The 144,179-nt window shown below is 37.6% G+C and overlaps 4 protein-coding genes and 1 long non-coding RNA gene across 6 annotated transcripts in view; 2 read left to right on the top strand and 3 right to left on the bottom strand.

Annotated features, from left to right (window-relative positions):
* Positions 1 to 16,567: 16,567 nt before the first annotated feature.
* On the bottom strand, positions 16,568 to 33,961 carry LOC127957024 (uncharacterized). Its single transcript, XR_008153688.1, has 3 exons — positions 32,211 to 33,961; positions 21,332 to 22,349; positions 16,568 to 17,357 (listed from the first exon to the last, which is right to left on the bottom strand). It is a non-coding gene; the product is annotated as an uncharacterized LOC127957024 (long non-coding RNA).
* Positions 33,962 to 55,347: 21,386 nt separating this feature from the next.
* On the top strand, positions 55,348 to 98,106 carry LOC127957782 (ras GTPase-activating protein 1-like). Of its 2 annotated transcripts, none has more exons than XM_052556453.1 (25): positions 55,348 to 56,349; positions 80,235 to 80,387; positions 82,236 to 82,371; positions 82,538 to 82,608; positions 83,813 to 83,930; positions 84,029 to 84,060; positions 84,398 to 84,450; positions 85,541 to 85,691; positions 87,877 to 87,955; positions 88,047 to 88,167; positions 88,913 to 89,069; positions 89,172 to 89,259; positions 89,777 to 89,857; positions 90,182 to 90,339; positions 90,427 to 90,503; positions 91,643 to 91,815; positions 91,952 to 92,111; positions 93,455 to 93,597; positions 93,844 to 93,959; positions 95,012 to 95,098; positions 95,188 to 95,255; positions 96,102 to 96,190; positions 96,302 to 96,379; positions 96,491 to 96,625; positions 97,059 to 98,106. In XM_052556453.1, exons 1-25 carry the CDS (start codon positions 55,979 to 55,981, stop codon positions 97,140 to 97,142), a joined length of 2,979 nt encoding a protein of 992 aa, XP_052412413.1. In that variant the 5' UTR covers positions 55,348 to 55,978; the 3' UTR covers positions 97,143 to 98,106. The 2 variants fall into 2 exon arrangements, with proteins under 2 accessions (XP_052412413.1, XP_052412412.1); XM_052556452.1 differs by having other exon boundaries at positions 88,044 to 88,167.
* Positions 98,107 to 99,759: 1,653 nt separating this feature from the next.
* LOC127957783 (cyclin-H-like) lies at positions 99,760 to 104,533 on the bottom strand. The gene is made up of 10 exons (XM_052556454.1): positions 104,367 to 104,533; positions 104,001 to 104,130; positions 103,716 to 103,838; positions 103,538 to 103,611; positions 103,243 to 103,453; positions 102,949 to 103,112; positions 102,797 to 102,867; positions 102,091 to 102,193; positions 100,043 to 100,106; positions 99,760 to 99,959 (listed from the first exon to the last, which is right to left on the bottom strand). The coding sequence occupies exons 2-10, from the start codon at positions 104,115 to 104,117 to the stop codon at positions 99,927 to 99,929; spliced, it is 960 nt and encodes a 319-aa protein (XP_052412414.1). The 5' UTR covers positions 104,118 to 104,130; positions 104,367 to 104,533; the 3' UTR covers positions 99,760 to 99,926.
* An 837-nt stretch (positions 104,534 to 105,370) lies between these two features.
* LOC127957077 (uncharacterized) lies at positions 105,371 to 107,724 on the top strand. Its single transcript, XM_052555441.1, has 2 exons — positions 105,371 to 105,536; positions 105,762 to 107,724. Exon 2 carries the CDS (start codon positions 105,847 to 105,849, stop codon positions 107,155 to 107,157), a length of 1,311 nt encoding a protein of 436 aa, XP_052411401.1. The 5' UTR covers positions 105,371 to 105,536; positions 105,762 to 105,846; the 3' UTR covers positions 107,158 to 107,724.
* Positions 107,725 to 132,928: 25,204 nt separating this feature from the next.
* Positions 132,929 to 144,179, bottom strand: part of tmem161b (transmembrane protein 161B) — a 17,088-nt gene continuing 5,837 nt past the window's right edge. The window contains exons 3-12 of the mRNA XM_052557225.1: positions 143,430 to 143,516; positions 140,726 to 140,823; positions 140,459 to 140,615; positions 138,574 to 138,725; positions 137,298 to 137,358; positions 137,050 to 137,190; positions 136,403 to 136,516; positions 135,208 to 135,382; positions 134,502 to 134,598; positions 132,929 to 134,423 (exon numbers count right to left, since the gene is read on the bottom strand). Of these exons, the coding sequence (XP_052413185.1) occupies positions 134,158 to 134,423; positions 134,502 to 134,598; positions 135,208 to 135,382; positions 136,403 to 136,516; positions 137,050 to 137,190; positions 137,298 to 137,358; positions 138,574 to 138,725; positions 140,459 to 140,615; positions 140,726 to 140,823; positions 143,430 to 143,516 (1,348 nt within the window). The 3' untranslated portion in view covers positions 132,929 to 134,157. The remainder of the gene's footprint in view (positions 134,424 to 134,501; positions 134,599 to 135,207; positions 135,383 to 136,402; positions 136,517 to 137,049; positions 137,191 to 137,297; positions 137,359 to 138,573; positions 138,726 to 140,458; positions 140,616 to 140,725; positions 140,824 to 143,429; positions 143,517 to 144,179) is intronic.

Here is a 144,179-nt window from a genome sequence, read left to right as displayed (position 1 = left end):
GGGAAATTATGGGCTAAATGGACTCTTAAGAAGATTCTCTAAGTGCTAAGATGGACTAGGGTCTTATCCTGTCACCTTCAGTGTTTAGCACTCGCTGATGGGCTCTATTTTTGGGTTGAAGCTACCCCTTTTACTCAAATTATTATTCTGTAAGTGAGCTCTAACAGTTTTAGTGAGAAGCTATTTCTCCTCCTTAAAAATTCAAGGATTGAGTGAAATTTTCACATTGCGGTTCAGTTTTTGTTTGGCAGTGTTTTCAAAAGATTGCTAAAGCCCTGTTTTGGTAGTAGCACCAGAAACCCTATTAGAAGAGTAGAAATGATTCTCAGCTTTTCCAGGATATCCCTTTAGGATTATTCTAAATCAGATGTGCATTATTTTAAATCCACTGTCAATCCCAAACTTTTACCACAAATTTAACACAAACTTTGAATGGATAATCTACCCAGAAACAGACCGAATAACACTTCAGTTGCAGAGGGAAATAAAAACAATAAGCTTGCTGTGTCATCTAATATGGATTCTATATGAAAAAAAAATATTTAAAGATATTTAAGAAAAAAAATAATACATCAGGTCTGAATCCCTCACCCCAATCCACAGTATTGTAGGGTGCAAAGCTGCATCTATTTCATTACAGAAATAATAAATGAACGGTAGGTATTTGGTAATGCACTCTATTCATCTTTTTGAATGTTGCTAATGGCACGAAACACACTGCATGAACTCTGCAAATTCAAAAGGAAGCTCAAATTAATATCAATCAATCAATCAATCAAGAGCTACTGTTCAGTGACTTTTGTAAGAGCAGAAGGAGGTGGTTGATGGAGGGGCAAATAGCATATTAAGGGAGAGAAAGAGAGACCAGCATACCTCTCTTCACATGGTTAAAACTGCCTTAGGAAACGTGTTTACGTGTCTCTGTGTGTGGGTGGAAAGTTTCTGATTTCCACTGAATGTCTCATCAGTTCCTGGGTTACAGCTGCTGTTATAAGCTATTAATCACATTATGCATGCCTAATGACGTAGAAATAACTCAAATCAAAGAAATGACCACTGTGGAGCTACTAACAAAATAACACCTCATTTACTTGTATTTATGCATGCAATTTCATCCCACAATCTGATGGCGAGTCACAGGGGAGGCAGAGGAAATTGGAGATCTTTCATTAACAGAACAAAAAGTGGGGAACGGAGAAAAATCACAAAGGAAAAGGTCTTTAAAAGTAGTTGTAAAAGTTTAAATGCAATTTAACTGTTTAACTTTAAAAAAAATTTAAATATGATGTTTATGCCTTTATCTTTCATCAAGCCAGAACACAAGCCAGGGCAGAACAAGGAAAAACAGAAAGTAAAGAAAGGAAAAGGTCTTTAAAACTTGTTTTAAAAGTTAAACACAATTTAAACTTATTTAAACAATTTACACAATTTAAACCTATATATATGATATTCTTGCCTGAGATGAGCAGTGAAATTGAGTGCAAATGTAAAACAAGGGCAGTTGTTGGAAATTCCTCAATGATTGTGTAAAATAAAACTCTTTTTACAAAAACAGCTCTGTTCACAGCGATCAGTTTCGGTGCATGTCTCTTTAAATGATAATGAGGCTTTGATCACTCCACCCCACACACAAGATATGGCTTGAGGTGGTCTTATACAAATAGCTAGCTATCTTCATAGAAACCGGATGCAAATTGAAACAGCTTGCTGGATGACAGTTTCAGACTCAGATCATAACGAAAGCTGTGTTGCTAATTTTCATCCGATGTCTCTTAAAAAAAAAGTTAAAAAGTGTAATATCAGTCTATGCTCTGGCGTATTTGTGTAGAATTGTTCATTATTGCTGTTTTCCACATTGGCTGCTTCAGAGTTCCTGCTTTTTTTTTTTTTTGGAATTTTTCAGATGTGACCAGGAATACATGCCAAGTTCATGCATGAGGCACTATAAAAGGCTGTGATAAGTTGTGCAACTGTCAAACATGTCAAAGAGACCTTTACGTCAACTAACTGACATCCGAGCTTCTGTTTAACTGGCATTGATGTCCTGGGAATTGCACCCGTGATTTCAGAGGTGAAGGATTGATTTAAGTTGGTTTCATTGCTTGGTATTAAAGCTAAGTCATTGTCAGCCACCTTTGCCAATCAACTTAATTAAATCAATAAACCCCTTGGGGCGGTCCTTAATTCAAGACAATATGGCACCAGTGCAACACTAATGGTGCTTTTGCTTTTTTTAGTGGGGGAAGTCGTGGCCTAATGGTTAGAGGGTTGGACTCCCAATCGAAGGGTTGTGAGTTCTAGTCTCGGGCCGGACGGAATTGTGGGTGGGGATAGTGCATGTACAGCTCTCTCTCCACCTTCAATACCACGACTTAGGTGCCCTTGAGCAAGGCATCGAACCCCCAACTGCTCCCCGGGCGCCGCAGCATAAATGGCTGCCCACTGCTCCGGGTGTGTGCTCACAGTGTGTGTGTGTGTTCACTGCTCTGTGTGTGTGCATTTCGGATGGGTTAAATGCAGAGCACAAATTCTGAGTATGGGTCACCATACTTGGCTGAATGTCACTTCACTTTCACTTCACTTTCACTTTTCCACTGGATGATACGGCACAGTACGCTGCAGCGCAGCTCACTTTAGAGGTTATTTTCCTCTGTGTACAGTCAGCACCGCCGCTCCCAACACGCGCATCACGCACTGTGAGTAGGGCACCAAGTGCTGAGGGGGCACCAAAAATAGCCTAATGATTTTTTTTTTCAAATGGCGGAATTATTTCATTAGCCTATAGAAATATTAGGCACATTTTAGCCATGTATATGTAAAAAAAAAAAAAAGGGGGGAACAAGAAAGATATTTAATAATTGCTCTAGTCTAGTCCGGTCTAGTCTAGAAAGTACGGGAAATGTGCTGCTGCTAATCATAATGCGCCTCGAACTTGCTGACGTTAATGTTAGGCATCAGCAAACTATGTTATTATAACTTACAATGTAAAGACGTGTTTCCACGCGTCTGGTGGTCTCGCGGCACGGTAGACGCGAATTCTCCTCATTCATCTAGTTACAAGAGATTCTGAGTTATGAAAAGGACCATTGCAAGCTGATAGCTGTACCTGAGTGTCCTGAGTGTCCTGGGACATCAGTGCGGTCGGAGCGCGTCTTCTCAACAGCTGGACATATAGTGAATAAAAAAACGCTCTTCTCTGGACCCCGAAAATTTTGCCATGAAACTTCATGCCAATAAATAAGAAATATTGCTGACTTGAGTGTTTCCAGCTCTCTCTTTACGTTTGTCCATTTATTGACGTTGAAAAAGGAAACGTCTTTTTGTTAGACATGGAAAATCAATTTTACAATCGATTCAATGAACACTTATGTCTTAAAAATCGAATATGATTTTTTCAAAAAAGTGACAGCCCTAGTACTTATTGATGATTATTTAATTTAATTTATTCAAAGTGACATTGAATTTGCAAAAAAAAAAAAAAAAAAAGTCTGGATTATTTTGATATTTTTTTATTTTGCTATTCTGTTGACTGTTTTACAAAGTCAGCAAAGCTGTGAAGATTTTCTTTCTCTTTTTAGTGTTCTTAAGTTTTATACTGTGATGCTGCTATTGTGTGTTATTGGTATTGAGTTATGTCATGTAATAAAAAGTTAAACTGGCAAAAACAAACGTTTTTTTTTTTTCTTTCTCGGGGTCGGGGTGGGGGGCATCATAAAGGAATTATGCTTAGGGCACCAAAATGGCTAGCAGCAGCACTGTGTACAGTACCTGGCTGGTTCTTTTTTCATCAGCTAAGGTTCCAAGCAAGCAGTAAAATGTGATGCGTAAAACCTGCTGGTCACTGATTGGCCAGAGAGAATCGTCACTACCTGCATCACTGAGCTTGCGACATGAGACACTAGACCCGCTGGGTTAAATCAGCACAGACAGAGAGGATCGAACGCAACTTTTTTGAACGAAATCAACCGTTTGAACGAGCACACCTGCTGCCATCAGCCTCTTTTGAAACAAACTTCTTCATCTTGCAGTTAATAACATCCACATGCTCAGAATGAAGAATTCCATCGATGTGCTCCATTGTTGTGTTTGTTTGTGTCGCGTCTACAATGATGTCACGGCAGTAGAGGCGATGTCCTGGCATTTTATTATACCCGTCATAATGCCTTAAAAGGGTTAATCAATATTGTGTCCTTTTTCTCATGCTGAACAACAATATTTAACATATCTGCATAACTGTAAGGTTGGGGTAGGTGTAGACTTTAATAAAACACAATCTAATAGGTAGAAAAAAATATTTATTGTGGGTTTCCTGTAGTTGTATCCCTTCTAACTACAACCGTGAATATAACACATAATTACTGTATTTGCATTACTGTAAAATAGGTTTAGGGTTGTGGTAGATGTAGACGTTCATAAGCCATGCAGTTTAAACCTACATGAAAAATACAATAGTAATTTATAGTAGGCCTAAATACTGTAGTGTGTTTGAACGATAGACTGTAGTAAAAGACACCTACCAGAATTCATTTGTTGTGGTAATTCTATAGCCTATTGCTGTAGTAATATAACAGCAATAGTACTATAAAAAAATACTTTACCCAATACTGTACAAAGTTGTCCACATCTATAGGGTATTATACTACAATGCCTACACTACAGTAGCCTATACTACAGTATTTATTATAGTTTATCAGTTCACTATTACTATATGCTGTAGCATTTATTAACAAAGTGTAGTAAAAACTATAATATTAGTAAGATACAGTTTACTATAGGCTACTATGGTTCAAAAACTCTGTAGTATTTACTACAAATTACTATCAGTGTTTTTTTTTTTTTTTTTTTTGCGTGGGAAAGCTCCATAACTTTAGGAATTTTCCAGGGAGAACCCCCCACCCCATTCACAGCGCTGAAATGTTTCGTGTGGTTTATGTATTTTAATTAAGCATTTTCAGAACTAGCTTTAATTTACGAGTGCAGAGGCTGGGGGAATTGGACCGTCTCTCATTGTTCCTACAACACAAGGACACAATCCTCGCGCGCGTAGGCTAGATGTCGCACATGACAACACATTACATTCAAATCTGAGCGCCACTGGTTGTATGGTTGATATCTGGAGCAGATAAATATTTGTGTAATTTAAAAAAATGCCCACATTTTTCAGGGAGGATGGAAGCCAAGAATTAGGAAATTGGCTAAGAGAGAGTTCAGGAATGAGAGTGGAAATCCAAAAAAAAAAAAAAAAAAACGCCCAGGCGCCAACGGGTGAACAGTATGCGTTCTATTGTATAGCCTCTCTGTAATGAGGTGAAACTGAGGCTACGCGTCACATTTAATTAAGGCCTGTCAGAGTCACTTTCGCTGCAAGTTTACTCTCTTTCGTGGCATAAATGGAAAATGCCGTATTAGATAACTATATAACTTAGTGACTACTGAGATTTGGTGATAGGTGCATTGGGGAAGACATCGTCATTGTCCTTCACAATAAAATATTCATAAAATTGCTGTCCCGTCACTTTTACGGCTGTACTCTGACTGTGTATGGGATCGGTGGGAATATATCAGTACGCCACATTAATGAAAAGACGCTCACTCTCTGTCCAGAGAACTGAATTACGTGCTGTTTGGACGACTGAACTGCATTTGTTGCTATGGCCAGAGGGACCCCTGCTGGAGAGAAATAAAACTAATTCTTTGAATGAATGTTTGTTTTATTTATTTATTATTATTTTATTATTATTATATTTTTTTTAATAAGCGCAATTTTAATTATTTTTATGCATTTTGTCTCCACAATGTACAATAAACAAGAACACACACGCACACTGTGTTATCCAATGCAATTGTAGGCCAACATAGTGAAAACACTATGCAATGTCCCACAATGCTTTTTGAAAGCTTATAAACACAGACAGCTTCATGTTTACTTGTTGCAGTTTTTTATTTCACTGCAGTCATAATAATTGATTGCTTTTATATGCACATTTTATATTTGCTTTCCAGTGTTCCTTAACAAAGCAACATAAAACTTTGTACAAATCACTTTAACTGCAAACATCAGGACATGTAGCTGAGAATACACAATGCTTACTAAGCTAAGCCTCACCAAGAAGAAGGATCTAATAACTGCTGTGCTGGAAACCGCTGTGTATATACTCAGATGAGTCCCAAATGTCACTGTACATCTGCATATAAACCTAAATGTGTCTCTCGAGGGGGGGGGGGGGGGGGGGGGTGATGCATACAGGGAAATCAGTAATGCATATATTTTGGGTTTGTTGTTGTTGTATGAGTGAGTGCAAGGTCTTGAAGACTTCTTGTCTAATGTTGTTAGGGTGTTAACTGTTCCTACAGGGTAGGAAGAAATAATTAATAAGTTTGATGATCAAAAACCCAAATTGTTGAATATCTGCATGAATTCTGGTCATCTTTATTCTGACCAAAAATAATCAATGGTATCTGCTGAATTCAGCAGGATCTTGCTGTTGTATGTGTGTGATATGGACCAGAAAGTTACTTAGCAGAATACACATTCCTTGGGACTATTTGTGATATGGAATAATGTTTTCAATCGAATTCTTGTAGCTTTAAGCTTTCCGCTGATGCCTTTCACTGGCTCAGTTGGAAGTTTAAGAAACTATTCCCTGTTAATCTGCTTAGGAACCATATGTATTGGGAAAAGTGCTAAACGAATAGATTGAAACTGAAGTATGTGGAAATGAATGTTTCAATGGACAGTAATCGCATTCAAAAGCCTTCATTCCTGTAGGTTACTCCTAATGTCAGCCACTGTAGTACCAAGTTTAACCAAACGAGGGCAACACAAACACAATGTTGCACTCATGTCACTTCAGGTTTCTTTCCTGTCATATATGGCTCAGCTCAGTTTATATTAAACATGCCTTTTCTTATCAATCTCTTAACTACTTGGATGACAGTCACTAAATGATTATGAGTTGTTAACTAAACACTCAAAAACATGGTCACATATGGGTTGGAAATGCCAGAGAATATTAATAAAAAAAAGATCAAGCCTGGAAATTGGATGGAAATCAAATCAAATGGAAATTGGATAGCAAATGTACAGAAAAAATGTGCCAGTTCCATTAAATATATACCTTTTAAGTTACTATCAGCTGTAAAATTAACAAAATATTTTATAAAATGTAAATAATACATTTTATAAAATGTAAATAATATAAAGTTATGTATATATATATATATATATATATATATATATATATATATATATATATATATATATATATATATATACACATATACATATATTGTACAGTATATATACTGTACAATATATTATAACAATATATTATCATCATTACACATTTACTCATTATTAGTTACTATAAGGATCCACAAATGACTAGAAAAAGTAAAGGCCTGTGAGCCCTGAATAAAGCATTACCTCCACACTGCTCAGTCTGCAAATGAGGGTGGAATGCTCTAACAGGATGTGCACATTTTAATGGAATCTGATGTTTCTCTTGTTGAACTAATGAACTGATTTGTCAGAGGCTAATAAAGCCAATGCGTTTCCCTTTCTAGGCCCTAAGAGTAGCTTTCAGTCAGCTTGTTTGTTTATTTATCTTTTCTCATCCCACTGAATAGATCTGTATTTGGAGCTCAGAAATGAAGCAGACCTAGAGGCTTCTGAGCCAATCTTGTTTTTTCTGTCATTGTTATGGTCTCTCATAAAGGAGCTCTTGGATGCGGCTTGCCTGAGGGCGTTCAGAGAGAAAGCTAATGAAAAACTTGAGTGGAACAGACTAAACATCACAGACTCTACGCAGAGAACATACACTGCAGACTTACAAGGGAGCAGCTTGTTTCTGAACTGGCAGGGAGCACAAGTCTTTTTTGATACATCAGAACAGAATAAATAATTCTTGCATACAGACATCCTTTTTGGTGCTTAATATGGGATTGTGATGGTCCTTAGTTTCCTTTTATTAAATTTATATATTCATTTATTTATTTTTAATTTCTGCAGGTTTAGTCATCCATAGGTTCTAGGTTTGTTAATGAAAGACTGTTAGGTTAAAAGTGCCTTGGGAGCAATTACAATATGTAGGATATTTTTATCTTTTGTCCAGAAGTCAGTTTTTGCATATGCTAGTCAACCTGTTTTTTGTGCCCTTTGTGTGGTTGTGTGTGTTCTTTGAGCAGAAGGCTTGCCCAGGCTAGGACAGCAGTACTCTCGCAGGGCTCCTGAGCGGCCAGGAGTCACAGATGGGCAGCTGTCATGAACACTCAACCTCATCACAGCCACCAACCGTCCAGAGAAGCTGCACTGTAGAAACTTCTTTTACTTTCCAGAACAAGCATTAGAGTAACATGTAGAATTTGTGCTCTGTATTTAACCCATGCAAGTGCACACACAAACACTGTGAACACCTATAGGTTACAAGTCATGAATCCCTAATGGTTAGAGGTTCTAGTACTAGAGCACTGAATTGAAAAATTATTGTTGTAGGCCAAATGAAAATTAGCATCACACTGGTTCCAAATAGAATTTTTCCACTGACATTAGGATTATTGCTGAAAATAAGCTTTGTGACCAATGAACGTTTTTGATTCTTACACTTTTTTTTTTATCATGATAATCTTCACAAATTAATTTTAAAGCTTAAATAGGACATGAACAAAGTACACAAGGGTTACTTGACTTTAAGGTCACCACCAACCTTTGAACAACTCTTTCAATGTCTCTTACAACCTCATACCCATTTAGCCATTTGTTAACAACCGTTTTTTATTTTGCTTTTTAATCAAGACTATAAAAGCTTTAAAAAAAAAAAAAAGTATTACTGATGCATTTTATTTTGCTTAAAAATAAAACATGATATCCTGAGCTTGTTTTAATTAAAGACCGAAAGCTCACAGGATGATGCAACAGGAAGTTCTAAACTAATTTTGGCCTACCAAAATACATCATCCATGCAGCAATGTATACCTGAGGCAACATAAAAAGAATGACAATGAGTTCATTTGTACTGTAATGTGACAGACAACTACTTATCCAGTACTAGAACTTCAGATCAATACTACATACTATATTAGCTTTTACTGAGAAATAGAGGATATGAAATGTCTAATGTGGCTAAGAATCAAATTATAAATTTCACAGAGTATTTAATGCACAGAATTTCAATATCTGAAATATTTAGACTATCAAACTCAGTTCAAAGGGAAGTATTTTTACGGATTATTAGAATAGAAACAGATCCAGCTCAAACAAAACACTGAAATAATTTTGGTTCACCTTTCCTTCTTTCAGTCATTGTTCATTTTGGTGTGCCACCCCAGGATTTTTACTGAGCTGGGGTCCACTGAAAATACAGTTGTGAGTCCTAAAATTTCACAGGTGTGATAAATCGCTAAAAGAAACGAGTTTGCCATTTGGACAATTGCCATTAAGGACAAAAGCATCCATTGTTGTCTGCGGGCAAATCAGCATGTCCTCTGAGATGTGAAAGCTGAGTCCTACAACAGGTGTTGTTTTGATGAGTCATGTGGGCAGAAATTGCATGTAAGGCCAAAACATTGATTTAGTCACTCGTGGTTGAGGAACTCATCATCTTTAACATGGTTTAATATGTGCCTTTCGCCTATTTAACTCCAAAAAAAGGGAAGAGGACGAGTGTCATTTAGTGTCCACATGTAAACCTTCAGCAAAATACAGATTCTGCCCTTTTGTTATCAGAGCGATTTAAAAAAAAAATCCTTGCTTCAAGTTACATAAACTCAGTAAAGTGCTCCTGGTCATTGATGTTTCTTCAGGCAAACGGTTTGCCTCAAGAGGCGGCAAGAATGATAAATGTGTTTTGTTTTTTTCATTGATCAATCCCACTTTTCAGCCATTTGAAAGAACACAAATGCTAGTCTGCAGTGAACGGCTGTTTTCTATTGGTTCACAATAGAAATGTTGCAGGGCCAAGTGGAAGCAAAACACTTTTTTATTCAAAGTTTTTGTGTTGTTGTTGTTTGTTTGTTTATTTATCAACAGTGCATTCACAACACTTATACCACAATTTTCTGTAAAATCTCACCATTGACATGAACAAATGTAAGCTTACACGCCATGACATTTTTTTTGCCATTAAGGTTATACTTTTTTTTAATGCATTCTATAGTGACTTTTACTATCAAGCATCACTATACTTTTACACTATGGACATTATGGACATGAATGATACAGCAAATTGTGTGACTTGTTAAGCAGGTGTGCAGTACTACTAGGGTTAAAGATTACTGTTCTTGCAGTTGAAATCCGTACATGATGGACAATAAAATGGTGGAAAATACCACTTACAATTAAGGAATGAAGGTCAGATCTATAGGGCAACTTGAGGGCTGGGCTCTTTTTTGCTTGTAATCAACCGTTCACATGATAACACATTAGCATCATAATCCCATATTTTGTGAAGACAAGGACCACTTTCATTTTTCTTATTCATTGCATTTAGAAGATTAGGATATTGCTTCACATATGTTACAGTCTGACCGTAACAATCATACTCTATAAATACACTATAGACTCACTGAGGAAGGACTTAAACACACCATATGTGTCCTCTTTCCTCCACAAACAATCTGATGGAAGTGTATTGATCCAGCTCTCTCGCGAGTGGCTTTATTGAATCATCTGGAGAAGTCCTGTGATTGATCGACTGCAAAAGTCACCATTGCCAGTGATAGCATCACATGATTTTGGAGATTTGACAAAAGATGAACCAGTCTAATTCACTGTTGTTTTATAGATCACTATATCTTTCTACAGTTGTTGGCAATATCAGTGTAAATATTTCTTCTCTTGTTAAGTACGAGAGGAGATATGTCACAAAAGATTGTACTCATGCCACTGATGGTCAGCAAAGAGCTTTAAATTTCTTTATGAGGCAGATTGGGGAGAAGGGGAGGCCAGTTCAGAAGATGTCACCTAGGAATTTCTATTATTTACAGTCTGCCTTCCTGTGGACTCAATGTGAGTTGACAGCAACCATAAGAAGCTCATGAATAAAACCATAGGTGCTCAAAAGCAAGTTGATGGGTTATGAGTTTTGGGGGGTTAAAAAAAGGAGATGAGCTCAGTTGGTAGTGCTAAGTATCCCTAAGCACTTGTCACAATCTCATTAAGACTCTATACTGTCAATCGATGTGGCTCCAAAGTACCTTAACAAGCAACAGATATTAATACTTTATTATAGCACTCATTAAATCATTGTATGCACACCAGTGGAATAAAAAATGCTATATCACAGCATCTCGGCTGAGGCAGGGATAGACTGAGACATCAATGCACATGCAACTCGATATGACATATGTTTTTTGTGAATCATAATAGGAAAAAATTCATTGCTTGCCAATCTGGACAACTTCTTTCAGGTTTTTAGAAATGTACACATTCAGAAGAAATTAAAACATGTATTAATTATGATGTGCTTATTCTCTATTGAGTCCATAATGATTATATTAAGCTGTTGAGCTCTTATATTAATTTATTAACTAAAATAGATTATCTATGAGCAAGAACTATAAATTACTTTTACTAATGCAAACACGTTGTTAACATAATAACTGAAAAAGTATTGCAACCATTTTTATGTAAATGTTAAATCAAAAATGTGTGCTTTTAAGATTGTAGTGTTTAAGTCACCTAGGCAAGCATTTTAATAAAAGAAACACAAAGCCATATATCTTTTTTTACTTGAGGTAATCATGCACAATGAGACTAGGAATGTGTATTAGGATAGTAAATAAATAAATATTCCATTAAGAAATTGATGCTGACTGTTGAGCTCTCTTGCACTGATGATGTCATCTATTTGGCAATATTTTCCAAAAGCCTGCCGTCCGACTCGGTCCGAGAGCCTTTCAGTCTGTCTAGTTACTGATATTTCAGCCTAGTAAAGCTTAAGAGGAAAAGGTTCCCAGAGACAATGACTTAATACAAGCTCACTGAATGCTCTTTACAGTCTTCTTACTGGACGTCAGTAGAGGTGAGCTGCTTGTGCAACGCTGGGATAAAATCATCTGTAAATTACATTAAAGCTGCTCTGCTGTAGGCACAGTGCCATAAAACACATTTTTTAAAGTGATAAAAATTCTCAAGTGTGTGTGTGTGTGTGTGTGTGCAAGAGAAGGTAAGGCTTTTGTTACAGTTATAGACATTGATTGCACACAAGAAATAGAATTACATTGCAACAAGGGCTGGGAAAAGTGATCGCTACCAACAAACAGCAGGCAGTGTTCATAAACAAAATAAGTCACAGTATATTGCTTAATTAATAGCACTGTAGCATGTGGCTCTCATTTTTTCCACACCTCTAAATTACTGTCACTCTTTTAAAATGATTTCTCCCAGAATAGCCCGATCAGCCATGCTTACACGTGTCATTTAGTGTGACAAAGCTATATTTGGTGTAATGATTCTTGAACACCATGTAAATTAGACATATTATGTGTTCAATATGGCAATAAATTAGATTACCACACGTATCTTGTTCTACTTCATTCCTCTTTCTTTTTTTTTTCTTTCTCAGAAACAAAGATGTTTTTTTATGAAATTGGTTGATGTCTTTGTTTAGACTGAAACTTTACTTTTGTCATTCAAGTTAACTGGATCATGTCATTTTATTATACTTCATTTTTAGAGATCAATGTTATTACTTTTGCATATATACACTGGTCATATTATGGTACAGCCTTTTTTAGAGAGCTCTCTGTGTGCATTGTAAATATTTCATGAAGCCATTGCAACAGCGACCAAAAATCTAATTGCAAAACAAATATACAAGATGTACACCATGCTATGTGCAGCCTGCAGTGTCCCAGCAGAAAAGCATCATGGACGTGTGCTTGTTTGCTTGTCTCAGCCCCTCAGGGGACTCAGATAAGTGTGGTATGGATAGTTTACATATTTTGTAGCACATGCGATTCAAGACAAGCATACAAAGTGAGAGACTGTGGTTTCAGATGCCTAGTTAAAAAAATAAATAAAATTGAAGACAGACTAGTTACTGGTGCTGTATTTATGGCAAGTAGTTGATTTACTTTGGAACAATCTCATGCATTCAGAATGTTGGACATTAAGAGAACATTCAGAAATAAAATTTTCACAGATTTCTAGGAATGTTAACAAAACATTCTTAGAAAATGCACGCTTTTGTTAGCTAAGAAAGTGTTGAGAAAAAATATAAAACTACTTCTGATCATGGTCTTAAGATTAAGCTGGCATACATCAAAACAGATCTGCAGTATAATGATGAGACTTTACTGTCCATGAGTTGACCTTAATTTGTCCAAAAAAAAAAGAAAAAAGAAAAGAAAAAGAAAAGCACTCATATCCTCCAGTGCACTCCAGAGTTGGCTGGAAGACTGCTTAAACATTCATGGATTTCCCTCATTTTATAAATATAAAATTCACATCATTTATTTTTAAGGGCACTGACTGCTTTTGGACATTTTTCATTTTCAAGACTCTCATGAAGATAGTGATAATGCTCAAATTCCCTACAGACACTTCCTGACCTAGACTTTTTATGACACTATAGGCTGTTTAAAGTTTTATATTAATGTAACGAATGATTCGCTGACATTTTGACCTAACTGTAGTGATTTTATATGTTTGGGTGAAAATTAATGTTAGATTTTGTTTAAAGCTGTATTCAATTTATCTATAAAAGTGTAGACTATAGAACATACAGTGGGTAAAATAAGTATTGAACACGTCACCATTTTTCTCAGTAAATATGTGCTATGTAAAGGTGCTGCTGTCTTAAAATTTTCACCAGATTTAACAGCCCAAGTAATCCATACATACAATGAAAACAAAACAAGTTCAGAAATTAAGTTATGTATAATAAAATGGAATGACGCAGGGAAAAAGTATTGGACACATGAAGAAAGGGAGCAAAAATGCAAGGAAAGCCAAGACATCAGCTGAAATCTATCAGTAGGCCTAATTAAAAAGCAATCTTGCCACTAGTCAGTGGAAATTATTATTAGCTGGTTCAGTCCCAACACCTACAGTACCAGGATGATGAAGATGAAAAGAGTGGACATTTCAGCAAGACAATGATCCCAAACACAGCCTAGGAAACTTTTGATTGGTTTCAGAAAAAGAAAATAAAGCTGCTAGAATGGCCAGCCAATCATCTGACTTGAATCCAACAGAAAATAAGAACTAAAGATCAGAGTTCATAGAAGATGCTCACAGAACCTTCAAGACTCTGTTGAAGTTCAATACTTTTTCCCTGTGCATTCCATTTTAATACACATGACTTAAAATCTGAACATATTTGTTTTATTTTATTTGTGGATTACTTGGTTTGATACCGACATCTGGTGAAAATGTCATGTCTACCTTTAGAAATATATGACCTGGGAAAAAATAGTGGCGTTTACAATATTTTAAACACTGTATTGTTGTAAAAACAATACATACTCTCAGGTTCTTTTTTTTTTTGGTATACAGTTCCACAAAGAACACTGTCTGAACCATTCCCTGTTGCCTACATTGTGAAAATTCGAACACTGTGAAAAAATGAATGATCTCAGCTGCAGCTTCAGCATCTATTTAAAGTTTAGGGGCAGAAGCTTTGGATTCTAGAGAGCATTTAATTGGTCAGAAGATTTGATGAGAAGCTGAAGTATGAGGTGACATAAAACAATAATAAATATAGCTGCAAGCAGCAATTACGGGGCCAAGCACTCCAACGGCAAATGTAGTAGCTAAGCATCGCATAAAGCATCACACCAAATACATTAATGAGCAATAACAGCAATTTTGGAATTATTGTATTTGAAATGGCAAAAAAACACCAATACCACCTCTAGTAGCATGATTACTTGGTTTATCAAGCTTGACCAATAGGTGACACTGTTATAAAATCAATTTGGTGTACTCTGTGTGACTTTTCAATGACACACACAAAGTTTGGTGTCAATATGCCAAAGCATTCCAGGGATACAGCCTCAAGTGTAATTTTCTCATTGTGCCTCAAATTCGTCGATGTGGTATGCGAAAACGGTTTTGTCTATCGACTCAAAATCCATAACTTTGAATCAGTATAGCCTGAAGATCATTTGATTCGAATTTGGTGAAAATCGGACATACGGTTGATGAGGAGTTCGAAAAAGTATGTTTTCAACATAAATCAAAATGGCGGACCGGAAGTTCAGCTTACCGTGGTATATTTGGTATCTATGTTATCGGCATAAGCCAGGGAATATTTTGAGCCCAGTTTCCTTCAAATAGGCTAATGCATTAAAAAGTTATTAGCATTTTAAAAAGTGTAATTACTCATGGTTAATGAATGGTTTATTACTCTTGACCAATAGGTGGCGCTGTTACCAAATTTATGTGGCATGGTCAGTGTGAGGTGGCGATGACACATACAAAGTTTGGTGCAAATATGTCAAAGTGTTGCAGAGATACAGCCTCAAATGCATTTTGGCACCCTTCCAGCAAATTCGTTGATGCGCTAAATGAGAACCGTTGCGTATATCGACACAAAATCCATAACTTTTTGCCAGCATGGTCTGAAGATGATGCACGTCAAATTTGGTGAAAATTGGGCTAACGGTCTAGGAGGAGTTAAAAAAAGTAGGTTTTCAACATTAAGCAAAATGGCGGACAGGAAGTAAGGCCAATTTTCACATTATTGGTATCAATACTCTCGGCATGACCCACAGAATATAGCGAGACCATTTTAATTTTAATAGACTAATTTATTCAAAAGTTATTAGCATTTATGTGATATTTCATTATAACTATTGGCCACAAGGTGGCGCTGCCACCAAACTTTTTGAGTACCTTCAGGGCATGGAGCCGAATATTTTTGTAATTATTTGCGAAACGATACGATGCTGCGTTCAAAAAATACAGCATTTTAAATCATAATTCAAAATGGACGACGCCTAAAATGGCCGACACAGGAAAATTGGATATCATTTGACTCGACATGACTCACTGAATCTAAAGAGACCAGTTGTGTGATTTTTGGCCAAACCATTCAGTAGTTATAAGCCAAAATATGCATTTTTCATATCTCCTGACCACTAGGTGGCGCTGTGTCGAAACACTGCAGGTAGTCTCAGTTCATGCTTGTTATAACACACGCCAAGTTTGGTCTCAATATGACAAACCGTTGCCGGGATATAGCCTCACGTGCATGTTTGCGTGCTTTTCGTCAAATTTGTTTACGTGTCATTCGACAACAGTTGGACGAATCAACTTGAATTCCATAACTTTTTGCCAGCATGGTCTGAAGATGATCTGAGCCAATTTTCGTGGCAATCGGACTAACCGTCTAGGACGAGTTCGAAAAAGTAGGTTTTTCGAATAATTGAAAATAGCGAAAAAACTAAACCTTGCGATTTTTGAATTTTAGGGTTCATTCGACTTGGCCTGAGCCAAGGATTCAGAAGAAAAAAGAATTTCCATTTTCTGGCTTACGGTTCAAAAGTTATTAGCATACAAACATTGAAAGTTTGGACAAGTGGTGGCGCTAGAGAGTAGGAGTTAGAGGCTTCAAATTTGCTATAGTTAATGTTGGGACAGTCCTCTATCAGTGTGCCAAATTATACAACTTTCCCGCAAACGGTTCTATGGGCTGCCATAGACTTGCGGCGGAAGAAGAAGAAGAAGAAGAAATATAGCTGCAAGCAGCAATTACGGGGCCAAGCACTCCAACGGCAAATGTAGGAGCTAAGCATGGCATGAAGCATCACACCAAATACATTAATGAGCAATAACAGTAATTTTGGAATTATTGTAATTGAAATGGCAAAAAAAAAATCATAATACCACCTCTAGTAGCATGATTACTTGGCTTATAAAGTTTGACCAATAGGTGGCACTGTTATGAAATCAATTTGGTGTACTCTGTTTGACTTTTCAATGACACACACAAAGTTTGGTGTTAATATGCCACAGCATTCCAGAGATGCAGCCTCAAGTGTCATTTTGTCATTGTGTTTCAACTTCGTCGCTTTGGTATGCGAAAACGGTTTTGTCTATCGACACAAAATCCATAACTTTGTGTCAACATAGTCTGAAGATCATCTGATTCGAATTTGGTGAAAATTGGACATACGGTTCATGAGGAGTTCGAAAAAGTAGGTTTTCCACATAAATCAAAATGGTGGACCGGAACTTCAGTAAACACTGGCATATTTGGTATCTATGTTATCGGCATAAGCCAGGGAATATTTTGAGCCCAGTTTCTTTGCAATAGGCTAATGGACTAAAAAGTTATTAGCATTTTAAAAAGTGTAATTACTCATGGTTAATGAATGGTTTATTACTCTTGACCAATAGGTGGCGCTGTTACCTAATTTATGTGGCATGGTCAGTGTGAGGTGGCGATGACACATACAAAGTTTGGTGCAAATATGTCAAAGTGTTGCAGAGATACAGCCTCAAATGCATTTTGGCACCCTTCCAGCAAATTTGTTGATGCGCTAAATGAGAACAGTTACGTATATCGACACAAAATCCATAACTTTTTGCCAGCATGGTCTGAAGATGATTCACGTCAAATTTGGTGAAAATTGGGCTAACGGTCTAGGAGGAGTTCGAAAAAGTAGGTTTTCAACATTAAGCAAAATGGTGGACAGGAAGTAAGGCCAATTTTCACATTATTGGTATCAATACTCTCGGCATGACCCACAGAATATAGCGAGACCATTTTAATTTTAATAGACTAATTTATTCAAAAGTTATTAGCGTTTATGTGATATTTCATTATAACTATTGGCCACAAGGTGGCGCTGCCACCAAACTTTTTGAGTACCTTCAGGGCATGGAGCCGAATATTTTTGTAATTATTTGCGAAACGATACGATGCTGCGTTCAAAAAATACAGCATTTTGAAACATAATTCAAAATGGCCGACGCCTAAAATGGCCGACACAGGAAAATTGGATATCATTCGACTCGACATGACTCACTGAATCTAAAGAGACCAGTTGTGTGATTTTTGGCCAAACCATTCAGTAGTTATAAGCCAAAATATGCATTTTTCATATCTCCTGACCACTAGGTGGCGCTGTGTCGAAACACTGCAGGTAGTCTCAGTTCATGCTTGTTATAACACACGCCAAGTTTGGTCTCAATATGACAAACCGTTGCCGGGATATAGCCTCACGTGCATGTTTGCGTGCTTTTCGTCAAATTTGTTTACGTGTCATTCGACAACAGTTGGACGAATCAACTTGAATTCCATAACTTTTTGCCAGCATGGTCTGAAGATGATCTGAGCCAATTTTCGTGGCAATCGGACTAACCGTCTAGGACGAGTTCGAAAAAGTAGGTTTTTCGAATAATTAAAAATAGCGAAAAAACTAAACCTTGCGATTTTTGAATTTTAGGGTTCATTCGACTTGGCCTGAGCCAAGGATTCAGAGGAAAAAAGAATTTCCATTTTCTGGCTTACGGTTCAAAAGTTATTAGCATACAAACATTGAAAGTTTGGACAAGTGGTGGCGCTAGAGAGTAGGAGTTAGAGGCTTCAAATTTGCTATAGTTAATGTTGGGACTGTCCTCTATCAGTGTGCCAAATTATACAACTTTCCCGCAAACGGTTCTATGGGCTGCCATAGACTTGCGGCGGAAGAAGAAGAAGAAGAAGAATAATAAATATAGCTGCAAGCAGCAATTACGGGGCCAAGCACTCCAACGGCAAATGTAGGAGCTAAGCATGGCATGAAGCATCACACCAAATACATTAATGAGCAATAACAGTAATTTTGGAATTATTGTAATTGAAATGGCAAAAAAAAAATCATAATACCACCTCTAGTAGCATGATTACTTGGCTTATAAAGTTTGACCAATAGGTGGCACTGTTATGAAATCAATTTGGTGTACTCTGTTTGACTTTTCAATGACACACACAAAGTTTGGTGTTAATATGCCACAGCATTCCAGAGATGCAGCCTCAAGTGTCATTTTGTCATTGTGTTTCAACTTCGTCGCTTTGGTATGCGAAAACGGTTTTGTCTATCGACACAAAATCCATAACTTTGTGTCAACATAGTCTGAAGATCATCTGATTCGAATTTGGTGAAAATTGGACATACGGTTCATGAGGAGTTCGAAAAAGTAGGTTTTCCACATAAATCAAAATGGTGGACCGGAACTTCAGTAAACACTGGCATATTTGGTATCTATGTTATCGGCATAAGCCAGGGAATATTTTGAGCCCAGTTTCGTTGCAATAGGCTAATGGACTAAAAAGTTATTAGCATTTTAAAAAGTGTAATTACTCATGGTTAATGAATGGTTTATTACTCTTGACCAATAGGTGGCGCTGTTACCAAATTTATGTGGCATGGTCAGTGTGAGGTGGCGATGACACATACAAAGTTTGGTGCAAATATGTCAAAGTGTTGCAGAGATACAGCCTCAAATGCATTTTGGCACCCTTCCAGCAAATTCGTTGATGCGCTAAATGAGCACCGTTACGTATATCGACACAAAATCCATAACTTTTTGCCAGCATGGTCTGAAGATGATTCACGTCAAATTTGGTGAAAATTGGACTAACGGTCTAGGAGGAGTTCGAAAAAGTAGGTTTTCAACATTAAGCAAAATGGCGGACAGGAAGTATGGCCAATTTTCACATAATTGGTATCAATGCTCTCGGCATGACCCACAGAATATAGCGAGACCATTTTAATTTTAATAGACTAATTTATTCAAAAGTTATTAGCGTTTATGTGATATTTCATTATAACTATTGGCCACAAGGTGGCGCTGCCACCAAACTTTTTGAGTACCTTCAGGGCATGGAGCCGAATATTTTTGTAATTATTTGCGAAACGATACGATGCTGCGTTCAAAAAATACAGCATTTTGAAACATAATTCAAAATGGCCGACGCCTAAAATGGCCGACACAGGAAAATTGGATATCATTCGACTCGCCATGACTCACTGAATCTAAAGAGACCAGTTGTGTGATTTTTGGCCAAACCATTCAGTAGTTATAAGCCAAAATATGCATTTTTCATATCTCCTGACCACTAGGTGGCGCTGTGTCGAAACACAGCAGGTAGTCTCAGTTCATGCTTGTTATAACACACGCCAAGTTTGGTCTCAATATGACAAACCGTTGCCGGGATATAGCCTCACGTGCATGTTTGCATGCTTTTTGTCAAATTTGTTTACGTGTCATTCGACAACAGTTGGACGAATCAACTTGAATTCCATAACTTTTTGCCAGCATGGTCTGAAGATGATCTGAGCCAATTTTCGTGGCAATCGGACTAACCGTCTAGGACGAGTTCGAAAAAGTAGGTTTTTCGAATAATTGAAAATAGCGAAAAAACTAAACCTTGCGATTTTTGAATTTTGGGGTTCATTCGACTTGGCCTGAGCCAAGGATTCAGAGGAAAAAGGAATTTCCATTTTCTGGCTTACGGTTCAAAAGTTATTAGCATACAAACATTGAAAGTTTGGACAAGTGGTGGCGCTAGAGAGTAGGAGTTAGAGGCTTCAAATTTGCTATAGTTAATGTTGGGACTGTCCTCTATCAGTGTGCCAAATTATACAACTTTCCCGCAAACGGTTCTATGGGCTGCCATAGACTTGCGGCGGAAGAAGAAGAAGAATAATAAATATAGCTGCAAGCAGCAATTACGGGGCCAAGCACTCCAACGGCAAATGTAGTAGCTAAGCATCGCATAAAGCATCACACCAAATACATTAATGAGCAATAACAGCAATTTTGGAATTATTGTATTTGAAATGGCAAAAAAAAAAAAAAAACACCAATACCACCTCTAGTAGCATGATTACTTGGTTTATCAAGCTTGACCAATAGGTGACACTGTTATAAAATCAATTTGGTGTACTCTGTGTGACTTTTCAATGACACACACAAAGTTTGGTGTCAATATGCCAAAGCATTCCAGGGATACAGCCTCAAGTGTCATTTTCTCATTGTGCCTCAAATTCGTCGATGTGGTATGCGAAAACGGTTTTGTCTATCGACTCAAAATCCATAATTTTGAATCAGTATAGCCTGAAGATCATTTGATTCGAATTTGGTGAAAATCGGACAAACGGTTGATCAGGAGTTCGAAAAAGTATGTTTTCAACATAAATCAAAATGGCGGACCGGAAGTTCAGCTTACCGTGGTATATTTGGTATCTATGTTATCGGCATAAGCCAGGGAATATTTTGAGCCCAGTTTCCTTCAAATAGGCTAATGCATTAAAAAGTTATTAGCATTTTAAAAAGTGTAATTACTCATGGTTAATGAATGGTTTATTAATCTCGACCAATAGGTGGCGCAGTTACCAAATTTATGTGGCATGGTCAGTGTGAGGTGGCGATGACACATACAAAGTTTGGTGCAAATATGTCAAAGTGTTGCAGAGATACAGCCTCAAATGCATTTTGGCACCCTTCCAGCAAATTCGTTGATGCGCTAAATGAGAACCGTTACGTATATCGACACGAAATCCATAACTTTTTGCCAGCATGGTCTGAAGATGATTCACGTCAAATTTGGTGAGAATTGGGCTAACGGTCTAGGAGGAGTTCGAAAAAGTAGGTTTTCAACATTAAGCAAAATGGCGGACAGGAAGTAAGGCCAATTTTCACATTATTGGTATCAATACTCTCGGCATGACCCACAGAATATAGCGAGACCATTTTAATTTTAATAGACTAATTTATTCAAAAGTTATTAGCATTTATGTGATATTTCATTATAACTATTGGCCACAAGGTGGCGCTGCCACCAAACTTTTTGAGTACCTTCAGGGCATGGAGCCGAATATTTTTGTAATTATTTGCGAAACGATACGATGCTGCGTTCAAAAAATACAGCATTTTAAATCATAATTCAAAATGGCCGACGCCTAAAATGGCCGACACGGGAAAATTGGATATCATTTGACTCGACATGACTCACTGAATCTAAAGAGACCAGTTGTGTGATTTTTGGCCAAACCATTCAGTAGTTATAAGCCAAAATATGCATTTTTCATATCTCCTGACCACTAGGTGGCGCTGTTTCGAAACACTGCAGGTAGTCTCAGTTCATGCTTGTTATAACACACGGCAAGTTTGGTCTCAATATGACAAACCGTTGCCGGGATATAGCCTCACGTGCATGTTTGCGTGCTTTTCGTCAAATTTGTTTACGTGTCATTCGACAACAGTTGGACGAATCAACTTGAATTCCATAACTTTTTGCCAGCATGGTCTGAAGATGATCTGAGCCAATTTTCGTGGCAATCGGACTAACCGTCTAGGACGAGTTCGAAAAAGTAGGTTTTTCGAATAATTGAAAATAGCGAAAAAACTAAACCTTGCGATTTTTGAATTTTGGGGTTCATTCGACTTGGCATGAGCCAAGGATTCAGAAGAAAAAAGAATTTTCATTTTCTGGCTTACGGTTCAAAAGTTATTAGCATAGAAACATTGAAAGTTTGGACAAGTGGTGGCGCTAGAGAGTTGGAGTTAGAGACTTCAAATTTGCTATAGTTAATGCTGGGACTGTCCTCTATCAGTGTGCCAAATTATACAACTTTCCCGCAATCGGTTCTATGGGCTGCCATAGACTTGCGGCGGAAGAAGAAGAAGAAGAAGAAGCAGAATAATAATAAATATAGCTGCAAGCAGCAATTACGGGGCCAAGCACTCCAACGGCAAATGTAGGAGCTAAGCATGGCATGAAGCATCACACCAAATACATTAATGAGCAATAACAGTAATTTTGGAATTATTGTAATTGAAATGGCAAAAAAAAAATCATAATACCACCTCTAGTAGCATGATTACTTGGCTTATAAAGTTTGACCAATAGGTGGCACTGTTATGAAATCAATTTGGTGTACTCTGTTTGACTTTTCAATGACACACACAAAGTTTGGTGTTAATATGCCACAGCATTCCAGAGATGCAGCCTCAAGTGTCATTTTGTCATTGTGTTTCAACTTCGTCGCTTTGGTATGCGAAAACGGTTTTGTCTATCGACACAAAATCCATAACTTTGTGTCAACATAGTCTGAAGATCATCTGATTCGAATTTGGTGAAAATTGGACATACGGTTCATGAGGAGTTCGAAAAAGTAGGTTTTCCACATAAATCAAAATGGTGGACCGGAACTTCAGTAAACACTGGCATATTTGGTATCTATGTTATCGGCATAAGCCAGGGAATATTTTGAGCCCAGTTTCGTTGCAATAGGCTAATGGACTAAAAAGTTATTAGCATTTTAAAAAGTGTAATTACTCATGGTTAATGAATGGTTTATTACTCTTGACCAATAGGTGGCGCTGTTACCAAATTTATGTGGCATGGTCAGTGTGAGGTGGCGATGACACATACAAAGTTTGGTGCAAATATGTCAAAGTGTTGCAGAGATACAGCCTCAAATGCATTTTGGCACCCTTCCAGCAAATTCGTTGATGCGCTAAATGAGAACCGTTACGTATATCGACACAAAATCCATAACTTTTTGCCAGCATGGTCTGAAGATGATTCACGTCAAATTTGGTGAAAATTGGGCTAACGGTCTAGGAGGAGTTCGAAAAAGTAGGTTTTCAACATTAAGCAAAATGGCGGACAGGAAGTAAGGCCAATTTTCACATTATTGGTATCAATACTCTCGGCATGACCCACAGAATATAGCGAGACCATTTTAATTTTAATAGACTAATTTATTCAAAAGTTATTAGCGTTTATGTGATATTTCATTATAACTATTGGCCACAAGGTGGCGCTGCCACCAAACTTTTTGAGTACCTTCAGGGCATGGAGCCGAATATTTTTGTAATTATTTGTGAAACGATACGATGCTGCGTTCAAAAAATACAGCATTTTGAAACATAATTCAAAATGGCCGACGCCTAAAATGGCCGACACAGGAAAATTGGATATCATTCGACTCGACATGACTCACTGAATCTAAAGAGACCAGTTGTGTGATTTTTGGCCAAACCATTCAGTAGTTATAAGCCAAAATATGCATTTTTCATATCTCCTGACCACTAGGTGGCGCTGTGTCGAAACACAACAGGTAGTCTCAGTTCATGCTTGTTATAACACACGCCAAGTTTGGTCTCAATATGACAAACCGTTGCCGGGATATAGCCTCACGTGCATGTTTGCGTGCTTTTCGTCAAATTTGTTTACGTGTCATTCGACAACGGTTGGACGAATCAACTTAAATTCCATAACTTTTTGCCAACATGGTCTGAAGATGATCTGAGCCAATTTTTGTGGCAATCGGACTAACCGTCTAGGACGAGTTCGAAAAAGTAGGTTTTTGGAAAAATTGAAAATAGCGAAAAAACTAAACCTTGCGATTTTTGAATTTTGGGGTTCATTCGACTTGGCATGAGCCAAGGATTCAGAGCAAAAAAGAATTTCCATTTTCTGGCTTACGGTTCAAAAGTTATTAGCATACAAACATTGAAAGTTTGGACAAGTGGTGGCGCTAGAGAGAAGGAGTTAGAGACTTCAAATTAGCTATAGTTAATGGTGGGATTGTCCTCTATCAGTGTGCCAAATTATACAACTTTCCCGCAATCGGTTCTATGGGCTGCCATAGACTTGCGGCGGAAGAAGAAGAAGAATAATAATAACGCCAACGAAAACAATAGGTGCCTACGCACCTTCGGTGCTTGGCCCCTAATAACGCCAACGGAAACAATAGGTGCCTACGCACCTTCGGTGCTTGGCCCCTAATAATAACGCCAACGAAAACAATAGGTGCCTACGCACCTTCGGTGCTTGGCCCCTAATAATAACGCCAACGAAAACAATAGGTGCCTACGCACCTTCGGTGCTTGGCCCCTAAATATAGCTGCAAGCAGCAATCACGGGGCCAAGCATTCCAGCGGCAACATCAGGAGCTAAGCATATGTAGCATCAGACCAAATGCAACAATGAATAATGAAATTAATAATTGCATGATTGTAATTGAAATGGCTGAAAATGGTTAATAAAAGTTCCACAGCGAGGAGCTAAGCATGGCATGGAGCATCAGACCAAATGCAACGAGTAAGAAAAGCAATTATTGGAAGAGTGTAATTGAAACAGCCAGTAAAACTCCAGTAAAATGATGCATTATCATTTTTGGAAAATAGGTGGCGCTGTAATCAAATCGCTTTGTTGTGTTCTGTGGGAGGTGACAATGTTGTGGGCAATTTCTTTCAAAATACTTACAGACCTTTAGGGCAATGAGTCGAACATGCCCACCGAGTTTCGTTCCGATCGACTTCCATTAACCTTGTCAAATAGGTGCTTAAAGTTGTTTGGCCAATGGCGGCCATGTTTTTTAAGATAAGTGACATTCCTCATAGAGCACTTGTGCCACATTGGGCCATATCAATTTTCAAGTTGATTGGATCAACGGTTGCTTAGTTATAGCCATTTGATTTTTTTCATCCTGTAGCGCCACCAAGTGGCAGATATGGAAAAAAAATAATAATTTGACTAAAGTTTTTGTTCATGCATATGAGTTCTGAGTTTGGTGAAGATATCTCATTTTGTTCCCGAGTTATAGCCTTTTTCGTAAAATTGGTCCACGAATTTGAATGTTTTGGGTCACCTGGTTTTTTGTTCAGTCTTGATCAAACCACTGCAATAATATTCTCTGGACTCTCTAGATCAATAATTTTCAAAAATATGTTGCATTTTGTCCTTTGGTTAGCTATAAGAGGTCATTTAGGAAAGGGCCGTGGCCACATGTAACCTAAAGCCTATAAAACTGAAACAAAAACTCAAAACTTTATGAAACTTGGTTATAACATGTGAAAGATGACCCACCAAGCATGCAAAGTTTCATTAAGATCAGAAAATAGCTGGTGCTATAACAGTTAAAATGGCCTAAAAAACAAAAGATTTCTGTTGTGAATGGCATTAAACTGCAAAAAAAAAGGGGGTAATATAATCACACATGCATTAGATCTGTATTTTTTCTAAACAATCAGGCAAAATTTAACAGAGATTAGGTAAAAAAGAACACTGGAATATTTATAAAGCTTCAAAACCCAGTGTTGAATAAAAAATTGCAATTATAACCACTAGATGTCACCGGAAGACCACTAATGAGCTCACTAAAGACTAAAACATTACAGTTTATGGGCTTGTTGAGGGATTCATCTAGAAAAAATGTATATTACTATTATTTAATATTACTGTTCAAGCATTTCAGATCACATTGAGTCAAAGTTTACCAATTTATTCATACAGATATATCTAATGTTTATAATTATGCCAGATTATGATTGCAATGAAACCTGAAAAATGACATAGAAGCCCATAAAAACAGAAGACTTGCAATAGGTTTTATCACCCATCATTTATTTTAATTATCTATATATATAACAAAATGTGTGCATCTGTGTGTGGGTTTAAGCATGCTTATTGAGTATTAATATAGTAGTTTAAACATTTCATGTTTGTGTGTGTCTGTAATTCTGTTCTATTCTTTTACTGTCAGCCATATCTAGGTTATTTAAAATCAGTGCAGTACTATTATCTAGACTGTGAAATTATACATAAATTGCGTATGCTTCTTTGGAATGAAATTAAGACAACATATAACAGTTATAAAGGTTAAAGAGACAGTGTTGTATGATAAATTGCATTTACGACCACTAGATGTCACTGGAAGACCACTAATGGGCTCACTAAAGACTAAAACATTACAGTTCATTGTCTCGATGATTGATTCATCTAGAAAAATATATATTACTATTATTTAATATTACTGTTCAAGCATTTAAGATCACATTGAGTGAAAGTTCAACAATTTATTCATACATGTATATCAAATGTTTACTATTATGTCAGAATATGAATGCAATGAAACCTGACATAGAAATGTAAGAAAAGAAGTCTTTCTGTGAGTTGTGTGTCACCTATAATTTATTTCAAATATCTACATACAACAAAATGTGTGGGCATGTACTTCTCTCTGTGTGTGTGTGTGTGTGTGTGTGTAATCATGCTTATTGATTATTCATATAATAGTTGAACCATTTCATTTCTGTGTGTGAGTGTCTGTGAGCCTATTCTCCATGTTAGACAATGGCACACACAAGTTTGGCTTAATTACAACAAAGCTTTGCAGAGATATAGCCTCAGACTCATTTTGTGAAGATGCCTGACATCTGAAGCAGCGCTGTACAAAAACGGTTTCGTCTATTGACACGAAATCCATAACTTTTTGTCAGCACGGTCTGAAGATGATCTGATTCAATTTTGGTGAAAATCAGACAAACGGTTGAGGATGAGTTTAAAAAAAAAGGTTTTCAACATGAATCAAAATGGCGGACAGGAAGTTTTGCTTAATATGACATAATTGGTATGTATGTTGTCGGCATGTCCCAAGGAACATTTTGAGACATGTTTCATGATAATAGGCTAATGCAATCAAAAGTTATTAGCATTATTGGAAATGTAATAATTAGCGGTTATTGATTGGTTTATTACTCTTGACCAATAGGTGGCGCTGTGACCAAAATGATGTGGCGTGGTCAATGTGATGTGACAATGTCACATATTAAGTTTTGTGTAAATATCTCCAACCTTTGCAGAGATACAGCCTCAGATGCAGTTTGGCATCTTTCCAGCAAATTCGTTGGTACGCTAATTGAAAACGGTTACGTGTATCGACACAAATTCCATAACTTTTTGCCAGCATGGTCTGAAGATGATCCAAATCAAATTTGGTGAAAATCTGAGCAACGGTCTAGGAGGAGTTCGAAAAAGTAGGTTTTCAACATGAATCAAAATGGCGGACAGGAAATTTTACCAAAATTGACAAATGGGGTATCGGTGTTCTCGGCATGACCCAAGGAATCTATCAACATCAGTTTTGTTACAATAGGCTAATGTATGCAAAAGTTATTAGCATTTTTCGAAAAATCGTTATAACTATTGACCACAAGGTGGCGCTGCCCCCAATTTTTTTGTGTACATTCAGGGCATGGAGCCGGACATTTTTGTAATTATTTGCGAAACGATACGGAACTTCATTCTTAAGATACAGCAATTTACAACTAAATTCAAAATGGCCGACGCCCAAAATGGCCGAATTGGGAAAATTCGGTATCATTCGACTCGGAATGATGCACTGAATCTAAAGACACCACTTTTGTGATTTTTGGCAAAACCGTTCAGAAGTTATGAGCAAAAACATGCATTTTTCATATCTCCTGACCACTAGGGGGCACAGCGCCGAAACACTGCAGGTAGTCCCAGGGAATGGTTGTTATAAGACCCACCAAGATTGGTCTCAATAGGCCAAACCGTTGCGGAGATATAGCCTCACGTTCACGTTTGCGTGCTTTTCGAAGAATTCGTTCATGAGCTATTCGGAAACGGTTTGAGAAATCAACTTGAATTCCATAACTTTTTGCCAGCATGGTCTGAAGATTATCTGATTCAATTTTCGTGACAATCGGTGCAACGGCCTAGGACGAGTTCGAAAAAGTAGGTTTTACGATCAATTGACGATAGCGAAAAAACTAAACCTTGCAATTTTTGAATTTCGGTGTCCATTCGACTCGGCATGAGCCAAGGAATCACAGGAAAAAAGAATTTTCATTTTGTGGCTTACGGTTCAAGAGTTATTAGCATCAAGTTTTTGAAAGTTTAGACAATTGGTGGCGCTAGAGAGTTTGAGTTAGAGACTTCAAATTTGCTACGGTTAATGTTCAGACAGTCCTCTATTAGTGTGCCAAATTATACAACTTTCCCGCAATCGGTTCTATGGGCTACCATAGACTTGGGGTGGAAGAAGAGGAAGAATAATAATAATAAATATAGCTGCAAGCAGCAATTACGGGGCCAAGCACTCCAACGGCAAATGTAGGAGCTAAGCATGGCATGGAGCATCACACCAAATGCATTAATGAGCAATAACAGCAATTTTAGGATTATTGTAATTGAAATGGCTAAAAAAATCATAAATACAACCTCTAGTAGCATGATTTACTGGCTTATCAAAATTGACCAATAGGTGGTGCTGTTATCAAGTCAATTTGGTGTACTCTGTGTGACTTTTCAATGACACAAACAAAGTTTGGTGTCAATATGCCAAAGCATTGCAGAGATACAGCCTCAAGTGTCATTTTGTCATTGTGCCTCAAGTTCGTCGCTGTGGTATGCAAAAACGGTTTTGTCTATCGACACAAAATTCATAACTTTTTGTCAGCACAGTCTGAAGATCATCTGATTAAATTTTGGTGAAAATTGGACTAACGGCTGATGAGGAGTTCAAAAAGTAGGTTTTCAACATAAATCAAAATGGCGGACCGGAAGTTCAGCTTAATCTGGCATATTTGGTATCTATGTTTTCGGAATAAACCAGGGAATATTTTGAGACCAGTTTCGTTGCAATAGGCTAATGCATTAAAAAGTTATTAGCATTTTTATAAGTGTAATTATTCATGGGTAATGAATGGTTTATTACTCTTGAGCAATAGGTGGCGCTGTTACCAAATTTATGTGGCATGGTCAGTGTGAGGTAGCGATGACACGTACAAAGTTTGGTGTAAATATGTCAAAGCGTTGCAGAGATACAGCCTCAAATGCATTTTGGCACCCTTCCAACAAATTCGTTGATGCACTTAATGAGAACCGTTTCATATATCGACACGAAATCCATAACTTTTTGCCAGCATGGTCTGAAGATGATACACGTCAAATTTGGTGAAAATCGGACTAACGGTCTAGGAGGAGTTCGAAAAAATAGGTTTTCAACATTAATCAAAATGGCGGACAGGAAGTATGGCCAATATTCGCATAATTGGTATCAATGCTCTCGGCTTTACCCACAGAATATAGGGAGGCCATTTTAATTTTAATAGTCTAATTTATTCAAAAGTTATTAGCATTTATGGGATATTTCATTATAACTATTGGCCACAAGGTGGCGCTGCCACCAAACTTTTTGAGTATCTTCAGGGCATGGAGCCAAATATTTTTGTAATTATTTGCGAAACGATACGATGATGCGTTCAAAAAATACAGCATTTTGAAACATAATTCAAAATGGCCGACGCCTAAAATGGCCGACACGGGAAAATTGGATATCAATCGACTCGACATGACGCACTGAATCTACAGAGACCAGTTTTGTAATTTTTGGCCAAACCATTCAGAAGTTATAAGCCAAAATATGCATTTTTCATATCTCCTGACCACTAGGTGGCGCTGTGTCGAAACACTGCAGGTAGTCTCAGGTCATGCTTATTATAACACACACCAAGTTTGGTCTCAATACGCCAAACCGTTGTGGAGATATAGCCTCACGTGTATTTTTGCGTGCTTTTCGTCATATTTTTTCACGTGTCATTCGAGAACGGTTGGACGAATCAACTTGAATTCCATAACTTTTTGCCAGCATGGTCTGTTGATGATCTGAGCCAATTTTCGTGAAAATCGGACAAACCGTCTAGGACGAGTTCGAAAAAGTAAGTTTTTCGAAAAGTTGAAAATAGCGAAAAAACTAAACCTTGCGATTTTTGAATTTTAGGGTTCATTCGACTTGGCTTGAGCCAAGGATTCAGAGGAAAAAAGAATTTCCATTTTCTGGCTTACGGTTCAAAAGTTATTAGCATACAAACATTGAAAGTTTGGACAAGTGGTGGCGCTAGAGAGTAGGAGTTAGAGGCTTCAAATTTGCTATAGTTAATGTTGGGACTGTCCTCTATCAGTGTGCCAAATTATACAACTTTCCCGCAAACGGTTCTATGGGCTGCCATAGACTTGCGGCGGAAGAAGAAGAAGAAGAATAATAATAACGCCAACGAAAAGTGTCATTTTCTCATTGTGCCTCAAATTCGTCGATGTGGTATGCGAAAACGGTTTTGTCTATCGACTCAAAATCCATAACTTTGAATCAGTATAGCCTGAAGATCATTTGATTCGAATTTGGTGAAAATCGGACATACGGTTGATGAGGAGTTCGAAAAAGTATGTTTTCAACATAAATCAAAATGGCGGACCGGAAGTTCAGCTTACCGTGGTATATTTGGTATCTATGTTATCGGCATAAGCCAGGGAATATTTTGAGCCCAGTTTCCTTCAAATAGGCTAATGCATTAAAAAGTTATTAGCATTTTAAAAAGTGTAATTACTCATGGTTAATGAATGGTTTATTACTCTTGACCAATAGGTGGCGCTGTTACCAAATTTATGTGGCATGGTCAGTGTGAGGTGGCGATGACACATACAAAGTTTGGTGCAAATATGTCAAAGTGTTGCAGAGATACAGCCTCAAATGCATTTTGGCACCCTTCCAGCAAATTCGTTGATGCGCTAAATGAGAACCGTTGCGTATATCGACACAAAATCCATAACTTTTTGCCAGCATGGTCTGAAGATGATGCACGTCAAATTTGGTGAAAATTGGGCTAACGGTCTAGGAGGAGTTAAAAAAAGTAGGTTTTCAACATTAAGCAAAATGGCGGACAGGAAGTAAGGCCAATTTTCACATTATTGGTATCAATACTCTCGGCATGACCCACAGAATATAGCGAGACCATTTTAATTTTAATAGACTAATTTATTCAAAAGTTATTAGCATTTATGTGATATTTCATTATAACTATTGGCCACAAGGTGGCGCTGCCACCAAACTTTTTGAGTACCTTCAGGGCATGGAGCCGAATATTTTAGTAATTATTTGCGAAACGATACGATGCTGCGTTCAAAAAATACAGCATTTTAAATCATAATTCAAAATGGCCGACGCCTAAAATGGCCGACACAGGAAAATTGGATATCATTTGACTCGACATGACTCACTGAATCTAAAGAGACCAGTTGTGTGATTTTTGGCCAAACCATTCAGTAGTTATAAGCCAAAATATGCATTTTTCATATCTCCTGATCACTAGGTGGCGCTGTGTCGAAACACTGCAGGTAGTCTCAGTTCATGCTTGTTATAACACACGCCAAGTTTGGTCTCAATATGACAAACCGTTGCCGGGATATAGCCTCACGTGCATGTTTGCGTGCTTTTCGTCAAATTTGTTTACGTGTCATTCGACAACAGTTGGACGAATCAACTTGAATTCCATAACTTTTTGCCAGCATGGTCTAAAGATGATCTGAGCCAATTTTCGTGGCAATCGGACTAACCGTCTAGGACGAGTTCGAAAAAGTAGGTTTTTCGAATAATTGAAAATAGCGAAAAAACTAAACCTTGCGATTTTTGAATTTTGGTGTCCATTCGACTCGGCATGAGCCAAGGATTCAGAGGAAAAAAGAATTTCCATTTTCTGGCTTACGGTTCAAAAGTTATTAGCATACAAACATTGAAAGTTTGGACAAGTGGTGGCGCTAGAGAGTAGGAGATAGAGACTTCAAATTTGCTATAGTTAATGTTGGGACTGTCCTCTATCAGTGTGCCAAATTATACAACTTTCCCGCAATCGGTTCTATGGGCTGCCATAGACTTGCGGCGGAAGAAGAAGAAGAAGAATAATAATAACGCCAACGAAAACAATAGGTGCCTACGCACCTTCGGTGCTTGGCCCCTAAATATAGCTGCAAGCAGCAATTACGGGGCCAAGCACTCCAACGGCAAATGTAGGAGCTAAGCATGGCATGAAGCATCACACCAAATACATTAATGAGCAATAACAGTAATTTTGGAATTATTGTAATTGAAATGGCAAAAAAAAAAATCATAATACCACCTCTAGTAGCATGATTACTTGGCTTATAAAGTTTGACCAATAGGTGGCACTGTTATGAAATCAATTTGGTGTACTCTGTTTGACTTTTCAATGACACACACAAAGTTTGGTGTTAATATGCCACAGCATTCCAGAGATGCAGCCTCAAGTGTCATTTTGTCATTGTGTTTCAACTTCGTCGCTTTGGTATGCGAAAACGGTTTTGTCTATCGACACAAAATCCATAACTTTGTGTCAACATAGTCTGAAGATCATCTGATTCGAATTTGGTGAAAATTGGACATACGGTTCATGAGGAGTTCGAAAAAGTAGGTTTTCCACATAAATCAAAATGGTGGACCGGAACTTCAGTAAACACTGGCATATTTGGTATCTATGTTATCGGCATAAGCCAGGGAATATTTTGAGCCCAGTTTCGTTGCAATAGGCTAATGGACTAAAAAGTTATTAGCATTTTAAAAAGTGTAATTACTCATGGTTAATGAATGGTTTATTACTCTTGACCAATAGGTGGCGCTGTTACCAAATTTATGTGGCATGGTCAGTGTGAGGTGGCGATGACACATACAAAGTTTGGTGCAAATATGTCAAAGTGTTGCAGAGATACAGCCTCAAATGCATTTTGGCACCCTTCCAGCAAATTCGTTGATGCGCTAAATGAGAACCGTTACGTATATCGACACAAAATCCATAACTTTTTGCCAGCATGGTCTGAAGATGATTCACGTCAAATTTGGTGAAAATTGGGCTAACGGTCTAGGAGGAGTTCGAAAAAGTAGGTTTTCAACATTAAGCAAAATGGCGGACAGGAAGTAAGGCCAATTTTCACATTATTGGTATCAATACTCTCGGCATGACCCACAGAATATAGCGAGACCATTTTAATTTTAATAGACTAATTTATTCAAAAGTTATTAGCGTTTATGTGATATTTCATTATAACTATTGGCCACAAGGTGGCGCTGCCACCAAACTTTTTGAGTACCTTCAGGGCATGGAGCCGAATATTTTTGTAATTATTTGCGAAACGATACGATGCTGCGTTCAAAAAATACAGCATTTTGAAACATAATTCAAAATGGCCGACGCCTAAAATGGCCGACACAGGAAAATTGGATATCATTCGACTCGACATGACTCACTGAATCTAAAGAGACCAGTTGTGTGATTTTTGGCCAAACCATTCAGTAGTTATAAGCCAAAATATGCATTTTTCATATCTCCTGACCACTAGGTGGCGCTGTGTCGAAACACTGCAGGTAGTCTCAGTTCCTGCTTATTATAACACACGCCAAGTTTGGTCTCCATATGACAAACGGTTGCCGGGATATAGCCTCACGTGCATGTTTGCGTGCTTTTCGTCAAATTTGTTTACGTGTCATTCGACAACAGTTGGACGAATCAACTTGAATTCCATAACTTTTTGCCAGAATGGTCTGAAGATGATCTGAGCCAATTTTCGTGGCAATCGGACTAACCGTCTAGGACGAGTTCGAAAAAGTAGGTTTTTCGAATAATTGAAAATAGCGAAAAAACTAAACCTTGCGATTTTTGAATTTTGGGGTTCATTCGACTTGGCATCAGCCAAGGATTCAGAAGAAAAAAGAATTTCCATTTTGTGGCTTACGGTTCAAGAGTTATTAGCATCAAGTTTTTGAAAGTTTAGACAATTGGTGGCGCTAGAGAGTTTGAGTTAGAGACTTCAAATTTGCTACGGTTAATGTTCAGACAGTCCTCTATTAGTGTGCCAAATTATACAACTTTCCCGCAATCGGTTCTATGGGCTGCCATAGACTTGCGGCGGAAGAAGAAGAAGAATAATAATAAATATAGCTGCAAGCAGCAATTACGGGGCCAAGCACTCCAACGGCAAATGTAGGAGCTAAGCATCGCATGAAGCATCACACCAAATTCATTAATGAGCAATAACAGCAATTTTGGAATTATTGTAATTGAAATGGCAAAAAAAAAATCATAATACCACCTCTAGTAGCATGATTACTTGGCTTATCAAGCTTGACCAATAGGTGGCACTGTTATAAAATCAATTTGGTGTACTCTGTGTGACTTTTCAATGACACACACAAAGTTTGGTGTCAATATGCCAAAGCATTCCAGGGATACAGCCTCAAGTGTCATTTTCTCATTGTGCCTCAAATTCGTCGATGTGGTATGCGAAAATGGTTTTGTCTATCGACTCAAAAGCCATAACTTTGAGTCAGCATAGTCTGAAGATCATTTGATTCGAATTTGGTGAAAATCGGACCTACGGTTGATGAGGAGTTCGACAAAGTAGGTTTTCAACATAAATCAAAATGGCGGACCGGAAGTTCAGCTTACTATGGTATATTTGGTATCTATGTTATCGGCATAAACCAGGGAATATTTTGAGCCCAGTTCCATTCGAATGGGCTAATGCAATAAAAAGTTATTAGCATTTTTACAAGTGTAATTATTCATGGTTAATGAATGGTTTATTACTCTTGACCAATAGTGGCGCTGTCACCAAATTTCTGTGGCATGGTCAGTGTGAGGTGGCGATGACACATACAAAATTTGGTGCAAATATGTCAAAGCGTTGCAGAGATACAGCCTCAAATGCATTTTGGCACCCTTCCAGCAAATTCGTTGATGCGCTAAATGAGAACTGTTTCGTATATCGACACGAAATCCATAACTTTTTGCCAGCATGGTCTGAAGATGATTCACGTCAAATTTGGTGAAAATTGGACTAACGGTCTAGGAGGAGTTCGAAAAAGTAGGTTTTCAACATTAAGCAAAATGGCGGACAGGAAGTATGGCCAATTTTCACATAATTGGTATCAATGCTCTCGGCATGACCCACAGAATATAGCGAGACCATTTTAATTTTAATAGTCTAAATTATTCAAAAGTTATTAGCATTTATGTGATATTTCATTATAAATATTGGCCACAAGGTGGCGCTGCCACCAAACTTTTTGAGTACCTTCAGGGCATGGAGCCGAATATTTTTGTAATTATTTGCGAAACGATACGATGCTGCGTTCAAAAAATACAGCATTTTAACACATAATTCAAAATGGCCGACGCCTAAAATGGCCGACACGGGAAAATTGGATATCATTCGACTCGAGATGACTCACTAAATCTAAAGAGACCAGTTGTGTGATTTTTGGCCAAACCATTCAGAAGTTATAAGCCAAAATATGCATTTTTCATATCTCCTGACCACTAGGTGGCGCTGTGTCGAAACACTGCAGGTAGTCTCAGTTCATGCTTGTTAAAACACACACCAAGTTTGGTCTCAATATGACAAACTGTTGCCGAGATATAGCCTCACGTGCATTTTTGCGTGCATTTCGTCAAATTAGTTTACGTGTCATTCGACAACGGTTGGACGAATCAACTTGAATTCCATAACTTTTTGCCGGCCTGGTCTGAAGATGATCTGAGACAATTTTCGTGGCAATCAGACTAACCGTCTGGGACGAGTTCGAAAAAGTAGGTTTGTCGAATAATTGAAAATAGCGAAAAAACTAAACCTTGCGATTTTTGAATTTTGGGGTTCATTCGACTTGGCATGAGCCAAGGATTCAGAAGAAAAAAGAATTTTCATTTTCTGGCTTACGGTTCAAAAGTTATTAGCATAGAAACATTGAAAGTTTGGACAAGTGGTGGCGCTAGAGAGTTGGAGTTAGAGACTTCAAATTTGCTATAGTTAATGCTGGGACTGTCCTCTATCAGTGTGCCAAATTATACAACTTTCCCGCAATCGGTTCTATGGGCTGCCATAGACTTGCGGCGGAAGAAGAAGAAGAAGAAGAAGCAGAATAATAAATATAGCTGCAAGCAGCAATTATGGGGCCAAGCACTCCAACGGCAAATGTAGGAGCTAAGCATCGCATGAAGCATCACACCAAATACATTAATGAGCAATAACTGCAATTTTGGAATTATTGTATTTGAAATGGCAAAAAAAAACAAAAAAAACAATACCACCTCTAGTAGCATGATTACTTGGCTTATCAAGCTTGACCAATAGGTGGCACTGTTATAAAATCAATTTGGTGTACTCTGTGTGACTTTTCAATGACACACACAAAGTTTGGTGTCAATATGCCAAAGCATTCCAGGGATACAGCCTCAAGTGTCATTTTCTCATTGTGCCTCAAATTCGTCGATGTGGTATGCGAAAACGGTTTTGTCTATCGACTCAAAATCCATAACTTTGAATCAGTATAGTCTGAAGATCACTTGATTCGAATTTGGTGAAAATCGGAAATACGGTTGATGAGGAGTTCGAAAAAGTATGTTTTCAACATAAATCAAAATGGCGGACCGGAAGTTCAGCTTACTGTGGTATATTTGGTATCTATGTTATCGGCATAAGCCAGGGAATATTTTGAGCCCAGTTTCCTTCAAATAGGCTAATGCAATAAAAAGTTATTAGCATTTTAAAAAGTGTAATTACTCATGGTTAATGAATGGTTTATTACTCTTGACCAATAGGTGGCGCTGTTACCAAATTTATGTGGCATGGTCAGTGTGAGGTGGCGATGACACATACAAAGTTTGGTGCAAATATGTCAAAGTGTTGCAGAGATACAGCCTCAAATGCATTTTGGCACCCTTCCAGCAAATTCGTTGATGCGCTAAATGAGAACCGTTACGTATATCGACACAAAATCCATAACTTTTTGCCAGCATGGTCTGAAGATGATGCACGTCAAATTTGGTGAAAATTGGGCTAACGGTCTAGGAGGAGTTCGAAAAAGTAGGTTTTCAACATTAAGCAAAATGGCGGACAGGAAGTAAGGCCAATTTTCACATTATTGGTATCAATACTCTCGGCATGACCCACAGAATATAGCGAGACCATTTTAATTTTAATAGACTAATTTATTCAAAAGTTATTAGCATTTATGTGATATTTCATTATAACTATTGGCCACAAGGTGGCGCTGCCACCAAACTTTTTGAGTACCTTCAGGGCATGGAGCCGAATATTTTTGTAATTATTTGCGAAACGATACGATGCTGCGTTCAAAAAATACAGCATTTTAAATCATAATTCAAAATGGCCGACGCCTAAAATGGCCGACACAGGAAAATTGGATATCATTTGACTCGACATGACTAACTGAATCTAAAGAGACCAGTTGTGTGATTTTTGGCCAAACCATTCAGTAGTTATAAGCCAAAATATGCATTTTTCATATCTCCTGACCACTAGGTGGCGCTGTGTCGAAACACTGCAGGTAGTCTCAGTTCATGCTTGTTATAACACACGCCAAGTTTGGTCTCAATATGACAAACCGTTGCCGGGATATAGCCTCACGTGCATGTTTGCGTGCTTTTCGTCAAATTTGTTTACGTGTCATTCGACAACAGTTGGACGAATCAACTTGAATTCCATAACTTTTTGCCAGCATGGTCTGAAGATGATCTGAGCCAATTTTCGTGGCAATCGGACTAACCGTCTAGGACGAGTTCGAAAAAGTAGGTTTTTCGAATAATTGAAAATAGCGAAAAAACTAAACCTTGCGATTTTTGAATTTTGGGGTTCATTCGACTTGGCATGAGCCAAGGATTCAGAGGAAAAAAGAATTTCCATTTTCTGGCTTACGGTTCAAAAGTTATTAGCATACAAACATTGAAAGTTTGGACAAGTGGTGGCGCTAGAGAGTAGGAGATAGAGACTTCAAATTTGCTATAGTTAATGTTGGGACTGTCCTCTATCAGTGTGCCAAATTATACAACTTTCCCGCAATCGGTTCTATGGGCTGCCATAGACTTGCGGCGGAAGAAGAAGAAGAAGAAGAAGAAGAAGAATAATAATAACGCCAACGATTACAATAGGTGCCTACGCACCTTCGGTGCTTGGCCCCTAATAATAACGCCAACGGAAACAATAGGTGCCTACGCACCTTCGGTGCTTGGCCCCTAATAACGCCAACGAAAACAATAGGTGCCTACGCACCTTCGGTGCTTGGCCCCTAAATATAGCTGCAAGCAGCAATTACGGGGCCAAGCACTCCAACGGCAAATGTAGGAGATAAGCATGGCATGAAGCATCACACCAAATACATTTATAAGCAATAACAGCAATTATAGGATTATTGTAATTGAAATGGCAAAACAATCATAATACCACCTCTAGTACCTTGATTACTTGGCTTATCAAATTTGACCAATAGGTGGCACTGTTATAAAATCAATTTGGTGTACTCTGTGTGACTTTTCAATGACACACACAAAGTTTGGTGTCAATATGCGAAAGCATTCCATGGATAAAGCCTCAAGTGTCATTTTCTCATTGTGAATCAAATTCGTCGATGTGGTATGCGAAAACGGTTTTGTCTATCGACACAAAATCCATAACTTTGAGTCAGCATAGTCAGAAGATCATTTGATTCGAATTTGGTGAAAATCGGACATACGGTTGATGAGGAGTTCGAAAAAGTATGTTTTCAACATAAATCAAAATGGCGGACCGGAAGTTCAGCTTACCGTGGTATATTTGGTATCTATGTTATCGGCATAAGCCAGGGAATATTTTGAGCCCAGTTTCCTTCAAATAGGCTAATGCATTAAAAAGTTATTAGCATTTTAAAAAGTGTAATTACTCATGGTTAATGAATGGTTTATTACTCTTGACCAATAGGTGGCGCTGTTACCAAATTTATGTGGCATGGTCAGTGTGAGGTGGCGATGACACATACAAAGTTTGGTGCAAATATGTCAAAGTGTTGCAGAGATACAGCCTCAAATGCATTTTGGCACCCTTCCAGCAAATTCGTTGATGCGCTAAATGAGAACCGTTACGTATATCGACACAAAATCCATAACTTTTTGCCAGCATGGTCTGAAGATGATGCACGTCAAATTTGGTGAAAATTGGGCTAACGGTCTAGGAGGAGTTCGAAAAAGTAGGTTTTCAACATTAAGCAAAATGGCGGACAGGAAGTAAGGCCAATTTTCACATTATTGGTATCAATACTCTCGGCATGACCCACAGAATATAGCGAGACCATTTTAATTTTAATAGACTAATTTATTCAAAAGTTATTAGCATTTATGTGATATTTCATTATAACTATTGGCCACAAGGTGGCGCTGCCACCAAACTTTTTGAGTACCTTCAGGGCATGGAGCCGAATATTTTTGTAATTATTTGCGAAACGATACGATGCTGCGTTCAAAAAATACAGCATTTTAAATCATAATTCAAAATGGCCGACGCCTAAAATGGCCGACACAGGAAAATTGGATATCATTTGACTCGACATGACTCACTGAATCTAAAGAGACCAGTTGTGTGATTTTTGGCCAAACCATTCAGTAGTTATAAGCCAAAATATGCATTTTTCATATCTCCTGACCACTAGGTGGCGCTGTGTCGAAACACTGCAGGTAGTCTCAGTTCATGCTTGTTATAACACACGCCAAGTTTGGTCTCAATATGACAAACTGTTGCCGGGATATAGCCTCACGTGCATGTTTGCGTGCTTTTCGTCAAATTTGTTTACGTGTCATTCGACAACATTTGGACGAATCAACTTGAATTCCATAACTTTTTGCCAGCATGGTCTGAAGATGATCTGAGACAATTTTCGTGGCAATCGGACTAACCGTCTAGGACGAGTTCGAAAAAGTAGGTTTTTCGAATAATTGAAAATAGCGAAAAAACTAAACCTTGCGATTTTTGAATTTTGGGGTTCATTCGACTTGGCATGAGCCAAGGATTCAGAGGAAAAAAGAATTTCCATTTTCTGGCTTACGGTTCAAAAGTTATTAGCATACAAACATTGAAAGTTTGGACAAGTGGTGGCGCTAGAGAGTAGGAGTTAGAGGCTTCAAATTTGCTATAGTTAATGTTGGGACTGTCCTCTATCAGTGTGCCAAATTATACAACTTTCCCGCAAACGGTTCTATGGGCTGCCATAGACTTGCGGCGGAAGAAGAAGAAGAAGAATAATAATAATAACGCCAACGAAAACAATAGGTGCCTACGCACCTTCGGTGCTTGGCCCCTAATAACGCCAACGAACACAATAGGTGCCTTCGCACCTTCGGTGCTTGGCCCCTAATAAATATAGCTGCAAGCAGCAATTACGGGGCCAAGCACTCCAACGGCAAATGTAGTAGCTAAGCATCGCATAAAGCATCACACCAAATACATTAATGAGCAATAACAGCAATTTTGGAATTATTGTATTTGAAATGGCAAAAAAAAAAAAAAACACCAATACCACCTCTAGTAGCATGATTACTTGGTTTATCAAGCTTGACCAATAGGTGACACTGTTATAAAATCAATTTGGTGTACTCTGTGTGTCTTTTCAATGACACACACAAAGTTTGGTGTCAATATGCCAAAGCATTCCAGGGATTCAGCCTCAAGTGTCATTTTCTCATTGTGCCTCAAATTCGTCGATGTGGTATGCGAAAACGGTTTTGTCTATCGACTCAAAATCCATAACTTTGAATCAGTATAGCCTGAAGATCATTTGATTCGAATTTGGTGAAAATCGGACATACGGTTGATCAGGAGTTCGAAAAAGTATGTTTTCAACATAAATCAAAATGGCGGACCGGAAGTTCAGCTTACCGTGGTATATTTGGTATCTATGTTATCGGCATAAGCCAGGGAATATTTTGAGCCCAGTTTCCTTCAAATAGGCTAATGCATTAAAAAGTTATTAGCATTTTAAAAAGTGTAATTACTCATGGTTAATGAATGGTTTATTACTCTTGACCAATAGGTGGCGCTGTTACCAAATTTATGTGGCATGGTCAGTGTGAGGTGGCGATGACACATACAAAGTTTGGTGCAAATATGTCAAAGTGTTGCAGAGATACAGCCTCAAATGCATTTTGGCACCCTTCCAGCAAATTCGTTGATGCGCTAAATGAGAACCGTTACGTATATCGACACAAAATCCATAACTTTTTGCCAGAATGGTCTGAAGATGATGCACGTCAAATTTGGTGAAAATTGGGCTAACGGTCTAGGAGGAGTTCAAAAAAGTAGGTTTTCAACATTAAGCAAAATGGCGGACAGGAAGTAAGGCCAATTTTCACATTATTGGTATCAATACTCTCGGCATGACCCACAGAATATAGCGAGACCATTTTAATTTTAATAGACTAATTTATTCAAAAGTTATTAGCATTTATGTGATATTTCATTATAACTATTGGCCACAAGGTGGCGCTGCCACCAAACTTTTTGAGTACCTTTAGGGCATGGAGCCGAATATTTTTGTAATTATTTGCGAAACGATACGATGCTGCGTTCAAAAAATACAGCATTTTAAATCATAATTCAAAATGGCCGACGCCTAAAATGGCTGACACGGGAAAATTGGATATCATTTGACTCGACATGACTCACTGAATCTAAAGAGACCAGTTGTGTGATTTTTGGCCAAACCATTCAGTAGTTATAAGCCAAAATATGCATTTTTCATATCTCCTGACCACTAGGTGGCGCTGTGTCGAAACACTGCAGGTAGTCTCAGTTCATGCTTGTTATAACACACGCCAAGTTTGGTCTCAATATGACAAACCGTTGCCGGGATATAGCCTCACGTGCATGTTTGCGTGCTTTTCGTCAAATTTGTTTACGTGTCATTCGACAACAGTTGGACGAATCAACTTGAATTCCATAACTTTTTGCCAGCATGGTCTGAAGATGATCTGAGCCAATTTTCGTGGCAATCGGACTAACCGTCTAGGACGAGTTCGAAAAAGTAGGTTTTTCGAATAATTGAAAATAGCGAAAAAACTAAACCTTGCGATTTTTGAATTTTGGGGTTCATTCGACTTGGCATGAGCCAAGGATTCAGAGGAAAAAAGAATTTCCATTTTCTGGCTTACGGTTCAAAAGTTATTAGCATACAAACATTGAAAGTTTGGACAAGTGGTGGCGCTAGAGAGTAGGAGATAGAGACTTCAAATTTGCTATAGTTAATGTTGGGACTGTCCTCTATCAGTGTGCCAAATTATACAACTTTCCCGCAATCGGTTCTATGGGCTGCCATAGACTTGCGGCGGAAGAAGAAGAAGAATAATAAATATAGCTGCAAGCAGCAATTACGGGGCCAAGCACTCCAACGGCAAATGTAGGAGCTAAGCATCGCATGAAGCATCACACCAAATTCATTAATGAGCAATAACAGCAATTTTGGAATTATTGTAATTGAAATGGCAAAAAAAAAATCATAATACCACCTCTAGTAGCATGATTACTTGGCTTATCAAGCTTGACCAATAGGTGGCACTGTTATAAAATCAATTTGGTGTACTCTGTGTGACTTTTCAATGACACACACAAAGTTTGGTGTCAATATGCCAAAGCATTCCAGGGATACAGCCTCAAGTGTCATTTTCTCATTGTGCCTCAAATTCGTCGATGTGGTATGCGAAAATGGTTTTGTCTATCGACTCAAAAGCCATAACTTTGAGTCAGCATAGTCTGAAGATCATTTGATTCGAATTTGGTGAAAATCGGACCTACGGTTGATGAGGAGTTCGACAAAGTAGGTTTTCAACATAAATCAAAATGGCGGACCGGAAGTTCAGCTTACTATGGTATATTTGGTATCTATGTTATCGGCATAAACCAGGGAATATTTTGAGCCCAGTTCCATTCGAATGGGCTAATGCAATAAAAAGTTATTAGCATTTTTACAAGTGTAATTATTCATGGTTAATGAATGGTTTATTACTCTTGACCAATAGGTGGCGCTGTCACCAAATTTCTGTGGCATGGTCAGTGTGAGGTGGCGATGACACATACAAAATATGGTGCAAATATGTCAAAGCGTTGCAGAGATACAGCCTCAAATGCATTTTGGCACCCTTCCAGCAAATTCGTTGATGCGCTAAATGAGAACTGTTTCGTATATCGACACGAAATCCATAACTTTTTGCCAGCATGGTCTGAAGATGATTCACGTCAAATTTGGTGAAAATTGGACTAACGGTCTAGGAGGAGTTCGAAAAAGTAGGTTTTCAACATTAAGCAAAATGGCGGACAGGAAGTATGGCCAATTTTCACATAATTGGTATCAATGCTCTCGGCATGACCCACAGAATATAGCGAGACCATTTTAATTTTAATAGTCTAAATTATTCAAAAGTTCTTAGCATTTATGTGATATTTCATTATAACTATTGGCCACAAGGTGGCGCTGCCACCAAACTTTTTGAGTACCTTCAGGGCATGGAGCCGAATATTTTTGTAATTATTTGCGAAACGATACGATGCTGCGTTCAAAAAATACAGCATTTTAACACATAATTCAAAATGGCCGACGCCTAAAATGGCCGACACGGGAAAATTGGATATCATTCGACTCGAGATGACTCACTGAATCTAAAGAGACCAGTTGTGTGATTTTTGGCCAAACCATTCAGAAGTTATAAGCCAAAATATGCATTTTTCATATCTCCTGACCACTAGGTGGCGCTGTGTCGAAACACTGCAGGTAGTCTCAGTTCATGCTTGTTAAAACACACACCAAGTTTGGTCTCAATATGACAAACTGTTGCCGAGATATAGCCTCACGTGCATTTTTGCGTGCATTTCGTCAAATTAGTTTACGTGTCATTCGACAACGGTTGGACGAATCAACTTGAATTCCATAACTTTTTGCCGGCCTGGTCTGAAGATGATCTGAGACAATTTTCGTGGCAATCAGACTAACCGTCTAGGACGAGTTCGAAAAAGTAGGTTTGTCGAATAATTGAAAATAGCGAAAAAACTAAACCTTGCGATTTTTGAATTTTGGGGTTCATTCGACTTGGCATGAGCCAAGGATTCAGAAGAAAAAAGAATTTTCATTTTCTGGCTTACGGTTCAAAAGTTATTAGCATAGAAACATTGAAAGTTTGGACAAGTGGTGGCGCTAGAGAGTTGGAGTTAGAGACTTCAAATTTGCTATAGTTAATGCTGGGACTGTCCTCTATCAGTGTGCCAAATTATATAACTTTCCCGCAATCGGTTCTATGGGCTGCCATAGACTTGCGGCGGAAGAAGAAGAAGAAGAAGAAGCAGAATAATAATAATAACGCCAACGGAAACAATAGGTGCCTACGCACCTTCGGTGCTTGGCCCCTAAATATAGCTGCAAGCAGCAATTACGGGGCCAAGCACTCCAACGGCAAATGTAGGAGCTAAGCATCGCATGAAGCATCACACCAAATACATTAATGAGCAATAACTGCAATTTTGGAATTATTGTATTTGAAATGGCAAAAAAAAAAAAAAATCAATACCACCTCTAGTAGCATGATTACTTGGCTTATCAAGCTTGACCAATAGGTGGCACTGTTATAAAATCAATTTGGTGTACTCTGTGTGACTTTTCAATGACACACACAAAGTTTGGTGTCAATATGCCAAAGCATTCCAGGGATACAGCCTCAAGTGTCATTTTCTCATTGTGCCTCAAATTCGTCGATGTGGTATGCGAAAACGGTTTTGTCTATCGACTCAAAATCCATAACTTTGAATCAGTATAGTCTGAAGATCATTTGATTCGAATTTGGTGAAAATCGGACATACGGTTGATGAGGAGTTCGAGAAAGTATGTTTTCAACATAAATCAAAATGGCGGACCGGAAGTTCAGCTTACTGTGGTATATTTGGTATCTATGTTATCGGCATAAGCCAGGGAATATTTTGAGCCCAGTTTCCTTCAAATAGGCTAATGCAATAAAAAGTTATTAGCATTTTAAAAAGTGTAATTACTCATGGTTAATGAATGGTTTATTACTCTTGACCAATAGGTGGCGCTGTTACCAAATTTATGTGGCATGGTCAGTGTGAGGTGGCGATGACACATACAAAGTTTGGTGCAAATATGTCAAAGTGTTGCAGAGATACAGCCTCAAATGCATTTTGGCACCCTTCCAGCAAATTCGTTGATGCGCTAAATGAGAACCGTTACGTATATCGACACAAAATCCATAACTTTTTGCCAGCATGGTCTGAAGATGATTCACGTCAAATTTGGTGAAAATTGGGCTAACGGTCTAGGAGGAGTTCGAAAAAGTAGGTTTTCAACATTAAGCAAAATGGCGGACAGGAAGTAAGGCCAATTTTCACATTATTGGTATCAATACTCTCGGCATGACCCACAGAATATAGCGAGACCATTTTAATTTTAATAGACTAATTTATTCAAAAGTTATTAGCGTTTATGTGATATTTCATTATAACTATTGGCCACAAGGTGGCGCTGCCACCAAACTTTTTGAGTACCTTCAGGGCATGGAGCCGAATATTTTTGTAATTATTTGCGAAACGATACGATGCTGCGTTCAAAAAATACAGCATTTTAAAATATAATTCAAAATGGCCGACGCCTAAAATGGCCGACACAGGAAAATTGGATATCATTCGACTCGACATGACTCACTGAATCTAAAGAGACCAGTTGTGTGATTTTTGGCCAAACCATTCAGAAGTTATAAGCCAAAATATGCATTTTTCATATCTCCTGACCACTAGGTGGCGCTGTGTCGAAACACTGCAGGTCGTCTCAGTTCATGCTTGTTATAACACACACCAAGTTTGGCCTCAATATGCCAAACCGTTGCCGAGATATAGCCTCACGTGCATTTTTGCGTGCTTTTCGTCAAATTTGTTTACGTGTCATTCGACAACGGTTGGACGAATCAACTTGAATTCCATAACTTTTTGCCGGCCTGGTCTGAAGATGATCTGAGACAATTATCGTGGCAATCGGACTAACCGTCTAGGACGAGTTCGAAAAAGTAGGTTTTTCGAATAATTGAAAATAACGAAAAAACTAAACCTTGCGATTTTTGAATTTCGGGATTCATTCGACTTGGCTTAAGCCAAGGATTCAGAGGAAAAAAGAATTTCCATTTTCTGGCTTACGGTTCAAAAGTTATTAGCATATAAACATTGAAAGTTTGGACAAGTGGTGGCGCTAGAGAGTTGGAGTTAGAGACTTCAAATTTGCTATAGTTAATGTTGGGACTGTCCTCTATCAGTGTGCCAAATTATACAACTTTCCCGCAATCGGTTCTATGGGCTGCCATAGACTTGCGGCGGAAGAAGAAGAAGAAGAAGAAGAAGAAGAATAATAATAACGCCAACGAAAACAATAGGTGCCTACGCACCTTCGGTGCTTGGCCCCTAATAACGCCAACGATTACAATAGGTGCCTACGCACCTTCGGTGCTTGGCCCCTAAATATAGCTGCAAGCAGCAATTACGGGGCCAAGCACTCCAACGGCAAATGTAGGAGCTAAGCATGGCATGAAGCATCACACCAAATACATTAATGAGCAATAACAGTAATTTTGGAATTATTGTAATTGAAATGGCAAAAAAAAAAAAATCATAATACCACCTCTAGTAGCATGATTACTTGGCTTATAAAGTTTGACCAATAGGTGGCACTTTTATGAAATCAATTTGGTGTGCTCTGTTTGACTTTTCAATGACACACACAAAGTTTGGTGTTAATATGCCACAGCATTCCAGAGATGCAGCCTCAAGTGTCATTTTGTCATTGTGTTTCAACTTCGTCGCTTTGGTATGCGAAAACGGTTTTGTCTATCGACACAAAATCCATAACTTTGTGTCAACATAGTCTGAAGATCATCTGATTCGAATTTGGTGAAAATTGGACCTACGGTTCATGAGGAGTTTGAAAAAGTAGGTTTTCCACATAAATCAAAATGGTGGACCGGAACTTCAGTAAACACTGGCATATTTGGTATCTATGTTATCGGCATAAGCCAGGGAATATTTTGAGCCCAGTTTCGTTGCAATAGGCTAATGGACTAAAAAGTTATTAGCATTTTTAAAAGTGTAAATATTCATTGTTAATGAATGGTTTATTACTCTTGACCAATAGGTGGCGCTGTTACCAAATTTATGTGGCATTGTCAGTCTGAGGTGGCGATGACACATACAAAGTTTTGTGCAAATATGTCAAAGCGTTGCAGAGATACAGCCTCAAATGCATTTTGGCACCTTTCCAGCAAATTCGTTGATGCGTTAAATGACAACCGTTTCGTATATCGACACGAAATCCATAACTTTTTGCCAGCATGGTCTGACGATGATTCACGTCAAATTTGGTGAAAATCGGACTAACGGTCTAGGAGGAGTTCGAAAAAGTAGGTTTTCAACATTAAGCAAAATGGCGGACAGGAAGTAAGGCCAATTTTCACATTATTGGTATCAATGCTCTCGGCATGACCCACAGAATAAAGCGAGACCATTTTAATTTTAATAGTCTAATTTATTCAAAAGTTATTAGCATTTATGTGATATTTCATTATAACTATTGGCCACAAGGTGGCGCTGCCACCAAACTTTTTGAGTACCTTCAGGGCATGGAGCCGAATATTTTTGTAATTATTTGCGAATCGATACGATGCTGCGTTCAAAAAATACAGCATTTTAAAACATAATTCAAAATGGCCGACGCCTAAAATGGCCGACACAGGAAAATTGGATATCATTCGACTCGACATGACTCACTGAATCTAAAGAGACAAGTTGTGTGATTTTTGGCCAAACCATTCAGAAGTTATAAGCCAAAATATGCATTTTTCATATCTCCTGACCACTAGGTGGCGCTGTGTCGAAACACTGCAGGTAGTCTCAGGTCAGGGTTATTATAACACACACCAAGTTTGGTCTCAATATGACAAACCGTTGCCGAGATATAGCCTCACGTGTATTTTTGCATGCTTTTCGTAAAATTTGTACACGTGTCATTCGACAACGGTTGGACGAATCAACTTGAATTCCATAACTTTTTGCCATCATGGTCTGAAGATGATCGGAGCCAATTTTCGTGAAAATCGGACTAACCGTCTAGGACGAGTTCGAAAAAGTAGGTTTTTCGAAAAATTGAAAATAGCGAAAAAACTAAACCTTGCGATTTTTGAATTTCGGGATTCATTCGACTTGGCTTGAGCCAAGGATTCAGAGGAAAAAAGAATTTCCATTTTCTGGCTTACGGTTCAAAAGTTATTAGCATATAAACATTGAAAGTTTGGACAAGTGGTGGCGCTAGAGAGTTGGAGTTAGAGACTTCAAATTTGCTATAGTTAATGGTGGGACTGTCCTCTATCAGTGTGCCAAATTATACAACTTTCCCGCAATCGGTTCTATGGGCTGCCATAGACTTGCGGCGGAAGAAGAAGAAGAAGAAGAAGAAGAAGCAGAATAATAATAACGCCAACGATTACAATAGGTGCCTACGCACCTTCGGTGCTTGGCCCCTAATAATAACGCCAACGAAAACAATAGGTGCCTACGCACCTTCGGTGCTTGGCCCCTAATAATAATAATAAGAACGCCAACAAAAACAATAGGTGCCTCGCACCTTCGGTGCTTGGCCCCTAATAACGCCAACGAAAACAATAGGTGCCTACGCACCTTCGGTGCTTGGCCCCTAAATATAGCTGCAAGCAGCAATCACGGGGCCAAGCACTCCAACGGCAACATCAGGAGCTAAGCATATGTAGCATCAGACCAAATGCAACAATTAATAATGAAATTAATAATTGCATGATTGTAATTGAAATGGCTGAAAATCGTTAATAAAAGTTCCACAGCGAGGAGCTAAGCATGGCATGGAGCATCAGACCAAATGCAACGAGTAAGAAAAGCAATTATTGGAAGAGTGTAATTGAAACAGCCAGTAAAACTCCAGTAAAATGATGCATTATCATTTTTGGAAAATAGGTGGCGCTGTAATCAAATCGCTTTGTTGTGTTCTGTGGGAGGTGACAATGTTGTGGGCAATTTCTTTCAAAATACTTACAGACCTTTAGGGCTATGAGTCGAACATGCCCACCGAGTTTCGTTCCGATCGACTTCCATTAACCTTGTCAAATAGGTGCTTAAAGTTGTTTGGCCAATGGCGGCCATGTTTTTTAAGATAAGTGAAATTCCTCATAGAGCACTTGTGCCACATTGGGCCATATCAATTTTCAAGTTGATTGGATCAACGGTTGCTTAGTTATAGCCATTTGATTTTTTTTCATCCTGTAGCGCCACCAAGTGGCAGATATGGAAAAAAAATAATAATTTGACTAAAGTTTTTGTTCATGCAAATGAGTTCTGAGTTTGGTGAAGATATCTAATTGTGTTCCCGAGTTATAGCCTTTTTCGTAAAATTGGTCCACGAATTTGAATGTTTTGGGTCACCTGGTTTTTTGTTCAGTCTTGATCAAACCACTGCAATAATATTCTATGGACTCTCTAGATCAATAATTTTCCAAAATATGTTGCATTTTGTCCTTTGGTTAGCTATAAGAGGTCATTTAGGAAAGGGCCGTGGCCACATGTAACCTAAAGCCTATAAAACTGAAACAAAAACTCAAAACTTTATGAAACTTGGTTATAACATGTGAAAGATGACCCACCAAGCATGCAAAGTTTCATTAAGATCAGAAAATAGCTGGTGCTATAACAGTTAAAATGGCCTAAAAAACAAAAGATTTCTGTTGTGAATGGTGAAATTTAACAGAGATTAGGTAAAAAAGAACACTGTAATATTTATAAAGCTTCAAAACCCAGTGTTGAATAAAAAATTGCAATTATAACCACTAGATGTCACCGGAAGACCACTAATGAGCTCACTAAAGACTAAAACATTACAGTTTATGGGCTTGTTGAGGGATTCATCTAGAAAAAATGTATATTACTATTATTTAATATAACTGTTCAAGCATTTCAGATCACACTGAATCAAAGTTTACCAATTTATTCATACAGATATATCTAATGTTTATAATTATGCCAGATTATGATTGCAATGAAACCTGAAAAATGACATAGAAGCCCATAAAAACAGAAGACTTGCAATAGGTTTTATCACCCATCATTTATTTTAATTATCTATATATATAACAAAATGTGTGCATCTGTGTGTGGGTTTAAGCATGCTTATTGAGTATTAATATAGTAGTTTAAACATTTCATGTTTGTGTGTGTCTGTAATTCTGTTCTATTCTTTTACTGTCAGCCATATCTAGGTTATTTAAAATCAGTGCAGTACTATTATCTAGACTGTGAAATTATACATAAATTGCGTATGCTTCTTTGGAATGAAATTAAGACAACATATAACAGTTATAAAGGTTAAAGAGACAGTGTTGTATGATAAATTGCATTTACGACCACTAGATGTCACTGGAAGACCACTAATGGGCTCACTAAAGACTAAAACATTACAGTTCATTGTCTCGATGATTGATTCATCTAGAAAAATATATATTACTATTATTTAATATTACTGTTCAAGCATTTAAGATCACATTGAGTGAAAGTTCAACAATTTATTCATACATGTATATCAAATGTTTACTATTATGTCAGAATATGAATGCAATGAAACCTGACATAGAAATGTAAGAAAAGAAGTGTTTCTGTGAGTTGTGTGTCACCTATAATTTATTTCAAATATCTACATACAACAAAATGTGTGGGCATGTACTTCTCTGTGTGTGTGTGTGTGTGTGTGTGTGTGTGTGTGTGTGTGTGTGTGTGTGTAATCATGCTTATTGATTATTCATATAATAGTTGAACCATTTCATTTCTGTGTGTGAGTGTCTGTGAGCCTATTCTCCATGTTAGACAATGGCACACACGAGTTTGGCTTAATTACAACAAAGCTTTGCAGAGATATAGCCTCAGACTCATTTTGTGAAGATGCCTGACATCTGAAGCAGCGCTGTACAAAAACGGTTTCGTCTATTGACACGAAATCCATAACTTTTTGTCAGCACGGTCTGAAGATGATCTGATTCAATTTTGGTGAAAATCAGACAAACGGTTGAGGATGAGTTAAAAAAAAAGGGTTTTCAACATGAATCAAAATGGCGGACAGGAAGTTTTGCTTAATATGACATAATTGGTATGTATGTTGTCGGCATGTCCCAAGGAACATGTTGAGACATGTTTCATGATAATAGGCTAATGCAATCAAAAGTTATTAGCATTATTGGAAATGTAATAATTAGCGGTTATTGATTGGTTTATTACTCTTGACCAATAGGTGGCGCTGTGACCAAAATGATGTGGCGTGGTCAATGTGATGTGACAATGTCACATATTAAGTTTTGTGTAAATATCTCCAACCTTTGCAGAGATACAGCCTCAGATGCAGTTTGGCATCTTTCCAGCAAATTCGTTGGTACGCTAATTGAAAACGGTTACGTGTATCGACACAAATTCCATAACTTTTTGCCAGCATGGTCTGAAGATGATCCAAATCAAATTTGGTGAAAATCTGAGCAACGGTCTAGGAGGAGTTCGAAAAAGTAGGTTTTCAACATGAATCAAAATGGCGGACATGAAATTTTGTCAAAATTGACAAATGGGGTATCTGTGTTCTCGGCATGACCCAAGGAATCTATCAACATCAGCTTTGTTACAATAGGCTAATGTATGCAAAAGTTATTAGCATTTTTCGAAAAATCGTTATAACTATTGACCACAAGGTGGCGCTGCCCCCAATTTTTTTGTGTACATTCAGGGCATGGAGCCGGACATTTTTGTAATTATTTGCGAAACGATACGGAACTTCATTCTTAAGATACAGCAATTTACAACTAAATTCAAAATGGCCGACGCCCAAAATGGCCGAATTGGTAAAATTCGGTATCATTCGACTCGGAATGATGCACTGAATCTAAAGACACCACTTTTGTGATTTTTGGCAAAACCGTTCAGAAGTTATGAGCAAAAACATGCATTTTTCATATCTCCTGACCACTAGGGGGCACAGCGCCGAAACACTGCAGGTAGTCCCAGGGAATGGTTGTTATAAGACCCACCAAGATTGGTCTCAATAGGCCAAACCGTTGCGGAGATATAGCCTCACGTTCACGTTTGCGTGCTTTTCGAAGAATTCGTTCATGAGCTATTCGGAAACGGTTTGAGAAATCAACTTGAATTCCATAACTTTTTGCCAGCATGGTCTGAAGATTATCTGATTCAATTTTCGTGACAATCGGTGCAACGGCCTAGGACGAGTTCGAAAAAGTAGGTTTTACGAACAATTGACGATAGCGAAAAAACTAAACCTTGCGATTTTTGAATTTCGGTGTCCATTCGACTCGGCATGAGCCAAGGAATCACAGGAAAAAAGAATTTTCATTTTGTGGCTTACGGTTCAAGAGTTATTAGCATCAAGTTTTTGAAAGTTTAGACAATTGGTGGCGCTAGAGAGTTTGAGTTAGAGACTTCAAATTTGCTACGGTTAATGTTCAGACAGTCCTCTATTAGTGTGCCAAATTATACAACTTTCCCGCAATCGGTTCTATGGGCTACCATAGACTTGGGGTGGAAGAAGAAGAATAATAACGCCAACAAACACAATAGGTGCCTTCGCACCTTCGGTGCTTGGCCCCTAATTAATAGATCCAGTTTGGCAGAGGTGACAAGCTTTGAATGCTTATATCTTCTAAATCCCAATTTTGCCACTGTTTTGGAGCAAACTTGCTTATAGATATCCTTAAGACTAACATACATACTAACACCCAAAAAACTTTATTTTCATTACATGGGGGCTTTAACATCCACAGAACCTTTCAGTTGCACTGAAGGCTTTATATGGTGATTCTAAAAGGTTATTCAAATGTTCTTCACACTAAAAACTGAAAGGTTCTTTGGGGAACCCAAAATTACTTTACTGGTTCAGTTTCTTGCTGGTATGCAGACGGTGGATAACAAATGGGTTGCAAGAAGTCCCAATGATCTGCTCTCTCAGGATTCTTGCACAAACCATCCCAGATTGTCCCATACCTTCTTATTTAACAAGAAGCTTCAGCAGTACCACACTCAGAAAGATGGCCATAATTACAAAGTAGGGGCTAGCAGTCATCAGCAGGTGCTCATGCTCCTTCACTTGGCTAACGCTCTAAGATGGACGATTAGCTGCTTTGAATCTCATTATCGTGGGTCTGGCAGACACCATGGCAGCAGCAGCCTGTGCAGCAGGACAAAGAGCCATCCCTCTTCCCTACAAATCATCCACAAAACACAAGCTGGCTTCCCGCAGTGTGGCCCAAACACACCACTGAGAAAACACAGCCTCACTCCTACTTTGAGCACAAAGGAAGGAATTATTACAGAATGTATCGGAGAGGGTTATTATCTTGCACTGTTTCCTGGCAGTATGTTACAGTGTTCTGACTGCCTGGGGATGGGGGAGGGGGGTGGTTACATTTCTTTTTTATTAGTAGCATTATTATGATTTAGAAATATTTGTAAAGGGTGCTAAAGGGATCCAATAAAAATCTGCTAAGAATTGATAATAATTTGGATTGAGCTGAAATTCAATTAAAATGTATAGAAAATGTCTTACTGTTTTGATGATATAATGGCAGCTTAAGTGCGGACTCAAAAATCTTTAAAAACAAAATAATAATAATAATAATAATAAATAAAATCTTGCAGACCCCAAATTTTGGAATAGCATAATAGTGTCCATGCCATTTAAGAACCAGTTTGTAACATTGAAATATTAGCAGAGGATAATACAAAATGAACAATTAAACTGGAGAGAGAGAGAGAGAGAGAGAGAGAGAGAGAGAGAGAGAGCAAAAAAAAAAAAATTCTAAAGTAAATTAACACGGGCCGGGGTGGGGGTATTATTTGTATCTCAAATTGGTCTACTTTCCTGTTAATACTAATGTTTCAAATTCCAAATTTGTAAGAGCATAAATGTGCTTGTAGTAGGTGCAAATGATTTTCTATATGAAAATATAGAGGAATTAAGAGGAGACAGAGGCAAGTGTCTGGTTGCCCACTTTGACATTCGAGAAATGTCAGAGAGCTTTATATAGTGTCCTCAGCGCTGGAGGAAGATATATTTTGACTGTAGACGAGGAACAGTGAAAACAGATGCATCTGCATGCCTTAAGTTCCCATGGCTACATCAGATTATTGTCTGATTACTTACATAAAGCATGTATCTGCCTCCTCTCAAGCACAACTATGAAACATGGTCTCAACTTTTAAGGTATACCTAAACACCAGCTCAGTTAAGGAGGTCTACTGACACTTAAAAATTAAATGAAAAATAAATGTTGTCACTGTCCGGGGGTTGACATTAATTTGTCAATAAGCAGAATGTCCTCCTATTCTCCAGTTGGCTAGAAGACTGCTTAGATACAAATTTGCATATAAAACTTTATTTGATTCATGCTTAGATAAAAAATAAAATAATAAAATAATATCAAAATAGATGCTAAATTGTATTTCTTTCCTCGTTGGTCAAGGGTTTTTCTCTCTTTATTTGTCAGTGAAGATGCTAAGGTAACAATCATACTAAACATGTCTGTTGATGTAAGAACATAAATAATTTGTGTATGACAGTCAGGGACCAAAAAGGTCATATGAATATTTACAGTGACTTAAAAAGCACACACAGCTATATAGTGTAGAAACCATGACTCAGCTGCGTGATTTAAAAAAAAAAAACTAGTTTTCACAATCTCACCTAGTATAGAGCAGAGACTGTATAGTCTGTATTAGCTTAGATTGAAAGACCAAGCTATTAGTTTAGGCTACATGAATCATTATGCAGCGGTATCAAATGTGAGTCGGTGTGTTTTGAATATAAGGAAAGAAGTACTTTCTTCCTTCTCTTTAGACTGCGCTGCGTCGATTGTCGAGCTCACGGATGTGAATGGGTCGGTTCGGTGATCTGCTGGCCTGGTCTGCGCATGAGCGGGGACGCGCAGGGAGAGGAGTGGGACTGGGAGCAGCTGTGGTAAATGTTCCACCAGTCCAGCAATCTCGAGAAGAAAAGACCATTTACGACTGAAGAAAACACTTTAACGCACTCTTTGAGCGGAATCTAGTGAGGAGAATCGCGTCGGACGTCCGCGAACACCTGCGAAGCGTCCAAAGTAGCAGATCGGCGCGTTTTCTGAACTCACTTGCAAACAAAATAACAACCCCGAGAGACTGACAATAAAAGCCCACAACTGACACCAAACCGAACCAGGGCCTCGATACACCGTCCTCTCCTCAACTCGGACATTTACCCTGCACTATTTCAGAAAAGTCCTTCTTCTCTTTGTGAAACTCAGGAAACAATGAAGACTTAAACTCATGTGTTAGCCGCTGAGCTGAGCTGTGTGTGTGTGTGTGTGTGTGAGTCTGTGCTCTTCTCCAGGAAACTTTGTCCCGTCTCTTTAAAAGACTGGAAGCAGAAGAAGCTGTAACAGACTCGGAGAAGAAGCTCAGGCTGTCTTCTTGATTTCTGTATGGAGGTGAGGGGCGAGGACAGGGGATCGGACGGCAGCAGAGGCCCCGACTCGACCCACTTTCCTCTCTACAACAAACCCCCGCGAGCACGGCTGGCGGATCCTGACATGATGATCTACCCCGGCAATGGAGGAGAGGATTTCACGGGGAGAGCCGCCGCTGCTGGCTGCGAGTCGCCCTCCTCGGACGGACCGGGCAGCAGCCGGATGTCACCCACCGACGGGCCCACGGTCCTGCCACCTTTAACGGCGCTCCCTCCGCCGCCTGGAATCGGGGCGCAGGGGAGCGTGGATGAAAGCGATCAACAGGATGGGCCAGAATATGAGGAAGAGGAGGTTGTTTTCCCCCTTTCAGCGCCGCCCTCCAACCAGTAAGGATTCGTCTTGCACACATGTGTCTTTTATGTTTTTAGTAATTCATGATGGGAAAGGACTTGTGACATGGGATGGTTGCAGACCTGTTGTGATCATCTTAATGGTTCTGTCAAAAAGTAGTCAGCTATCTACTTCCATATGGTTGATTACCTTTTGTTGTTGTTTTTGTTGTTAACTGGCAGAAGTTGTCACTAGAAATTTAGCGTGGAAAAACAGTGAGGTGAAATTCAGGGTTAAGTTACAAGCATTAAAAGGAAGAGATGACAACTCTGTACGCGTATGTGTGGTTATATATTAGCTATTGATAGTCTAAATAATGTAGCTAATATTTATATAAATGCACTTTTACTATCTCAAAGACAAAACACCATTAACATGATTCTAGTACAAGCTTTAATTTAGCATTTAATGAGGCCTGAATCAATCCAGTATATAACTGATAACTATATAATTCAGTTAGCAAATCAGCGTTTTAGAACTAACTTTCTTGTCACAAATATTGTAAATATTTTTGTGCAACAGCAGTGCATAATTTTTTTTTTTTACTATGAAAAAATTAAAAAAGATTACGTTTCCCTTACATTATTTGACAGTAAACTAAGCTAGGTTTTGATACAGACCACTGGCAAGCATTTATAAGTAGCAAATGTAACTGTTTGTATGCATATATTTAAATTTAACAGACACTCTTGGCAAGTCACCTTTGTGACATTCATATGATATATTTTACTTCCTCATATTGCAGAATTCGAGGTTATGTCTTCTGATTTTTTGCCATTTAGTTATGAGTTAGCAATATAACTTTACCACTTGAGATGCATAGTCTTGTCATTTTATTCTCCACTGTATCCTGCCACTGCATCTGTTTTTAGTTTATGAATTATAATATTGTCATATGCATTGCAGTAATATGGTGTTTTAAATGTCTTTGGTGTATCTAGACCTTTCTTCTGCACACTTTGTGAAACCGCAGTTACTGATAAATGATTTGACTGCTTTCTGTGTCATCCATTATCATATTTTTCTGATGAGATCAGTGGCTAAATCTAATGAAGAATGTCAGGGTGGTGACAGTCTATCTCACGATAAGCTAAATGATAGTGTGTAATTTATTGTGACTCTCATATCTTCGGTTGCTCAAGAGTAGGTTGATAATCAGGCCTGGAGTTTTATATTGCGATCAGTTGTTTCAGCTCAATTCTATACTAAGTTAATCAAAAATACATTGATATCAGAGTTTCGATATTTTTCAGTAAAACATAATTTAAAAAAAATACTTAAAATGTTAAATTGTAACTTCTATTTTACTGTATATTGTACAGTATCTTACACTTAGCCAGTGCTAAGTAGCGTTTTTAGTTTTCCATTAATTTTAAATTGCGCACCATTGTTTCAGCTCCTCAAAAATACAAACACTAGCGGCAATGGCCTCGTGGGCAGCATGCTGACATGTTGTTCTTCAGGTGTCCTGAGTTTGAGTCCCGGCTCGCAGACCTTTCCAGCTCCCAGCCCACTCTCTCTCACCCACTTCGCTTCCTGTCGACCTACTGTCCTATCTAAATAAAAGGCATAAGACGGCAATAAAGTATCTTTTCTAAAAAGCAAATAAACAACAACAACAACAAAAATAACACATGTACGCTATCATCAGTTTTAAATATTTTACAGTAAATAAAACAATTAAAAAAAACGTCAGGGTTTTTCCTGGCTCGAAATGAGGTTGAGGTGTTATAGTCGTGATCATGTGCACACAATGTTCCCACCCTTTAACTGACTGAAATAAACACGTTTTTTACACGCAACATATTTTAGGTGCTATTATAATTAAATAATTGAAAAAAATGGCAATTCTAAAGTTACATTTTACAAAAACCTGTTGAACACGAAATTAAATGAAACATACCAGCTAAAAGGGGCCCTTTTGTTTAGGTGAGCATAACATTAGGTTGTTAAACATTTCATGAAACTGAAAATCTTTTTCCTCTCCCTATGGTCTCCGGATCCACATTACATTTCTTACGACCTTGGGTGAATTCTTCTGATACATCATGAAATGCAATCGCAGCAGGCTAACAGGTGCATTAGAGCTAACATTAGCACCAAGCTAAGACTTTTTAGAAAATGAATAGTAAGTTTTTACTCAAATCTCATTTCAATTCAGCTTTGAGTGTGTGTAATAACTTATTTATATTTTTTATACTAAGCTACCAGCTTGGCATTTCTCATGAAATCTTTCTTTATTGTTAAGAAAACACCACAAATCTCATTAAAATAACATACAAACCATATACTATTGTAATTGTGTGTTAAATATAGGGCCCTATGAAATGTTTTATTTTTTTCCCAAATTCTGTTCTAATTTTTCTAGAATCCTTTTTAATCATAAAATTACATTTTAATAACAAAAAGAATGTCTAATTAATTAAAATCATGGAACGTATACAATGTCACATCAGTTTATTAAAAGTTTGATAAAAATTACATGTTTAGGGCACAATGAAATATTTTCATTTCTTTCACCATATGTTTTATTGGTACGCATAAAAACAACTTAATTTCTTCACATTTAATCTTAAAATAGCCTTATTAAATGTTTTATTTTTCCTCAGAAATTCTGTATTGTGTATCGGGTGTTCAAATGAAGGCGTAAAACATGAACTTATCTTTAAATTATTGAAACATTATTTTTTTTTTTTATTTGACAAACAAAGGGGATTCAATATTAAAATTAAAACATAAAAATGTTGTGTGATCATTCCTTAAAAAAAAATAAAGTTTTAATAATTGTAGTAGTAGTAGTATGTACATTCTGCTGAACAAAAGTCATGTATTTCTGCTGCAATGTATTCAAGGGAAACCAGACTTTTATTTTGACGGGTTGCCCTGAATACCTTCTGTGTGTAAATCATATGACGCTAGTTTAACTCTAATTAAATCATAAAATACTCATGAAGTGACTCTCAGAGCAGTTCTGGAGATGTTGTTTGTATATTTATAACCTCATTTAGTGAGAAGACAGATGCTGAAATCACCGCGAGTGTTGCGTGCACTTTGGTGTGTGTGTTGTAAACGGAACCGCACGTCATTCATTCATAAAGAGATCTGATCACCTAATATGAGTTAATGCTCATCAGATCGCGTAAATCAGTGGAAAAACTAATAGAAATTATGATTCTGTGTAAAGAAATAAAGTAAACTTGTATAAAAATATCTGTATATTTCCAAATATAAACTAAAAGCTCTAATGGAAGCAATTCAGTGACGCTTGCACATGAAGGCCTCTCTGAGTTTTGTGGACAACCAGAGGCGGCACAAAACTTTGCAGAGGCGGTGTTCTGTCGATTTGTCCTACCCTGTCAGATTTTCCTACCTCCCACTAAAGCAGTGGGTAGAACAATTCGACAACGAAAAATGCTACTGTAAAGTTACGGTTTGTTAACATCTATATCTACCTCAACTCTAAACCTACCCTTACAGTAATGCAAATACGGTTATTATGTGTTAGGCCTCTATTCGCGGTTGTAGCTAAAAGGTATACAGCTACAGGAAACCAACAATAGATTTTTTTTTGTTTTTATTAAAGTCTAAACCTACCCTTATAGTAATGCAGATACATTAAATATAGTTGTTTAGACTGAGGACGCAATATTAATGTGCGCATACGCACTAAACCCTGGTAGGAAAATCTGTAGGTTAGGATAAAATGTCAGGACAGTGGCCGCCTCATAATTCTCTATGCAGGAAAAACCCAGGACATTGTTTCATTGATCAAAGCAAAGCATGATACCTTTAATAAGAGACCTGCCTATGATTTGACAGCAGCTCTTACTCCAACTTTAAAGCAATAATTGTGATTCAAGGAATTTTGCAATGATAATTCAGATATCATTTCCTGTTGGCTGTCAGTGGTTTCTTTGAAAGTGCTCAGAGTTGTCACAGAAAGCCTGGGGGCGATTTATTTTGTCTTTCAATATCAAACATGGCTTTTTCAGATGTTTTTCTTTTTCTTTAGTGCTGCACAGTTCAAAAGTGGAAAAAAAAAACAAAGATCATACAAGACATTGTACAGTGATTTTATAAGTTTGACATGTAAATTGTGCACTGCCGCTCTACTGTATACAGTTGTTAGCTCTTGAGATACACTTGCCGTAGACTGGTGACCCAATTATTACGAAAGTTTCCCCAGAGCTTCCAGATGATTTACTGTGACAGACTCGACTGCCTATAAGGCTCGGCAATGTTCCTTTCTGATGCACCGATTCTGATGCTCCATAAGCTTATATTATTTTATGCACTTAACGGCTGCTGAATTTGCACCACGATGAAGTCAGTGTTAATTTCGTTGACGAAGACTATGACGAAAAATATTCGTCAACTAACCTTTTTCACGGACGAAAACTAAATAAAAACTAAATAAAAAGTCAGATATGATGACGAAAAACGTGACGAAATATAACTGACACTTTAGTCAACGAATAAAAATGAGACGAAAATATATGGGCGGGACGAATGGAGAAGAGATCCAATCAGAGCGAATCTTTGAGGGTAGGTTGATCTATGCAGAAGCAGCCGAGCCATTATAAAAAGCCGCGGCAAATGCAAGCGCCACAGCTAAACAAACGCAGCAGCAGTTACACAGAAAAGAGAACAAAGATGAGTTTGCAGAAATTCGCACAGTTTCGAGGACGTTTTCATAACAGTTAAGTTGTTTACACAGGGAACTACACTGCGACCTTTTGAAATGCCATTGAGACCCAAATTTTTATGGGGTCGTAAATGTATCACTGATTATTTTTGTACCTACTTATGTGTAATGCTATGTTTAATATGAGCATTTATTAAAACAGAAATGTGTAAGAATACGTTTTATAACGTGCTCCAAGCATTCAACACATCAAGTTGGCTTCAGCCCCGCGCTTCGGGAAAGTTGAACTGAGCAGCTGGTTACTCGCGCAACACTGAACCGAGTTCTCCTTCAGGACGTTTGCGTCCTCCTGCACCTGAACGAACAAATACAAATCGCATTTTAAATAAACATAAGAAAAAGAGCGAAAAGTGAAAGAGCTCAATTCAGCAGCGCGGTGTTCTGGTGTTCAGGGAGCAAGCAGAGACGCGTCTCAAAGTCTTCTTGCTTTTGTACCGACAACAAATACATACTAAATATGTCGAAATACCCGTCTTGGAAAGTGTGTTCGAAAAGGTCTGTAGTTGTGTCTTCAGTGAAAGTAAGGAGTTGGAAAGAAATCGGATGTGTATCTTTATAATGGATGCATTTGTCTCTTAAAGTGACCGCGCCTAATTTACTAGCTCTGCTGTCAGTGTCTTTAATGTATGAAAATGAAAGTAAATCACTCACTGCTCTTGATTAAATTACTTTGTAGTTTTAACAAGAATTTATCCAAAGTCAATCCAAAAATCAGATAGAATAGATTATATTGTTTTACTAGTGACTAAAAAATAAAAAAAAAATAAAAATGATTAGGGACCTGAGCATGTTTTGCTTAAGTGTTTCTTTCTTTAATTGCTAATACAACCTTTTCACACCACAGACTGAACCAAATTAAGCATTGCATCAGAAATTATCAAGATGAATTTGTTGTTCTGACACAGTTTAACCCTGAGTTATTGTCATATTTTATTACCAATTCTAAACTACAGCAGATAAACTGTGATATTGTAAGAAACGTTGAAGGTGTCTGAATACATTTTGGTTTGATTGTGTATTTTATTTTACAGTGAAGACTATGCAGTGCTATTTTAAATGAACAAAAACAAACTTAAAAAATGTAAACTTTGTGTAAATATCACAAATAAAGAAATAGAATGAACATACAATACAAATATAATATAGGTGGTTGTCTATTTCAATAATACTGTACTTCATCTTGAAAGAATGTCATATGCATTGCATATCATTCAGGACGAATGCATATCTTTTTCAGAGAGCATGTATATTTTTCATTGAGAGCAGGCCTTATGTTTATTTTATAAATACCATTCCATAACAGACTGATGGAAACATTTAGTCAAGTCAACTAAGTTGACTTTGTTCTACTAAAAAAAAAAACTAGACTAAGACTAAAAGACTTAAGACTAGACTAAGACTAAAACTCTTATGATATTTAGTCGACTAAAACTAGACTAAGACTAAAACATTTCAGATGACTAAATGTGACTAAAACTAAATGGTGTGTTATTCAAAAGACTAAGACTAAGACTAAATCCGAATTTGCTGTCAAAATTAACACTGGATGAAGTGTAATGCACATTTCAGCCTTTATCTGCTCAAAATGGCCTAGGCTGCGACATAATAGAAGCCTGTGTCGGCTTATAGCTCAGTGCACATCTAAAATATGCAACACCTTTGCAGTGAAGAGGAAGCACATGAGTGTCCCATGCGATGTAGGTGACATTAACAACTTGCAAGCTTGTTTTATTTTTGGTGTATATTTTGACACCAGGATGTCAAAAAAGACTCTGCTTCTTGTGTAGGCAATGCATAACCTGTATAACGAGTATAGCTACATACTCTCTTGATTTCATCATTTCCAGATCCACTTTCAGTTTTCTTTTAAACGGAGGCAGTTGTTTCAGTGTTTTCTCAGAGAAGTAGGTTGAATGGCAGTGCAGTGTGGTACACATTCTCCAGGTTGGATGCGGTCCCGCGTGTCAGAATGTGTGACTAAAGTTAGTGCCACAATCGTTCACGCCTCTCTGCTGTGCACTTCATTCATAAACAATGATGCCAGCAGTGAAATAAATATTTCACAGATGCTTTCTACTTTTTAACAAAGAGAGCATGTGAAGGGCGGGGCATTTCTTCTTTGTAGCACCGGGCCTTGAACGCAAACAAACAGCACTGTGGAGAGAGAGCCAGTTGATTTTGTTTCCACGAAGATTAGAATGGATTTGGAGTCATAAACTGTTTTCCTTTAAGAGCTGGAAAGAGAGAGAGTTTGATTTGGAGATCAACAGTGGTGCACATTGTGTCTGCAATTGTTCAGCAAACTCACTCTCTGTCAGGGGCTAATTGAGCATCCATCCTTGTTAATTGCCTTCTTTTTAAGAAATAACAGGGACTTTGGAATGCCAAGTAGCACAGCCAATTGCAGAAACTGCTGGTCGCTGTGGTGAAATATGTTCTTCACACAGTCAAGAGGCTTATGTGGTAGAAAAGTCTTCTTTCCTCTTTTTTTTTTTTTTTTGAACAACTTCTCTAATTCATTGTTTTTGACTGCATTCATGACCTTATGTGTTTAGTTGAAGCAGCAGTTTTATTTGACAAGGATTGTTTTTAACCATTTCTAAATTGGTCTAAGTAAGTCATCTGCATTTACTATTAACCACCTCCTTGTTGCATGTTTCAAACCTATGAACACCAGGATTTATTCAAGCTTTGCACATTTCAGATAATTCCCTGGCTGTTTATCGACATCTATTAATTTCTGTTGAGAAGATCATAGGTCATTGTAGGCCAAGCTGATATGATGTTTTTCCCCATTATACTGTAAAAGGTCTAATGCTGCAAAGGCGCAGCTCTTTTATGGATTGTTTAAAGACAAAAAAAAAACAACAACTGAATAATCAGAATTATAATATATATATATTTTTTTTGGCACACAAGGATAATTATGCTTAATACTCTGTCAAACTAGCAACAGAAACTATTTATATCAGTGATAGCAATGCAAAATGAACAAAGCAATACTTTAAAGCTAGTTTGTACAATTTAATAGCATAAACTAGGGCATGATTAATCGCATGCGATTTCACCTGTGATTATGAACGCGATATTGCGTAGCTTGTCAGCGAACAACGGCTCTGTCTATTAAGTGCCGCTCCATTTGAAAGCAGGTGAAGGACATTTACTGCTAATCACAGAACCGGCTTTACTAACGAGACGCGCATGACAGTCGCATGCAATTAATCGTGCACTAGCATAAACACATTTTAGTTTTTAATTAACAAGAAATACTCCCAATTTTAATTATAACCAACAATTCTCCTGCATGATTCACTTGGATTGATTGAACTCAATACAGCCCAGAACTCAAAACAGTCTATTATTGTCATTTCTGCAAAGGATATTTGTGGTGGTGGTGCCTTCACTTCCAAAAAAAACATGATAATTTACTCAACCCCATCGCATCCAAGATGTTCATATCATTCGTTCTTCAGTCGAAAAGAAATTGAGGTTTTTGAGGAGAACATTCCTGGATTTTTCTCCATAATATAGTGGACTCCAGTGGGACCAATGGGTTGAAGGTCCAAATTGCAGTTTCAATGCAGCTTCAAAGGGCTCTACATGATCCCAAGCTGAGGAATAAGGGTCTTTTGTAGCTGCATTAAAACTGCAATTTGGACCTTCAACCCGTTGGGTCCCATTGAAATTCACAATATGGAGAAAACTCCTGGAATGTTTTCCTCAAACTGTTTACTTCATCTTATTAGATTTTGGAGCAGAGCTATTGTTTAAAATAAGAGTTTATAAGATTTAAAATCACAGTGTAAAGTTTTCCGATTTAAATGTAGTCACTTACACTAGAAAGCTGATGATAAATAGATTTAAATTTGTAGGACATTTAGGAACTTTAGGAACAGTCTCAAGTTTAAAATCTTTCACTTAGCAGTGACTTTGGTTTATTTGAAAAAGACACAAACCTTTTTTCAACTAGCAGCAGATTTGTAGATCAGCGTACCGGTCTTGAGGATGTATTATCCATCTCTTGCTTGACCCCATTTTGGCTCCTGCCGCACAGTAACTGCTAGCTGAAGATGGGCTCTTTAGTCATCCATCTGTGTGCTGGAGGACAGTCCCGTGTGCTGACTCTAACAAGCTGTGACACTCCATCATGTGTGAAGAAAAACAAAGCTGTTTGGCAGCTGCTCCCAAACTCTGCACATCTCCACCTTTTTTTTTCCAGTGTGGAAACTTCTGGAAAAAATGCATAGCTAGTCCAGGCAATTCATATACTAGTTAGTTGTTGAGCAAACCAGCGGGCCACCGATGTTCTGACCTGCAGAGTTTGCAGTTTTGAGTTTGCTGTTTTGAAGAGGGTGGGATGCCAAAAAGTTTATCCAAGACTAAAAACTCTACCATTATTAACACACATAGTGAACAACACAAGGGTGGTGACTTTGTATCCTCCCACTGCTTTTAGCATCTCGCATCCCATTTGTCCCCTCCCTTCCCACCCTGCCTGCTCTCTTTTGCTGAGCCATTTCATACTTTGAATTATTTGAGCGATGCCTTCACAGAGGAAGGACATCAAAGGCAGATTCTTCATTCTCCAGCATCTCTTAGTTAAATCGTTCCCTCAATGGAGTGATAACCAGCTTGGATTATTTCACTTTTGGACATCAGCTAAGACTGTGCCAGCCATATGTGAGGTGGAGCCCCACCTCCACTCGAGTTTCTGCCCACTGACTTAAAGAGCTGCGTGGTGAGGGCACTCAAACAGCAGGTTTCTTTGGGAGATGGCGACGATCAAATGGGAGGTTTGTCTGGTGAGACAGAGGAGACGGACCCCGGCGACTAAGCAGCTGAGCGGGATTACTCTGTGAGTGCGTGAGAGCGAGCTCGAGAGCCCAGGATGCAGCAGAGGATGAATTCAGCGTAAGTGGGACACGAACGCTGCCGTCCGGAAATCAGACTCACAGAATATGGAGTGAAAAACTTCCATATTTTCAGTTTTGCCCTTTTTGTCTTGTCTGTTCCATTATAATTCAAAAATATATACATTTTTAATAATAATAAAAACACTTCTGTGCTTTTATTAAAATTGATGAGCACAGTTCTGACCAGAGATGGCTGATTTATTGCACATTCATCATAAATTGACAATGAATGTGCATTAAGATAAATGTTTTAATATCATCTCTGATTTAAAATAAGCAGCAAAAACTGCTTTAAAATAGGATCTTTCAATACATCTGTATGACTCAATCAAAAACTATTATAAAAGCTGGAATAATTCAACACTTTGTTTCAAGATGAAAAATGTAGTTTTACCATTACTGTGGATAGATGGATAGATGGATGGATAGATAGATGGATAGAAAAATGGATAGATTCCTTTGAGAAAAAAAAAAATTAAACTAATTTGATCAAATGCATGAATATTGTTATATATATTTTATACTGCCTAAAAATATGGATTTGTTTTAAGCTTAGTCCTCTGTTAGCCTAGGCCTAATTGACGCTGGAGATTGTGAAATATAGTTTATACTATAATTTGTATTGTTTTACAGATACTTTGTATATTTATTTTATATATTTATTTTATAATTTTTGTAGTATAATCTATGAGTTTAGTGATTAAATACTAATACATTGTCTTATTTCAAATGACGAGTGATTGTCTCAGGTGGACAGATTTTTCTGGGGTTCAGAATGAGAGATGGGCTCGTGACAGCGGACAATATAGTGGAAGGGTTCTGCTAACATAAGGCTGTGCAGATTCATTACTCTGTCATGCTGATGAGCGGTGACGTGACTTCTTTAGAGGTATTCGAAACCCACTGAGCGAGATGGATGAGTTGAAGCTACTTGAGAGAGCGAATTCAACTGATCAAGTCTCAACAAGCCTGCTCTGCCCTCGCTTCCTCCAAGATGAAGTTTAGGAAACTGAGAGGTCCAGCTCCTTTTCTGATAGCTGGGATGAACTAATCGCAGAAAGGTCATGTTCTGTTTCCAGCTAGCCAGCTATGAAGATGAAACATCCAGGAAGAATACTGTCCTCCTCCTCTGGTATTTTGTCAGGATATTTTCATGCCATTTTTGGTAATTGAAACTCCTAACCATTGTTGGGGGAAAGATACTTTTAAAAGTAAGTCATTAAAATACAATGTTACTCCATAAAAAAGGAACTAATTACGTTACTTAGTTTTTATGGAAAGTAATGCGTTATGTAACTTTAACGTTACTTTCTTGTTATTTTTTTAATATGAGCAGGGTTTGATTGTTTTTATTATAAGAAGTTATATTTATAGCAAATATAAAAGCCCTTTCACACAATAAGTGTAATGAATAAACCTCATGCTGAAGGAAAAGGAAATTCACGCCTGTACTGTAGAACACAGGAGAAGGTTCATATCAACACTCTTCAGCAATAAAAAAACAAAACAATGAAGCACAGTTGTAAGTTTATCTAAAGTCATTTTTGCTTATTAGTGTGAACTGCATCATCAAAGGTCAGCAGCAAAGACATTGGTTAATATAATGGGATTAGACACATTTTTGTTATTTAACACATGTAATTATTGCAGATTTATCATATTCTGAGTTTGCATTTCAAGGGTTTAATTCATTTAGATATTTTTTTTTTTTTTTTTGAGTGGGAGGAAATAATGCACATTCACATTTAATCTAAAACTACATGTTCACAGCGCACACAATGCCTCTTTACTTCAGATTTCTCCCAATATGGGACAGGAGACTTGTCAGTCAATGAATGAGAAAACAAAAGTAACTGTCGTTACTTTTTTGAGAAAGTAACTCAGATATTTTCTTGTAAATTAAAAAGTAATGCGTTACTTTACTAGTTACTTCAAAAAGTAATCTGATTATGTATTTCGCATTACTTGTAACTGTACAATGCCGTACCGTGCAGTGGAAATGCACCATTATTGGGTTAATTTGGCAGCCAAAAGAGCTTTTTCACTTCACGTGTGAAGTACCACTTTTCTTGTGAAGTGTCATTATAATGTCCTGTTTGTGGGCTAACGAGCACACAGTGAACTAGTGCATTGTTCTCACTCCTATTTATGATTCAGAGCACCGTTGTGTCAAAGCTGTGAATGAAGCTGCTGATGACTTGCTGCTGTCTGTGGTCGTAATCATTTATTTTTGTCAGCTGTGCTGCATATATCAGTTGATTTCCATTACGGCGAGGCACAAAAAGGGCTTTGAGTATCAAGGCATGTGAGTGGTTTGAGTGTTATTGAGAAAGTGTCACCTGTCCACCTCAGCACACTTCCTGTTCCTCTGCTTTTGCACGAGTCGAGTTTGAGGTGACAGACATTCACAGTCATGCTTGATATATATTAGCTTCAGTCATCTCAAATGCAAATGTGTAACTGCAGAGCTCTTGAGGTCAGAGTACGTATTGAAGATGCTCAGTTTGAGAGCATCTGGCCTTTGGTCTGTGCTGGAAAATAGGCAGACTGTGGGGCTAGAGTGTAACCATTATTAAGATGTTAAAGGTGAAGTGTCAGTTCTCTAGATGTCTGCTCTTGGTCGTGGTTGTATTGAGAAGTTGTCTTTAAAGCCCGGTTTTTAAGCAGCCCACCTTAAATGACATTCTGTTTTAGTTTGCAAACATTATGTAAAAATGTGAGACATATTTATTCTGCAGATCTGATGTTGATATGCAAAAGCAAGCTGTCATATGATAGCTGCGATGGATTAGGTGTCATCTAATCCAGCTGTTGAGTTGATGTTTCTTTTTGGTCTCACAAAACGAAGATTTCTTTTTTCTTCTTTTTTTTATTGCTAAAAACTAGTCAGTAGAATAAAATGATCACATGTAATGATTTCTTACCAATGTTTAAAAAGCTAAATAAAATAGTTATAATATCATATTACTTCCCATCCGTGTGTCCAAACTTTTGACTGTTACTGTATATAGAATACAGTATACAGCCTAAATGAACAGAATATATATATGCATAAACACATTTTCTGCAATGATAACCCAAATGTGGTGACCAAGCACTTATATGTGAAAAACATTGGTCTATGTAGTGGAGGCAGGGTATTTTAACAATTTAACAATAAACTTTATTATTCCAAATGAGTCTGATATCAGTGCACTTAACAGTAGATTTACTTATTATAAATAACACAAATAGAACAAAAAATATATAAATTGAATTAAGAAATGAAACAAGGTAACTGTGTACTATATATCAGTAGTTCCCTGCTCCGGTGTGGTTAGCGCTCACACTGCATGTGTACTGCACCCTAATTAAACTGAACCACGCTCTGGACCACCTCTTCCAACCAACCACGCCCGAGCACGGCACGGAGCGATCACATTATGTATGTTTGTATATATATATGTTTGTATGTATGTATGTATATGTATATACAGTACAGACCAAAAGTTTGGACACACCTTCTCATTCAAAGAGTTTTCTTTATTTTCATGACTATGAAAATTGTAGAGTCACACTGAAGGCATCAAGGGCTATTTGACCAAGAAGGAGAGTGATGGGGTGCTGCACCAGATGACCTGGCCTCCACAGTCACCGGACCTGAACCCAATTGAGATGGTTTAGGGTTGAGCTGGACCGCAGACAGAAGGCAAAAGGGCCAACAAGTGCTAAACATCTCTCTGGGAACTCCTTCAAGACTGTTAGAAGACCATTTCAGGTGACTACCTCTTGAAGCTCATCAAGAGAATGCCAAGAGTGTGCAAAGCAGTAATCAAAGCAAAAGGTGGCTACTTTGAAGAACCTAGAATATGACATATTTTCAGTAGTTTCACACTTTTTTGTTATGTATATAATTCCATGTGTGTTAATTCATTATTTTGATGCCTTCAGTGTGAATCTACAATTTTCATAGTCATGAAAATAAAGAAAATTCTTTGAATGAGAAGCTGTGTCCAAACATTTGGTCTGTGTCAGAGATGGTCAGAGTCTTTAACTTGAAGTCCAAGTCAAGTCTGAAGTCTTTATCGCTGGAGTCAAGTCTCGAGTCATTTAATGGCTTGCTAAAAAAAAAATCCCATTCAGAATCCTCATGTACTTAAATCTCCCTTTTGGCAAAGCTGTTTTATATATATGATCTGCTTTGTAAAAAAAAAAAAAAAAAAATTAAGGTTATTGTACATCCAGCCTGTTATTTATAGGCAATGTTTTAATCCATTGACATCTAAGTGTCTGATATACCATGACACACAAGGAAATACGTGAAATAGATATTACAAAACCATACAAATAAAGTATTTCTTTATTATATAAGTCAGGGTTGTAGGCCTGTCTCAATAATCAATCAGTGTTGGGCAAGCTACTTGGAAAATGTAGTGAGCTAAGCTACCAGTTACTCTACAGTAAATTAAGCTTCACTACACTGAAGCTACCCCCCTGGGAAATGTAGCAAGCTAAGCTACATCAACAGTAGCTTGCTACATCTAAGCTACTTTTAAAATTTGATTTTTATGTTGAACACGTTTTATTACAAGTCAATGCTATCTCAGTGCTCAAAACTGTGAGTCAAACAGATAGGCAGGTGTAATTGTTAGGTTTAATAGTTTTTTTGTGCTCCTTATAAATTTGGCAACAAAAACAATCAAAATACATGTAATTTACAATGTGCGCACAAGTAAGTGTATGCACCTGTTGCATGGGCATGCTTAATATACTGTAGGCCTTTGCAGAACAAAATGCAAGACCTCCAAACAGTACAAAAAAAATGGCCAGGCTGGACCCTGATAATTTTTACAAGCAGCATCTGAAAACATATTTTCTCTCTGTTATCTCAGTCAGTGTCATGTACCTGTCGAGGTACGGCCACGGCGACTCACTCCTCAGGATTAACTGTTCTCCGACCTCATCCTATGCCATCATTTCATCAAATAATTTTTTGCGTGACTGGCCAAGGAGTGGTACCATCCGGAGCAGAAGGTGGCGGTAATGCATCATAAAGATGGTTGGTTGCTATCCACCGTAAACAAGATGAACAAGATGAAGTAGCGGCGTCGCGTCACTACTGATCCAGGATCAGCGATCTTAGCAGTTGTATATCCCGATTTGAGTTTGAGCTTCAGAAATGCTTACGAAAATGTAGCTTGTGTGGAAGCTACTGCACTACTTGGTAAAAAAAAAGAGCTTCGCTACTGAAAAGCTATTTGATTCAGAAAGCAGCGAAGCTACGACCAAGCTACTGAGAAATTTAGTTAAACTAGTAGCTTCGCTGCTTGTAGCGACGCTACTGTCCAACACTGGAATCAATATATCGACATATCGTGCATTATATGTACATGACCTCAGTCATTTTAGGTGATGCAAAATACGCCTATAATATTTACTTAAAAATGTATATCACCATGTTTTGTACATTACACTTGCGCCTGTGTTTTTTGCAGCTTCTTGTGCATAAAGTGGTGTACAGTAGGGCTGGACGGTTAATCGATAAGTAATCAAAAATGGAATTCAGAACCTCCAACCGATGTAATTTTCCCATGTCGGTTATTATGTTTTTTTAATCCTGTTAATACTCCCCCCCCATCCCCCCATTCCCCCCCCCCCCCCCCGGAAAATCATACTACCGCGTGTGTAGCCACATGACTCTGGCCAGTCCAGTCAGTGAATAAAAGAAAATCCACATTCGAATGCAAAAATGTTGCATTCGGATTGTAGGTGTCCGTTAAGGAGGCAGCTTTAAGTCCCGCCCCGGGTATACTACACATTTCGCGTTATGTTCTGTCTCACACAGCTTCATCCACACAGCTTTCAAAAGGCGGATGAGCTCGACAAGCAGTACCACTTCTGTAATCATTCACCTCGTGTATGCGCTGTTGACAGCCGCGTACCCCGTCCTCGTGCAGGCACTTTTTGAGACTGCGTGGACGGATATGCGGTTGTCCGCGAGCTCTCTTGATGACGAGAATTACATAATGCGGATGCGGATGGTCAAATTATACTTTGGCCTTAATCTGTGGCGCACGAGATGCGATGACAATATAAGTGTCATTGCATTAGAATGTTTTTGTTAACCTTTACAGTTGAAGCAACTAGATGCAGCACTGCTGCAATGTCCAATCAAAATATTGCAGAAAAAGAGAATGTGGAGAAGATCTTGTTTACGTCAAAACTAAGACCAAGCCATTCACACAGAACCCATATTATGCATTTTCTAGAGAGGGGCATCTTTTATTACCCTTGCACTCGCGTCTCACACAATAGATCTGCATGTTTAGAAAGCCATGTAAAATAAATGTGGGTTTAGTTTTTTTTCAAAAACATTTCTTGAGACTTTATGGTGGGTTTTCCCATCCTACTGCATCTCATGTTTAAATGAGAAAATGTACTGTTATTGGCTTTCACCCCTTTGAATTAAACTATACATGCACACATGGTGCTGTTTTGTTTATAGTTCTTTAAGCTACTTAATTATAATTGGTTTATAAACATTTTTAAATATTATGCACTTTTTTCCACAGTCATATTTTCTTATGCTCTGAATAAATGTGCATTAGGATGTGGATAATATTTAATTGCAAATTTGAATTGAGTTTTTCAGCCATTTTGACAGCCCTAGTTTGCGCAGCTGCATTGTGGCATGAAAACCCATATAAACAGTAGCTGTGAAGATCACAGGCACAGAGAAATGCAGAAACTAATTGTCAGCGCTGTCCTGTGATTTATCACTAAAGTAGCTTAGAATCTCAAAACTTATTATAGCATATTTTTCTACGTTTGAAGGAGCTAGGCTATTTACAACCCACAGCTTCACAATAATATAGAGACGGTATGACTAATTCACACACACCATCACTCGTACTGGTACTGTGCTAATTTATCTTTATCTGATCTTTATTTATCTCTTACACCGAGCGGTGATCTGTAAGAAATGTTATGAACATAGATAAAATAACTGCTGATAGTGAGCTATGATGTCTGATCACTCTTTCAATAGGAAAAAAATATCTCACTTTTAATAGTCAATCATATTTACAGTACAAACCTTGTCAATGAACTATGAGGGCAAAAAAACACAACAAACAAAATAATCATTCATCAATCGTAATCAAGGTAAAATGCTCAATTAATCGAGGTTTGGATTTTAGGCCATAATCGTCGAGCCCTAGTGTAGAGGTGAGAAGCTTGTTCAAACAAGCTTCAACAAAACAAAGTTTCATCTGCAGATTTGGTCTTGTTTAGGGATTTGTGCCTTTGTGCATACAGACATCTGACTGCTAAGTAAGTTAGTGATTGTGTTTTTCAACATTAGTTTGCACACTTTATTTACAGAGAAAAGAAGGTCTGGAAAAAAATCTGTAGATTGAAAAAAAACTCAGTTCGTTGTGCATTTTTCTTTTTTCTTTTCTATTCATTACTTTGCACTTTTTGTAATAATAATAATAATAATAATATAAAGTTTTACTATTTATTAAGGATTTTTAATGTATCTAATATTTGGATAGTTAATTTCCATGATCTAAATATTCTCAAAAATTAAAAGTTTGTTGTCATTTGGAAGGGTGTAGGCTTTCTTGCATTTTATGCTGTTGCATTATGATTTTATAATCTGTGGTCTTTAAAATGCCTTTTTTTTTTTTTTTTTTATACACAATAACATGAAGATTTAGCTATATATATATATTAGGGCTGTAGTACTCGAGTCCGGTCTTGGACTCAAGTCCGGACTCGAGACATTTTTCTGTCGTCTCAGACTTGTTATATTTGCTCTCGGACTTGGTCATTGGACTCGCCAAGTCTTCTAGTTGGTCTCGACCGAGTCCAGCAAAAAAAAAAAAAAAAAAAAAAAAAAATTATCCTTCAAACCAAAAACACATTTGCACGATTTCGTGACTGAAAACATGTGGAAAACGCTAGGCGCGCTGCTCTCCTTATTTCCAAAGCACTCTGTAATCTGCGCTCGCGCTCCAGTGGCGTCTGGTGTTGCTGGGCAACCATGACTCGCTCTTCATGATGACGCAGAAGTTTCAGCAAAGAATAAATGGAATTCCAGCACTAAACATCCCTTTCAGTAGCTCTGCTAATAGATTCATTTACAAAATGGCTATCCTTGTACAACTATGATCGTCTGTTTCTCCATCTTGGCTTTCAGTATTGTTCCGGGACAGGATGTGCATGACAAACGGTGCACTTGCTGCGACCTGAAAAGTTTAGATGTTTCTAATTTAATTTTCTACCTGTTAGATTGTGTTTTATTTACGTCTACACCCAGATAGCCTTAAACGTACCCTTTACAATAATGAAATACTAATTATTGTTGTACAGTATAGGGGTTGCAAGACTACTGAAAGACTACTGATTTTTGCTAGTAGATTTTTTTAAGAAAAAAATGCTTGAGTAACTCGACTACTCGTGGTTCATGCTATTGTAAATGAAAACACATTAAATAGTTTTTTTAATCAACACATATTTATGTATAGTCTTATGCAACAATTACATATGTAAATTTTACAAACTTTATAATTATGAAATTACATATGTAAATTTTCATGTAACAGCCAGTATTTGTATCTGTTACAATCACAACACTTTTCGTATCTGCATTCGGATACAACATCATACAGTTACTTGATAAGACTCTTATGACTTTTTATATATTTTTTTTCGTAGTTATCACTGGACAAGTATGTCGTGTTAAACTAAAATAATTATTAATTTTTAAAATAATATTTATCATGCAAGCAGAGAGATGTCATGACAAAAGTTAAGTGATTATTTGAACACGACTGGATCCATTCAATGTGCACATTTTCATTACGCAGAACTCTTTAAGCGAATGTTAATGAACTTCACTTAACAGATGTGTGTGCCGCGCAAACCAGCAAAAGGTAAAGATGCAAACATGTAGGACAAGTAGACAATGTATCAGTATCTAGGCTGATTATTAGCCTACTCTTGAACTGATTTGGTTTTTGAGAGACTGAGACGTGCAATGCAGCTGTTTGATTGGTGAGCGCGCTGTGCTTATTCATTTGTTTCACATCGTAGCCTAAGCTTTAAATAATTCCCTTTTAAATATATACAAATACTATAACGTGTATGATGTATTATTATAGGTAAAATTACTCTTGCAACGCTCTGATTTCTGAGATATGCACAGAGAGGCGACAACAATGCGGTGTTTGATTTGCGCTCTTTTCACTCATAAAGTTTACATTCATTCACTTCTGCCGCTGATCCCCTGGCTCATGTTATCTAGCAAACACCAGACTGTGTAAGCTTCAGTCGAGTATTCAGGCAGAATAATTCCTTGTCCGTTTTTCGTTTTTTAAGCCATTAACCTTGCCATTCCGAGTAAGGTATTCGGCTTCAGGCACAACCCTAATTATTACATTACATATTTTATTTTTACATGTTACATAGATAAAGTCATATAGTAACAGCTCCACTTAATATTGTAATTCTAAAATTCACATCGTACTTGCCAACACTTTGTATGCATTATGGTTAATACATGCTGGAGTAGTCGATTGTTTCCGACAGTGCTCGACTAGTCTATGCAAGCACTAGCACAGTAGGACAAAAATGTCGCTGTATTTATGTGCGCATGCCCAGTAGTGCCAAACGTATCCCTTCTAGCTTTGCTGTGCGCATTTGTCATATCCCGAGCTTTGCGTGTGTCTGTGCACTGTGCCATGGCATCAGTCATATAAATTTTTGACCACAGACATGTCAGCAAAAGCAGCATTATAAAGTAAATAAAATGAAAATAAAGTACATACAAATTATTTGACCTTACAGCTCCAAACTCTGTTCTAGAGGGCCAGTGTCCTTTATAGTTTAGCTCCCAGGGTCGGACTGGGGGCAAAACCAGTACTGATTACCAGGCCCCAAAGGAAGAGAGGGCCCTTGAAAAGTATGAATCTGAAATATATTTTATTTTACCTGGATATTTTCATGAGTGGGGGGCATAGGGGCCAATCAGGACAGCCTAAGCATAGGGCCAGGGATCTTGTGAAACGCCCCTTTTAGCTTTAACTCTAATTATACACACTTGAACCATCTAATCAAGCTCTTACTAGACACACTAATCTTCCAGGTGTGTTAAGGCCAGTTGGAGCTAAACTTTTCAGGACATTGGCCATCCAGGATGTAGTTTGGAGACCCCTGTCCTACAGAGTTTTTACTTTGCACATGCTTTTTGATCATTACAAATAATAATGTCAAATTATTTTCTTAGAATAAGAGATATGCTGTCTCTCGCATCACATACATTATCAGTAGTTAAGTGTGTGGTCTTGAAGAAGACCCTTTTTTCTCTCATTTGGACTCGGTCTTGACTTGGACTCGAAAATTTTGGACTCTAACCTCTTTGGACTCGGTCTTGACTCGGTCTCAACTAGCCCTGGACTTGGCCTTGACTTGGACTCGACAAAGCTGGACTTGACTACAGCTCTAATATATATATATATATATATAGAGCGAGAGAGAGGGAGAATAATAGGACATATAAAAATAAAAAGCTGAAGTGATTTATGTATTGTTTATTGTATGATAATATTATTCTAATATATCATAATTTATATTTGTAAGTGATGTTATCACTCTCTAAATAAGGAATAATGGCATTACAATGGTGGAATATGTAATGGACTTTTCATTTAAAGGCTTGTTGGTGTGAACAGGCATCAAGGGTGTGTGGCTTTGGTTGCTTGTACATTATGATAGCCAATATTGATGTCCCGCTTCATCTGGTCCCCACATCTGTGTTTTCAGGAGCCTCTGAATTATTTGACCGCTGAAGTTTTAAGAGCACATTACTCTGTCTGCTAATAACCCTGTATTACTGATGTCATTTTATAGCGTACAGAGCTGCGAGGCAGTCCCACTGAGAACAAAATGCAGCCTCCGGGAATTTTGAGGGACTCTCCTTCTGCTAACAGTGCAGTTTTAGTCAAAGAACTGCTTCACAGAGCCCACATATTCAATAAATTAATATAGAGGGAAGGAAGAGCTTAGTCTAGTTAAGCTCGCAGTGTGCAAATTACGCCTACGCTCTTTATCACTGTGGCTGATAAAATGGGCCAATAGTTTACATGACCAAGTGCATTTTTCATCTTGTTAAATCATCAGTTTTTACTTTTTGGACTGTATGATATGTGCTAAAAATGGGAGTATGGGACTGTCGCAATCACAACATTAGAAAATCTCCACAGAAAACTGACATTCAGCACAAACTACACTGCATATGCTTCTGTATGAATACAGTGAGTTTGAGTGTGGGAGAGTGGCTTGCCCACATGATATCATGCTGTCTGCAGTCAGTGTGACATTTCATCATGGGCAAGACTCTAAATATCACAGTTGTTCTCACTCTCATCTCCCACCTCCTCCATTCATTTGCAATCACTTCCTCTTCACCACATCAACACACACAGACACATATATGTACTGACTTTTATGCTGTAATTGACTTGTGTAGTTTTTGTGCCATGTTTGAAGTGCTAATTGAATGAATAACTGCAGCCAGACTGAGTCTAAAAAGTAAAGTTTAAGTGCAGATGTACCATGAGGTGTTTTAAGTGTGTATTTATTTATTTATTAGTTAGCTTGAATGTTTTAATTTTAGAAATACTCTGAACCACAGTGGGCGTGCAAAATCATGATGTTTATCAAATGCCTTTTTTTATTTCTGAAAGTTTCAGAGGACGCTTCCGCTTGGCTTGTTTTCGAAAGGACCCTTTGACATTTAATTCAAGGAGTGGGCAACATTTTCGACACGACAGAAATTTTTTATTTTTTCTTGTTTTTAATTGTATATTTAAAGAATATAAAGAATATTCAATATATAAGGTTTTGTATTATCATGTTATTTCAGTTTTTTATTATTATTATTAATTGGATATTTAATTGTGCATGCTTATTTCCTATATTTTAACATTTCGATTTAATAACAAATCTCAAAATGAAAATACATTTTTCCACATTGGGATTGTTAAATTCTCTTGTGGAGTTTAAAACAATTTAATTTAGTTTTTAGTGTTCTATTTTTACTTTTTATTAGATAAAACTTTATGCATTCCAAGATTATTATTTAATTTGCTTTAAACCATTTTTAAAACCTTTTTTTTTTCTGAAATGGAGAATGGACAAATATGAAAGCAGACCAAGCTATTACTATGTATGCGTAACCCGCTGGATAAGCAGTTTACTTGCTTTTTTTACGGTTTTCTTGTGTTGTCTATAGGGCTGCATGATGCGTCGTTTAAGCATCGATATCACGATGTACGAATCCACGATAGTCACATCGCAGGATGTGCGATGTAGGCTGTCGTAGTTGATCCGTTATTCATTAACCGTACGAGTCAGCTGCTCCTCGGCCCTTGACGAATGTGATTCGCGGATTAATTGCACAGCTTAACCATCATAGAGTGAAAGTTTATCATTTGTATGTGTTTTTAAGTCCTGTCAGTTTAACAGGGCGCATATAAGAACGAGCAGAGAGAGAGAGAGAGAGAGCATGAGAGAGCCCCGGCCGCGCGCGCATGCTCACCTTCACCGTCTTCAAACAACACGAGCGCTGTCTTGCTCTCTCTCCCTCATGCCTATTAATCAAATTAAAACACCTATCCAGTGATGAAATGTTTTCTGTGTCGTCAAATCTTGTGGGATATCCTAAACTGCCAAGATAATTACACAATGAGTGCCGTACACGTCTGATTTGCGAACTAATGATTCATTTGAACCGATTAAATTTAATGAAAGAACTGACCTGCCCACCATTGAACTCACGAGACGTCTGAATTGGTGTATAAAAAAAATCTGTAACACTTTACAATAATGTTCTATTTATTAAACTATTTAACTACATTATTTAACAGACTGAACTTCTACAACATTGTTAATTTCAACATTTAGGCTATTCTAGCCTTCATAGTTGAAATCAAAAGTTGTACAGTATTTGTCAACATAGTTAGTGCACTGTGAAGTAACATTACCAAACAATCAACAGCTGTGTTTTTATAAACTAAGATAAACAAATGTTAATAAATATAGTAACAAAAGTATTGCTTGTGGTAAATTTATGTTAGTTAATATGTTAACAATTCAAACCATATCCTAAAGTTACAAACAAATAATTTACTCTAATTTAAATAATACTTTGTTTAAATCATTTAAAATGAGAATGTAAGTGTGCTCTCCCCATTTTTGTTTTGTAGGAAAAAATTTGATTAGATTTCATATCGCAATATATATCGCAGAAAAATATAATATCGCAATGTCATTTTTTCCCCAATATTGTGCAGCCCTAGCTGTCTATTATAGTTACGTTTTATCCGCAGTGCGTGGTTCACTTGGAATCGAGTAGGAACAATTACTGCAAGATGAGTTGTATATTTCTTAAATAAACAGTGTAATAAAAGCTACAGTTAATATTAACCGTTTTCACCCTTCACATGCCAGTGATCGATCTTTCATGTGTGTTTTCTGCTTTACGTTTACATACAGTTATGTAATGGAGCTACAGTGGGTTTATGTGGATTCACAATGGTTAATTGGATTTTTGTAGCTTTATAGATGTCAGTTCTTCTTTTACTCTCTGTCTTGACCCTCTGTTGCAAAACACTAAAATCAGGCAAGAGTTGTTCTTTTTAATTTTTTTGTCCCTTTTTCTACAAGGATCTAAAATCACTGAAAAATTAACCAGTGTTGTTGGAAAAGCTGTTGTTTAATTTAGAGAGCCCCATGTTTTTGATTAAAGAGGCTCTGCAGTAAAAGCTTTTTAAATGTTCTCGCTATGCTGAGGCACCTTTTTTTTTTTTTTTTTTTTTTTTTTTTTGAGCAAGATTTCTCTTTGGATATTTCCGCATGAGTTTTTGTGGAGAGAAATATTGCAGCGGGAGCCCTGTCATATCTCTGAGTGAAATGGCAGCTTACATTTTTTTTTTTTTCTCTCTAAAAATCAAATGCAATCTCTGCAAGCCTCCTTTTATAGAGTTACAGCATTTCAGCAGAGCTTTTTCACAAAATCTGGAAAGTGATTTGGTATAAAATGTACTAAATATAGGATTGATTATGTCAGCATGCCAAAAAGATCCTTTCAAAAAACCTGCTTCAGCATTTTCCAACATTCAGGGCTGCATTAAATCAATGCTGATGGACCACATAGGAAGACACTAAAATCTGATTTACTGCCAACTAACTTCCGTCATCTTTGCTTTCTTTCTTTAAGATGGTACCATGGAATGTTGGACAGAACCATTGCAGAAGAGCGATTGCGTCAGGCTAGGACACCGGGCAGCTACCTCATCAGGGAAAGTGACCGCCGACCTGGATCCTTCGTACTGTCCTTTCTCAGCGTGACCAATGTGGTCAATCACTTCAGGTGAGCTGTGCTTTCTGGATCATAATGTTTCACTGGAGCTCCCAGATCCCCAATACTGTACATGCATATTTCTATGGGCCAGGATATTGTAGAGACTAATGCTATGGTTGCACTGTGAGTCTTAATGCAATAGAAATGTGAATGGTTTGAAATGATTTAAAATGTAAATATTTATTAAAATGTTATGTATTTTTAACTTTATTAATGTCTTTACTGTAACATTTTCATTGCAAATTTGACTTTTTTGTTATTGCACATGTACAAAAGTTTTCCTTTATTTAATAAGAAATACTGTGGGAAAAAAAAAATCACAATTTAAAATAACTTTACTAATATATATATATATATATATACAGTGTGCGATTTGCCGGGGAGGTGCGTGGGATTTCCCCCTTTCTGGTCAATGTATCCCTGTCTCCCCCTTCAAAGTGATCAGTGATATTACAAGAGTAATAGCCTATCAACACTTGCGAGACGATTGAAGCCGGTCCGCTGGGCAGTGGATTTGCTATAGTTGTGATTTTGTCGCTAGATTTAGCAATTTTTTTTTTTTTTAAAGCGACTAGCGACAAATCTAGCGACTTTTTGTTTCCCGGAGTGAGCCTCTCTCTCTGCTTCTGCGGTGTTCAGCGAGCGCAGAGAGGAGCAGCACTTTCAGAAAAAAAAAAGATATTCTGTTGCTTCTAACTCTATTTTACAAGCACGTTTAGCACAACCACTGACTTTATCGTATGTGTATTTGATTACATTAGTGCAGATTAATGTTTGAGAGCTGGTTATGTAGTCCTAATGGACCGCGTTTCAGTCATTATAATATTCATTCCGTTGTCTGACAACAGAAACATTAAAATATAGTTATAAAAATAGTTTTACTGAGAATTAAATTAAATGGCTTAATTAAATTGCAGTATGTGAGCATAGAGAGGCAATACAATACTTACGTCATAAATATGCGCAAATTAGCGCATGACATCTTCTAGTTCATATTCTCATGATTTATTTTTATGAATTACAATGTTTCAAAACACCCCCCCCCTCTGTTTTTTTTCCACAAATCACACCCTGTATATATGTGTATGTATATATATATGTATATATGTGTATATATATATATATATATATATATATATATATATATATATATATATATATATATATATATATATATATATATACACTTCCTCTGACACTCTCTCGATCTCTAATAACATTTTTTTTCCTGTGACGACAAATATGAATTTTCCTGCCACTGTTACATGATGCTACAAAAATTATTTAATATGCTGGTTTGTTGTTCAAAAAAGCATGTATTTATCAGTGTTATTTAATGAATAATATTTTAGTGCAAACCAGGCAATTTTTTTTCTGAATTCTTTTCTTTTTTTAACAAATTTAACAAATGAGGAACATTGCAAGCAAATAATCATGAGAGCCAAGTATAAGCTAGATAAGCACAGAATCTTGAGCGGAAGTAAATAATAGATTACATTTAAACACTGTATACTCAAGGCATTTTTTTCATCTGTAAAGAACAAACTTGCTCAATGACTGATTTATAAAGAAACATGCAGTAAGCAAACAAGTCTTTTGGTAATATATTAATTCCATTCTCCGTTGGCAAATGCTTCTAGAGTGTCTTTTCTTGTTGTAGTTGAATAAACATTCACAGCTTGAGTTTTACAGCCATTACGAATGCTTTTGTGCTCGTGTTTTATTTTTATATGGGAAGACTCACAGAAGTAGGCCTAAATAAATTCTTTATTGCAGTAAATGTAAGTCAAAATCATTCAGGCATTGTCATTTTAATGCAGAAAGGCAAAACAGTTTCTGCTTTGTGTGTGTGTTCAGGATCATTGCGATGTGTGGAGATTACTACATCGGTGGGCGACGCTTCTCGTCCCTGTCAGACCTCATTGGTTACTACAGCTATGTGTCTTGCCTACTGAAAGGTGAAAAACTGTCGTCTCCAGTGGCTCCCCCAGAGGTACGATGAGATCTTCTACAATGCTCCTCGTATTCGTTGCTATATCTGAGGTTGTGTATCCATAAGCAGGAGTGTGCTTTGTAGATTTTTCAGTGCTGATCATCGTAGTGGTAATGTGTGTCATGCTCCCTTGTGGTGTTGCTATAACCTTTCATTCTCATTCCAGCCAGTAGAGGACCGGCGACGAGTGAGGGCCATACTTCCATACACCAAAGTGCCAGAAACTGATGAGATCAGGTGAAATATAAAAACTTTCTTAAACCTCATCCAGTATCAGATTTCAGAAACCAAGCTTGTGTTCTGCATGTTTGAGGGAGTGAAAGTGAAATCAAGAGCCTTTGGCTATTTATCCTGCACTTATTATGCACTGGCTTTCATGCTTGGGGTTGTGAAGTGAGAAGAGTTTAAATCCTTCAAAAAAGGGTCAAATAAACCCGTTGATGCTCTCATAATTCTGATAAAATCTAAAGAACACTTCTCAAATGAGAACGTTACTGAATAATTATATATATTTTTTTTTACCAAAAGAATTGTGATTATCAGTTTAACCATTATAGTGCAGTCCTAATTCAAACTAATTCTGGCTTTAAATTCAGTATTACCACTCGATCCATTTCATTGCACCTACTCAAGTATTCATGCGTGTAGTTTGAAAACAATTTGGACATTCTACATCCACAATATATACTTTATAATGTGATCTACAATGACAGCCGTGTTGCTGTTTCCCTGCCATTTATGCATAAGATGACTTTCCTGTTGCCTCATGTAATATTAAAGTATCCTCATGACTATATGCATGTTGGGAGAAAGCAGTAGGTCATCCAGTTATTATTGCCTGCTATTTAAGGATATTACTGTGTAGAAGGGAAGCTGGCATATTTGGATGCAGGACAAGTTTTTGAGCCTCCCGTAATGAGCTGCTTATAGTAGTCAGGTGTGTTAAATAGAGAGGACATTTAAAATGTGACTGAGCAGGACTGAGACGATTCACCGGAGTAGCTGCTTGGAATGATCTTCTTCCTCTGTTGTATTCAATGGCTCTTACAGGAAGTTACAAAAAGTAACATTGCAGGAAAGCAATTTAGATTGCAACTGAAGCTGGGAAATCCTGTCTAATAGACTAATTCCCTTCCTAAACTGTAAAATTTTAAAGCTGCCTAATAATAATAATAATAAATAAATCATAAAGTGTTACCTCCTAGGGACCATATAGTATTTTCATTAATGAACATATTGAATGTGTATAGTTACTTTTACATTCAAAATGCAACAGCTGATTGTAAGAAAAGAAAAAAAAGAAAAAAACTCTGAAAAATAACAGGAGAGGATGACTTTTTAGAATCTTTATGATCTAAAATGATAAAATTTGTGTTGTCATTTCATTCCATTGTCTATTTTTCTCTTTTATATAATTGTATACCTTATTGTCTTGCTCAAGTTTTCTCAAAGGAGACATTTTTATCGTTCACAATGAACTGGATGATGGTTGGATGTGGGTAACCAATGTTCGGACCGAAGAACAGGGCCTTATCGTGGATGATCTTGTTGAGGAGGTGGTAAGTGTCTTTGAGCTTTTGTCCTTTAAAAGCGTATTATAAAACATTTCCGCAAACATCTTTTGGATTTGCACATTAATTGAAAATTGTATTTTCAGGGACGAGAGGAGGATCCCCATGAGGGAAAAATGTAAGTATATATAGTATAAGACCAGTATATCTTTTAGTTTTGCATGCGTGTCACTTCTGCCCCGTTAGTTTTAGTTAGTTCATTGTTCCATAGCAGAAGAAACATCTGTCAGAATCAGGGAGAAACGCTGCACTGAATATGAGTGTTTGAGCCTCAGGCTGTTGATCTGATCAGAGAGCAGCTTTGATAGAGGTGGCTTGATCCCTTGTGCTGTGACCGTAGTAGGCTGCTCTGACTCAGACTTGACTCACAGGGCCTCGGGGTGCTGCCCTTTCTGCCCCGCTAACTTATGTCTCATTTCCTGTTTCCTCTTGTTTTTCTTTTTCTGTCTTCATAGCTGGTACCACAGGAAGATCAGCAAACAGGAGGCGTACAACCTGCTAATGACAGGTACATGAGTGCGGCAAAACCACTGCCTATAACATGTTTTTGTATTGAACATAAAAAAAAAAAACCTTGACTGTAATACCAGGTGATGTGCTACAACCACAGCAATGCATTTTACGAATGAAATTTTGACATCATTAAAGTAATATTTCTCTTCTAGTTGAAAATAAAAATTATTCATGAACGCCTGTTTCATACAATGGAAAAAAAAAATGCATAAATAAAAATGTTAAAAAAGATAATTACGACTTTTCATTTAACTTTAAAACAAAAATTGTAAATTGAATTTACATCACACAACTCTGTTCACATCACTTTTAATATTTTGTTTAGTTTCCGGCACTGAATAAAAACGTAATTGTGATTTTTATTTCACAATTCTGAGTTGTTTCCTCAATGTAAATTCATAGTTGTGCAATATAAACTTTTGTGAGAAAAAACTCTGAATTATAAGAGAAATTGCAATTACATTTTTAAATTCTGCCCTATTCTGTGGCAGAAAGAGGTTTCTATAATTATATAGAAATAAGCATTTACAATTAAATATTTTATATATATATATAATATTTAATTGTAAATGCTTATTTCCCCTATATTTAGATGACCTTTGCCATCATCTAACACTCAGTCAAAGTTAATCTTTAATTTTTAGTAAAGTTAATCTTTAGCAAATGTCAAAGTGACTATCCATTCATCATAGATTAGTCTTTTATCTGTTATTAGCCAAAATAATGATCTGTCTCTCATTGTATTTACTCCCTCATGTCGTAGATAGATTTTTGGGAGGAAAAGACTAAATGACTTAACTTCTAATTTTGGCTTAACTACTTCTTTAAATCATAAAAGTGAACATGTATTAAGCACTTTTGATTTATGAAGGCATTAAAGACTTCATTATACAGCATTATCTGAATCATTTGTCATTTTTGGCTGCACAAACTTTGAATACTTTTTTTCTTGCAAACCTAAGATGGGAAATTCATTAAAGATAACTGGATTATAATGGAGTACAACAGAAGCTGTCATTATTTTCAAAACTGCCATTTAAATCTATTTAAAAGCACTTCTAATATGCTGTGTCTCCTCTGTCCAGTTGGTCAGGTCTGCAGCTTTCTGGTCAGGCCGTCGGACAACACACCAGGCGACTACTCCCTCTTCTTTCGTACCAATGAGAACATCCAAAGGTTCAAGATTAGCCCCACTCCCAACAACCAGTACATGATGGGAGGGCGGTACTATAACAGGTAGGACAGCAGACATGTGTCTTGTCAATACCTAAAAGCATCATGTGGGGTCTGGCTGAAAATGGACTCTGGTACCTCATATCCTCGTCTCAAACACCTATTTGCCTTCCCATCATATAATTAAATTAGGGCTGACAGTTTAACGTGTTAACTTAATTGATTAGCTATGAAAAAATAAAGCGATTCAAATATTTTAATGCAGTTAATGCACTGGCCCCGCCCCCAAACCTGTACATCTAAAATTCAAGATATTGGGGTAAAAAATGCCCCTGTATGAGTTTTTGTCTTATATTAATATAATTTGATAAGTGATATCACACAAGCAGCGAGAGTAAAGCTGTTTTTTACGATCACACTTTTCACGATCGAACACGAGTGTAAATGTCATTTTATACTACAGTTCAGTAAATAAGAAGTTAATATTGTGTTATATTTTAAACTCAATATTGTCTGTTTTTGTTCAGTTTCGCCGACAAAAATATTACCTATAAAGCCACTGTTGTGCATCTCCAAGAAGCACTAGCTGTTTCCATTCGCCTATTTCTATGCACATTTTGGATTATCGCATAAAAATCACTGGATGGAAATGCCAAGATGCACATAAGTTCAAAAAAATTTTCATAAAAAACGTATGTGCACAACCAAGTAGGATACACTTTTTATCCGATAAGATAACATTTGCATAAACTACGATGGAAGCGTATTTACCGAATAAATTCCATTGCGCATTGAAAAAATCATGTGACTTTGTGCTATGAGACGGGATAACTTGACTCACCAGTGGATCAATCTCGTTCACAGCATCTATATGTTGTTTTGGTCATTCTGAAATGCCTGAGGAAAGTCTGTCATCAAAGTATTTCTGTATAATTACGGTCTTACATGACTGCGTTCCCAAACAGCAGGCATCCTCCTCTAAAAGCAATGACTGCATTTATTGTGTTATGTCTGCTCTCTCTGAAGCACAAGTAATTTATTACGAAAATTATTGTATTCAGTGGCTTTTCCTAGTTTTCTTAGAGATATTTAGTGCCAGTTTATCAGGAAGTGATGATTTTGGTCTCTTTGTCTCGTTGGATGGAAACAGTGCTTTATTCGCAAATATTTTATGCAATATTCCAGTTTTGCGCATAAGTTAAAATTACATGGAAACAAAACTACTTTCTAAATGAATCCTCATATTGAACGAATCGTTTGAACCAGTGATTCAATAGTTTATACATAATGTAAATCGTTTAATTCCTGAATGAATCAGCCGTTTAAGCGAATTGACACATAAAGACATCGCCACCTGCTAGTAGTTTTAGTTTTTTCTTTAGAGTATCTAATCTAATACTAATGATTAAAGGTGCATTAGTAATATTTTGCCTTAACTGAAATGATGCATTTTAATTTGACTATAATTTGAAGTTTTATAATATTGAAGTAAAACATTAGAATTTAGTTTTTCAGCTATTTTGACAGCCCTACTGACAGCCTGACAAATAAAATAGAATACTTTATTGCCATAACAACATAGCTGTCTGGACATTTTCCTAGTGAGCTCTCCAACAACAATAACATAACATGCACATAACCGACATAAATATCAGCAAAACCAGAAACATAAGAATAACATGCAAAACAGTGAGCAGAAAAACTCCATGTAATTGTATAATGGCACTAACTTGGATTCCATAATCAGAATAGCATTAATAACTTTATCTGCTATGTAGTGCTAAGCAGTGTTTGTAAATTGCACAATGATGGATAAGTAATGATTATGCTTTTTTTTTATTTATATACAATTGTTATCACTGATTTGGTTGTAAAGATTTCAGATGACTCCAGATTTGCTTCACAACTGTATATAAATGAACACAGAAGTGTTTGATTATTACATACGGAGATGAATAATTTATAAATGCACAAATTAAAATTTCATTCATTTGCCTGCAAACACCATTTTTCCTCGGTCTACAAATGACTAAACCGATTTCAGTCAAATACTCCAAAAGTATGCCCGTCCAAATATTTTTGCTTCCTGATGCTGAACAAAGCATTTTAGAGATTAAACCCTGTCCCATATATTATGCCGCAGAGCTGATTTAATTAAAATGTAACACTATGTAATTTTGCACATAGTAATAAACCACATGGCTTTACATTCAGCTGCTCTCTAATTAAACCAAACTTTTCCTGGCAGTGTTGACGATATTATCGAGCGTTACCGAAAAGAGCAGATCGTGGAGGGCTACACTCTGAAAGATCCCGTCTCAGTCCAGGTAAGTGAAAGGTCATTCCAATCAGCTCCGATATCGCTGAAGAACATCTCAATAAATAGCATACTACTGCGTTCTTTTTGCTGTTTAGCAGAAAGAGCAAGTCCTCTCTGACTTGGTCGACGGCAGAGAAATCTATAACACTATTCGACGGAAAACAAAAGATGCTTTCTACAAAAACATTGTCAAGAAAGGATATCTTCTCTTCAACAAAGGTACGGCAGGCTACTTTTTATGCATCTAACTGCTTCCATTGACATTTTACTGGTTATCAGCATAAAAGACTGTTTGACACATACACGTAACATTTGTATTCAGTGCTCAGTCATTCTCAGTGGGACGGGAGGATGTGGGTAATTTGTAGCACATAAGCCCCATGTGAGGGTGGTTTTGTCAAGCCTTGACAGTCTTTGATCACCTGTGAAACGCACAGGAAGACTCTTCACAGAAAGCTCAGGATCAGCTACGCAGAACAAAAAGCAAAACGTTTACCTGAACACAGAGCTGTCCAGTTCAATGACAGTGGCTTTGCTTAGTAAGAGATCTGGCGCTCTGTGGGATGTGCTCAATGATCATAGGCCATGAATCTGAATTAGTTCTGACATCCTGTCTGGTTAGTATTCAGCTGTTTGTATTTAATATTCAGGTGGTTTAATGTGGGCTAAAATCATTATATCTCAAATCCTGGCTGCGTTATAATACAGGCTCCCTGTATTCAAATAAAAATGTTCTCTTAAAAATCGGTGATCTGAATACATGAGGTGTTCTGCAAGTCTGTTAGTTAAGGCATTGTAGTCGATATGTAGTGTATCTACCTCAGCGTTGTGCATTATAAAATGAATTTCTTATAGGGTGTTCTCCCATGGTTTGGCTCCCTTAAAATTAATTTTCTAAACCGTTCAAGTTAAGTAAATGTGAGACCGAAGCATTTTACTAACATTTTCACTTGTGCCTCCACAGGTAAGGGTAAGCGCTGGAAGCATTTGTACTTCATCCTGGAGGGCAACGACGCTCAGCTCATTTACTTTGAGAGTGAGAAGCGAGCCACCAAACCCAAAGGACTAATCGATCTGAGCGTGTGCTCTGTGTATGGAGTACACGACAGTCTGTTTGGCAGGTAGGCAGTTGTATAGCTTAAGTGTCCACAGTGTTTGGGCCCAGTTAACAAAGCAGCAATATTGATGTACATATTTTATGTTAATCCTATTTTTATGTCCAGGCCAAACTGTTTCCAGATTGTGATTCAGCACTTTAGCGAGGAGCAGTACATTTTCTACTTTGCTGGGGAGACACCTGAGCAGGCACAGGTCCTACATCACTTCTATACATATATATATATATATATATATATATATATATATATATATATATATATATATATATATATATATATATATATATATATATATATATATATATATATATATAACGTTAAAAATATAAGTCCCATAAAAGTACAAATACATTTATTTTTTTACGTTTAAAATAAATATTTGTCTATTTGAACTTATTTTAAAATGTAATTTATTCCTGTGATGGCAAAGCTGAATTGTTTCAGTCATTATTCCAGTCTTCAGTGTCACATGATCCTTCTGATTTGGTGCACTAGTAACAATTCTTATTATTAACAATGTTGAAAACAGTTGTGCCGTTTAATATTTTTGTGGAAAGCTTGATACAACTTTGCAGGCTTATTTGATGAAAAGAGAGTCCAGAAGAACCGCATTTATTTGAAATAAAAATTTGGTGGGAGCGAATACAACTTTTGATTTCTGCATGTTGGAACCAAGCCTGTGTAAAAGTGATAAATGACTGCATTCACAGGACTGGATGAAATGCCTGCAGACGTTCTGCAATAACCTTAGGAAACCCTTGCAGACCACATTCAACAAGCGCTTGCGTCAGGTGAGAGAGAAGTCTCACTGTTTTTATTCATGTTAGCTTCTGTTGCTTTAATCATGAGTTAAGGTGTTCAGATGACTCTGAGTGTGCCGTCAGAGAGCGGGCCACAGCTGAGCTGTCTGGATGCTGCTGAGTAGCGTGATGAAAACCTCTTTCAGAGCACCTGATCCCAGACACGCAAATCTAAAAAGAACCTCGTCATCTGAATTACCACAGGCATATTTTTGGAAAAAGATGTCCGCATGTCATCTGCTGCTGACATCTCATCACTTATTCATTACAGAGCACGGAAAAATCTAACATTTGCGTGTCGTTCTCTGGCCTTAGGTTAGCAGTTTAGTCCTGTATGTGGAGGAGGCCCACAAACTTCCCATCAAACACTTCACCAACCCCTATTGCACCATCTCATTGAACAACGTGCAGGTGGCGAAGACTCATCCTAGAGAGGGACAGAACCCGGTGTTCACCGAGGAGTTCATCTTTGAGTGAGTACATTGGGACTCTCTAGACTCGTGTAGAGGCTTTGAAAGTGATGCTCGATTAAGGTTCTGATTCCCATTCCTCTCTCGCAGTGACTTGTCGAGCGACATCAACAGATTTGAAATAAGCCTAAGCAACAAGACCAAGAAGAGCAAAGAAAGTGACATCTGTGAGTATCATCGCCTGTTCATTACCATATAATTATTGCATTCGATTTGTTTATACCTCACACCGGGTTCATAAATGAACACTCAGCAAGCATTGTATCAATAAAAATGCACTTTGGCAGACAAATGAAATTAGAAACTGACCAGTTTAACTGAAAAAAAATATAAAGTAATAATTGTTTAAAATATAAGATATAAGAATAATATGTAAGAATGATTGTCTGACTACAAGTTAACAACTCTTGGTGTAAACCACTCAAAAATAAAACATACTTCTAAATAAAATAAAAAATGTATCCAGTAAGACCTACAGTATGTGTAGCGGATGTGGCAAAAGATTAATTTTGTATCCTGACCTTTTAAAGGAGTAAACCATGATCGTCTGATGACATCATTTGTGGCATACTGTCATTTACCACACAAAACAATTTTGTTCTTTTTTTATTTTTGTTGTTGTTACAATAATGCACATACAAAGTCAAGGGTATTAAGCTGTACATTTAGACAAATGTTTAGTTGTGTTATTACCATAACTTCTGTTAGTGGAGCTTTTAATCAATATTCATCCTTATTATTTATATGAGCACTATCGTTTAAATGTTTAGGGTCAGAAAGATTTTTTTTTATGTATTTGAAAGTAGAATCTTATGGTCAACAAGGCAGCATTTGTTTGAGAACAGTAATATTGTGAGATAGGTTTAATAATAACTAGTTTGTATTTAAATATATTTCAAAATGAAGTTTATTCCTGATAAGCTGATTTCTTTTAGCAGCCATTACTCCAGTTTTCAGTGTCGGAAATTATAAAAAAAAAATGCTGATTTAGTGTTAAAGAGACATTTATTACTATTAAATGAACACCCCACATCACGAAAAAAAAAAAAAAAAAACATACTCCATTTATTGAATATAATTTTGATATTTATGGCCTGGCACTATGCATTTTAAATGTTACTGTAACTTGATTTAAGTGTTTTTTGTTTTTTTTCTGTGGTAATCAGCAGTATATTAAAGGTGCTCCATAGAGATCAATTTCATTCCTTTAACCTCCCCTATGCTCTTTTTCCTTGCACAAGTGCGCCCTCTGCTGGCACTAGACTTCAGCTCTTCTCTAATTAGTTTCTCTTCTGTATTGTCTCAGTGTTCATGCGTTGCCAGCTGAGCAGGCTGCAGAGGGGCCAGATGATCGATGAGTGGTTTCCTCTGAGCTCCTATGTGCCGCTGAAGGGAATTGAGCCAGGCTCACTGCGCATAAGAGTGCGATATTCAATGGAGAAGATCATGTCTGAGGAAGAGTACAGTGAATTCAAAGAGGTAAACATACACGTGGTCATATTTTACACTTTGAACAAAAAGATTTTTGGTTGGATCTATTACTTGTGTGGCCTTGAACACTTACCCTTTTGACAAAAGTAGATTTTTCTGACATGCTCTCTCTGTCCATCCCCAGCTCATCCTGCAGAGAGACTATCATGTGATCTACGCGTTGGCTCACGTGTGTGGCCAGGACCGCACCCTGCTGGCCAGCATCCTGCTCCGTATCTTGAGACACGAGCGAGCCGAAGCTCCGTTACTGAGGATGTTGAATGACAGAGAAATTAATATGGAGGGTAAGGCTCTCTCTTGGTATTATTCACAGTTCAGGATTCATCAGCAAACAGATGTCAGCGCTACACTGAGGCTAGGCAGCTTCCCTCAGGCTTGTTCATTATGTTTTAGCTACAGAACAAAGCTTTGACAGTTTTGTTTGTGCTTTTTATGCAGTCCCACTTTTCAAGCAATGACTAGTTGTTTAGTAATGAGACATCATCATGAAAATGCGCAGTGTGTTCAGAGAAGAGCTGTCACGAAACCAGTATTAGTAGAATTGACTCAATTTGGTATGTGGATGAATTTACAAACTCAATCAGGATGAAAGTACGGCTCATGAATATTAATTAGATTGTGACTTGAGTGTGCAGGAAGAGTTTTTTTTTTTTTTAGACGTCAAAAAAAGAAAAAAAAAATTGAAAGTCATGTATAATATTACAAAGATTTATATTTCAAATTTCGATTCAGCAGTGAATCCTAAAAAATACAAGTTATAGTATAGCAAAATATATAATAAAAGGGTTTTTTACCCAAATACCGAAAAAATGAACACATACCAAAAAACATGGCAAAAAACAACATATATATAACATAGACATATAGACATACAACAGTCACCAAGTACAACTAATACCGCATTTTTGAGTATTTAGAATTCAATCAGTTTGTGCCATACAAATCTCTGTTAAAGAATTACATATTTGACAGTTTATTTATAAAGAGTCAAAAACTATTTAAGAGTACTTTTTTTCCCCTATTTTGGGGCCTTCTCTCTCTCTCTCTCTCTCTCTCTCTCTCTCTCTCTCTCTCTCTCTCTCTCTCTCTCTCTCTCTCTCTCTCTCTCTCTCTATATATATATATATATATATATATATATATATATAGCATATCATCACTATACATTGCAGTCTCAATCAGGAGAAAGAGAAGAAAAAAGAAAACCTTAGTTAACCAATTAAATCTCTTCTTTTCAACCACTTCCTCAACCAGTATTATGACATTTTAGTAGATTGTTGTCTTAAGAAAAAATATTTCTTATACAGCAAATCGGCATATAAGAATGATTTCTGAAGAAAAAAATGAATAAAAAAAGCTGTTTTATGATTTTTATTAAAATGATGTGAGCCCTTAGGGAGGTTTATATATATATATATATATATATATATATATATATAATATATAAAATTAAAAAACCTTACCAGACAGACCCTTTTGAATGATAGTGTAATTATAATCGAGAATTTTAGTTACCCTTTTATTTTAAGGTGTCCTTTAAATTACATTTTTTATTTAATTTATTTTTTATTGCCCATTGTTTATCATGAACATCCTTCCAATGTGGTTTCTTGTTTTGGTGTTGCAGATGAAGCTACGACGCTGTTTCGGGCCACAACTCTGGCCAGTACTTTGATGGAGCAGTACATGAAGGCCACAGCCACCCCTTTCGTCCATCACGCCCTCAAAGACACCATACTGAAGATCATGGAGAGCAAGCAGTCCTGTGAGGTAGTGGAACCAAATCGAGCGATGTTGTTAACATCTGTTAACATCAGGCTCCACTGTGCCTCGGATCTGTAAATGTTCTGATGTGTTGTGTTTAGTGTTTCTGCGCCAAATCCATCATCATGATGTTCTCTCTAAAGCCTTGGGCAGATTGGCTTTTGTCGGGTTTCTGTTGAATAGTGAATAAACTGAACTGGCAGTCAGAATCCTTTTCCCTCATGTGGCGTGTTCTCTGGTCTCCCTCCGTAGCTGAACCCGTCTAAACTGGAGAAGAATGAGGATGTTAACCTGAATCTAGCTCACTTACTCAACATCCTGTCGGAGCTGGTGGAGAAGATATTTATGGCTGCTGAGATCTTGCCCCCGTAAGCGTGATAGCACACCACCATATCAGCTTTACTGCTCTGTAGTACAACCTTACAAATGTAGAAACCTTAGAAACCACACTAACTATATACCAATCCTTATTTTGCCATGACATCACAAGTGTCATTCCAATGTTTATATACAGTACGAGTGCAGAAAGGTATTGCTTTAAAGCAGCTTTATATTAATTGTATTTTGATTATTTTTGGGGGTAAATATTGTATATTTCTAGGTCAACCTTTGGTATTTAACTGTTAGATTTTCACTTATTCTTATCATCATATTCCTATCATCTAGTGCTCTTTTAGAAGGACAGTGCAAGAATATTACAAAGATTTAACCTTTAAAGAGCACTATTTCTTAAATTAAAATTTCCTTAAATATAAAAATGATCAAATGTTTGGGTTTGTATCCCCCCGATCAAATGTCGGGGGGATTTTCATATGTTTTGAGAGAAGCCTATTATGCTTTATATAAGGCTGAGTTTATTTGATCAAAAATACAGTTAAAAACTGTGATTTTGTGAAATGTCATTAAAATTTAAAATTACTATTTCCGCTTCAATATATCTTAATGTAGTTTATTCCTGTTATGGCACAGCTATATTTTCAGAAGTCATAACTCAAGTATTACTCCAGTCGGTGCTACATGATCGATTTTTATATGCTGATTTGGAGCTCAAATGACATTTCTTATATAATTTCTTTTTTTTTGCATTTATTTGAAATAGAAATCTTGTGTACTGTAACTTCCATATCTTTCCTGACACTTCTGTTAAAATTAGTACTTGAATATTATTATGTTTTTGTTTTATTTTAGGAATATATTTGTAACATTAGATTCTTATTGGTCATCAGCCATAACAAAACAATATCAGCTTAACAGAATAGTTATCAGAAAATAATTATTAGCTTGTCATAAAGACCAATGCATCCCCACTATATTAACTTCCTGTCCATCTTGTGCTGAATTAATTATACACTTCTTTATAATACAACGCTGTTTATACAGCCTTAGAATTCATAGTTTGTCTGTTTCCTCCTTGTCTAAGGACCCTGAGGTACATTTATGGCTGTCTTCAGAAGTCTGTGCAAAAGAAATGGCCTACCAACACTACAATGAGAACCCGAGTTGTGAGGTAACACATTGTCAAGCTATATTTGCATGTGTTTATGTTAAGAGCAACATCTTGCAAAGTGTCAAGACGTGTTTGTGTCTGTCCTCCAGTGGTTTTGTCTTCCTAAGGCTCATCTGCCCTGCCATTCTCAACCCCAGAATGTTCAACATCATTGCTGGTGAGTGCACAGCTTGCACACGAGCTCTTTCAGAGGCAACATATTTAGGTCAAGTACCCACTCAAATATTTCATTCTGCACCTGTTAGAGCTTCAGTCTGATAGAAGAGCACTTAACGGTCCAAATGTGTAAAAGGCATAAACATGTCATAGTGAGCCAAAGTCAACTACCTTTCGTATTTTTATATGAAAGTGGATTTGTTGTACATTTTATATTTAGCTGGAATAAAATATATTTATAAAGGGTTTTAAAATTATTTCTAATAAAAATGTCAGATCATAAGAGCATAAAAATTGTATGAATAGTAATTTATTTTTAGTTAATTTTAATAAAACTGTAATTTAATTGGAACTCAATCTACATATATGTATGATAAATGCAAGACAAAACTAACTCTGCAGTAAACAGAGGAAAGAATGTGTTTGTCAAGTTGTAAAAGAAGTAAATTCTTAAGTATACTCCGCTATCTTCTGGACATCAGATTGAAGTATAAATAAAGGTGTTTAGAAATGTTTGAATTTATTAATGTTTATGTATTTTGAGATTTATTTTTTGTTCAAATTTTTTTCAGGACTTTAAGGAAGCATTAAATTGATCAATTTGATAAATTTTATTTATAAAATTCTATTTAAAAAAAAATGAGTTTTTAAATTTTCTATTCACCACAGAATTCTAAAAACTTCCTAGACTTCAAAGACTATAGATGTGAGCAAGTTAATTAACAACTGACTACATTACTAAACCACAACTAATGTGACATCATAAAAACAAAATGAAATGACCATTGGTACCTCAACTTGTTTAGTCTGATATTAACTGTAATGAAACTGTGTCTTGTCTTTGCAGACCCTCCATCCTCCACAGCAGGCCGGACACTTACCCTGGTAGCGAAGTCTGTGCAGAACTTGGCCAACCTGGTGGAATTCGGTGCTAAGGTGTTTGGATTTTCACGCTGTGTTAGAAAATGAGTTACGCTGAATAGATGTCAAAGCGTCGTGTGAATGCTAATGTTGAGATGCGTTTGTCGTGATGTGTTTGTTTTGCAGGAGCCCTACATGGAGGGGGTGAATCCTTTCATCAAGAACAACAAACAAAGGATGATCATGTTTCTGGATGAGCTGGGGGTAAACTGCCCTGTATCCATTTTTAAAGCAGCATGGGTTGCCTGCGGCTCAGTTTATGAGCTCTGTGTGTAGTAGCTTTCCTATAACATTCTCTCGGTGCTGTTTCTCCAGAACGTTCCTGATCTCCCGGAATCTACCGAGCACTTTAGGACTGATTTGCCCCGTGACCTTGCTGCCCTGCATGAGATCTGTGCTACTCATTCTGACGAACTCCGCACCCTCAGCAATGAGAGAGGAGCACAGCAGGTATGTGTCTCTCTTGTGACTGACATACATGCGCGCATGTATATATATTTTTATATTATTTTTTTATCTCAATCCAATAAAATATTTTAGAGCTCCTTTGGGCCACTTGGTTGAGAATCAGTTATATTTGAAGAAAAATGAACTCCAGAGACCCTGTGTTCTTTTCCGTTCTGGGTAACACTTTATTTTGATAGTCTACTTTAGACATTCTACTACCAGTAAGTTACTTTGAAACTAAATGTCACCTAGCAGTCACCCACACACCGTTATTGGTGCAAACATTAATGAAAAGGCCACCAGAGGATCAGAAAATGACTGTCGGCATCACAAGTGACCTTAAGAAAAAAAACCAAATGCATTTCCTTTGGCTTTGCTGTGCCATTTTTTAACCCAGCAGGTGAAGATGATAATGCAATCTTTCTGTTCTTCACAGCACGTGCTGAAAAAGCTGCTGGCCATCACTGAGCTCCTCCAGCAGAAACAGGCGCACTATGCCATGTCCAACAGCAACAGGTAGTTCCTCCTCCGTCATTTTGTCTGTCAGTTTGTCTCCGTCTCCATGGAGTAGCCAATGGGAACCCAGCATGCTCCACCCTCATCCCCATGCCAGCTCCCACCCTCCCCTTATCTTCCATCCTCCCTTTTCCTCCGCCTCATTGTCTGTGCCACGAGAACTATGCAAACTACCGCAGAAAACAAAACGGCTGGGCTCCCAAGTCCAACACCAATGACTTTATAATCACACGGTTTGACTGCTCTCCGTATCTTGGGTACATATCAATCTAACAGACGGGTCCAACGAATGACCCATCAAGTCGACAGAATGATGTTTTAAATACAGGTTGCCAAAGTGTATCTCTTCATCTGCTTGATCTGAAACTGAACTGACACAAGGCTGCAACGATTCTTCTCTCTAAACTGGATTATGAGCTAAAATGCGTTTTATACTGTAATTTGTTACTGATTTACATGGCTATGAATATGCAAAATGTGCTCAGACTAGTGTTCTTTGTCCTTTTCCCTGTTCTGTTTAGTTCGATTTGTGCTGTAGACTGGATTTTGTTTTTCTTTTTATCATCCTCAGAGAGTATGATTATTTTATATCAAAACAATAAATTCTCTTGCTGGAATCTCGAGTATATAATTTGAGGTAACCTGATTTGTTTTCCAATTTATTGTACAATATGTTTGATTGGTTCGGTCTTCCCTGAGACAAATTCAACGCCAGACACGTTCTCAGGAGAAAAGTTTAAGGTAAAAAAGAAAAATGTTTACAGCAGTAAAATTTATAGTAGTAAAGATTGTATCAGGAATGCATGCACTTATTAAACATGTTTTATAAAGTACTGACTGTCTCAGATCAGCTCGAGAAAACAGCTTTTGAAAATAACAAGACAGCTGTTGTGCTCCTATAAAAATATTCTAGTGTTTGTCTCTGTTTTCAGTTCTTGATTTTGAATAAAGGACCATTATTATGGTTATCAACAGCATCTGTGATGTGTCACTTGAGCATAACCCAGAACATCCCTTTAACCCCCGTTTGTCTGTAGAGATACTGGAAGACATCTGTTAAACGACCACTTAAAGGCTGAAAAATGTACAAGTGTTACAATACTCATTGAAGTTGCAGGCAGTTAATGCTCATCCTGTGGATTTTAACCTTTTAACTGTCACCCCCATTTTTGAACATAGACGTGGAAGTACACTATTCACACTTAAATTGTTATAAATCATAAACGCTTTTGAATACAGACCAAAGGTTGGTCTCTTTTTAAAGAAGACAATCTGCAGATTATTGCAGAAGTGAAATCATTTTTAAAAATGAAAGCATAAAAAAGTTATAGAAGTTTAAATTTACTGTAAATACGTTTATTATTTTATTTTTATTATATTTTATATAAAATAAATATTTAATAAAATATGTTTTAATCCAAAATTGCTATAAAATTAAAGCCATATGTCTAAATAAGTTGTGTTCCAAATTTGAAGTTGATATGAAAAAAATGTAGGTTCATATGCAATTTTGTTTAGGCGTTATACCACATAAAGCCACCGGGGGCCATTGAAACTCCATTGAATTTTTTGGATGCATTTGTTTGTCACAAATTTATCAATTTCTCTCTCAATATTATGTCTATCACAAAATAACCACCAAATATGGAATCTTGAGACTCAGACCTTTCCAACGATATGTATTTTGTCAAGATTATGAAAAGTTTTGATTCTAAAAGACCGTAATATATTTGGAATATGACCCCTCCCACTAAGGGGGAGGACCACGCTAAAAGATTTTAAAGTACGATTTCCATGGTAACGCAGTGTTCGATTTCAAAATGGTTTTCATAAGATGAATTTGGAGTATATAATCTTTCAAATGATATATGATTTATGATGATTACTAAAATATGTGATAGGGAAAAAGGAAGCGGAATAGATTTTTTGTAACAAAGGTCAGAACTCCAGTTATGATGTATATGTTTTGAGGTGCACTCTTTTTATAAATTAATCTTTTACTGTTACTTCATAATTTCTTAACAACAAAACGTGGTCAAATATCTATTTAGGAGTCTTAGACCTTTCCAACGATATATAGTTTGTCATGATTAGATTAGGATATAATTGTAATATATTGAAGTAAATTTAGGCGTCCCGTATACGGGACGGTGACATTTATCAGGTTAACTACCATTCAAAAGCTTGGGATCTGTAAGATTTTTAATAGCATTTTTGAAAGACATTAAGAAAAAATCATTACAATTTAAAATCTTCTATTTTTAAAAAGTTTATTATTTCTGCGATGACAAAGCTACATTTTCAGCATCATTAGTCTTCAGTGTCACATGATCCTTCAGAAATCATTCTAATATGCAGATTTGCTGTTCAAGAAACATTTCTTTATCAGCTGAAAGCAGTTGTGTGGTGTAATATTTGTGGAACCTGTGATTCTTTTTTTTTTTTTCAAGATTCTTTGAAAAGTTCAGAAGAACAGTACAGTATAGTCAAAAAATCATTTATAACAAATGTTTTTACTGTCACTTTTGATTAATGTAATGCTTCCTTGCTGACAAGCAATAATTTATTTTAAAAGTAAATTCTCCGTGCTTGTGGTAAGTGTTAATACAACAACCCAACAATTATATTAATAATAAAAATCAATGTTTTATTTTCACAGAAGAAAAAGCTTTACATGACATTTTGCTGAAATATCTACAATCCAGTTTGAGAAGTGCATCCTCTGTCAGTTATGGCAATCACTCGACCTGTTCAGAGGATGTTGCCAATCTAAAAAACAATTTCATTGTCACAATGCATCCAAATCCTCATCAGTCCACTCCTGCAAAACAGAAAATCCATAAGCTTCAAGCAGTAGCCAGAGGGTGTGCGTCTGAGGAACAAATAATGTTCAAATAAACTTACTTCCTCAGCCACCATCTGCCTTTTCACCACGTGATCATCATCTTCATATCCATGTTTTCTTTTCCTGAAGAACATGGACAGAGGAAAGCATCAGAACCATAAACCCTTATCATCTGAAGACTACACTCATTTAGTAACTGTCTTTGGTGACCCATCAATCTCACACACATCAAAGTAGCTCATAACTGTGTAGTTCTAGATCATATGTAGTTATTGTCCGTGTTCCAGGTTGTTGTTTAACCGCCGCCTCAAAAGAAATAGATTCCATAGACACTTATTATTGTTATGAGCTAGAAATCCTGTCTAAACAGGGTGAAGAACAATCTGATCTATTGCATGTAGCCATTACAATGCCATAGCCTTCTGAAAGTGCTTGAAATTTCTTATGGCTTACCATCAACCCCTCAAGACTTAATCCTGAACGGTCACCATGCCTAATTTTGTCTTTATTTTGCAGAACTGAATGTACCTTTATGGCTGTAGCAACCACTATCCAGATCCTCTGAAAGAAAAGATTGGTAGCAAAAACTCCTCAGATGCAAATGAAGACGGTGGGTGCTCTGGCTCTGGTCAGACAACAAACCGCCAATCTCCATCTCTCAAAGCAACAGATTCAAAACTTAAATTCACACCGAGCCGTCAAAGAGATTATTTCTGACTAAATGATCTCTTGGACATTCCTGTACTGATAATCACGAATCTTCAACAGAAGAACCAAAACTGTGTGTAAATCTGAAAAGCTTGTCGACTTGACCCCTCATGGAGACATCTGCAAACTCAACTTGGATCTGTCTGACTTGGATTGATATCACTGGTGTAATCGGGAGCTGCGAGCGCTAGACTGGGATCTGTAGCAAGCAAGAACTTTGGCACTGCATTGCTCTTGAGCATCAGGGAAGCGAGATGCACGCCTTAAGAAACCGTCTACACTCAATACTACCGCACAAGCTCTTCCTGTTTTCGACTGTGGTTTCAGATAAAGGTAGGCTTAGATCCTACAGATATCGGCTGATTCCTATCTTACCTTCTGAGCCGCTTCGCTTGACAAGATGCTGCATCCTGGCTTTATCTCCAAACCAGTGTTTGTATGTGATGCATGAGCAGATCAGTGAGACCGATTCAATTTTGGAGGATAGATTAAACGAGGCTGGAGCATGCGTCCACTTTTAATAGCCTGCCCCTGTTCTTCCACCTAACCTACAATGGCACCATCTCAAGCTCAAACGAATTCTAAAGCTTGGCTAGAATGGGCCAAGTAGATTATGAGATTCCTGGTTGATTTCAGATCACAAAAAACTTGAGCATCAAGACCTACTGACTGTAAAACGATATGATTTTATTATATCAGTCGGTTCATGTTTATCAAACTTGCTTGAGGAGTTAATTTGGCTGTTTCTTTGTGTATTTTTATGTAAAACCTCAAAACGTATCACCAGTTTATTATTATTCTATATTGTCCTTTTGTTTGCTCGATTTGACAAGTAGTTGCATTGTCCTGTACTCGCTGACTCCCTAACAAAGAAAGTACTGTGGCGGTACCATTGTACAGTGGAGATAACTGATGGAAATACCATGTTACTCTGACATACATCATTGTAATGAATGACTGCCATGGCTAATGTCCAAAAGACTGCTTTTAACCATAAAACCTTGGTAATGCATTCATGTCAGTGGATGAAGGTGTATAATCACTATAACTGACTTGAAACGGCTCACTTTGTACTCATTCCCAGCTTTCATCTACAGCTGATGTAAGGGATTCTGTACAGTACATCTAGCTACATTTTATGACCCAGCAAATCTATGAAAAGCATGATGCGGATTTACTTTTTTTTTTTTTTGTATTTTAGGTAGCTCATGTTTTTTTATTTTTCTATTTTATACTCAAAACCCACAACTTTTGCATCTTAGATACAAAACACCAAGTTACTAACCTGGCTGAATAAAACTCTTAGTATGATTAGTTTTGTGTGCTTTTTAAACCGACTGATCTGATTTGAGCTGTAAGGGCCATGTCAATGATTTAATATTTTCCAACAAATACTCACAAGTTTGTAGCAAATTCAGCATGTATCCTTTCCAGTTTCTGTTTGCAGGCATTGACCTCCTCAGCTTTGGGAAGCTCGTATGCTTTAACAAGACTTGTCATTCCTACAATGAAAACGGACACAATATCATCGATTCAGATCCATCTATAGCAAACATCTTTGATGACCAAAGTTGTCCTTAACACAGCAAGCTTTCAAACAACTGGTTTGCCCAATAAGTTTCTATGATGCACAACAACAGCAAATCAAAAATTCTGATTTATGGATATTATGCACTACATTGGTAATTTTTTTTTCTTCTATAGTTTGAGAAGCCACTCACCGAGGCTGCAATTATTTAATCAAAAATAGCATGAAACCATATTAATTTTAAATTAATTTAATAAACTTTATAACGTAATTCATTCCTGTGAATTATGCAATAATTACTCCAGTCTTCAGTCTCACATGAACTGTTAAGAGTCTCTTGGCCAAAAGGTTTTCGGTCTTCTAAAAATGGCACTTCATAGCTAAATTGATCTTTCAGGAGATAAACCTCTCATAAAATAACTTTGTTCCAGTTCCAGGCCACCGTTTATCAGATTTACCCACTGAATATCTGATACTTTTTATGAAGGTTTAGCAGGGATGTTCAGGGTTATTCATCTCTTATCTAGTGACATTTTAACAGTTGAAAAAGAAAAAAGGTTGCATGAAAAATACTTACGTCTCATTGACTCATACATCTTTGAGAGGGTCTCTTTATCCTCCTTAAGCCCCATGCATTCAGTCAAATATCTGTAAATGTCAAAGAAAATACCTTTTAACATTGTGCCGTCTCAACCGTTAAAATCTCTGAATGCTGAAGGAGAAACCTACGCCTCCATCTTGAGGCCAGCACGTGCAGCACCGTTAAGGATGGCGGTAAGGGCGATCTGAGACGGAGAAAAGAGGAGTCCAGCATCTGTCATTGCTGCTCTGTTCAGAAAGTCTTCTGCACTCTTTCTCAGCATCTCTGGGTTCTCTAATAATGGGTATCTGGTCTGAGAATACAGAAACGGTACACTTCAATTCACTTAATCTACAGTTAGCAATTTTTTCAAATGTTTGAGCAGCCCCAGCCAAGGGCATGCATTTGGGGCGGGACGGTCTACAACTAGGCTTTAGACTCACCTTTAAGTCAATTAGGAAGCCCTCCAAGGGCCGGTAAGGATTGTGAACAACCAGATGAAAATTAAGCTGCTGGATAAGAAGCAGCTCATACTCCAGAATCTGTTCTAGAGCCCTCTCCTGTCCTGCTGGGCTCTCCTGAAGGTTCCCCACAAACTGAGTGCTGGACACATTAAACTCATCCACTTTACAGGAGAGATACGCACAAGTCAACCTGCAAAAGTGGGGCGAGAAGGTCAGAAATTAAAACCCTCTAATAAATCATGATCTTATGACTCTTTCAACTCCGCACACCTACATTATCGTTCGTGGGTGATACTCCATCAAAGAGTTGTTCAAATAGAATCTTCGAAAATACATACAAGCTGTGCCCTGATAAAAAAACAAAACAAACATACACTGGTTTTAAAACACAAAAAGCCAGAACGGCATACTAGATGGTCCGATTTTTAACTGATAAAAGTGACATATATTACCACAACAGATTTAGGCATCACAGGCTTGAATATGGCACAGAAGTCTAGCAATCTCTTCTCATAGTGTCTGAAGAGCACTTTCTCTTCTTGTTCATTAAGAAACATGGATGTATTTATTCCAGGCTGAAAAACAAATGATGTCGAAGTATGATTGATGTTAATGCTGTTAACATTATAAATGGCTGGACTACTGTGCTTTGTGCGTAGGTCTGTAGATAAATAGATAGATAGGATATTTTGTAGACTAGCATGTACAATAAGGGTGTACTCATGTATGTCACTTACCTTCCCACTGGACATGCCTTTTGAGCAGAACTTCCGATTAGCCTCTAATCTTAATTTATCTAAAGATTCCTCTTTATCGTAAATCCAGAATTTTTTCTGAGAGCTGTTGTGATACATGTTGAATATAAAGCTGTGAACAGAACAATACAACTATGATTACACACCAGATACGTGCATTAAACTCAGCTCTCATGCACAGGTCCAGCAGATGAGTATAACGTTACACATATATAATAAAGTCTACATATATTTCAGAACCACGAGTATTTAAGTATAATGCACTGCCGAGGGAGTTAACTAAGGCTATTTTTTCCTATTTAAATAAAAATATAGTTTTATCTTAAGGATGAAATATTTCTGTCTCACCCCTCTTGGGCACACGGTGACTCTCCGTGTGTATCAAGGAACGTCGTACAAATATTAAATAGTTTAAAAAATCTAGCTACTGATCTTTGTTTCAACCGAAGTTTCCACAGTAGGCATGCGCGAGCATAGACAGTAAAAGAAGCCGAGGACAGGTCGCGTATGATTCACGCATTGACGAATTTACGTCGCCTTTGGTCGATTTTTGATGATGTCGATTCTGTTCTCCACTCAGGAGTCTGAATCATTTCTGCGAATCGGTTCTTTAGAACAGTTTGTTTTAAAGATTCAGATCGTACAAACAATTCAGCAATTGTTTTACTTCATGCACCAGGGGTGTCAAATTTAGTTTTGTTAGTTTGGCTCCAACCTCAAGACGAAACACAGGTGAAAAGGGTAAAAAAAAAAAAAAAAAACGATTAGTTATCGCCAGCTGATTGATTACATTGACAATTGCAAACATTTTTGTATTTCAAGTTTTCTACAAAGTTAAATTTAGATATGCAAATTAGTCATTATTTAATTAAATATGCGCTAATTCGCATACATTTCTAGTACAAAAATCTAAACTCTTTTATTTTATTTTTTTGACATTAGATTCAAAAGGAATTCTGGATATTTTATTTTGTCACTTCAGAATTCAGAAAATGATTAGAAAACACTATTTTCTAAATTTTGGGTTGTATATAATGAAGCAAATCCCTTAGCAAAAACCTTCAGGATATAATAAACATAAATAAAAATGTAAGTTTGGTGTGTATAAATGCAACTGAAATGGAGATTTATGGCTCAGTGTAGGACAAAAAAAAAACTCATTTTGAGAAAACGGCCTTTAAAAAATATGTATTGCAATTTAAATGACAAAGATAGATAAAGTGCTAGAAAAGAAACACTTAACAGTGTCTTTTGGGTGTTTTTTTTTCCACTACTCCGAAAAAAACACCGTAAAAAAACCTTGCCTGCAGTGTTTCCTGTCAATTAAACACACCTGGATCATCTAATCAAGGTCTCCAGGATTACTAGAAACTTCCAGTCAGACGCTTTGGAGCTTGTTTGGATCTCTGTAGGACAGAGGCCTTCCAGAACCAGAGTTTGTGCTAAGGCTCATCTTCACACCCATTAAAACGTCCAGTTAGAGCCATTTATAACCACACATGACATCGTTTTATAAAGGTCTTTATTATTTGTTTCTTAATTACTTGTTTTTAAGACATTAAGACTTAATTTATTGAATTTGAACAAATACAATTATAAACCGTGAATGATTCGTACTCGTATAACTTGTCAAGTATAACTCTCATACATAGTCACGCCATACACACATTTTAGTTTTATTTGTCAAATTTCAGCACTGCTCAATTCAGTCTGATTCGTGTCCGAATCTTTCTGACCGAACAGGTTCAACTGATTCACTGAAAAGATCCAACTTAAAAGAATCGCCGCCAGAGTTCAAATCTCCATCGCTTTCTCAGAGAAGAAAAACATGGCCACGAGGAAATATTGCCGCAGATCAATCCAGGAAAGAAAGCGTATCCTCGATAAATATGACCAGCTTCCTCCAATGTCCCAAAGCGCTGCAGCGCGTCTGCTGAACATCTCAAGCCAGCTGCTTTTCATCTGGCTCCGAAGAAGGAATATTAAAAATGCCAAGGCTAACCTTCCCATGACTGTCTTTCCAACTCGCAAGACGCCTCGAGTAAAGTTAGAAGATGCACTCTGGAGGTGGATCGACACTTCTCGTGAGAACGGAATTACAGTTGATGACTCAACGATTCGTAAAAAAGCCACTCTGATGGCTACAGAAATGGGCCTCTGTAATTTCAGGGCAACAACAGAGTGGTTGACAATCTTCAAAACACGGGAGACCGTAATACGAAAGATGTTCCAGGTCGACCGAAAAACGGGAGATGCACCAAAAGAGCCCAAATCCGGTAACAAACCTAAAACCAATCTTACAGCCAAAAAGACTCATCGAATCGAAGCTGCAATGTGGCGGTGGATCGATCATTCTCGCGAGAGCGGCATCAGCGTAGATGAATCGATGATTCGTTCAAAAGCGGCTCGGTTGGCCAGGACTGTGGGTTTCCGTAACTTCAGAGCGAACTCACAATGGTTCACCCGCTTTAAAACTCGAGAGGGAATCGTACGAGCGATGTTCCAGATCGACCGAAATAACCAATCTTCGGATAATAAGACGGAGGCACAATTGGTACCAAGGATCGATTTCACATCTACAAAGACGCGACAACTTGAAGCGGGGCCTCGGAGATGGATCGATCATTCTCGAGAGAGCGGTACTGTTACAGACCAAATGATTCGTTCAGAAGCGACTCGGTTGGCTCGGTCGATGGGGTACCGTAACTTTCGAGCAAACTCAGACTGGCTCAACCGATCTAAAACCCGTGAGAAAGTTGTAGGAGAGCCGTTCGAGTTCAAACAGTGTTCAGAAAATCCCCAAAGCGACCAAACTGAGGACAGAAGTGCGTCTGATCAAGATAGCCAACAATCTGATGAGAGCACAACGGACCAATCGAGCGATGAAAGCGACGCACTAACGGATCTGGACATCCCCAAACTCGAACCGACAGCTGTCACGGCAGAGCTCAACGGGGATTTACACACGGTCACCGTACCTTCACTGTGGCAAATGAAGGAGGCTATGAAAACACTGGCCACCGGGTTACTGTACAGAGGATTCTGCGACTTTAAACTTCTTCATCAGTTTGAAAAAGAGGTTAGCACTGTTTTGAGAAGATCTGTGGCCCTAGCAACGCACAGCGGATCTCAAGCATAAAATTCTGGGACTTCAGTGCGTTGTACAGTTTTAGAGACTGGTCCATTATGTGTGTAAATATAACCGTGTTTATTTCATCCTAATCATAACGGGACAGGTGCAGCACGGGCTCTCTCTCAGATGACCACATGGGGGCGCCAAGTGTTTGTTTTAACATTCTCATATGTTCGAAATGTGGTTCTGTTACCTATTGATATTATTATTATTATTTTTAACCCAGTTTTTTGATTTGCAGCGTTAATGTGTGTTACATTATCGTAAGTGCTTAAATTGTTCAACGATGTTGGTCTAAACACTGTTAAATTACTGACTTTTTTTTTTTAATTTGTAAAAAAATTTTTATTTTAAAATAAAAGCTTTTGATAAAAAAATCTGTTGATTGACGTTTATATATATATATATAAAATATGGAAAAACCGTTAGGCCAAACATTTATCTTTTTAAAAAGCCACTGAAGCGTATAAAGCAAGACCGAATAAATTACCAACCACCTATTTGAGTAGGGCTGTGTAACCTAATTTGCATAAACATGAGTAATTTATGAATAATAAATGTCCTTGTATTCAGCGCGATCCATTAATTTGCATATCACCATGGCACTACAGTTATTTTTCCTGTGTGTTGTGCTACCATGAAGCGATAAGAACCTGCATAAAACCGAATCAAAAGGTGAGTATGTACTGCCTTTTTACACTCTCTAGTCTCCTGCTGTTGTTTTGGGGTGATATATGTGTTTGTAGCCTACCTAAATAACTGTCTTTTTTCATGCTTTTGAGTGGGCACAGGCTGTTGTTTGCTTATGTGTGTGGCTACAATCACTATCATGTACTAGTGCTCTGTCATTGTGTGGATTGCATAAACATGATGTTTCACTGCATTATTGATGAGATCCAAGCTCTGCCTTATAGGCAGCTGGGAAGACGCAAAAACTGGTGAAGTGATGGATCACGAGAAGATACCTAATATATAAATGTTTCTTTGATGGCAGCTTCTCAGACCCTCTGGTCAGTGTTTTGTCGTTATCAGGTGGTGTGGTTGAATTAAAATCTCATTTCCATGTAGCACAGGTATGGACAGATACTGTTTCTGAATCCATCAGAGGTCATTTGCATGATCTGTTTGTCACGCAGCAGCTGATAGCCGCTGTCAGCACTGCCTTTAGCCTGGAAATGTGGGCTTTAGGGTGCCAAGAAATTTACAGTTTGACATTTTGTCTGTATTGGTATTTAATGCAGGTGGAGATGAGTGAGTATCCTTAAATTGTGAATATATTCTGGCAGATGACTTTAGTTATCAGCTGATGTCTTTGGGTACTGTTGTTTAAAACAGGTTGGAAAGAAATCAGCTGTGTCTGACACTGTCCACAGTGCCTCAGTTTATCTTTATCTATATTTTGTCAATATTTCCTCTCTGTAATTTGGAAAAAATGATGCATACTGATGGTTATGAATAAATCAATGTCCAGGCTTGTTAAATTGATGGTGTGGAGAGATAGAAATGTCTTATATTACTGTCGTCGTGATGAACAGCTGTCACCGTGTCCCTCGGTGCCCGGATTTGTAAGGCAAAAAGTCAAAGATTGTTGTGCTGAGGCTCCTTGTTGAGGTCTGAGCAAATAATAAACTCGTTATGTTGCATTCAGGCTAAAGTATGTTTTATGCACATATTGAAAGTGTATGTCGGGGCTTTTTTTAACAAGTATATGCTCGGATCATCTTGAAAGAGCAATATCGTGGCATTGACCCTTTATTTCTGTTAGATGCAATATGATCTATACTGGGAAGAACCTCCCAGAGTAATTTACCTGCATAATGTCAGTCAATGTTACCCATCAAAAAGATTGTCTATAAGCTACAAGTACTACATAATGGCTCATGCATGTAACGAGGACATCCATTCAGACGTTCCGTTGTGGCCTTTATCAACTTAACACCACAGTATACAGACTCTATAGAGAACCAAAACTCACTAAGTTCTGTGCAATATGCTGGAAGATATTATGGAAATGTGATTTATGTAAATTTGTAGCCAGTAGTGCAATATCTTGGAGCTCTTTTGTAAAATGTTGAGCATAATATTCCTCTTCATAATTATTATTATTATTATTATTATTATTATTATTATTGTTTTTTTTTTTTCTTTTTTTAGACAATTTATTGGATTTTTATTATATATTGTTTCATATATCAGTTTTATTATTTTTATATTTAGATGAAGTTAAATTTAAAGCAAAGGTACATTTATTTATTTTGATCAATATGTAATATCAAATTTTCCACTGAAGTGATGCCTAAATGCACATTTAAAACATTTTTTTTTTCTTTGTTTTAATTTTATTTAGACAAAATAGTAAATAAACCTATGTCTTTTTATAATTTAAATATTGTAAATCCATAATATTTCATTGATCTTTTGTTGAAAAAAATAAAATCCTACTCTGAAAACCCCTTTTTCCAGCAGTCAAATTTACATTTATGTTGACAATGAATAATATTTAGTATTTATTTTTCTTTTGAACTGCTTTTAAACCCCAGTTTTTGGTTTGGGCTTTTTAATATTTGGATGTGTACCAGACACTGGCACTGAACAAAGGCAAGCCCAGGCGTTCACATATCATCCACTCTTTATGCAAAATTAATGCATGCACCCCCATGACAGCATGATTTAATTTCCTCCTCTCATTTTCTGTCGCCCGTTGCCATGGACACCGACGGAGGGCTGTTGTGATATTAGCTGCTACAATATGGACAAGTGCAGCTCTCTCCATGAAGCAAACAGCTACTAAATCACATGACCTCATCAAATCTCTATTCTGCTTGCAGACTGGCTGGCACTGCGCCATGATCAAGGGATGTAATATATTCATAGCTTACTCACAATTTCAGGTTGAAAAACCGTTGACGATTTCTGTCAGACGTAGCCTTCGACTCATTGGAAGTGTTATATTTACAAAACCAAACTATTTTGAAAATTCATTTGTCAGAAACACGACGATTATTCCTGTAACGTGTTTTGGAGGATAGAAGGATGCTATTGGCTTGTGGTCTTCATTGCGACAAAGGCGATTGCACTAGAGAAGATGGCGTCATAACACCATGCACAGTGTTGACTGTGTTGCCACCCAGATCATGTTGCCTGCAATGACCAATTGTGTGTGTGTTTATGCGTGTGTGTGGAAGCATATTAGTCTGCCAGCGGAGTAATGTATGCCTGTGAATCCAAGTGTGGAGATCAAAATGTCTCAGGTTGGCATCGGGCACCCTTCCCCCATCAGTTCCACACACACACACACCCCACAGGTCCCGTTCTAACCATCTCTCTCTAATTGGGCTCTGTCTAGATTCCTCAGCTTAATATTGCATCCTATTTGCTTCTTGTTTTCAGTGCATTTCCAGCTGTACAATACCATACTACGATGCCGACTTTAAGTTTCAAAACTGGTTACACTTAGTTATAAATGAAAACACAATTCAATGACATTTTTGCCTTTTGTATAATAAACTTCACAAGGAATTAAACCAGCACTTAGCTGACTTCAGCTAAACAATCACACTATTGTCTTTACAGCAGAATCTGAATTGTGTCCCCAAGTTCATATAACTGATTCTGCTAGTCTCCTGTATATCTTTGTGAGGCTGCTTTTACACAATCTGTATTGTATCATAAAGTGTTAAAGAAGTAAAGGTGACTTGATTTGATTGGACAATTTAGTTCTTTGAGTGTACAATATTATGGGAGGCTGTAACTAATTAATAATTTATCAGTTTGTCTTAAAGGAACAATTCAGTAAAACTGAAAACTGTCATATCATTTACTCACCCTCATGTCGTTCCAAACCTGAATGACCTTTTATCTCCTGTGGAACACACACACACACACACACACAAATCCAAAATATATTTTGTCTTCCTCAGATCAGACGAAAGAAAGTCATAAAGGTTTGGAACAACATGAGGGCAAATAAACAATGCCATTTTTGAGGTGAACTATGCCATTAAGTTATTAATTTATTACAGATTTTTTTTTTTTTTATAAGCAATTTATTATTTTTCCTCACTACTGAAGTGACAAAGAAAATATGAAAATATGGACACTCCTGTACGTCCGAATCTGAATTCTGACCACTCTTATTCTGTCAATAAAGCTGAAGGTGAATAGATAATCAGACAGCAATCAGAAATTGAGATCTGCCATTCAAATGCTATCTTAGTGTGGACGGAGAAGAGGACGGGCAGCCTGAGAGTGCAAGCATTCATGTGAAAATCCAATCCTTCACAGTACACAGCCCCCGCAAAGCCTGCAGAATGACCCTTTTATCAAAGTGCCTTGTCCGTAGCTCTCCAAATAGCCAGTGCGCTCTCAAGGAATAGATGCATGTACAAACCTGGCTGAGTAATGTATGACCTGTCTTCACAATGTTCTGGGTTTCTGACCCCGCCGTATGTGTGTGTGTGTGTGTGTGTGTGTGTGTTGTGAGAGTGTGTCTGTATGTTGTCCATGGTATGTTTTGAAATGGGTTTCTTATGGTCAGGTGTCCAGAGCATCAAATGTGTTATTTATGTGGCTTTCACATGTAAAAATTTTATTTTACTGCATTGAGAGTGTTTAAAATGACAGTGTGGTCATCCTAGGGTAAGAAGGGTGTACTTACACTGAGAGATGAAAAATATGCCATTGAAAATGTATTATTTTATTAAAAGAATTTCTGAAAGTTGTTTCTAGGGGGAGAAAGGGCCAAAGCATTATCGTACAGTAAATTATTTCAGAAAGGTGGTGGGGAAAACGAAACAAAGAAACAACAACAAATTTGGTTTGTATGGAAAATATGGAATTATGGGCTATTCTGAACACTATGATGCCATCAGATAACTGTGAAACGCCAAATCATGATTTGCCATTTCCTTACATTCACGTCAAAGCAGAAAATAAATGCATTTTAAACAAATCTCAGTAGGACAGACATCTGAAATATTTTCCCTACAACAATTCCACTTGATCTGCATATTTTTATTTTATACAGCATGCTGGTTTTTATAATTTAAAATGTAGTTTCCATAATAATATTTGAGCTGTGTGTGTATGAAATGTGTGTGCCTCTGTGTGGATCTGACTTTAATTAGACTGTATCAAACTGCAAATAGCCCCCTTGTGGTCATTAGTTCCAAAATGATTTTTTCGTAATAGACTATACTGGAAACCTAATTGTAAAACATTCTCAATCCCTTAAAACAGAGCTGATTCTTTACCGTGGGAAATCTGAATTTTATTCACATTCCTTATTTTTGGTTTTGTTTTTCCTTTAAGGATGTGTTAATATGGTTACAATTATTTACAAAAATAAAAAATACACATGACTACAAAATTAGATAACGTGGACTATACGTATATGTAATCTATACATTTCATAACACGTTTTAATTATTTAAAAAAGCTGCAGTTGGTTCCCAATTCCACCCCTAGATGGCGCAATGATCTCGTTGTTTGACTAGGCGAACGTAATTTAAAAAATTGCCCTGATGTGAGTGATTTTATAACATCTCTAAATGTTCCCCTATGCTTTCCAACATATTTAACACAGAATATTTAAAGCTATACCCAAAAAAGTATATATATATATATATATATATATATATATATATATATATATATATATATATATATATATATATATATATATATATGAGTGTTCGTGCGTGTGTGTATTTTTGACTAGTCTACCTGAGCAAGTATGGACTAAGCTGACAGTAGAGTTTAGTACTATGGACTACAAGTGGCTGTTGATTAAGCTATTGGCCTTTATAGGCTACTCTTCTGTCTTTCTTTATTCCCTGCATTCACCCCTTTTGCGTCTGAAAGAGACCAAATGGATCCCAGCAGGTGAAAGTAAAGAAACGTGAAAAGACGCCCCTTTTTGGTTCTGCTTTCACACCAACACAATACCCCGTCCCACCTCTTTCTGTCCGGGTTTCCTACCTGATTAAACCTCTTCCTGTGAACCCATTGATAGATGGTGCAAAACCTAAATCAACAAAAGCTGTATGAGCCCCTCTTAAAATTTCAAACCCTTTTGACAGTAGGCCTACACTTCAATTAGCTTTTGTTTCTTGTGTGTAGTGAGCATGTGACAGAGAGAGAGAGATATCTTGTATGCTTTAATGTAATAGTTTGCTTGCTGATTAATTTACAGATTTTATTTTAAGTGTCTGCCTGTCATTGTCTGCCTGTTTCTCTAGACTATGTTAGCTGATTTCATTCAGTGTATGCTATTTTCCCCCCTTGTTGTATTAACAGTAGCCTACAAGAAACACAGAAAAATTACAGAACTGTTCACACTGTTGTTTGTCATCAGACTTTTTGAATTAGTGGTTTGTCGTGAATTGCTGTTTTGTTTCCGAGACTTTTAATTTCTGGTGCATATAAATGTGTGCAAATGTATTCTATTATCGGTGTGTTAACTGTTAGCAGGCCTCCTTTTTGTCATTCAAATGAGGGCTAAACTTCAAATAAGAATTTTTCGCCTCATCCTCCATGCAGTGTTTGGTGTCGGTGAGTGACATGGGAACCCGTAATTGACTGCGTGTGTGGGAGCAAAAATAAAGAAGGTAGGGTAGCCTATATGTAGATGTAGATGCTTCTGTTCTTCAGGATTGACATCCTGCATCCATGACAATTATAAACATTGAGGCTTTGATCAGTACTCTACTGTTGCCTCTGTATCACTCTTTTTCTAAATTTTAACCAATTTTTATCAGTATATGTTTAATTATGTTTGGTGGTGTTTCTTAAAATTGTGTATACAGTATATACTCCCATTAAAAATGGGCATTTATGGTTTTTCATAAATGAGCAAATACCTCATGTGTATTTAATATTTAATTGGATGGAATAACCCCAGTGACCAGTGTAAAATGAATTTAAAGCAATGCATTTATAAGTTATATAGTCTGTAATATTTTATTAGGTTTGGATATTTTTTTCTCGCATTTTTGTTGTAATCTCTTTTTTACCCCTCCGTGATTGCTTAGCATAAATTCAACATTTACAATTGAATACTCACTGATATCATCGAGGGATCCTTAATGTGAAGCATTGAGAAAATTCAACAAAAAAAATAAAATAAAGAAATAAATCAAATGAGTAAATCTATGCTCCATTCAACTAAAATATCAATTAATGAATAACCATGTATTAATATATTTAATAATAAATGCACACAATAATAAATGCTAAATATTACAATATCATATTGGCAACAATACAAAACAATAATAACATGCGGTAGCAAAAACCAAGATCTTTAACATTTTATTCCTCATTTTCTCCTTAACCCTAATTCTGCAAGTAAATAAGGCAATGCAAGTAAATAGTGATAGGGAATATTAGTCTATTAACTATAAGTGTCAAGTCCTTGTGAGGCCATACATGAAAGAGCTTTATGTGTTGTTGACCAACATTTGAGTCATTATTCTGTGATATAATCTCATAATTTGCACCACTATGAGAATTACATCATAATTTAGGTACATTTTTCAGACAGCAGCTCTGAATAATTTGCCAATCTCTCTCGTTTTTTTAAGTGGTGATCTGACTGAAAAACCCATGGAGAAGTCAAGTGCTACCAGAGGGGTGAGAGGTGAGGTTGGCACAACCCTGTGGTCACCTCCAGGCGTGCTATCACACACTGACAGGCAGGCGTGATGCCACGGCACTTCACACAAACATAGCCACATTGACAGCCCACTGACCCAGGCTGACAGCACCAGGAAGAAAAAGGGGGGAAGGCAGAAGTTCTCAGTGTGTCCGTCACGGTGTGAGCGTGTCGGGGTGTCAACAACTTTTTTTCTTCCAGTAGCCCCCAAACCTTCCGCAATGGAACACGGTCACATACCCAAACATCTGTGACCTTACTGGACACGGGTCACTGTACATTGTACAATAGCATTCAAGATGGATGAAATGGCTTTAGATATACTAAATGCAGTATGTCCATGTCATTACTGATGGGTTGAGCTGAACGACTTGTAGACAGAGGATAGGATTTAACTTGATTTAGCTAAGTTAATATAGCCAGACTAGAATGGATGTGGCTCTCTGCCAGCTAAGCATCTTTGTCTTCATTATAATAACATGCTATAGTGGGCTTAGCTGTTAACAGTTAGTTCTTGAATTCACCAGTCAATAGAGCCTTTCAATTATGCCGAGACACACCATAGAGCTCTGTACTATCCATGACTCTTTTGTCAAAGAAAGGCCTTTGAAAGGATTCTATAGAAAGACTTCAATGTGCAGAAACTCGAGCAAAAACAATACATAAAAAATTGCAATGAAATTACATCACTGATCATACAGAGGTCTTTTACTTCAATTTGAGACAGCAAGGCCATCATCCGTTTTCATCCTGTGTACATGTGGGAAGGGAAGTGGAGGAACCGCGTTGTCTTTATGTTTACGAGCAAGAGAGGTATACTCTCTGATTCCCCTTGAAGTTTCGAGAGATACCAGTGAAGATGCAGGCCGTGAAGATGCAGGCCTCTGAAGTTGATAACCCCAGCATCATGTGACAAGCAGATGAGGAATGACTGAGGCTTTCGAAGCCCTGTTGAGATGCCTTCTCATTAAAGAGCAACCTCTCAGCTCTTCTGTAAAGAATCCTCAAGGAAGTTGACCTCCTTGCCATGGTAAAAAAAAAAAAAAAAAAAACATACACACAATTTAAAATTCTCCACTATAAAGCTCAAAATCCTCTTGCATTTCATGTTTGTTTAAAGAAAGGTCGAGAGAAAGGAGGAGACATTAGAGGGAGAGTGAAGACAAAACAGTTTAGACAGAGTCTCACAACAGAGTAGGAGGCACCACAAAAAAAGATGGACAATAATGTTTAAGACTTATTGTTTAAGTCTCAATAAAGTCTCAAAGTCTTGTCCGCCTCTAGATGTCTTCTATGTTAGTGTCTTTTTGGTCTTTTAGGTCCATTTTCCATGGCTTGCACTCAGCACCAGGTGGTTACAGTTCCATGCATACTACAGGGTCCTTAGTTTTTGGTAAGAAAGGACTGATAGTTTATCCCCTTCATGCTGAGATGATGACAAAACTCACCCTGTGTTGGAGCCATGTGTAACCAGGTAGAGCCTCATCTTGTGTAGGCACAAGATTGAGCCTCTTCAGGGTCCCTCAAGCCCATTGAAGCAGGTTGCTGACTGTCTCTAGGTGATGAGAGGTTGTTGAGGGCATGGAGCCATGCTGACAGGCATGAAAGGACCAAAGATCACCTGTCACAGGCATCATCACATCAAAGTCCACAAGTGACTCCTTGTGTGAGGGATCTGCTCATGAATATACTGGGCAATCTGATCCCTCTTATTAGCGGGATAAGGATTTTGTGGGTTGTGTTTTGAGCACGGATGGCACATGATAAAGCACCACCCCACTTATAGTATGCGTGCTTTCACCAGGAATATGTTTTAGGGCTTTTTAATGGTATCATCATCTTATTATTAGTGGCAAGACCCCTGAGTGCTGAAGTGAAAGGGGCTTGTGATGTCCCCGTGAGCCCTTGCTTTTACCCCTTAATCCGCTGGCTAATAAGTTCATAGCCAGTCCATATGCTCTGGTGCAGTTCGGGAGGGGGGAGGTGTTGCCCCATGCTACTTACACCGAGCGGACCCATTTCTCAGGTACCTCTCCTGCTGACCGATCTTTTGTTCTATCGGATCAGTCCACTCCACGGTCAGAATAGTCTGAATTGATTAGCCCTGCACCGTATAATTGCCAGCAAATCCCACTGAATCGTTTCCCATCCATTTGAAAAGGACAATGTTCGTTCTTTTTCTCCCCAGCTTTTCTCGGTGCCCCTCCCCCATTACCCTCCTTTTCATGCCGCTTGGTTTGGCTCCCACCCCACACCCCAAGCCACCTCCTCGAGGTAAGACGAGAAGGGGGGAGGGGCCGGAGGAGAAAGCGGTCCTATTCCGGACGAGCCCCCTACCCGAGTACTGGCAAAGGATGAAAGCAGGCGGCGGGTGGATGTGTTCTAATCTGTCACCCTGGAGTGTGAGTGGCGGGCTGATCGGAGTCCTTACCTGCCGGTGCACAGTCAGGGTTTGGAGGACAGTGGGAGGAATCCAGGGAAGGGGAAAGAGCTGGGGTATAGTGTGAAAAGGGACTGTGGGGATATGCACAGGATTATTCAGAGGCCCAGGCGCCAACGTCAACTGCCCCTGCAGCTGTACTTAGTCAGTCGAGAGGCCCAAAATCTCAGGTCGGGGCAAAAGTCCATCAGTCTTACTGAGAATATTGTTATGTTAAAGTAGACCTGGAGGGCCAATCAAGTGTGCCATGTTTGGAACAAAGACTATTTTAACATGTTTTACTTTGAGATGGCTTTTTCGGGACAGCTACAATTCAGGTCTCTTTCTACAATGTTTGTGACTGTTCCATGCTATAATTTTATAGTTCACAATTCATTTTAATATCACACATCATAAGTTCTGCATCAGCCATTAGGCCAGAAATCTTGCCCAGAAATGAATGTGACCCACCTTCCCACCGTTCGACAACATGCAGGTTTTACCATTATCCTTGAGCCAGGCAGAATATCTTTCATGAGGTTTTGAGGTGTACAGACTTTATTAGGTCATCATTAATAAGATGCATTCCAATAAAGTCAAATGTCTAATTAACATGCTTTATCCTCTTCATGCACCATGAACCTCACCTTGAGGATCGCTTGCCCTTCATGAGAATGATCTAAACTATAATCTCAAAAGCTTTGAATAATTTTATGCCAAACTGGGGTAAACTAAGTGCTTTGCTAAAAATATATATTCTTTAAAAGGTTTGAATCCATAATTGAATACTCCATATGAAAAATAAATATTACCATTCTCTTCTAGTTCTTCATCAAATATTCTACGTCTCAATCAACCTTCTATGACCATGTTATTTGGCCTATGGGGAAGGTCCTTTGGGAAAAGGTCATAGGTTAAGGTTGTTAAAGACTGTGACCCTTCCCATCTTTGACCAGGCCTGTGTTCATGCTCAAACAAGCTCCTAGATAGAAGGCCCTCATGGGGTTTTAGGAAACACAAGATCTATTGTCTGTTCTGAGAGCTGACCACAAACAAATTGTGTATGTTCTCACAATATGACCCTGGTGGCCACGTGTTAGGGATGTCTTACTAATGAGATGGTCACTGAATCACGCCCGTTGGGAGTTTGAATGTGTTTGTTTTAAACCAAAATTCTGAAATTCAGTATTGTAACAAATGTAGTGATCAATTGAAAACTGAAACTACACTGTGGTGTGTGACTGTATTCAGTTCAACTGTAAGAAAATATATAATGATCAGTATTAATAGCGTATCAATATATGAGTTGGGTTTCTTCTGTAGCATTCTCTACTTAAGTCCAAGTTCACTCAAATGACAGGTCATGTCTTTCCCACAGTGAGTCTATGACAACTGACAAGCTCTCCAGCTGAAGGTCATATTGTTAGTGACCACTTAAGTGATTGATGATGAACTGGTCAAGCCCATCATTCTCAAATCCCCTCCCTTCCAATCAAAAATGTGGCATTTTACCATATACTGATGTAGTATCATAGAGAGGGCAGGGCAAGTAGAATGGTTGAAATCCCATAGGTCAAAATTTTAATGACGAGGACTGTTTACAGGGACAAGAGTTCAGTTCATGATCATTATAAAAGATCCATCATAAAAACTGTCTTGGATATATTAGATGGTGGCATTAAGCAGGCTGTGTTTAATGAGGGGGAAAACTGTGTTTTATTCTTAGAACTGTGTGAAATATTTGGAGTAGAACACACAGTTAGTTTGTAAGTAACGCCTGATTTTCCTTGATCAATTCTGAAACAGCAGATACTCATCAACAATGCAAATACGTTTAAATAAATATTTAATCTCTGTGTTGCTAATCTCTGCTAACATAAAGCCAAAAAGGTGGTCTCCTGGGACACTTTGTGTCACCTCCCTACTACATTTCAGGCATCCATCAGTCAATTGATTTTCTCTCAAAGAGAGGTTTGACCCAGTAAGGGTTGGTGCTTGGTGGATGACAGATCTGGGGTGTGAGCCTGCCTTGCTGCTTAAGTTTTTGAATGGAAACTGCATATACAAGGAGTGGTGGAGTTGCCCAGGACAGCAAGTGGTTATTTTCCAGCTTCCTGCCCCTTTAAAGGCATTCAGGGTCTGTAATCAGTGCACTGAGGAGGGGTGTCTCTTTGACTGCTTGAGTGTAAAAAATGGAGCGATAAAAAGCACAAAGGTAGAAAAAGCATGGCCTTATTGGAAATTAGGGTAAAACTGTTGAAGAGTTGCGTGGAGCCTAAGCCAGAGCCGACCGCAGAAGGAAACCCAGAACCCAACGTGACCGATGAGTCATCGCAGGAGAGAGCGACAGAGCTGAGGATCGCCTCGGAGCTTAAACTGGACCCATCTGTCCATGTGTGAGAGCCAGCAAAAGAGTGTGCATCAGTGGCAGATGCAAGGGAATACGAGGGCTTGGAGGAAAGCCCCACCAACTGCACTACCACTGAGGGTGAGCTGCCGCTAAACTCTACCTCAGGGCTACCTCAGCCCTGCCATCATCTGCCACTTTGCCACTGCTTCCTGTCTGCCCCTTTGCTCACCCTCAGCCCACCATCTGTGCAGTGGGATCACTGCGGTTCTGCCAGTCTCCATCGGCATCATTGCTTATAGATCCCTCGTCTCCACCTCGGCCTGTCACCTCAGCGGCTCCACCATGGCTCCTAGCTCCCTCGTCTCCACCATGGCCCATCAGTCCAAAAGCTGCACCAGGTTCCATTTTCCCTTTGGCTCCACCTTGATCAGTCGTCGACAATCCACCGCCCTCGGGACTCCACTTCTTCAGCTCTGCCTCATCCCGCCATCCCTCAGGCTCTGTCAGGCTGCTCCTTCCCCTCAGTCCTTTGTCCCTCTGGCTCCACCACAGCCTTCCAGATCCCTGTCTCTGCCTCAATCGTCGGCGGCATCTACTCTGCTTTGGCCCTCTGGGTCCTCGCTGTAACCCTGGCTCATCGGCTCTCTGTCTCTACCATGGGCTAATCCACTACCTTCTCCAACGCTGTCAGTCGGCCCCCTGGAGTTGTCAGCCCTTCCAACACCATGGCTTTTCCCTCCATCGGCTCCACCATGGGCTGCTATCATGGCTGTGGCCTGGGTCTTGCCTGGCTCCTCCTTCTGAACCAATTCTCTCTGGCTCCTCCCACCATTGTCACCTCCCTGGACTCTGTTGGTCGTCCTCCTGCTGGAAGTCCAATCCTCCGCCAGTCAGCCATTTGCCTTCCCCATCACCATTTCACATCCACTACTTTGTCCTCCTCCCAATTCCACCTCCATCCCCACGGCACGATGACATGCCTTCCCGGAAGGGGGGCGGACTGTCACACCCCTGTAGACTGTTGATTGTGGTTTCTCCCTCTGTGTCTATATTTGGTTATGTCCTTCATTGTGCTCACCTGTCTGCCCCTCGTTATCTGCCCTATATTAGTTCCTGGCTCTTGTGTTCTAGTTACCCTGTGTGTGTGTGTGTGTGTGTGTGTGTGTGTGTGTGTGTGTGTGTGTGTGTGTGTGTGTGTGTGTGTGTGTGTGTGTGTGTGTGTGTGTGTGTGCGTGCGTGCGTGCGTGCGTGCGCGCACTGTGTGTGTTCCTACCCTGTTTGGATGTTACCTTTTGTGGATTTAAGTGTTCTTGTATTCTTTGTCTACGAAATCCTGCCTGATCTCTAGCACACCATACCGTGACCATAATGGAAATTGCCACCTTCGATATCACTGTAATTTTAAAACATAACACACTCAAAGTGAATACTAACATCATCTGTCAATCTCAGGCTACACAAAACAGCTAAATAATGTTACACTGGATATTTGATTTGCTTTTCTCTAACAATTCAACCCTTAAGATGTTGATTGTTTGTTTCACATTTCAGGTAGAAAGGAATTCTTCTTTATAACATTCACACAGTATAAATATAAGAACAGCTGTCCTGTATAAATTCCTACTGTTCTGCATTGTTTTACTCGTCTGCATGAGTTTGCAGTGTGCATCACAGCTGTCTCTGTCCAGTAATTGATTTCTTCACTGTCAGCCATTTTCTCACTGACGTCCTCCTCCCCTTTCCATTCTGCATTCCATCTTTAGCATGGGCAGCTAAAGGAGACAAATTTATCTGCATCACCCTGCCATGATGACAGAGTAAATATTCATCCAGACAGCCAAGGTTCCCAAACCATTACCGGGGCGTTCACTGTTGGCCCTGCTGGTACAATCCTTAAAGGGATTGTTCAGAAGAATGAATGGAGCCAAAGTACTGAAGGGCACTGAGTTGCCCAGACAAAAGTTTGAATGTTATTAGTCGAGTGCAGAGACTGTCCAGTGGGATAAATATATAGATGGTGATAGACTAAAAGATGGTGTGAGTGACAATGATTTAAAGATCAACACAATCTAGTGACATAAGGCTATAGTTTAAAATTGCTGTTTGCATACATTAAATATGGCTAGTCATAGGTCTAATACATGATATAGAAAATGTGATGGCCCATCACTAAAAATAGTTAATCCCATCAGTTTTCTAAATGCATTTTATCTTATTCTTTCTTGTACGTTTCTTTCTTTCTTTCTTTTTTTAATTGACCTTAATTGACCTCATTTTGAATGAAAATGTCATCATTACATCTTTCAGTGATTATGTATGAAGGACTTCTTTAATCAATTAGACCTAAGCCCCACCCCTGCAAGTTCATGTTCTTCTGCTTCCACATCCCACAAGTCAATCAACAACCGATGCATAGAGCAAAGCTTCCCTGCTACATTTTTCTTTTCCCATAATCCCCGGTTATTAACACCACAGTACGGAAGAAAAGATCCGTCACTACTTCTGTTTTAATTGCGATTTAAACAGTCCTGTATTATTATGCATAAACACAGAGCTGGGTAGATTATTTACAAATTGTAATCCATTTTTGATTATGAATTACATGAAAAATGTGTAGTTAACATAATCCATTACATTACACATTTTAGGAAATATAATCAGACTTCTTTTAGTTCACTTCAGATTACTTTTGACCAATCTCGTTTTTCACATCGATTTAAATAGGATCATCTTGTACCATTAATACAAAAATACAAAGAGTAAGAAAATAGAAAAGCCTTCCAAAGTAATGCATGGTAAAAGTATGCTATAGCTGATGCAATGTTGGTACACTTTTTAAACCTGAAATGATATTTGTAAATCCAGTGGTCATCCGATGCTGTGTAGCCACCTGACTAATGACTGACTTCTGTGTGAATGTCTACAAAACTGGAAGATTTTCTGAATGTTTATAAGCAGTAGGTTATTTTATAAGGGAAAATTTAAAAGACGGAAGGAGGAGTTAGGGAGAATCATTAAATTATGAATGAAATTATTGCTATTGTGTAAATAATATGTAATGTAATCCATAACTGTATTCTGATTACAGGGTATTTTAAAATGTAACAATTTAATTACAAGTACTTTTTTTTTTTTTTTACATAATCCAGATTACATGTAATCAGTTACCACCCAGTGCTGCATATGGTGGTCTTGGGTGCAGTAAAAGACCTAAACCTCGACTGAATTTAATCCATTTAGTCCTATACATTTAATTGGTGACCTGTGAGATATGTATTTGTTTAGATGTCCTGAGGGGTTAACTACGTGATGTTTATGAGTTGAATCTGTGTGTGTGTGTGTGTGTGTGTGGCTTGCGCTATTGCTTTGTGTCATGCTGGTAGCCCCTCCTGAGAGGCACTGCACAACACTGAGGTGGGTGCAGCTGCAATGGCTTTCATCTCCTCAGGCACTCGGCAGGGAATCACAGTATTTATGAGTGTGTGTGTGTACATATGTGTGTGTGTGTGTGAGAGAGAGAGAGAGTAGTGAGGATGCAGTGACTGTCATTTGAAGCTAATTAAGGGTGGCAAAAATATCGAATTTCTGTATCTCAGACCTCCCATCTGGGACTGTAACACTGGTTATTCAATATATTGGTATCAGTTAGGAGACAAGTGAAAACTCTTTCAGCGTATTTGTACTTTAATCAAAAGAAAGTCGGTTCAGTTGTTCACAGGCCTTCTTGGAAAGCATACAAGTCTCCATAGAAACAAAGCTGTGGGAAATCATTCAGTGGGACTGGATTCTGCTGATACCATCCACTTTTGAAGGACATCTCCTCCACTGCGACTCCCTTCTGTGCTATGTGTGAGGGAAAACACAGCCGATAAAGCAGCTACACGTGAATCTCAAAGGTTGCCCACGGCTATGTCGTGGGCAGCTAATCCGCAGTACACCTTTTGCTTGCTCAGATTCCACGTACGGTTGGGCAGAGCATTTTAGTCCCTGTGGTGTGCCGCAAGGCAAGAAGTGATACCTGCGGCGGAAAACCCTTGCTTCTGGGTCTCTGCACTTTCTTTTGCTCATCTTTGATTTCGCTCACCCCTAAAAGGGCAATAAAGGCCTCATTTAGATATACCTTTGACGTACAGGTAACGTCTCTCTGTAAAAGTGTATTGATCTCAGTCTGGCATGTAAGATTAGGTGCAGTCTTTATCTGTTATATCCAGTGTATACACAGTTTATTTTGTTACTTAATCTTTCTCTGTCAGGAAATATCAGATTTTGTCTGGTATTCAAAGTCAAGTCAACTTGGTTGTCATGTTAGCTCTTCAACCAGCCACGAGGCAAATGCGGGGGAAGAGCAGAAGGCAGGAGATGAAGTGAAGTAACAAGCAGAATTTCCTGAATGTATATTTGTGTTTCTCAGTTTCACTTTTTCCGGCCAGAAACAAATTCAACAAGAGTTCTTAATGGTGTCTTGTGACCTTCGAGACTTTGAGGAGTTTGTCATCTCTAACTTGTAAAGAAAGTTGTAGCCTAGTTATAGTATTTCAAGAATTACATCTTGCACAACAATTATGTGTATATATATATATATAGAAATTAATAATTTCATTCAACAAGAATGCATTCAATTGATCAAAAGTGACCGTAAATATACAATTTTTACTAAATATTTATTTTTCAAATAAATGCTGTTCTTTTAACCTTTCCATTCATCAAAGAATCCTAAGAAATATGCATCACAATTTCCCCCAAAAGATTAAAAAGACATGTTTCTTGTGCAGCAAATCAGCATATTAAAATGATTTCAGAAGGATAATGTGACACTGAAGACTGGAGTGATGGCTGATGAAAATTCAGCTTTGACATTACAGGAATACATTAAAATATAATAAAATAGAAAACTGTTATTTTAAATTGAAATCATTTTAAAATCTTGCTTTTTTGCTGTATTTTTTATTTAATCCTTCAGGTATGAGAGAAGTTCTCACAGTGGGATGAATCAAATCAAGGAGTCAAAAGGAAAAGAGCTAGTTGAGGTGTTTTCCTGTCATTTACCTTTCCATTCTGGATCTGAGAAGAGGATTTGGCAACTAAGGTTCTTTAAAAGCCTCTGGTTTTCATGGCATAGAGCAAGCTCTAATCTGAGTTTGGGGGATAAAGGAGCTATTCTGTTTTCTAGAGTTCTCGGTAGATTTTGCTGTATTCTTGCTCTTGCTCTGATAGCCCTTGCCAGCTTTCTCCGGTGAGAGTTTATTCAGAGATGTGAGGACTGGCTTGATCATTAGTCACTGCGGCACAGGGCCACATCAAAGTAGCTTCCAGTCATGCTCTGGTGCCTTAAGGCTTGGACTTGGAAAGGGTCTTAATCCACCTGCCTATTGTAAAAACATTGTTGATGATTTTTTTAAAAAAATTGGGCAAAGCATTTGAAAGCTATTACAAATTCCCACGCACTTTCTTTTCAGAATAGAATTACATGCAATTCTGTGGCTGTGGTGTACATGTGGTGTACAAATATATATATATATATATATATATATATATATATATATATATATATATATATATATATATATATATATATATATATATATTTGCATTGATTTTAGAAAAGAGCAAAGATTGCATTTTAACAATTACTAGCATTTAAAGGGGAAAAAAATAATTAAGTTAAGACAATTTTATTAAATTTGACTAAACAGACCCAACTCATCTAATAATATTTGTATTTGTTTATTGTTGATGTTTTATAAAAAAAAATTTTATTAATTATTTAATTTTATTTTATGGAAGTCAACGTCAACTTAAAAAAAAAAAAATTGGAATAGGCTTTTAAAGGTTTACAGAAATAGAAAGGCTTTTGAAGATTTAAAGAAACGGAAGTCATAACATAATAATATAGCCTTCTCTTGCCATTACCACTCTTCCTAACATTACTACTGCTAATGATAAGAATAAAAGGTCTTCACTTAACTATAGTCCTAAATGCGTCCATAATGAATGAAATAATCAGTGTAATATTATAAAAGCATGCGTCTAGCGTGGTCCGTAATCCCTTTTAGCAGTATTTGAAACAATTTAACCATCAAATGCGGAGCCCTTTTCATTTGCCCGGCATACTAAGAATATACAAACGTGGAGACACGTTCTACTTTCCTTTTTCTAGAGAGCTTTTATCCTCAAGTAAGGCATAAATGACAGTCGAATGTGTCTGTGGCACAAGGCAGTAATGATTGCATGAAATTACAGAGGCCTCAGCAGGCCTTCCCCTCCCTGTCTCTCAGGTAGCTGGATCAGCTCTCACCCCTGCCTTTCTTTCTCTCTCTCCCTTCTTGCCTCTCACAAGCTATTCAAAGGGAATGTATAACTGAATATGAGATGGAGCGGGCGTCTTTCAAGGGCCAGAGCTAATGAGACGTTTTACCTTGAAATCAGAGCAAGACAGGAGGAGACCCTGTTGAGCTGAGCTTGCATAGTGGGATCACAATTGAGTCTGGATCCTTCAGCGAAAGAGAGAGGGATCCAATCCAGATAGGGATAATGCTCTCAAACCAGAGTGGATTATGACAGGAGGACATTTTCAAGCGTCAAAGTGACCCCACAAAAGACGCCAACGTTGACCCGCTTTCTTTTGTTTGCTTTTGTCCTGGATGACACCCGTACGTCAGAGTTAAATCTGTACGGCTTGGCTTTCAGGTGAAAGCAGCAATTACTCTCACTTGGAAAGCCACAAGCTGGAACGAGGTTGGACGGCGGTGATGAGAAGGAAGCAAACAGGTACTCTTGACAGTTAGCGGTGCCAGCATGGATCAGAGAGCCATGTTATATGAGGCCAGGGATGAAAGGGGACAGGAGATTTGCGTTCTGAGGGGTCCTCTTTTTAATCAGGGGCCCAAAGAGACCGTAGCAGATCAGGCCGCTAACCAGTGTCATGCTAATAAAAGGGTACAAACGTGTGAATGGAGGGTGCAGCTAGTTATGTACACTCTAATTAATGTGGTACTGGGAGCGAGATGCTTATTTGCGTAGCATTGAGAGAAGGGAGGCGGGATCGCTGAAGTGTGGGGGAAGGGTACAGAGGAGCAGCCTAAGGCCATCCATCTTTTGTGCAATTGTATACATGCATACAAAGCCGTACATCCAGTCTACATTGCATGCATGCTAATTACTGCATGGGATAATGAAAGTCGTTTTTGGGCTGTGGCAAATTTTTTTTGAAAGATGATGAGGGATGTTATTTATTTTTCTTAAAATAGCACGGCGAGCAATGGCTGATAATTATCAGCAGCTACGTTGGTGTGGTAATGCCGTTTTCAGGAAAAACATGCATTTTTTATGATTTTAATAATAAGCCAGTACACCTAAAAATGACCTCTGCCCTTTTCAGCAGTTTTGTTAGACAGTGATGGGAAAAGGTATTTTTAAAAGTAATGCCTTACTGTGTGACTCCCTAAAATGTAACCAATTATTACTTAGTTACTTTTTATAGAAAGTAATGCATTATGTTTTTATTTTTTGCATTACTTTTTAAATCTGGACAGGGCTTGCTTGCTTGTTTTTTAATATAAAGAGTACTATTTTTGCAAATGTAAAAGCCCTTTCACACCACAGCCTCAGGCTGAAGGAAAAGTTAATTCACGTCTGTAGAGTAGAAGAAAGTTCAATGCACTTCAACAATAAAAAAATAACAAATGTTAGTTTATCTTGAATTATTTTTTGCTTATTTGTCAAAAAATAGTTGCTGAAGGTCAGTAGCAAAGCCACTGGTTAATAAAGGATATTTGTATTATTTAACATATTTAATGATCGCAGGTTTGCATCGTATTCTAAATTTTTTTTATTTATTTTGAAAAACACTAAATGTGTTTTATTTTTATTAATTTTTTTGTGAGTGAGATGAATTAATGCATGTTCACATTTATTCTAGAACTAAAGTAACATCTTACTCTAGATTTCTCTCAACATGGGGACAGAAGAGCTTTCAATCGATAAATGATCAATCGATAAATGCAAAAAAAAGCATCTGGCTTTACTTATTTTGTAAAAGTAACTTAAATATTTTCTTATGAATTAAAAATGAATGCATTACTTTACCAGTTACTTGGATAGGAGCCTGCCCACGTCGCCTCTTTTGAAAGACCCCGTGACCCTCGATGTCTGGTGTAGTCTTTATCCCTGCTTTCCCACAGATGATCCTGCAAACGAACCCGTGTCAAGAGGCTCAGCATATGGCCCCGGGACGTTACTATTGTGGATGGGCCTTCATTATTGTCACCATTGTAAGATTGGCAATGTGTCTGGAGGAGCAGACACACAGCAGTGTGAACCGATCACATCAAACTGCATGTGCCCTTTCCCACCAACCCACAATCACACACACACACACACACACACACACACACACACACACACACACACACACACACATCACAAGTGTTGCTTGCCTGGTCACTGTTATTGTCAAGGCTCAAATTTGGCGGCAGAACTACTAAAGTCATTATGTTAACAGACACCCTGTCAAGTATTTTGATTTATTTGCTGTTAATTTTATCTGTCAAATGAATGAATATAATTTAGCCAGGTTTAACTGTCAGATGTCAGTTGTTGAATTATGAAAATATTTGTTTAATGGTACTGGAGACCAGATATTATCTACAGTTTTTGCACCATCTGCTATAAACCACCTAAAACTACTGAGTGTGTTTTCATACACTGCAAACTGACAGACAAATAATGAATCGCACACCTCCGGCAGATGATGAGGTATCTACAGCAGTTGGTTAAAACGAGTTTCTGTCATTCCTGGAGCTTGATCTCAAATTCTCATTCATCACCTTTTTAGGGCAGAAAGATGCCGATGGCAGAACGTTTTCTTGTTTGATTTGTTGGAACTGACACTCTGTGAGTAATTTTGAATATGAAGACATTACAATTATGAAATCAATTTATTTTCCATATTAAAATCACACCCCTTCATGGCAAAGCTGTGTTGAATAATTTGGCTGTACAGTTATATTTTACATTAGTTCACAGAGTATTAGACTGTAAAATACTGCAGCTTAACATTATCCATTAATATGACAAAAAAAATTCAGCCTTCCTGGTAGCACTATACAATAACGTTCCATAACTAACATAGCTAACATGAACTAATAATACTTTTAAAACATTTGTTAATCTTAACGTTAATTTCATCATTTACTAATCCATTATTAAAATCAAAAGTAGTCTCTGTTGATATTACTAAATGGACCTGAGCTAGCAATGAACAGTTGATTAAAAAAAAAAGAAATCATTAATAAACACTTTAATAAACACAGTGTTCTTTGTATTGCACTACATTAATTAATAGGATATCGTTGTTAAGTGTTACTGCTTTATTGTATAGGTATTTTATGAATAAATAACACTTAGCTTTAGCAGTGTGCAGATCATTTCTGTGCCCTTTCCTGCAATGCAAACATTTCATGATTATTTGTTATTTGTGTGTGTTTGTGTATGAAGTATTATACTTTTAATAACTATGTTTAAATGAGTTTAAATCCAGGTTAGACTTACTTATATTATTTGTAATTGTCAAGATTAAAAAGGGATTTAGGTCATTCAAAGAGAATTTGAGCTATGACAATGTGATATGAAATATTCTTATTGGGAAAAAAATAAAAAAATAAAATATTAGAGAGAAAGCCCCACCTTGCATGTCGCATCTTAATTAAACTGTTGCTAGGTAACAGAGGCAATCTGTTGGTAAATGGGCAGGCTTTAGCAAAGTGAGCAGAGGCCATTCACACAATGGCGGCACATTGCTGCTTTGCCGCACTTGAAATATGCCCCTTGCAAACTTTCAAATCTAATACAGACTTACCCTTATTTCCCCTGTCTTTCAGGCCAGCAAACACAGGACACAATATGAGTTTTTCACCACCAGTGGTGACTTACGGTGGAGTCAGCTCCTATGGCCTTCTGGGATACTAAAGACGGAACATGCCTGCAGCTCTGCGCCCGGCAACTGCCTTCAGTTGTAACAACTCCCCAGTGACAAACACTTCTGTACGGGACCATCACAATGACCACACAAAGACCAGCAGCGCATGAGCAGGGTATGAATGTATGAAACAACTTCCAAAGTTTTTTATTTGTATTTTTTATGTCTTCTCAGAGACATATTGTATTGATAACACATGCAACTAAGCACATCCTATATGTTTTTTTTTTTCATGCATTATTTCTCTCTTATTATCCTCCATAATTTAGTAATTCATTGCTGAAACAAAAGTAATGCTCGCTATCCTTAGCTAATTACAGTTTCCTTTCAAGACTAGGCTACTATTCCACCAATACAAATTCATAAAACAATTATAACTGCATAGAGTATTATAATTAACAAATTGACCCAAATGCATTGTTTGCGCAGGCAAATTTTGTGCATTTATCATTCTTAAAAGGGATAGTTCACACAAAAAGGAGCGTTTTGCTCACCCTCAAGACATATTAGACGTTTCTGACATTCATCTTTCAGACGAACACATTCAGAGTTATATTCTAAATTGTCCTGTCTGTACAAATCTGTATAATTGCTGTGAAGACTCGAGAGACTACAGTTTTCTCTTGATCTTACATTGGGCTTTTCATTATGCCTACGTCATACGCTCGACCAACTTGTCGTGAACGCACATGCTTGAGCGGCCGGAAGCTGGACATGATAGTTTATAAAGCTTTAAGAATCAACATTTTTCTTAAACTAATGCATCGTTTCGCTTAAGAAAGCCTTTATTAACACCCTGGAGCCATGTGGAGTAGTTTTATGATGGATGGAGACACTTCTTTCAGATTCATTACAATTAGACAGATTGGAACAGACAAGACAATTTCAAATAGAACTGTGAATGTGTTCGTCTGAAAGAGAAACGCCTAAGATGCCTCGAGGGTGAGTAAAACAGGCTAATTTTCATTTTTGGGTGAACTATCCCTTTAAAGGGAAAAGGCTCTCTGCTTCATATAAAAGAATAGTCACTTAGAATGCCAATAATAAAGAAACACACTTACAGGTATTTGTTCTCTGTTTCCACTCATTCATACGTGGGGTATCTTCAGCGATAGTGCTGGTGTGATGGAATCTAAAGGGCGGTGTCCCCCGGGGGCTTCGGTTGACTGCTCGCTGACCTTTGCTGCCCTCGGACCACTAGCCACAGTTCAAACAAGAGGCACAAGGGACACATCAAGGGCAACCAAGGGCTAAAGAGGATTATAGATCAGCGGACATATGCCCGGCAAAGGCCACTTCACCGAAACATTGTAATAAATACGGTTTGTTTTTTGCAAGCTATGGTAGTGTGTGGTCTTTTTTTTTTCATTAATTTTCTTTAAATAGATCAATAGCAAAGAAAAGAATGTGTTTGTTTAACTCTTATAATACCATTTTAGTACAAAACAAAGGTTTGGGTTTCATGATCTACACCTTTTTTTCTGAATGCAATATTAAAGTAACTGATGTTTTCACTATTGTGCATTGCAATAAAATACAATTATTATTACATTGTTATTTGTATTCTACATTTATGAATATGTAATGCTAATTGATTTTTTCCCCCTTCTTCAAATTGTAAACATTTACGATCTTTCCAGGTTCAACAAATATTTCAGATATTTCTATTGTCCAGCAGCTCTTTCTTTGTACTCCCACAATATCTTCAAGATATAATTAATAATTTTAATGAAATTTTTCATGTAGGCAAACAAAAGCTCTTGCTCGTTTTAAGCTTGTCAGTACATGATGCTTTCACAAGGGGGCAGTCACTTCTGTCCAAATGCTCGGACTACCTCAACTCATTATGCAGTCTTCTTAATTGCATTACACTGACAGTACAAGCACCTTCCGTCCTCAGATACTATGTCATATATAAACAACAACAAAAAAATACAGTTCATGTGGTAGCTCTCATTCCCCTCACCTTAGAACATGTAAACCAATGCATTTATGTAAATCACACTAATATGTCTTGTTTTGCATCTAACGTGTTCATGCAGGCATGTGAACGTATTGTTATATGGTGCATTTGCATTATGGAGAATCAAGTAGTCTTTGAAAGCAGCTTTCTGTGGAAAACCAAAGCGCCCAGGTTCGTTAGCTCCTCAAGCATCCTTGCTTTCACTCTATTCATTTCCAGACAAAAAGAACAAGGTTAGGTCACCCATTCTTACAAGTTCTCATTATTTATTTTGCTGCTCTCAACTGAGCTAACACAATAATGAAACTCTCATTATTTAGCACAGACAGCGGATCGGTCATTAAAAAGATACCTTTCGAGAAGATTCGCTTGTTCGAGCACTGGGAACGACGAACCCTCAAAAGGGCTGTTTTGTGAGCCTCAGATAAAATGCTTTGTGTGAATGGAGTCTTCTTAGGAAAAGAAAAGAGCCTCTTCGGCTGTTTGTTTTGGAATTTGTCTCATTGATCCGAGAGCAGCAACTAGAAGATGAGGCCCGTTTCCACTATAGCACTCACGACAACTCACTCCTGCGTCACATGCACGAGACCCATTCATGGCGCAAATTCATTTTATTCATAAATAATAACTCTAGATTTGAAGAGTAATTTTAAAGTGTGTATTTTAAAATTAAAACCTAAAAACTCTGTAACTCATTCTAAAAATGTAAGGTAAGTCAAGACTTTTTTTTTGACAATCATTTATTAGACAAACTGAAAAGTAATAAATAAAGATAAGTACTTAAAATGCATTACAGAATAACAGACCCATTTAGGCTCATAGGTTTTAAAAGAGATCCCAGCTACTTCACTACTGGAATACTGTGGGGGGAAAAAAGGAAAAAAGTGATTTGTCTTTAATATCTTAAATTAATATTACTCAGTTCTGAGTCTCATATACTATTTGGCATTAGGGTTAGATATGTTTATAGACATGTTTACTGAACAGCTCATAAAAAGGGGCTATACTATAGTAAGACTTTAGTAACAGATTTTTAGATGAATTTTGGTCACTTGTTTTAAATTTTTCTGTGGAGGGAAAGAGGGAGAAAATCAAAATAAGATAAAGTTTATATATAAACCTTCTATAGCTAAGTGTAAGACTAAAATTGTCTGCTGATGATTACCAAAAATTGTAAATGTTTCCAGCTAAAGTAAACTCCCCATTGCGTCCATCAATCTTCACAGCTTGATAATCAACAACAGAGGGGAAAAAATTGAATTCAGCATCTAACTGCCACATTGTTAACAAGTATTGATTGTATAGTGTGCTTTTGATAAAACTGGACGCTCCTTTGCAATATAAATATGCCTGGAGGTCCACAACACAGAATAAATTGGATTTCAAATTTAACTGGTATTTCTTAAAAGCCAAGATCACGTCACATGTGGCTATTTATTCTTCACTAATAAAAAAAAAAAAATAAAAATCAGGCAGGATCAATACATTCATTGTATGCGCACCTTCCAAAAGCTCCAAATGGAAGAATAGAGTAAGACTTTTACAGTAGGTTAACACTAAAAACTAAAAAAATACTTCAGATATGCCCGTGTAGATTTTTTTTTGTAGTTGTAGTGCCAAAAAACTCACAATATTAAAGTGGACCTCGTAGACGTTTCTTTGTGATCGAGCTGCATGTTCTGCTTCGGCTCGTACTGTACCTCAGCATGTGTGCTTCTGATTTCCACCAGGAAGTACTGTACACACTCACAGGAAAGTACAAGCATACTTGGCACCTTCACATGAAACAAATCCAATCCTGTTCTTTGATGCATTACAGAAAATCAATAGACTCCATACAGAAACACGGAGCACGCTTACAGGACGCGTTTGATGTCACTGGACCCAAATTCAAAGTGAAACATCCGACCGGTTAAATGACAGGGAAGGGTATCAGAAGAGCGGAGTTTTTTGAGTTCGCTTTTATACTTGATCAAAATGCCCTTTTTAGATTTACTCACCAGCAGCAGGGGTCACTGGGAGCCTGCAGGCACTGATGTTAACACTCTCACACGCGCACGCACACTTAAATTATCTCTCAGTCTTCTACAGTCAAACGTGAGAAGGCTGACTTCAGTCCCTCTGAAATGGACAAATAAATATACCTTCAACACACACTGTTCTCCTTGATCAGTCCCCTCACTACACTCTCCAAGCTTTACTAAAACATTTCTCCTCTTCCTTCACGGATCAGCAATGAAAACCTCCCCTAAAGCAGAAGCCCCTTTCTACTTTGGAGAAGTGAAACAACTTTAAAACACTATTAAAAACAGTCATTCATTAGCATAATTTAAACTCTGAAGAAAAAAACAAAAAAGCAGAATGTCAACGACCATGAGTGATCCCTCGCTTTCAACCTTCTGGTGGTTCAAAGACGCCATCCCCTTTAAAATCAGCATTATTCTGTGGTCTCTTTCAGACGCCATCCTCTGTCCGTTGATGCTTTTGAATGTCACAATGATTGAATTGTTACCGTTGCTGTTTGTGTATTGGCTAGGTTAAAATAATGTGTCCACGGAGGAACCCAGCTGATATGGTTGGAGAAAAAGGGGAACGTTCCAGGGCCTCGTGTCGCACAGTTCAGTCGAACAAGCCCTTCACGATGCTATGCAGCCATCAGATACTGGTGGTAGAAGAGGCCGAAGAGAGAGGTGGAGAACAGGCACGCAGCAATCCACCAAGTGAAGAAGGACAGGAGCCCTCGAAAAAGCAAGGGGGAGAAAACCGTCCTCAGCCCCCCGAGAGCCATCGACAGCTGGGCCACACTTTGAGAGGCCTGCATTACGCCTTGCCCCACCTCCGCAGGGCTCGAGTCCTCATTTGACAGACACGGCAAATTCTCTTCAGGGTAAATCACCCACGAGTATCCACCTGGGGGTTAAAACAAGAGTCTGAGAAACCCTACCGGGGCAATTGAGAACGTGTCGAAAAGAACCTTAGTGCACTCACCTAAAGTCTTTAGCAGCAAAGTAGTGTGCAACAGCATCACCAGAGGTGCAACGTACTGAAGAGCTATTACACACAGGTAGTAAAAGACTCGGGCGACCTGCGTGAGGAAAAAACAAATTTGCAGTTAAAACATTTAGGCAAATTTGGTTCAAAACAAGCAGCTTGGCAGGAGAGCAGCTCATCAAACAGACTGGCTGAAACCATCGCTGGGAGCTTAAGTACAGCTGCAAGCGTATGATTCTGGAGCAGATGTAAGACCAGACACCCCTGCGACTCTACAGCCATTTGTGAGTCTCACTTATGGCTTGGAACATCAAACAGGCTCTTTTCCTCAGCTCCAGCTGTGGAGTGCTGTGGGTTTTGATCCTTGCGCTCCGCTAAACTCAAATAGCCTCCTCATTTTAGAGCTTTGAGGGCAACAAAGCCACGCAGTCCTTTTTCATACCGACATATTTCCACCTTTGAGGAATGTCGACACTGTAATGTAGGCGCCAAGAGTAGACGCCACAAGAGGGTCCCTGAGTGCATTTATTAACCAGAATTAGATCAAAGAAGAAAGAAATCACAAGAACAACCTATAAAGATGGGACACCTGGGATAGATGGGATATCAGGCTTAGAAGATGGCTTTGTATGCATCACAATAACTTGCATATTAATGTGATGACACATCTGTAAGAACAAGATAGTGATAAGAGTCTACACACCATCTTTTGGAGGTCCACTGTACTAATGCGTCCCGCTTCCTTCTTCATCTGCAAGACGCCCTTCTGGGCCAGGTTAAGGTAGGCCTGGAGATGATGTCGCATCATGGCGAGTCTCAACACACACAGAAGCAGGATGACCCACAGACGCAATGTGTCGTATGTCTTCTCAGACATCCTGAAAACAGATGAACGGGTGACTTAAAAAAAAGAAAATAAATCACTTTAAGTCAGCATAAAATGGCAATCACAACCCATTTTACTACTGCATTTATGAGTTTAACAAATATAGGGTGGAACGGGTAACACACACAAAAATGGAACTCAAATGAGAGTTTGTAGTGGATTGCCCGATGATTACTTCCCTTCCATAAATCTCAACAGCAACAACTTTTGAGAACAATTTATGACCAAAACGTGAAAACACACAAATTAAAACACACAATTGTAGAAAAAATTCAGCAGTGTATCTCTCAACTTAACTCTCAGTGTGGTGTAAGCAGATAATACAAAAACATATGATTGAGATTATACGAATTTGTTACCAGTAAGTGTGTATCGCTATTTATTAACATTAGTCAACCCTTCACAAAGTCAAACAAGGCCATTTATTTATTTTAACTTGAATATTGTGTTCCGATAAATAATCACATACACAATAAGTCCAGGAACACGTATTAAGTAGTGCTGTCAAAAGATTAATCTACAATTAGCGCTGATTATTTACTATTATTTACTATTTACTAGTGCGGTCAAACAATTAATAGCGATTAATTGCATCCAAAATAAAAGTTTCTGTTTACATATTATATTGGTGTGTACTGTATTATGTAAATATAAATACAAACACATGCATGTATATATTTCAGAAAAAAACATGCTGTTTATATATCAAATATTTTTAAATATAATATAAATTATATAGTATGAATAAAAATATAGACATTAATATTTTCAAAATATATACTGTATGTGCGTGTCTATATATAAATAATAAATATACACAGTACACACACACATATCGCGATTAATCGCTTGACAGCACTAGTATTAAGGAAATAATCAGCGCTAATTTAGTTTCCATGTTGACTTTAAAGTGCATTTGCTCAAGTGCAGATGCTCTTAAAGAAATTTAAAACAAGTTTAATAACAATTCAACATAAACTAGTAATGCATAACTGTAAAATGAAATACTCACAAAGGCACACTATCTTTCCCAAATGTGGGATTTATTATGTAATCCTTTGTTATGGGCTTCACCCATAGCAGGACCATGATTAAGGGGGCCAAGAAGTTGATATGTAGCAAGGTCCTGAGGGATGGACACATAAAAACAACCAATTAGATAAGGTATCATCAATATCAGTGGAGCAGTAAACATCAACTATCATAAAGTGTCGCTGCTTTAAATATATCATTTCAGCTGTACAAGAAGCATAGCAGTAATCCAGGCCTAAAAGATGTCTAAATCTAAGCCCCATAGTGTCATGAGAGCAGGTATGGTGAGATGGCCACGCTGAAGAGGATTAGCTATGTGAGATGTGTAATGCTTAACCCCTCTTTTGTAACACAGTTACCCTAGAGCCCAATGCTTGCTGAAAATGTAGACCAGGTCCATACTAATCTGTTAATTTAGCAGGGATATAGTCAGACACTGATGGTCCACATGAATTAACATGGAAATAGTGCTAAGTGGTTAAATAAATAAAAAAAGTAACACACTGTCAAACTGTAAAGTCAAAGAAATACCCACAATTCAAGCGTTTAAAGTGACTACTAAAAGTTTCGATATAATAGTTATTATGAAAATGAGACATAATGAATTTGATTTTCTGAAACATTTACTGTGTGACTTTGCAGTTGTTTATTGTGAGGGCATCAATATGCATCTGGGCCAATCGCAGGCCAGGGAAGGTGAGAAAGGCTCCAATGAGAGCGCAGAGCAGAGCCAGGATCAGTTTAAAGGTCAGCTTGGATATAGGGCCCCTGTAGAGACAGAGGAAGAGAGCACAAGCCATCACATACACGCTTTAATCCCAACCCATGGAGACATCTACCATGGGTCTACCTCTACTACCAGCCATAATACTTACTGAGACTCGAGGCCTTGGTTCTCCAGAAACTGCACGGCACTTTCAGAAAAATTGGCAAAGCCTATGAAAAGGAGAAAAATGAGGACATGCAAATAAATTGGACATAGTTGGGGTGTGTGATACATGCAGTCTATAATAAAATAAATAAATAAAACAAAAACACACATTGAGAGTGCATTGCAATGCTGTTACAACACACATGAAATTCATTATATACAGGGCCATCCCCCACTGTCTGGTTATTCTAACTGAATTTATTGATTAAATGTTAAGAGTTTGACATACAAGATGATGCATACATCTAATTAGGTTATAAAAAAAAAGGGGAATCCATACCTGATCCTGGAGGGTCACAGTGTCCTGCAGAGTTTAGCCTGGACGTTTCTAGGGGTTGGAACTAAACTCTGCAGGACACTGGCCCTTCCGGAGCAGGACTGGACACCCCGGTATACAATACAATAAGATCACTTCAAGGAAATCAGTTTAAGTCAAATATCACCTCATAATGAAAAAGGTCATTTTTGTCACTCATGCACAATATAAAGAATATAAAATGCTTTGGGAGTCAGCGGTCCATGACAGGGCTAAGATACCAGCACAGAAACACACTCAGCAAACTATTGTCTAGTTATTGTTGTTGACAAAATCAATTTCATCATATCATATCAATTTCAAAATCATACTTTTTTTTGTCAATATTACAAACTCCTGGTCATAGTCATAGTCTTGATTTTGGGCCCTGGTTACAGGGTCTATGGCTAGAAAATAGAATAGAAAAATCTTTTTTTTTTTTTAAATTGCAACATACTCCAGCGCCTAATGCATGGTCTAAATCATAACGCAAGAATAACAGCCTGACCCTCGCTAACAATAAGTGATTCAAATCAAAAAGACGAAAGTGGTCTGCAACATAAAAGCACAGCGACTGTCATGCACTGCCTAACAAGTTTCTACTTTAGTGGACAATTTTGTCAGAAATTTAACTAGGCAGCTAAAAGCTTTTCTTTTCTTTTCTGAATGTGGCCACACATTCCTGGGGTTAAGCGACATCCCGAACAAAAACATAAGGAACAAATATCTTCCCCACGTTTTTCTTGTGAGACTGGCTGGTGCTTGGGACTGTGACTGATGCGATACAAACATGCAAAGGAAAATAGCCAATGAATGTAGCTGGTATTAAATATTTCTACCAGAATGTGTTCATTTCAGACTATAAAAAAGTATTGGTTTATTACATACTGTAAAAACAAGAGAAAGCAACTTGACACTACTATACCTGTCTCAAGGCCAAATTCCAGGTAGTTCTCTGTGACAATAAGAATAGCCATAGCTTTCACAAAGAAGAAGGCGGCGAAGGTGATACAGAGGGAACGCTCACCGCCCTCCTCTAGTCTGAAGTAGTGAGCCGTGAGGGAGAAAAGGATCTTCCTGAGAGAAAATGAAGCTAAGGAACATATTCACAAAGGGCACATTAGACCAAACTGCTAGACAAAAATAACTGTAATGAGTAATTGAGGAAATATTTTCGGTTATAATAACTTATACACTTGCCCCATTTTTTTGACACACTAGAACATATAGACCCTAAATTGGATTTCACCAGAATTTTCCTTTAACTGGCATTATTCTCATGGATCCCACATACAGCCTGTCTGTACTACTGAAGCTGGTTGGATTCTAATCTAATCTGATTGATTGATTCCTGGTTTACACGTCTCCTATTTAGTGTCACAAAGCTCATTTCCGTAAGGTGACAATTGACAAACAACAAATTTGAAAATCAAAAAATATGCCAAATGCAGAGAGAAAATGTCTAGCTGTGCCTCTGTGTTCTGATGCCTGTGTGTGCCCGTTTTGATTATACTGGTCTAGGGTCCATCATTCAACTTGTGGCTATGACGTGCAAATCTGCAAGGCAAGCGGACGGCCATCTGAGGAAACGTTTCAGTGACCATCACTTTGACAAGCCCATTTTCCCCACCACACACTTTCCACTGAGATCAGGCAAAAATGGCTCCTTCCTGTCCACATTCAGCCATTTGCACACATATAGACCTATCATCATCGTCATCATCTTCATCACCCTACCAGGCACCTTCCTTCCTTCCTCTCTTTTTTTCCCCAGGCAAATCAGTCCAGTGGGTCGTGAAAATTGGGCCTCCAATCTTGGGTGGCAGGCTGAGCTAGGTAAAGGGCAGTGGCGAGCGCAGGGAGATTGATCTCTGTGGACTGTGTTGGGGTTAATGTGTGTGATTTGGTCAGGCACTAGAAGGGGAAAGTAGGAGGTAAAAGGCAACAGGTGCAGCTTTCATCACTCATGGCTAGCATGTCCCTACACAGAGACTGTGAAAATTGAGCATCTCCACAAGGGATGTCTGATATAAAGGCTGTTTTAACATTTAGGGAATATGGGCACGTTACTGAATAAAGTACTTTAAGGATCCTACTGTAGATCTGTTAAAATATCAAACAGCTCTGTAAGCTCACTAATGGTGTTTGCTAACGTTTCTATTATAAATGCTCATATTTGTGACTAGCGAATTAAAAAAAAGCAACTATGTGTTACATTATGGTGGCTAACCTCAAATCACCCTAATAGCTGCATGCTAATGTTAACTTGTTAATATTTTCACAAATAATATCACTAATATTCCTTCAGAAAATGCAGACGTCATGATTTCATGTTAACTACATGGCATATTTAAGTATTTTAAATTAAGTATTCTAAAAATAACAGAACTATTAAAATATGACTTGATTATTATTAATAATTTATATTACTTATATTTTAGATTTATTTAGAAGGCTAAAATGCGACTTAAACTAAAAATAATACTTGGTCTAATTACATTTACAATTTGAGGTCTGTAGTTTTTTTATGATTTCTTTTTTTCTTTTTTGAAAGAAGTCTTTTACACTCACCGAGACTTTTGATTTAATTGATCTAAGATACAGTAAAACTGTAATATTGTTAAATATTATCACAATTTTAAACAATAGTTTTTCTTACCGACCCCAAATTACTGAATGACATTATACATCAGTTTTAAATTTCAGTTATTTGTCAACTATGCTAATAACAATACGATTTATTTGCAATGAAATATGAAAGAAATAATATTTCTCAGAGTATTTCAGTATTTCAAATTATAAAGGGATACATGACAAAGGCCAAGACCAGCAGGCTCCACACCACACTGATGTTCATCTCTCCACTTGGCTCTGCCACACAGAAGTAGAGCTCGGTGATGAGATACACCACAGTGGCAGCCACCGTGAAGTCCACCAGCCACTGGAACTCAGGAAAATAATGCAGAGCTAGACCAAAAAAAAAAAAGAGAGAGAAGATGTAGGAACCACACTTAGTAAGAAGATCCTTGAAGCTCAAGGATTCATTAAGTTTCATATAATGTCAACCAGTGAGTTACCGAGTGTGTCCACTTCTGCGATGCATTTAGTCTCCAGCTGAAGGTCGATGTCTTTGGGAATAGTCATCGGCTTGTTCTCCAAGTGCCCATTGTACTTCCTGAGAAGCAATGTGAACATAACCCATGTCATCGTGAACAATGAAACACAGATTAGCCTAAACTGAAATACACACATGCCCAAATTACCAAGGACATTCTGGGCCCAAAACTCAAATTGAGTGCTAGAGTGCTATTTTCTCCATTCACGTGCCAGGAGTGTTGCATAAATTGTATTAAAGTAGCTTTTTATTAATGCTTTTGAACATAACAGAATATACAAATACAACAGTTTTATTATTAGAAAGCACATCTTTCAAAGCACATTACTCAAACATATCTAGGCCAAACATAAATAAGAATAATTCGCATATTTTATAATATATATATATATATATATATATATATAAACACTTTCAAAATGATAACAGTATGCCATTTCAAGAACTAGCCGTTATCATCATCTGCTGCCCAGATAAGACAGAATTTATTCAGAAGCAACTGGACTCCTCTGTCCATTCATTTATGATGTTTCAGCACTCTTCTTGTAAGTGGCTTCAGTTTTAGGATGGTGGGGCTTCTCTGGCATTTAACCTCATCACACAATGCAATCTGTCACATGACTCATATTCCCTTCCTGGACGTGTGAATTCAGATTGTTATGTGAAGTGGGATGTCATCTTCAGGGTGAGAAGTTCAGACGCTCCCAGGTTACATTTTAAAAGACACTTTAGTTTAATTTATTTAATTAATATTCAGCTATAAGTTGCATGGGATGTCACGGTATAAGTCAATTACACTACAAAAAAAATGAGTTGTCATGTTGACTACTTACTCTTCACTTGAACATATAAATGATACTACAATATAGGCTACAATGAATTAGCAATGAATCAGCTGCGACTAACCTGGAGAACAACGGAAATAGTGTCCTTTAAACTTTTATTTTAGTGAGAACACTTAAACATCAAATTATCATATTGAAATAATTTGTGAAGTGTTGCAATACAAATTGATAACACTTTATGTTTTCAGAATTACAACCTTTTACAATAGTTTGACCCTAAACAGAAATGTATTTTACATAAAGAAAAAGGAAACCATATATTGGCATCACTGAGTATCATCAAATCAAATGTAATATAATAAAGTGGTCAAACAATAATAAATTCTCCTCATTAGGAGTGTTACTTATACATTAGTACTCAAACTATAAGATTTTTTAAAAATGTTATTTTTAAGTTTCTAATTCTTAACAAGGCTGTGTTTATTTCATTAAAACTATATAGTAATAACAGTCATATTTATTCCTGATTTGCCATATTATATACAGTCATATTATATACTGATTTGCTGATTAAGAAACATTTATTACTATCGTTGAAAAGAGTTGTAATGCTTAAGACCATGAAACCATCAGACATTTGTTATCAGGATTATTTGATGAATCGAAATTCCAAATAAAAAGCTAAAAGTCTTTACAGTCACTTTTGATCGTTTGAACTTTCAGGGCCTTTAAATATGAACACTGAAGCTAAATCGATACAAATTTCATTTACTGATGAATGAAAGCAAAAGAAGCTAACTGAGAAGCAGGTGTCAACGTGTGGGATCTGCAGCTTTGCCCACGGGACAGCAGATATTTCACAGTCCTAACTGAGGGCTCGGTCTCTATTGGAAACCAAACACCAGAGTTTGCACATTTTACTGGGGATTAGAGGAGCCCTCCTCGCCACTGAGAAAAAAAATAAAGCTAAATCCACACAACGTTCAAATCAAACATATTTCCACCCAACTCTAAAGCTGTCTGCATGACAAAGAATAGAGAAATGAATGTCGGGCTCCGCTGGGAACGGTGGGATATTGGACAGGGGCAGAGGCCTTAGCGTGAACGGGTCTGGTATGCAAGCTTTCTCATCTGAACCTGAGATTCTTGGACTGCTCCTCGGGGTCTCTGTTGTTTACAAAGGTCAGTGTTCAGCACAAAAGCACTGTGGGCATGCTAGTCTCCCTGCTCTGGATTGCAGCATACCTGCCTGACCAAATGGCCCAAGAGCTCCCTGCCGAGCAAAAATGGGCTTTTGTCTGAGAACAGGAGGTTGCTATAATAGAGTTGACAGTCAAAACTAAGCTGCTAGACACAGGCTAGTCTACCTTCTCAGGGAATTAGCATTGTATGCATAGTCCACTGCAGAATATGGGCAACAAAAGCTGCTTGATTTTGACCATGTTGTGACATCCACAACATGTTCTTTGATACACAAACTATGTACCGTATTTTCCGGCCTATAAGTCACACTTTTTTTCATAGTTTGGCAGGTCCTGAGACTTATAGTCAGGTACGACTTATTTCTCAAAATTAATTTGACATGAGCCAAGAGAAAACAACCAAGTGAAAACATTACTGTCTACAGCCGCGAGAGGGCGCTCTATGCTGCTCAGTGCTCCTAAAAACATAGAGCACCCTCTCGTGGCTGTAGACGGTAATGTTTTCTCTTGGTTCTTGGTTCTAAATAAATGCGACTTATAGTCCGGTGCGACTTAGATATGTTTTTTTCCTCGTCATGATGTATTTTTGGACTGATGTGACTTATACTCAGGTGCGACTTGTAGTCCGAAAAATATGGTACAAATTTAGAAGCACATCAACAGTGCCGCTGTGTTCTACCTGTCCTTCTTGCTCTTGCCTCCTTTCTGCTGTTTTCCAGCTAAAGTCCTCAGCTCATCTTCTGTGGGGTGCTGGTACCAGCGCAAACTGAAAAGACAAGAAGAACTATATTACCTATACATCCATACAATACTGTTCAAGACTTTGGGGTCATGTTTCTGAAAGGAGTCTCTTATGATCACCACTGTGTATTTATTTGATCAAAAATACAGTAAACTGATTTATTATGAAATATTATTGCTGTCTTCTTTTTAAGTATATATTTTCAGCAGCCTTTACTCCAGTCTTCAGTGGCACATGATCCTTCAGAAATCATTCTTATGTGCTGATTAGGAAACATTTATTTTTATTACCTACGCAGAAAACGGTAGTACTGCTTAATATAAAAGAAAATATGCACCTAAAAAATGTAATCTGATATAATTTCTCTCAGTCATGGAGTTTCATACCTGTATGACTGACTTTCTTCCTCAGAACAGATAGAAAAGATATTCTGAAGAATGTTTTTATCCATACAATGAAAGTCAAATGGGTCTAAAACAACATGCGAGTCAACCTATTGACTTCCATCGCATGGACCACTTTCATAATTCTTTCATGGTGCCTTTGTGACCTTTTTTTTTTTTTTTAAAGGTTGAAAGCTTTCGTCTGAATTCACTGTAACTCCATGGAAGTAACTCCAGCTTTCTGGATTTCTCCTTTTATGTTTCACTGAAGGCATACTGATGTGGAATGAGGGTTAATGATCAC

This window comes from Carassius gibelio, chromosome B5 (assembly GCF_023724105.1).
Source record: "Carassius gibelio isolate Cgi1373 ecotype wild population from Czech Republic chromosome B5, carGib1.2-hapl.c, whole genome shotgun sequence".
Classification (NCBI taxonomy): Eukaryota; Metazoa; Chordata; class Actinopteri; order Cypriniformes; family Cyprinidae; genus Carassius; species Carassius gibelio.
This window is presented reverse-complemented; position numbering and strand designations above follow the sequence as displayed.

Bases quoted from the DNA above. Each gene is read 5' to 3' on its own strand.
- LOC127957782 (XM_052556452.1), top strand. From the start codon at position 55,979: ATGGAGGTGAGGGGCGAGGACAGGGGATCGGACGGCAGCAGAGGCCCC. The intron at 87,956-88,043 runs GTAAGTGAAAGG...TTTGCTGTTTAG, and splicing joins AAGATCCCGTCTCAGTCCAG to CAGAAAGAGCAAGTCCTCTC. The intron at 96,380-96,490 runs GTAAACTGCCCT...CTGTTTCTCCAG, and splicing joins TGTTTCTGGATGAGCTGGGG to AACGTTCCTGATCTCCCGGA.
- LOC127957783 (XM_052556454.1), bottom strand. From the start codon at position 104,117: ATGTATCACAACAGCTCTCAGAAAAAATTCTGGATTTACGATAAAGAG. The intron at 103,454-103,537 runs GTAGGTGTGCGG...CCACTTTTGCAG, and splicing joins TATCACCCACGAACGATAAT to GTTGACTTGTGCGTATCTCT. The intron at 103,113-103,242 runs GTGAGTCTAAAG...CTGTATTCTCAG, and splicing joins GCTTCCTAATTGACTTAAAG to ACCAGATACCCATTATTAGA.
- LOC127957077 (XM_052555441.1), top strand. From the start codon at position 105,847: ATGGCCACGAGGAAATATTGCCGCAGATCAATCCAGGAAAGAAAGCGT.